General features: G+C 37.9%; 9 protein-coding genes across 16 annotated transcripts; 5 read left to right on the top strand and 4 right to left on the bottom strand.

Moving 5' to 3' along the window:
- Window positions 1-12,187: 12,187 nt before the first annotated feature.
- LOC122405488 lies at window positions 12,188-47,935 on the bottom strand. 3 transcript variants are annotated; one of them, XM_043410281.1, is made up of 12 exons: window positions 47,659-47,935; window positions 25,568-25,668; window positions 22,428-22,560; window positions 22,262-22,329; window positions 21,624-21,881; window positions 18,272-18,374; window positions 18,053-18,183; window positions 15,534-15,783; window positions 15,323-15,465; window positions 14,782-15,150; window positions 14,346-14,609; window positions 12,188-14,229 (listed from the first exon to the last, which is right to left on the bottom strand). In XM_043410281.1, exons 2-12 carry the CDS (start codon window positions 25,665-25,667, stop codon window positions 14,111-14,113), a joined length of 1,938 nt encoding a protein of 645 aa, XP_043266216.1. In that variant the 5' UTR covers window position 25,668; window positions 47,659-47,935; the 3' UTR covers window positions 12,188-14,110. The 3 variants fall into 3 exon arrangements, with proteins under 3 accessions (XP_043266216.1, XP_043266215.1, XP_043266214.1); XM_043410280.1 differs by lacking the exon at window positions 47,659-47,935 and adding an exon at window positions 26,605-27,443; XM_043410279.1 differs by lacking the exon at window positions 47,659-47,935 and adding an exon at window positions 25,990-26,108.
- Window positions 28,576-40,789, top strand: LOC122405487 (5'-3' exonuclease PLD3-like). Its single transcript, XM_043410278.1, has 12 exons — window positions 28,576-28,683; window positions 32,072-32,201; window positions 32,302-32,544; window positions 33,208-33,359; window positions 33,605-33,953; window positions 34,018-34,152; window positions 36,131-36,322; window positions 36,403-36,531; window positions 36,749-36,888; window positions 38,675-38,840; window positions 39,250-39,391; window positions 39,746-40,789. Exons 2-12 carry the CDS (start codon window positions 32,085-32,087, stop codon window positions 39,937-39,939), a joined length of 1,959 nt encoding a protein of 652 aa, XP_043266213.1. The 5' UTR covers window positions 28,576-28,683; window positions 32,072-32,084; the 3' UTR covers window positions 39,940-40,789.
- Window positions 47,936-48,080: 145 nt separating the features above from the next.
- LOC122405489 (fatty acyl-CoA reductase wat-like) lies at window positions 48,081-66,526 on the top strand. Of its 3 annotated transcripts, none has more exons than XM_043410282.1 (9): window positions 48,081-48,224; window positions 55,333-55,696; window positions 58,750-58,998; window positions 59,070-59,215; window positions 60,790-60,899; window positions 62,839-63,034; window positions 63,177-63,437; window positions 64,924-65,181; window positions 65,950-66,526. In XM_043410282.1, the coding sequence occupies exons 2-9, from the start codon at window positions 55,379-55,381 to the stop codon at window positions 66,059-66,061; spliced, it is 1,650 nt and encodes a 549-aa protein (XP_043266217.1). In that variant the 5' UTR covers window positions 48,081-48,224; window positions 55,333-55,378; the 3' UTR covers window positions 66,062-66,526. The 3 variants fall into 3 exon arrangements, with proteins under 3 accessions (XP_043266217.1, XP_043266219.1, XP_043266218.1); XM_043410284.1 differs by lacking the exon at window positions 48,081-48,224 and adding an exon at window positions 48,238-48,374; XM_043410283.1 differs by lacking the exon at window positions 48,081-48,224 and adding an exon at window positions 49,178-49,318.
- A 2,170-nt stretch (window positions 66,527-68,696) lies between these two features.
- Window positions 68,697-76,102, top strand: LOC122405490 (fatty acyl-CoA reductase wat-like). The gene is made up of 9 exons (XM_043410285.1): window positions 68,697-68,824; window positions 71,234-71,373; window positions 72,578-72,826; window positions 73,053-73,134; window positions 73,264-73,434; window positions 74,172-74,370; window positions 74,864-75,109; window positions 75,232-75,489; window positions 75,560-76,102. The coding sequence occupies exons 1-9, from the start codon at window positions 68,764-68,766 to the stop codon at window positions 75,705-75,707; spliced, it is 1,554 nt and encodes a 517-aa protein (XP_043266220.1). The 5' UTR covers window positions 68,697-68,763; the 3' UTR covers window positions 75,708-76,102.
- Window positions 76,103-77,629: 1,527 nt separating this feature from the next.
- Window positions 77,630-79,396, bottom strand: LOC122405033. Of its 2 annotated transcripts, XM_043409488.1 has the most exons (5): window positions 79,367-79,393; window positions 78,804-79,287; window positions 78,569-78,698; window positions 78,152-78,483; window positions 77,630-78,068 (listed from the first exon to the last, which is right to left on the bottom strand). In XM_043409488.1, exons 2-5 carry the CDS (start codon window positions 78,999-79,001, stop codon window positions 77,967-77,969), a joined length of 762 nt encoding a protein of 253 aa, XP_043265423.1. In that variant the 5' UTR covers window positions 79,002-79,287; window positions 79,367-79,393; the 3' UTR covers window positions 77,630-77,966. The 2 variants fall into 2 exon arrangements, with proteins under 2 accessions (XP_043265423.1, XP_043265422.1); XM_043409487.1 differs by having other exon boundaries at window positions 78,804-79,396.
- A 330-nt stretch (window positions 79,397-79,726) lies between these two features.
- LOC122405032 (formylglycine-generating enzyme) lies at window positions 79,727-81,399 on the bottom strand. The gene is made up of 4 exons (XM_043409485.1): window positions 80,510-81,399; window positions 80,273-80,444; window positions 80,001-80,187; window positions 79,727-79,923 (listed from the first exon to the last, which is right to left on the bottom strand). The coding sequence occupies exons 1-4, from the start codon at window positions 81,096-81,098 to the stop codon at window positions 79,768-79,770; spliced, it is 1,104 nt and encodes a 367-aa protein (XP_043265420.1). The 5' UTR covers window positions 81,099-81,399; the 3' UTR covers window positions 79,727-79,767.
- Window positions 81,400-82,025: 626 nt separating this feature from the next.
- Window positions 82,026-85,059, top strand: LOC122394870 (solute carrier family 35 member B1). Its single transcript, XM_043392043.1, has 2 exons — window positions 82,026-82,577; window positions 82,871-85,059. The coding sequence occupies exons 1-2, from the start codon at window positions 82,191-82,193 to the stop codon at window positions 83,447-83,449; spliced, it is 966 nt and encodes a 321-aa protein (XP_043247978.1). The 5' UTR covers window positions 82,026-82,190; the 3' UTR covers window positions 83,450-85,059.
- LOC122394869 (sodium/potassium/calcium exchanger 3-like) lies at window positions 84,304-90,701 on the top strand. Its single transcript, XM_043392042.1, has 6 exons — window positions 84,304-84,435; window positions 85,904-86,376; window positions 87,133-87,346; window positions 88,262-88,450; window positions 88,515-88,823; window positions 90,040-90,701. Exons 1-6 carry the CDS (start codon window positions 84,351-84,353, stop codon window positions 90,357-90,359), a joined length of 1,590 nt encoding a protein of 529 aa, XP_043247977.1. The 5' UTR covers window positions 84,304-84,350; the 3' UTR covers window positions 90,360-90,701.
- Window positions 90,702-98,634: 7,933 nt separating this feature from the next.
- LOC122405092 (voltage-gated potassium channel subunit beta-2) lies at window positions 98,635-112,942 on the bottom strand. 3 transcript variants are annotated; one of them, XM_043409592.1, is made up of 9 exons: window positions 111,411-112,942; window positions 108,298-108,551; window positions 106,534-106,747; window positions 106,173-106,300; window positions 105,397-105,603; window positions 105,230-105,327; window positions 104,000-104,056; window positions 103,254-103,463; window positions 98,635-101,237 (listed from the first exon to the last, which is right to left on the bottom strand). In XM_043409592.1, exons 1-9 carry the CDS (start codon window positions 111,533-111,535, stop codon window positions 101,136-101,138), a joined length of 1,395 nt encoding a protein of 464 aa, XP_043265527.1. In that variant the 5' UTR covers window positions 111,536-112,942; the 3' UTR covers window positions 98,635-101,135. The 3 variants fall into 3 exon arrangements, with proteins under 3 accessions (XP_043265527.1, XP_043265528.1, XP_043265529.1); XM_043409593.1 differs by having other exon boundaries at window positions 103,254-103,460; XM_043409594.1 differs by lacking the exon at window positions 104,000-104,056 and having other exon boundaries at window positions 103,254-103,460.
- Between the last annotated feature and the right edge of the window lie 593 nt (window positions 112,943-113,535).

Raw genomic sequence — 113,535 nt, 5'->3', positions numbered from 1 at the left:
CGATAATATTTGCGTTTAATATTATATCATTTAGGTATGTAATTTCCATTTGAATGCAGCGACCTAATAACCCGCTCCGAGCCTTATGAAGTAACACTATTAATCACACGAGCTCGCTTTCTTGCCATAGGACGGGCTGGTTGTAAGCGGAAACTTTGAATCTAACTTCAAGTTCTGAGGATCACTTTCTTCATTCATTGCGCAAAGTTTCTTAGCAAAGTACCTTAAACAATAGAGAAATCTTGCGTGAGCGTAAAAACAACACAGACTATTGGACCGTTTCTCTGTTTCGTTAAAATGTCCACAGCGTCAACCAAAAATATGGGGTAAAAGGTAGACTACAGGTTTCCTCGTGTTTTTTAAATATAAATCTACCCTTCTGAGCTTGAGAAACGCTGTTACGGATGATTCCATTCCTTTCCGCGATTCGTCATCTTTTCTCGTTTGCAGAAATCGACTTTGCGATCGATTCGAACAATCTTCTCTGGCTTGGACGGCTCTGCAAATAATATGAGCGACCCTGAAAGGTGTTCGTGCACGTTGCACCCTCGTTGCACTCTATTTGCAGACCGGTCCGGTCGTCGCGTATCCTTTCGGAACGCACGACATTGCCTTTTTTCTTCTCAGGTTTCTCCCGGGTATCTTTTACAATGCCCCGGGGCTGAATTTCCTTTTAGGGTCATTCCACGCGACATCAGACACTTTTTAGGGTAACATCCACCCCCGTTTCACCCGCCGATTTCCTTTTTCGAGACTCAAATACGTCGTAGTCCGGTGTTTTCCTAAGCTAAGAGGAGCGTAAAAGAAAATTGTTAACGTGAAAAAACGTGGACAACTTTGACATGTATCATATTTAAAAATATTTCAAAGGATATACAAGATTTGATATTTCGGTGGAACGAGTACGTAAGAGTCCAGAGATCTGTTAGAAACATAAATGTCTCTTTTTATCAGCCCCTTTCGAGTGGATCAATTCTTTCAATATTTCTATCAACTTGATACTTGGAAATGATTGGGTGCAAGCCTCAAAGTTTGGAAAATTCAGCAGTTTAGGCCTTTCATTAACTGTTTCGAAGTCCAGATTATCGAATTCGAGGCAAAATATTTGAGAAACAGCACAGAAATTCGCTTTCAGAAGCTTTTTCCTCCTAGCACCAAGCTTGGTGCAAGCCTCAAAGTATCGAAGGATACTTATTAACTATAGTATATTACTTATTAAATATTATTATATAATAAAACTTATTACTATAGAATTGCAGTTTAGAACTTTTGTTAACTGTTTCCAAGTCCAGATTATCGAATTCGAGGCAAAATATTTGAGAAACAGCACAGAAATACGCTTCCAGAAGCTTTTTCCTCCAAGGACCAAGCTTGGTGCAAGCCTCAAAGTATCGAACTCAGCAGTTTAGACCTTTCGTTAACTGTTTCGAAGTCTAAATCACCGAATCTAAGGCAAAATATTTCAAAAACAGCGTAGAAATTCGCTTTCGGAAGCTTTTACCTCCAAGGACCAAGCTTGGTGCAAGCCTAGTATCGAACTCAGCAGTTTAGACCTTTCGTTAACTGTTTCGAAGTCCAAATCATCGAATCCAAGGCAAATTTTTCAGAAACAGCGTAAAAATTCGCTTTTAGAAGCTTTTTCCTCTAAGAACCAAGCTTGGTGATGTTTGTTAACTGGAGGAAAGATGTTTTTAAGCTCATTTGTTGCTGTTATTGAATTATCCAGTGGCTGAAATTTCATCTGCAACCTAGTGTATTATAATAGTAAGAATTTAATTTGGTTTTTAGGGATTTGTGGAGGTATAATGTGCGAGAAACACGCATTGTGCAGGCGTGTACGAGGTGGGAACCGACTGAAAGTTTTGACAAGTCGAGTTCCGCGTCGAACAGAGCGTTCCCATATTAGTGGCAAATTATCGAGCCTGACAAATCTGTAGAACATCTGCGCAGATGCGCGAACGTTTCCTACGTGCTAGTGCCGTTCACCTCGGCCACTTTTGTCCCACATTTCGTACATCGGTGCTCCAATTTCGCATCTTTCGCGTTTCATGAACGAAGCACGCGCGCCGATACCTCGGGGCTGCAGCTGGGAAAAAGGGTCTCGCCGATAACTCGAAAACGATCGAGCGGAATTTTCGATCTTCGGAGAAAGGGGAAGACCGTTCCCAAGAGAAACAGGCAGCAGCCTCCGTGCGTCAGCACATTTTTAAGTAAAATATTTAACGTAAGAGCACGTATCTCTCAACGGCGAACTGTAAACGATAATTTCTGTTCTTTATAATCACGCTTTTCCCATTTATTTTCTACCGAGATAACAATCATTTGGATGTTATATAAAAAAAAGTAAATCATGGTCTGTTTGATCCATATATGGTACATTGATTAGTTTGTTAAAATATATTTTTTTTTAATTTGTTAGGTTCAATTTCCGTGACTCTAGAATTGATGTATTTTATTGATGTATTTTTGAATTTAGGTGTTCTCATAGAATTGATTATAAAATCATAAATTTATTGGAAATAATGGAACTGAAATTATTATGTTTGCATACATTTGAGCTTGTTTGCCATTATATACAATTTAAGTGAATTATTTGGATTTCAAAATTAATTGAATTATTTGGATTTAGGTGATTTCATACAATCAATTATAAAATCATAAATTTATTAGAAATAATGGAGCTGAAATTATGATGTTTGCATATGCTTGAGCTTGCTTGTTCTTATAAACAATTTTCATAACTCCAAGATTAAAACAATTATTTGGATTTAGGTGATCTCATCGAGTCGATTATAAAATCATAAATTTATTGGAAATAATGGAGCTAAAATTATTATGTTTGCATACGTTTGAGCTTGTTTGCCATTATATACAATTTAAGTGACTCCAAAATTAATTGAATTATTTTAATTTAGGTGATCTCATACAATCAATTATAAAATTATAAATTTACTAGAAATAATGGAGCTGAAATTATTATGTTTGCATACGTTTGAGCTTGTTTGCCATTATATACAATTTAAGTGACTCCAAAATTAATTGAATTATTTTAATTTAGGTGATCTCATAGAATCGATTATAAAATCATAAATTTATTGGAAATAATGGAGCTAAAATTATTATGTTTGCATACGTTTGAGCTTGTTTGCCATTATATACAATTTAAGTGACTCCAAAATTAATTGAATTATTTTAATTTAGGTGATTTCATACAATCAATTATAAAATCATAAATTTATTGGAAATAATGGAGCTGAAATTATTATGTTTGCATACATTTGAGCTTGTTTGCCATTATATACAATTTAAGTGACTCCAAAATTAATTGAATTATTTTAATTTAGGTGATCTCATAGAATCGATTATAAAATCATAAATTTATTGGAAATAATGGAGCTGAAATTATTATGTTTGCATACGTTTGAGCTTGTTTGCCATTATATACAATTTAAGTGACTCCAAAATTAATTGAATTATTTTAATTTAGGTGATCTCATACAATCAATTATAAAATTATAAATTTACTAGAAATAATGGAGCTGAAATTATTATGTTTGCATACGTTTGAGCTTGTTTGCCATTATATACAATTTAAGTGACTCCAAAATTAATTGAATTATTTTAATTTAGGTGATCTCATAGAATCGATTATAAAATCATAAATTTATTGGAAATAATGGAGCTAAAATTATTATGTTTGCATACGTTTGAGCTTGTTTGCCATTATATACAATTTAAGTGACTCCAAAATTAATTGAATTATTTTAATTTAGGTGATTTCATACAATCAATTATAAAATCATAAATTTATTGGAAATAATGGAGCTGAAATTATTATGTTTGCATACATTTGAGCTTGTTTGCCATTATATACAATTTAAGTGACTCAAAAATTAATTGAATTATTTGGATTTAGGTGATCTCATAGAATCGATTACAAAATCATAAATTTATTAGAAATAATGAAGCTAAAACCATTATATTTGCATACGTTTGAGCTTGTTTGTCATTATACACAATTCTCGTGACTCCAAAATTAATTGAATTATTTAAACTTAGGTGATTTCATAGAATCGATTATACTGGAAATAATGGTACCGAAATTATTATGTTTGCATAAGTTTGGGCTACTTGCCTATTGTTTTTAACTTTTCGAACAGTTCTTGCATCAATCCGCTAAAATTGCGTATCAAATGAAGCGTTAAATATAATTGTATTGTAAATTCCCTGAGCGTGGGTCGTTTTCGACCCAGAGAGGAGTGCGCAATTAACGCGAATCGAACACACACGCCCTCGAGTCGACTGGTAACGCGAGTTGATCGACCGTTTTGTCAAAACACCGCGCATAGTTATCGATCCTCGGTTTCCACGTGGTTCTGCGTACGTTACAGCGACGTGGTAGCAGCCAAACTTCTCCGCACGCGCAACACCCCCCCAAACACACACATATACACATACGTGTACACACAGTTCTATCTCGAAAGTGTCCAAACTGCTATAAACATGGCAGTGGCGCCATTTGTTGAAACAAAATGATACTCTTTTCATCAAATCCTTGCCTTCGACTATGTTCTCATCATCAATCATGGTCTGTCTTGGTATTCCCGGATAACCAGTAGCCAGCTGTAACTGTTTCCTAACAGTTATGAAACCGTATTTGTGTAGCAATTTTTTAAAAATACGACACTTTCGAACGAACCGTTTAGATATTAATTTTCATACGGTTAAATGTTAAAAAGATCTCGAAATCAGCCTGTACTGCGAAAATAGCTTTGACCCCGCGGAGCCCCCGGGGCTCTTTGGGAAACGTTGGACCAGAGAATTGGCAGACAAGATGGAGACCTCACGATCTACAGTTTGTCGTCACTTTGAAAAGCCTGGGCACAATGGCGCGCGAAACTTTCCGCGCGGTTATTTTCCTAGCCCCGCTACAAAGAGGGAAAACAAAGATGAATTTTGAATAACGTAGAACTAAAGTATAACGAGGTACAACGAGCTACAAGGCAGAAACATGTAACAGAAACGTTTCCTCTCCAAGGGATACTTTCCTCTCTATAGAGTGGATAGATAAATAAAACTTTTACGCGTCGGTGGGCGTGGATGTTTTTACACAATTTGTTTGGACAAACTCGTCACAAGGACGAGAAATGAGTCTTCTAAGACAATTAATGTCCAACAGTCTAGTGCTCAGGAGTACTTCTATTCTAATACTCATTCGCTCATTTTAAGTTTGGGTTATCGATAGACTGTTCAGTGAAAAATTGTTTCTATAATTCAGCACTTTGACAATAGATTTGTTTGGTGAGTGGAGAGAGCTTTATAATCGAACATAACTTGCAGAGTTCAGGAAAGATACGCGAAAGAACGACCTCGGAGGGACTCCAAAGCCAACTTTCGCAGAAGGAAGATTCTCCTTTGACACGGAGACGTCTTCTTCTTTTGTTCTTGAGATACGAAACTCGGGTCAAAGGGGCGAAATATTCTTTCGCATATTTGAACCAGGGACCAACAAAATTCTTTCGAAAAATTCCAAAGTAAATGAAAACGTAATAAGAAAATTTTAATTTGTATTATAAAACGAATTACATTGCAATGAATGAATAAAAATGTTCTACGTCTCCATTTTGTTGGTTATTTGTTATTCGAAAAATATTTGGCTATTCCAAGATCAATTTGAGCCAGAAACCAGCAAAATTCTTTCAAAATTTCCATAGTAAAATGAAAACGTAATAAGAAAATTTTAATTTGTATTATAAAATAAAGTGCATTACAATGAACGAATAAAAATTTTCTACGTCTCCATTTTGTTGGTTATTTGTTATTCGAAAGATATTTGGCTATTCCAGGATCAATTTGAGCCAGAAATCAACAAAATTCTTTCATTAAATTTCAAAATAAAATGAAGACTTCATAGAAAAATTGTAATTTGTATTTTTAAAACAAAGTACATTGCAATGAACGAATAAAAATTGTCTACGTCTCCATTTTGTTGGTTATTTGTTATTCGAAAAATATTTAGCTATTCCAGGATCAATTTGAGCCAGAGACCAGCAAAATTCATTCAAAAAATTCCAAAGTAAAATGATAACGTGATAGGAAAATTGTAATTTGTATTTTTAAAACAAAGTACATTGCAATGAACGAATAAAAAGGTTCTACGTCTCCATTTTGTTGGTTATTTGTTACTCGAAAGATATTTGGCTATTCCAAGATGAATTTGAGCCAGAGACCAGCAAAATTCATTCAACAAATTCCAAAGTAAAATGATAACGTGATAGGAAAATTGTAATTTGTATTTTTAAAACAAAGTACATTGCAATGAATGAATAAAAATATTCTACGTCTCCATTTTGTTGGTTATTTGTTACTCGAAAGATATTTGGCTATTCCAAGATCAATTTGAGCCAGAAACCAGCAAAATTCTTTCAAAAAATTCCAAAGTAAGTGAAAACGTAATAAGAAAATTGTAATTTGTATTTTTAAAAGAAAGTACATTGCAATGAACGAATAAAAAGGTTCTACGTCTCCATTTTGTTGGTTATTTGTTACTCGAAAGATATTTGGCTATTCCAAGATGAATTTGAGCCAGAGACCAGCAAAATTCATTCAACAAATTCCAAAGTAAAATGATAACGTGATAGGAAAATTGTAATTTGTATTTTTAAAACAAAGTACATTGCAATGAATGAATAAAAATATTCTACGTCTCCATTTTGTTGGTTATTTGTTACTCGAAAGATATTTGGCTATTCCAAGATCAATTTGAGCCAGAGACCAGCAAAATTCATTCAAAAAATTCCAAAGTAAAATGATAACGTGATAGGAAAATTGTAATTTGTATTTTTAAAACAAAGTACATTGCAATGAACGAATTAAAATTTTCTACGTCTCCATTTTGTTGGTTATTTGTTATTCGAAAGATATTTGGCTATTCCAAGATCAATTTGAGCCAGAGACCAGCAAAATTCTTTCAAAAAATTCCAAAATAAAATGAAAACGTGATAGGATAATTTTAATTTGTATTATAAAACGAATAACATTGCAACTGAACGAATAAAAATTACCTACGTCTCCGTTTTGTTGGTTATTAAAATATCTGGTTGTTCCAGGATCAACCTATAGCAACGTAAACACACTTGTCGGAGTAAACTCGAAAATATCGCGAAGTAGAGAAATAATTTAAGATGTTGACTTAAAGACGGAAGAGAAAGGTTCTTTTTTGATCCATTACGAGTTACTGCAGCGTAATGAAACAGTTAGGGCAGAACCGTATGTCCAGTAGTTAGCGAAAGTGCAAGAATAACTGCAAGCAGAACGACCAACACTCGTCGCTCGTAAGAGTGTCGTGCTTTTGAGGAACTGGGCCACATACAGCGAGAAGAAAAAATTTTTGAGCTAAAAAACTACTAAGATGGTCCTATTTTTTGTTTAAACTCCGCTAATTACTATTCGTTCCATTTCTTTCACGAAACGATTTAAACTGTAAAATCATTACCGATTCTAGCAACGTTCAAGAGTCCTTTTAATTTCGAAAATTTCTTTTCATCGAAATTAAATTAACCTAAACCAAAAAATCATACCTTAGCTTTTAGTCGAGTTTCGTATTCATACATATACCGCCACTATAAATTGGTTTATTTAGAATATATGAATAATAATTATGGAAAGTCGAATTCGAGTTTTGGTCAGTGATGTTAAAGATGAATATTATGATGTTGGATGTATATTAAAAATTCAAGGAGAATCTAGGCAATTTAGATGCAAAATCGAAAGAAACGCACCCTCGAGATACGCCATTTTAGCTTAGGGCGACAGACTTGCCATCTAAACGGGCAACGATAGAGATTACTGGGGAATACGTTTTAGATTGAATTATTTTGTTAATTATTTTCAAGGGCAGTTGATATAAGAAAATGGCAATTATTTATGGCACGACTCGATTGATACGGAGTAGGTGTCATTAACCGTGGCGCCACAGGTGACCTTTTTCACGTTTGTCGATAAAATTACGATGGCGCAAAAGGCTAAACCTATCAGTTTTCGCCACTTTGAGACTACAAAGGACGTCGTAGCGCTCAACTACCCATGGTATTCGCTTGATTTGGCTCTCCGAGCTACCTTTTATTCCCCAAATTGCAAGAAAAGCAGTCCCACGCCATATCGAACCTTCAAAAGGATTCGTCAGCCTTTTTTTACACCGTCTCGGAAGAGGCATATCATAAATGTTTCAAGAGACGTTGTAAAACTCACGTATCTTCAGAAGGAACCTATTTTTAATAATTAATAATAAAAGTTATAATTTAGGGAAGCATTCGTATTGATATAGTTTTATTATTATTAAAAACAATGGTTAAAATTTTCAGTAATAGCGAAAATATTAAAAAAGAAACTGAAAGGTAAAGAATTTGGAACAGCGAAAATTATTTATATTTTGTTTTGTACTTGTAACATATTCGTAATTTCTCATTTTCTGTTAAAAGCGATAAGAAACAAATTTTATCGAATGCTTCATTTGCAGTCCGGTAATAATTCGACCAGAAATTCGAATAATGGAGATTTAATATGAAGTTCGTTTCGTATTTATTTTTGCTTTGATGATAACGCGTGTAAAAAAATTAAAAATTATGATATTTCAATTACGTTGAAAGTTCGTTAAAACGCAATTTTTCCGAGAAGCCGTTCTAAAATATATTACAAAAATAATATAAAAATGATACTGAAAATGGTTTAATGAACAATTTTCATGAATTTGATTTTTTAAAAACGATGAAAATTATTTCTTAGGTATTTCTATATCGACATAAATTGTTAGCATTTTGAAAAAAAAATTTCTTTTTGATATAGAAATTTTTTCTTCAAAATGCTATAGTTTTTTAAATGTTGCATATTTGAGTTCAATATTAGTAGAAACCAACCAATTTTAAGAGAATTTTTCTATGATGGATGTACACCAACTATAATTACATCGTTGGATATGATTAAAAGTCTTAAGTAACTAATATTTAATACAAAATAATAAAAAGTGGACCAAAAAAATATTTTCGTACAGTTTCAAGGACTCTCTTATGTCCCTAAGAGTCTAATACAATAGAATTAATTCTTCATGAAAAAAATAGAAAAGGAAACTTTAAATTTATACTCTGTTACGCGAGAATCCACCCTTAAATCGATTACACATTGTAAAAAGGCGAATAAACTTCTCCATTAATTCCCGTTAGACCGGATATTACACATTTATAGCGTACACGAATATAAAAAGTATATGTTAAATGTGTGCAGGATGTACGCACTTACGCGAAACGAAATGCCGATATTATTATATTAATTTATGAAATATTCATACGTTTTGCATATATTCTCCATATTGCGCCGTGAACGCATGAAATCCGCATTTCGCCAAATGAGGATCCAAAAGGGGGTGGAAAACGTTGAATTGGTCCTCGTATACGAAATAAACGAATCACGTTCCCGGGGAAAATCTAACATAAACAGATTATCACGGATATGCAACAAAGAAATCAATGTTATATTAATATTACATTAAAAAATAATCAGATTACAGTTTGCCAAAACGCTGGTCCCTCGAAACCATTGGCAACACGCATGCGCTCGCGAATTTATACAGGATGTTCGGCCACCCCTGGGAAAAATTTTATTTGGAGATTCCAGAGGCCAAAATAAGTCGAAAATCAAGAATACCAATTTGTTAATGGAGGCTTCGTTAAAAAGTTATTAACAATTAAATTCAAAAATTTCAAATCGTTCTGGAAAAATTATTTTCGGTTTCGGGGGTCAATTACAATCATTTTTTATCATTAGACATACCCCCGAAATCCTACGCATTTTCGAGAAAAAAATTCCTTGCCGAAAATCTAATTAGGTGCCTAAATTCGATGGAAAAAAAAATTTCAAATCGTTCTGGAAAAATTATTTTCGGTTTCGGGGGTCAATTACAATTATTTTTTATCATTAGACATACCTTCGAAATACTACCCACTTTCGAGAAAAAAATTCGAGAAGGTGTGAAATTTTTCGACGAAAAAAAAAATTCCAAATCGTTTTGAAAAAAATATTTTCGGTTGGGGGGGGGGGGTCAATTACAATCATTTTTGGTGAATAGACATACCCCCGAAATCCTACTCACTTTCGAGAAAAAAATTCATTACCGAAAATATACTGTGAAGTTAAAAAATCATAACTTCTGGACGGATGGAAGGATTTTAATGATTCAAAATTCAAAGAATGCGTATTAATGGAGCTCTAAAGCTCCAGAAAAATAAATATATTGGATGTAAGGTCTACTCGTATACCTCGCCTGTAGTGAGAACCACTATCGTGCGCGCGCAGCTGTTCGCAGATCGACGTTCCACAGGCGGAACTTTGAACATTAATAACTTGTTAACGAAGCTTCAATCAACAAATTAGTATCCTTGATTTTCGTCTTATTTTAGCCTCTAGAATCCGCCATTAAAATTTTTCCCTGGAATGACTGAACGCCCTACATATGTTTATACCATATATGTGGCAGGGTATAGATCTCTCTGGGTGTATTCTGTACATGTATGTGTATTTCGTCATATTCAAAATATAATAATAAACGTTACACACAGTGTAGCTCTTAGTTGTGGGTCACAACGTTCGATCAGCGGACCTGGGCGAAACGAAGACGTCGGCACCGCTTTCGACCGTCGACGTTCGTCGATCGAACAAGTTTTGCTGTTCCAAATGCTCTCGAACAAACAAACAACATCGATCTATATCCGGGACCGAGGCAGCGAACAACAATCGCTTCTCCCTAGCCTTTTTCGGGCCGCAACGTCATGTGTGTTCGTCGCGTAAGTTTCTCCGTTTAGGAACGAACGGTCGCGTACCCCTATCGAAACGCCATTGTAACCATCATTGCTTACATCCAATACGCTTGCTGCCCGTAAATCCGCAACGGCGTACGATCGAATAACGTCTTCGTTAGTTAGGCTCTGCCGCCGAGAGACGAGCAACGCGCGAGCTTTTTCCCTTAAACGCTAATATTCTTTTTTTTTTTTTTTTCCTTTTTAATATATATATTTTTTTTTATTTTATTTTGTATCGTATCATCTTCGTCGTCAAAGTCGTCTTCGTCGTTAACGTCGTCATCGTCGTCGTGAACGTCGTTGTTGCGTTGACATCACAATGGTAAAGAAACAATAGACTACCGTAAGCGTACAGTATTACGGAGTACACACGCTCCGGTATTGCAAACTCGCATCCGACACACAGAATGTACAAAACCAGCGTACGCACTCGTTCGTAGGTCCTTCGCGGCAGAGACGAGCCAAATTCCGTTTAAACGCTAATCCTTGAAACGAGAATAAATATATCCATCTCTCGACCCGTCACCCGTTAAATAATTTAAACGTTCGTACGAGCGAATCGCTACGAATTGATTTCATCGAGTACCTAATTTGCTCGAACAGAATTTCGCCCGTCTCTGCTTCGTGGTCGGTTATCGTGATCGACGGTCACTCGAATCCCCGCGTGTCTACGCGTCTGTTCGACAGGGATCCAGAAAACATTTCGTCTCGAGAAACGCAGGAAAAGCTATCTCCCTCAAATAAATTTCAACAGTTTTATTTCGTAATAATCGTGCTTATAAGTACGCGTAAAAATTAAATAAAAAAGATCGTACAATATTTGTCCGGAAAAATCGAAAAGTTTATGCGTAGATTTTTTTCTTGTAACTAGCGTCCTTCGAAGTAGAAGAAAATTTGTGTGGTTTCTCGTATCACATTGTTTGCAATATACAGAGTGTTCGACCCTGGGAAAAATTTTAATGGGAGATTCTAGGAGCCAAAATAAGACGAAAATCAAGAATACCAATTTGTTGATCGAGGCTTCGTTAAAAAGTTATTAACGTTTAAAGTTCTGCTTGTAGAACGGCGATCTGCGAACAGCTGCGCATTACCACTGCGCGAGAACCACTACCATGCGCACGCAGCTGTACGCAGGTTGCCTATCTACAGGCGGAACTTTGAATGCTAATAACTTTTTAACGAAGCCTCGATCAACAAATTGCTATTCTTGATTTTCGTCTTATTTTGGCCCCCAGAATCTCCCATTAAAATTTTTCCCAGGGTTGGCCAAACACCTTGTATATTTTAATAAATATAATTTCTGCGAGCATTTAGTTTAGCCAGAGACTTTTGCGTTGCATCATTGATAAATAATCAAATAAAATTATAAATTATTCGTTTCGCGAACGACAGTTTTCTTCACCCGTAGACGCATAGAGACGCGTTCGGCGAAACTATAATCAAATAACATTCCGTTATGCGCTCGTTCCTATGAAAAAGTATAAAATACGTCAGGAACAAAGTGAAGTATATAAACCAGAGGCCGAAGGGAGCGTGCAGGGGTTTCGGGTCTGGGTTAGGTGAATCAGTGGCAAGATGATCCCAACGGGTGAAACAAGTCGGAGAACGGTAGGTGCGGACGAGGGTCGAACTGGGAACGATAGTTTTATGCGTATAAAAATAAAAATTTATCTCGATATTAAAAATTTGTCTACCTTACGGGTTAGAACCAATGCATCGTCGTACACGTATATTCTAATTATCTGAATTTCGGAACAGTCTCAATCTTTTATAATTGTGTATATATATATGTATATATATATAGTATATGTGTGTGTGCGCGTGTATGTGTATATAACGTGTTTGTGTTCTGTATTGTATTAAAGAGTTCACCTCCATCGCGATCGGCTAATTTATGTATAAACTTAACAAACGTTGTGAATCGTAACGAGGTTAATGGACAAGCCGTATCATCAGTAAATTTCAACAAGTATCAGATACGATGTTACGGTTAGGCGCGATACGTTTATACCAGATCTGAACGAAATCCATAGGCGAAACGAATATAAAAATCACGCGAAATGATTCGTGCACGTATACTCTCTGCTATTGAATCTTGGTAACAATTATATCCAATGTCCATTAACGACTCGATACATGGTACATGGCATTGGCCTCGCGTATCTCGCGTGTAAATGTTCGAGCGCGTGCTACGCGAATTTGTCCCATTGACGCCGACAATCGTCCGTCGATGATTCGCGGTAACGAAAGGAAATTCGACGAACAAGTCGGTTATCAGGGCGGTGCACGATAATCGGACACGGCCGTGAGTGGAAAACTCTATACTCGTTAAAAACAGTCTTTATACAGTGCTTAAATTATTATATACAAAGTGTAGCTAGTTAAGAGGTAAAAAGTATTCTCTTATCGTAGTTGTTACGCGTTAAATTAACCAAATTCGTAGTTGTAGGATTATATCGATGTCGCTCGCGATTAAATCGAACGTGGTCTTGACTCGCTTATAACCTGCTTATATTTACAAAAGCTGCGGGTGCACGTTCTAGGCTCGTCGATCGGACGTTAACGCCTCGTGCTTAAGAAATCTCGTATTGGCAAAAATATATATAAAAATATAAAAAAAAAATAAACGATCGAGGCCGTCGTTGCTCGCACTCCTCACATTTAAACTAATGTCCGTGGTTTCCCGGCGTGTCGGCGAACACTTTGCTCCCCTTTTTCAACGTACTCCTACATATAAAAAATATAAGTGCAAATATATATAAATTCACAGGATGTAAATAGACATCGTCGCACAAAAACTCTCGATTATCGCACGAAACGGACGGGCCTAAGACCTAGAATCTAAGTACGTCTCTAAGTATACGGGAGTGGGCGAAAATGCGAATAAGGTAACAGGATAGTTGGAAAAGTATTACAAAACCCGAAAACCGTCGTGTTCTTACAAGTCGAAGAAATATTGGGCGTATGAAAGGGAGCGGGGGGAATCGATAAATCTCGCACGCTGCCGATCAAACGGGCCGGAAATTCGAAAAGAAAACGCAATCGAGCGCGCGGGATCCGTTGGCCGTGTGGTCGAGTCTCGCGTCTTCGATCGACGAATCGCGTCGCTCGGATCGAACCGCTCCACTCTTGGTCTCGATGGCCGAAAAAAGCGCGCGGAATCATCGGGGTTTGCCAGCCTCACTTGCTCGTTTCGCATAAACGTTCGAAGGAACGGCCCTGTCACGAGCATCGGCTTCGTTTCACTTTAAGTTCGCATATCATCTTAATAGGTACTTGTACGCCGCGCAATTTCCCACAGTGACGATGAACAGGATTCTGGACAGGGAAAATAGTGGCGCTAAGCTGGAAGCTGCCTTCGTTACGTCTTCACAAACACCTGAAAAGACAATTAGAAAAATAGCACATATAAACAATATACGAAAACGTCATATATCGAATTTTCGTGTATGCACGAAAGGACGATTTTGGAGAATAACTGTTAGTTAGAAGTACCTTGTCCGACGAGGGTGTGGGACCATTCGTCCTCGCCAACGGTTTCTCTCCGACAAACACGATCCAATCTCGTGGACCAAAGTTCCTGTTCGGAGAGTTTCGTTCTACTGGTCCTTCCGGTCGTCGATTGTTTCCCCGTGTTGCCGTCGAATCGCATAGAAAAACAGAAGGTCTGTCCTAGTCCCGAGGAAGCTTGATTGGTTTTCTGCGACACTATCGTGTACCAAGTGCCTCTTTCTTCCCAACTTCCGTGACAGTAATACGCTGCAAAAGAATCGGTTGCATTAACACTCCAAGAAGTTCGAAAGAGAACATCTCGATAACTGTTTCAGTGGCTCCATCTAGTTCGGAGGCGATTAAAATGGAGATCCATGATTCAGTAATTCAACAATTTATTAAGCTTCGAACTAGACAGGTGCATTAAGGCAATACTTACTTGCTTCTTCTCCGTCACACGTTTGTCTAACGACCATTTCGTTCTGATCCGACGTGGTACAACCGATCTGAATATTCGTGCTCTTACATTCCTCTCCGTGCTCCTGTTGCTGTTGCTCTCCTCCGTGTTGGTGATGGTGATGATGATGGTGATGTTGTTGCTGCTGCGATTGGTGTTGTCGTTGTTGCTGCTCGTGCGGCTTCATTTGCTGCATATCTTCGTTCCAAGCTCTCCTTTTGGTGAGCCTGGAAGACCGTTTGTCGCTGCGACGTTGTCGACGGAACGACGCGTTGGGCAAATGAAACGGCGCAAATCCCAGTGTCACGTAACGACCGGGATTGGGGCACTTCCTCTGACGCAACGAAGAACCTGCAAAACGAAAAATTGATCGATCAAGTTCTTAACCACTTGACTGCCAAGCAATACAGTTGTCGCATGCTCAACGACCAAATAATAAAGAATAAGATAAAAGGAGAACGGAATTTCAGCTTGTGAAAGAACACTGAAAGTTTAACAGCAATCGACAGTCGTAATTACTCACTTATTAGCGTGGTATAGGGCATGGCGGATGTATCCGAGAGGGAGCAAGCTTCGTCCGGCATTATGGCCTTTTGATCCGACTGTTGCAGCTCTATGACATGGTGATCTCTTTTGTGAAAGATCATGCAGACGTAACCAATATCGCTGCAACGACACGTAATTTTCATTTACATTTCGGGTTTCACAATCTGAACGCTGCAACGTTTACTCACCAGCCGCTTGTTACGTGGGCGATCAGCTTCATTTTGTATCCCTGGGAATTATCGGCGAGTTGCAACTTCTCCAAATTGTGACAGACGACCTTCTCCTCGTGAAACGTGTCCCCCTCGGTATCCTGAACCCGAACCTTAAGCGTTGCGTTTTTGTTCGTGAAGTGATAAACCTTAGTGCCATCCAAAGAGTGCCAGTCGTGATGCTCGGTGATCCAAGATGGATACTTGCATCTGTTGTGCTCCTTGTCGACTGTCGAGAATCACAACTTACTTTGTCACATTTATTAAGTATTTTGAGGAGTAATCGAGAAATATTAGATCGGGGAGAAAGAAATCCATTATCTTCACGTTTATTTCAAGACTTTATTTAACATGCTGCGGATTATTCGACTTGGGTGAAATATGTACCATTTTGTTTTTAAGCCAGCTTTATGCAAATGGTTTAAAACTGTTTTGTTGGTGCTATGGCTGCTTTACAAGATATACATATATCACTACAGCCATCTAACAAGGAACCATCGCGAACGGTCCGGCTTCGATTTTCATGAAACTTTGTACACTTATAAAGCAGCCAAAAATAATCGACACGTATTTTTTTTTAGCTGCGGTAACTCGAGTTTAAGGGGTGAAACCACCCCTTGAAGTTTTGGCTCGAAACGGCTATCTCGAAAACGGAAAGACATACAAAAAAATTGTTAATGGACGAGGTTGATGGTTTCTTATGTACAACAACATGGTGTTAAAAAATTTAAAAAAATACAATTTGTTTATAACAAAAAAAAATGTATTAACTTAATTTTTCATTTTATTGAAATTTTCATAATGACAAAAAATGACGAGCATTTTATTCCAAATCCATTGGTACGCGATTTTTTAAAAGAGGCAATTTTAAAATATTACATACCAATGGATTTGGAAAAGTTCGGCCACCCTTGGGAAAAATTTTAATGGGAGATTCTAGAGGCCAGAATAAGACGAAAATCAAGAATATCAATTTGTTGATTGAGCCTTCGTTAAAAAGTTATTAAAAAATTAAATTAAAAAATTTCAAATCCTCCAGGAAAAAATTATTTTCGGTTGCGGGGGCCAATTACAATCATTTTTGGTCAATACATATACCCACGAAATCCTACGCACTTTCGAGAAAAAAATTCCTAATCGAAAATGTAATTTATGGCCAGAAATGTTGTCCGAAAATTTCATGCGGATCTTTAAAATGTCATAACTTCTGAACGGATTGAAGGATTTTAATTTTCAAAAATGCAAACGACGCGTACTTTAATCAAGAATACGTAGAAATCGCAAAAATATGCAAAAAGTTGATCCTTGACCACGCAAAATGAGAAAAACCCCATAAAAATGGTCCAATCTTCAAACAGCCATAATTCCTACAATAGTGAATATATTTCAATGAAACTTTTTTCTGAAGTAGAGCTCATAGGTACCTACAAAAAAGTATTGGCCAACGTTTTTGTAGGGCGTCAAACAAAATTATTAAAAATGAAAAACGAATTTTTAAGAAAAATCGACAGGGCGTAGGTGCCTAAATTTTTCAGCGAAAAAAAAAATTTCAAATCGTTCTAAAAAAATTATTTTCAGTTGCGGGAGTCAATTTCAATCATTTTTGGTCAATATATATACCCCCGAAATCCTACGCACTTTTGAGAAAAAAATTCGAGAATGTGTGAAACTTTTCAACGAAATTAAAAAATTTCAAACCATTCTGAAAAAATTATTTTCGGTTGCAGGGGTCGATTACAATCATTTTTGGTCATTACACATTCCCCCGAAATCTTGGGCATTTCGGAGAAAAAAATTCAGTACGGGCGGAACTTTAAACGTTAATAATTTCTTAACGAAGCCTCCATCAACAAATTGGTATTCTTGTATTTTTCCCGATTTTGTCCTCTAGAAGTAGTGCAAGCCTACAGTGCTTCATTAAAATCAAAGTTAGAACGGCTACTACCATAATGGATGTGCGCGCAAGATGTAAATCATCAAAATCTGCAAAACTGTAGGTGGCAATTTTAAAAAATCGCATACCAATGGATTTGGAATAAAATGCTCGTCATTTTTTGTCATTATGAAAATTTCAATAAAATGAAAAATTAAGTTAATAAATTTTTTTTTGTTATAAACAAATTGTATTTTTTTTAATTTTTTAACACCATGTTGTTGTACATAAGAAACCATCAACCTCGCCCATTAACAATTTTTTTGTATGTCTTTCCGTTTTCGAGATAGCCGTTTCGAGCCAAAACTTCAAGGGGTGGTTTCACCCCTTAAACTCGAGGTACCGCAGCTAAAAAAAAATACGTGTCGATTATTTTTGGCTGCTTTATAAGTGTACAAAGTTACATGAAAATCGAAGCCGGACCGTTCGCGATGGTTCCTTGTATGTGAAAAATAATGAATTTCTTTTTCCTAACCTAATATATGGGGCAAACATTTCGAACACTTTCTTCGGAATAACAGTTTTTGAGAGGCTCTAACGAAAGATAGACAAGTGGATTTCGTACCTTTCATAAGCTTGATCGAAGGTGATCCTTCAGAGACTGTGGTTAGGCCGTTGCATGTCGGTTCACCCGATTGGGCAAGCAGATACACCACTTTCCCCTGATGGTGCGTCTTCTCCTCGTACAGGAAACATCTGTCCACGCGTGTGCAATAAGCGAGAATAAAAATGAGAATTCATCGTGCACGGTGTCGGAATGCAATCGTTTGAAGGTACCCCATACCTGTACGTTTTCTCTGCACCCGATACACTTCGCCCTTTCAACGTTCCAACGAGGTACTTATTGCGGCCATCGTTCCATACAGCGAGACACTGTAATTCTTCCGCTGAAGAGAAACGAAAACCATCGATTTAAAACATCCTATCACGCGTAAGTAATCGTTCTCAGGTTGTTAAAAAATTATCTATCTTGTAAGGATATGGCATAATTGAAGTTAGGTTCAAGGCTTGCATTAATTATCACGTTCGCAGACAGACCAAATTCATGAAATTTTCTATGAGATCAATATTTTATTTTTAGACCATCGAATACTTCTTTTCCTGAGAAACACTGGTCTGATTCATAATCTTGTTTGCCTTTGATACCATATCTTTATCAAATACGACTGCTTGGAATTCCAAACATTTTATATTATAGGACACTGAATTTATTTTCAATATTACTTAAATTACTTAATTTGCTCAGATGAGCAAATGTACCTTTTTTGACAGTAGGAATTTTTGTACCCTAAAGCCATTTAGCACACCTTATTAGTTTCACTGTACTTTGGGCCCATTTACCTGCCCCTTGGGATCATGGACACCCACCCCTGTACGACCCTCAGTGGGTGGGATTTGGAGTTTGGGAGGACTGGCCCACGAGGGATTTTTTTAACTATTTTTTGAACTTCGTTTATAATCACTATTGAAATGGATGAACTCAGTTACAGTCAGAGCAAGTTACAAAATCAGAACAATTACAAGTTACAATAGAACTCAGTTACAAGTTACAGCCAGGACACTGACAAATTACAGTCAGAACATTTACAAGTTACAATAGAACAGAACTCAATTACAGATACATAGACCACTAATTACAAGTTACATCAGTCACAAGCAAACAATTACCAGAGTATACTAGAGAAATCAAGTTTGAACAGAGTAGACTTCAAGAACTTTACGAACCACTCTTAACACATTATCTGTGTATATGTTACCGTGAATGACCGAAATTGGAGAATCTCAACTTTCACCGGTGAATGTCAACAGATACCAAATACGTCGGTGAAATATCGAATATTTCATTACATTGTTGTACATTCGGACCCTCTCCGGTGTGTGTCGACAATCACAGATATGCTCTGGTGGAGGTCCAAAACAGAAGAGTCAAAAAACAAGCGACTGGTTCTCTCCTGCCAAATCCTTTGTTCTGCTCGGAGTCAATCAGCTTTGTCAGTCTTATGCAAGCTTTGATAACGCGAGCAACGTTTTCTTAATTTTTTCCCCGATACCCTAATTTATACTAAATGGATACTGCAGTAAATCGTGATCTTTTTCTAACCCAGACCTAACCCAGACCTAATCCAGACCTAACCCAGACTTATTCCAGACCTAACCCAGACCTAACCCAGACCTAACCCAGACCTAACTCAGATCTAACCCAGACCTAACCCAGACCTAACTCAAATCTAATCCAGACCTAACCCAGACCTAACCCAGACCTAACTCAGATCTAATCCAGACCTAACCCAGACCTAACCGAAATCTAATCCAGACCTAACCCAGACCTAACCCAAATCTAGGGTCTGGGTCAGGTCTGGGTTAGGTCTGGATTAAATTTCGGTTAGGTCTGGGTTAGGTCTGGATTAGATTTCGGTTAGGTCTGGGTTAGGTCTCGGTTAGGTCTCGGTTAGGTCTCGGTTAGGTCTGGGTTAGATCTCGGTTAGGTCTGGGTTAGATCTGGGTTAGGTCTGGGTTAGGTCTGGGTTAGGTCTGGGTTAGGTCTGGGTTAGGTCTGGGTTAGGTCTGGGTTAGGTCTGGGTTAGGTCTGGGTTAGGTCTGGGTTAGATCCTTTCAGAAAGAGAGGCGAAAAAGTTACGTCACCCTTGTGACGTTTTATAGCGACTGAATTACGGAGAAGAAAATATAAATCTCCAACATGTTCAACACTCACCATTAGTGCATGGTGAATGTCAACATTTACCGGTGTAAGTCAGAAATGAGGGTGTTTAGCAAATATTTCGGTCATACACTAAGCGACTATGTGAATGTTGACATTCACCGGTGAAAGTCGACATTCTCCAGATTTCGGTGTTTCACTGTAACATATATATATTTTGCTAATAAATTTAAGGTGTTTGTAAATAGTTATTGTACTAATCTATTTACTACATAACTCCACACATTTTGTGGGAGCCAACAACGACTATTTTTGCTACTTCGAATTTGATAAGAATTATAAACATAATTTGAACTTTGATAATAGGATATGCAAACAGCAATAGTAGCAAAATTTTCATGCGTGAAATTCAAAAAATATTCATCCTCAGGCTTCTATATTTAAAAACATTGACGTCCGTCTAAATGGAATAATATAACTGGAAGATTAAATCATGTACAATCCGTTGAACTTTGAGCGACCTTTTGAAATGTTATTCATATAAAATCATGATTTAACGTATAGGAGGAGTTTAATATTCATCTATTCAATAGCATTAAATGGACAAGAATAGAACATTGCATAATGTATTCAATACGATGAACACCGGGGGTCTAAATATTTTTGTAACCTATTTTCTTGATCAGTTGAGTGCCAGAGTTAGTCGCGAGAATCCATGAGAAAAGTGCCGAGCGAGCAGCGTAATTGAGCCGAATAAATGTCACAATAGGGCCATGCGAACGTCCACTGTCGCGCGCTTATTGTTAGTTTCTCGATTTAGGCACGAGCTGGATGAACGTTTCTCGGGCATCCAAACATTTAGATTTATGCAGCTAAGCATTATATTTAGGAACCAAAATAAATTATTAAATTTAGAAAAATGTCGATCACCCTAACAGAAAAACACCCGCGTTACAACATACGGCTATTTGAAACAAATATTTTCCTCCAGAAATAGATTTCCTGTTATCGTTAAAAGCAATAAAGATATTTTCGGTCCCCGAGTCCTTAGGCGACACATCGTTGTACATTGTACACGGGCAAATAAATATTACTACTTGCTGATGCTTCTATACTCTTATTACCAACAAATTGTATTTGAAATTCTCGCTATATCTTTTTCTCTAATGTTTGTTCTTGCCTGAAGCTTTATACTTGCCTGAATATTACTACTTGCTGATGCTTCTATACTCTTATTACCAACAAATTGTATTTGAAATTCTCGCTATATCTTTTTCTCTAATGCTTGTTCTTGCCTGAAGCTTTTATATGTTATTACTTATTTTCTGTAATATGTTTCTAATTTCTCTTTTCATTATTTTTGTTTGTTTTGCATAAAATGGGTTTAATTCTCGGTAATGAATAAAGGAATAAGCGAAAAACAAAAAGGGAACAAAGGGAATGGGCTCGACGACGATTTCAGTATTCGAGGACTCACTGTTACTCTCGCTTTTCGCGACGTCCGGGCAGGATTGATACTTGAGAAGCAATTTGCTCTCGTCGGTGCACTTTTCCGCGAGGCTGACGGGCGCCGCGCATTCGCCGTACCCCTTGTCGTAGCTAAATGTGAACGATGATCCGCTGAAAGGGCAGGGTATGGGCTTGGAATTCACGCGGAACATGGAGTACAGAGTATCGTCCGATTTGATATTCTGGCACATCTCTTCCAAGGCTGCTTGCTCCTGCCACCACCAGCCTGAAAAAAAAAAAATGGAAAGAGATGAAATTTAGACCATTATGCTATCGTATAATTCTATAAGAGATCACCCCAGAGTATCTTGAGAAACGTGACAAAGATTTTAAACACTTTTATTTGCAACAGTATCAGGACCACCAGGATATAAAATATTTAAAGCCTTTTGGAAATTTGTGTCGTTGAAATATGGTACACAGAGTGAGTCAATAACCAGTTACTTACAAAAATAGCACAAAGTTTCGAGTTCGAATGAATTTGCAAGTTTCAAGCGTCTCATCCCTAATATAAATACCCTATTTGAGATGGTGATTGTTATCGACCAACCCTCTACATATTTATAGACCGGACAAGCCAGTTTTGCAATGAAAATTCGTTCTCACCTTCGCGATACTGGATCACATTCTCGTGTCGGTCGTTGACGATCAAGCATTGATAGCAATTGTCGCCGCTGAAACATACAAGGATCATCGTAACCTGTTCTTTAACGTGAATATTTTTATTGTAGACAATTTCGTATACCATTTTCGAATACATTTAAATACTTACAACACGATGTACGAGTCTTTCGATCGTTCCACGCACGTCTTCTCATCCAGCATGGTCGCATTTATGGCAATCGGTACCAGTTTTCCATACTGGTACCATTCTCCCGCCCAACTCGCTGGGAACTCACAGGAACCTACGACAATTTAATCGATTTTCGTTATCTTTGCATTATCACGTTGGATGTTAACGTTAATTCCCCTAAATTTCGATCAAATTTTTTATTAATATTTAGGTGATCCTTGATAAAATTATGAAATAGTTTCATAAAATTTCCCCTCGTTTTTAATACACAATTTCATTCCATCGGAGTTGTATTGATTTTCTTTTAATTGTTTACACTATTTTAAAAAAAAGGAAACTGGGGAAAATAAGGGAAAAAAAATTGAAAAACAAATTACTTGGAACCGGAATTCGAATCGGTTTCGAGCCAGAGACGCGCAAAATTTGTTTTGTATAATAAATAACCAATAAAACGAACGCGTAGCAATTTATTCATGACGTTCATTCGGTGGAACAATTAAATTTGTGTCCATACCGTCGTGTAGCATCGAATTCTAAAATTTTAATTTTTATCTCTTGTTCTGTGATTTTTTTTTTTTTATTCGTCGTTCGAAACTTTCTTTCACCCGCGATAAGTTTCGAGAGACTCGCGATAAGTATCGAGTGATTCACGATAAGTTTCGAGAGACGATAAACTGCAAGTGGCCCTCGATAAATTGCAAATAACCCACAATAAGTATCGATCGATCCACCGTAAATCGAGAATTTTATTTTGTTTAGTCGTTCTGTATCTTCTGGTAAAAACTATGCAGGGTGTTTCGGCCAACCCTGGGAGAAATTAGAGGCCAAAATAAGACGAAAAACAAGAATTCGAATTTGTTGATGGAGGCTTCGTTAAAAAGTTATTAACGTTTAAAGTTCAATCCGTAATGAATTTTTTTCTCGAAAATACGCAGGATTTCGGGGCTATGTTTATTCACCAAAAATGATTGTATTTGACCCCCACAACCGAAAATAATTTTTTCAGAACGATTTGAAATTTTTTTTTTCGTCGTAAAATTTCACACCTTCTAGAATTTTTTTCTCGAAAATACGCAGGATTTCGAGACTATGTCTATTCACCAAAAATAATTGTAATTGACCCCCGCAACCGAAAATAATTTTTCCAGAACGATTTGAAATTTTTTAATTTTGTCGAAAAATTTTACACCTCGAATTTTTTTCTACAAAATGGGTACGATTTCAGGGGTATGTCTATTGACCAAAAATGGTTGTAATTGACCCCCGCAATCGAAAATAATTTTTCCAGAACGATTTGAAAAGTTTTCTTTTTTGTCAACAAAAGGCACCTACCACCTGAGGAGTTTTCTTCAATAAAGTTTATCATATTTAATAATTTTGTTTGATGCCCTACAGAAAAGTTGTCAAATACTTTTTTGTAGGTACTCTTGAGCACTACTTCAGAAAAAAGTTTCATTGAAATATATTCACTATTGCAGGAGTTATGGCTGTTTGAATATTGGACACCTTTTTATGGTGTTTTTTTAACTTTACGGGGTCAAGGAACATCTTTTTCAATATTGTTAAAATTCCTACATATTCTTCGCTAAAATACGCGTTGTTTGCCGCCTGAAACATTAAAATCCCCCAATCCGTTCAGAAGTTACGACATTTTAAAGATACGCATGAAATTTCGGGGAACCATTTCAGGCCTCAAATTAGATTTTCGGTAAGGAATTTTTTTCTCGAAAATACGTAGGATTCCAGGGGTATGTGTAGTGACCAAAAATGATTGTAATCGACCCCTGCAACCGAATATAATTTTTTCAGAACGATTTGAAATTTTTCAATTTAATTTTTTAATAATTTTTTAACGAAGCTTCAGTCAACAAATTGATATTCTTGATTTTCGTCTTATTTTGCTCTCTGGAATCTCCCATTAATATTTTTCCCAGGTGTAACCGAACACCCTGTATAGGCAACTCAATTTGCGGACAAAGTACACAAATGTGTTTTCAAACTATAGTCGTCCGTCACGCTCGACTAGTTTATACTAGTAGATAATAAAACCTCAGTCTAACGATTTATTTGCAGAGTTCGTTCCACTTAGCAGTTATTCGGATAAGCTTCTATTCCGCGTACGTGGAACGTAATATGATTGTTAATTCAGATAGTAATATTTATCGAGCAAATAACCGATCAGAAGTTGCTTATCTTTTATCAGTTATTCGGAATTTTTTATCTAGATATGAAATGCTATATCCGGTGGTGGGTCATCGTGCGCAGCGTCGCTGGGAACTATAAAACTTTAACATTTTCTAATTAAAAAATCTTCCGAACGCTTTAAAAAAAAATTTGATCGAAACATTCAGGGGGGCAGAGGGGGGGCACAGTAGTAATGTTCGTTGAGTGTCGCGGTGCAGTCGTTTTCGTTGCTCGTAAATTCGAAAACGAGTTCGCGCGGTTTCCGCGCGAAAATAGAAAGGCAAATAGAAAACAAAATTGCCGACTTTTTCTACCTTTTCCAAACACCTACTGCACGTTCTTTACACTACCGGTGTCAGTTGCCAGTGGTTAGAGACAGAATTATTTTTAGCGAACGACAGAGACGACTCTTTTTCCCACGCTACGGATAATTGTCACGACCTTATTGTTAAGCATTGATTCTGTTCTGACATTTTACCACCTGGCTATTTAAATGGCATATTAAACGACGAACAGTCCAATTTTGGAATACGGTCGAGCTCTGGCAAACCACCACGTCGGTGGTCCAAAAACTTTTTCGTTATTGGGACAAATAAAATAAAATATTTTCTGCTGGTCAAACGAAATAAAATAATATTTTCTGCAAGCTAAATAAAATAAAATTCTAGTTTTTGTGGGCCACATAAAACATGTTCCAATTTAAAATAATGTACGTCTAAGATTTATCGAGGTATTATATTTTGTTACTAATCATTTACATCTTCCAATTGCAACAGAAATTACATCCTGATTTCTTTCGTGTGGAATTTTGAATTTTTGTTTAACTTTGTTTACCGTGTTCTTGATTACGTTTACGCTATTCATAAATTTAGAAATATCTGTCAAACAGGCCACTCGTCATATATTTTTACGGTACATTAAAATCAGCTACTCACCATTCGCTGAGTGGAAGTCGCTTAACGATAAAATCAAGAGCATCAACATCGTCGTCGGGCCGAGACTCCCTTTTCGATGCGGAAGGGAAGGTCCCAGCATCCTGGAAGTACATTATGATTCACCATCCGTGAAATCGAAACGTGAAACGATACAAACGTCACGATCGTCGCTAATATCGTAATCGTTACGAAGTACAATATTTTGGTGCGCTCGCATTTACCCTCCCCACCCCCCCCCTCACGCTCGAAGAAACACTCGTTTTCTACTCGTCGATCTAACCAAATTTCGATTCGAGAGACGAACTGATTCGATCAAGCGCTTTATTTAATTGTTCGAACGAATTCCGGGGCCAGTAACCCGACACGAGACGCGTCTTTTATCGAAACGATCGTTTTCGTGGAATTGTTTGAACGAAACGTACCAATGGGCGCGCGTCATTCGGTCCTCGACGTCGAACGATTCGAACCGATCGTAGGAAAGCGGAAAAAACGTCTGCCGTGATTGCCGGCAGCGACAATGTAGACAGTGCGGTAAAAGTGCTTCGAGATAGCCGCGAAATGTGACTGTAAACGAAGCCACCGTGAGAGATGCATTATTCAACGAAGTACACGTGTTCCGATCCGTTTCGTTCAACGTGTGCTCCCTTTACCGCGAGCCTCGTATATACCTGCTACCCTTTCGTTCGAGCGATGCGCGAATAGGCGCGGATCTGCGCATGGGGAACTCTTAAACGCCGAACACGTACTCGCTTTAACTTTTCTCCTATTTTCGAACTGTTTCGACGCTCCGCGAAACTGTCCGAAACTGTTAACCCCCCTTTGTCCACGACTTTTCCGCGCTACCTCTTTCCACGTATCGTCTTTCACGAAACCGGCTTTCCCGAACCTTTTGATTTTCACTCGTACCGAATTCGAATTCATCGATGCTCGTGTTTGAAAAAAAAAAGAATCGAATCCTCGAAAAGATCGATAGGTTTCTTTTGTTTCGAACGGTTCTTCGAGCGTACGTCGACCGATCGCCCCAGTGGGGAACTAACCTTTGCACGTTCGGAATCGCAATCACCGTGGCGAAGAAAGGACGCGAACCTCCAAAAAATTTCACATAATGTTCTGGGATCGAAGCTCGTGGTTTCAGGGTAGGAAAGAAGGTTTCGCGCGTAGCGAGCCGTCAGGATCGAAGGATAGTTCTCGTGTGGACGATCGTGATTGCACGGTATGTTTAACGATTGCCTGGGAAGGTTTTACAAAGGTAAAGGTGCCGCATGCGGAGAATTTTTTTGGGGGAACAGGGGACCGTCGTACGGCGCGAAATTACTTTTCACGGGTTGGATCTTCCTCGAGACGATCGGCGTGATCCGGTCAAAGGAACGAGCTGGACGCGTCCGATCTATCCACTAAAACAGCATTCGTCGCGCCGAACGACACAGGATTGCAACGCACCACTCTCTTTATCATCACTAACACCATCACCATCACCGTACGAATACCACGCACGACGAAAACGAACACGGGACACTCGTTGTTACTCGACGCACCGTACAGTCCTCACGACGTTCCGTGGTCGACTTTTTTATGTTTACCAGACAGTCACAAGTACGAGCCACACGTCAAGATTCGGAACGCAAACACTTTTCATTACTCTGGACGCCGCGCGACTTTAACTTTTAACTGTCAATGGTATTCGATGGCTACTAGCGTGCGTCGTTTTACGTCTGCTTGCTACGTTCGTTCCCCCGGTTGTTCGTTTATTCGATCGTACGCTTGATCGCTCGCCCATGGAAACAATGGCGGCGACGGCCGATGGATGGCGAGCAAAACGCCGCACCAACTATTTCGACGGCACGATGACACACTGCGGAACGCCAGAATACACGCCTCCATTCATCGACCGCGAGTCTGTGTTTGTATCGTCGATTGGTGTGTTACGCTATTACAATTTAGTGCCTTTTTCAAATCCACCGTACCCCCCCTCTACCTCTCGCAATCTTTTGCTTTTTCCGTTTTTCCGTTCCCCATATTTTTCTCTACCCTAAGCCATTTCCTTTTCTCCTGCACGTTCCTGCATCCTGTTCCCAAGGATTTGTCTTTCGATTTCATCCCTTTTTAATAGTTGCTTTTGTTCCGGTAAATTGGCCGAGCAAATAAGAATAGGGAATTTAACCGACGGCTAGGGATATTGCTTACATAGAAACGAGCGTAGTAAGGGACCTCGAACCGAAGGCGTGTGAACACTCTATTATACCACTTTCTATGGACGATGGAAGTTGAATGTAAATATGGCTTGTCGAGTGACTCAAATTGTATTGGTCCTTCTAGCCAATGATATAAACTCATAATAAAATTATGTTTCAACTGTACCTACACTCATTTGGGCGCAAATTAAAAAGTACGTTGTCTCACGTGATACATATGAAAGATTTATTCTGACAAGAAGAGTGCAGTAAATTCTATTTTTGATGCAATATTCCTAAAAAATAACAAGAATCTCAAAAAAATTCTGTTTCTAAAGTTGTTATTTAGATTTATAAAACGAATAATACAAAAAATGTAAACATCAAGTTTAAACAATCCATCCTATAATTACTAATAATTGGGTGCTTCGATCAAAATTTATTTAAACTGAGTTTGAAGGAAAAGTACAGATTAATGACGTCAGGGAATTGGCAGGTGGTGCCATCTATGATCGAACTTATGACTTCACTCTAATGGCGATTGAAAACGGTGTTGGTGTTCCTATGCCCTAAGATTCCCTAGATTCTAGAGTCTTTACGTGTTAGGTGCTAAGTAGAAATATAAACTCACTCAAGGTTATACGATTCGAATTAAAGAGCCTAGTAGTTCGAGGTCCTTTAATATACTTCTAATTCAATCACTTGGCATTTGGAAATTTTAGGGAGTTTCCTTGTAACGGAAACTAAAAAACCCGCGAAACTGATACATCTACTTGGCTCCCTATATACAGCCTAAAAATAAGAAACGCACTCATTGGTAGTTTGGTTTGCGTCGGCTGTGCTCGATGAGACTCGATGTTCTTCGACTTCGTTCGACTCCGGTAGATGTGTTCTGAAGAACGCTACAAACTGTGAAAAAGCATCGAATCGGTTTAAGGAAAAGAGGTTCGTGAGATTCGTTTTATACGTATCATTACGAAGGAAAAACAGATCAGTGATTATTTTTCAGTACTAAATAAAGATAGATTCTCTACAAATTAAGTCTGTATTTCTACTATTTCTCTCTGTACGAACGATACGATGTTTTGTTTTCGTTGGAGCTGAACCGCCATTGACATTCCACAATCAGCATGCTTTGTGGTACAATTATTGAGAACGTTTGGTTAAAAGAATCGCTACGTTATATGCTTGTACATATACAAACCATACATGTGTATCGTTTAACGATACGTTTCTCATTTAATAAAAGATGATCCAACTGGAGGCTCCATTTCTATTGGATAGAGTTCACGTATCTTATTCGCCTTTGTTTACGACGCGACTATACGTATATGTAGGTGTGGGTGCACGCAAGTACACGTGTTTCTCATTGTTTGCTTTGACACGACAGACACGAATATTTATACCCCAGTCTGATTGCTTGGTCGAATTTGTGTACGAATATGATAACTGCATATATGTACGTTCTGTAAAACGGATTTATTCCGTACCAAAGTATATGCACACGAGACCCAACATTCCTAGGCGCACTCCTCTATATTCGTATGTTAATATGTTCGTTGTTCTGTCGATCACAAGTAACCGACGTAAACATCCGTTCAGAGTGATTAAGAAGCACCTTATTAAATTGTATTTTCTTTCACGATGTTTCTGTTGTATACGTTTTACTATTTTATTATTTACTACTTGAATGTCTTAATACCGAGAACCGTTGGTAATACAATATTATATACGTCAACAGTGTTTGACAATAACAATTTTTTCTTAATTCTTATCGGTGGAATTCGTTAAACGACACGTTTGACATCGAGTGACGTGCTTCAGCCTATATGGTGCACGTGAAACGCGATGCCGTCTCTTGATAAATGTTATATGAAACAAAAAGAATTCGGGATACTCCGTAACAGTGGTTGTCAAGCCTTGCGATATCATTAAAATATTGTATCGCTGTTACGGTTAGGTATTTAAAAAAAGATTCTAGAAATCATTTTGAGAAAATAGGTTTGTTGCAAATTAATTTCTTTTCTTTTTATGTATATGCATTTTAATATTTCTCTTTTTTCTTTTCTAGATTTTTGGCTTCATATTCGACAATTGCACTTCATGTTAATTCTTATAGGCGTTGGTTTTCAAAAACAAATTCCGTTATTCTTCATAGTTGAGTTCGGCGTGAGTTCAACGTAAATGAATAAACTCTCATAATACAAAAGGAGCATTACTTGACCACCCGGATTCCAACACATATCCGGAAGTCGTAGTTGGCCTCCATTGATCTATTGGCTATATCTTCTCTTGGAAACAGATAGAAATATTTTTGTTATCTTTAAATACAGAAAAAAATGTGTATCGAAGCTGTCCATCGTAAGGAAGGTTATTTTATTTTGGGAAGAGTCGTAAAATAGGAGATGTTAAGGTCCTCGCACTTTTGTACCCTTATTTTTGTACCTGCTATTTAGACAATTTCGACGAACTATAATAGAAGGACATTCAAGGTCATTCACCTTGAGAAGAGTATTCTACGTGCCAGCATTTATTATCGACCTCCGTCGATACAGTTGTTCGGCAATATTAAACACGGAAATATAAATTTGCATAAAAAGTCGAGACTCCCTACTGCTTACGACTAATCAAACATCAGTGACAATGGTCAATAAATATGTGGTAGGATATCGTAGAAGACATAATAATTGCGCTATACTTTATCGACCAAACTCTCACTGGCATTAAATATTCAGCTTCATGAAGAATACACTTGGAATTTTATTAGAAAAACGTATAGCTGGAGAATGTGATACCAACATGATGGATGTCCCGTACATTATGCATCGAGTGTAAGAGCCATTCGCGTTATCTTTTCAAATCGGCTGGAATTTACAGCAGCTCGTTAAAAATTTCTTTTCGTTGGAATTTGGAGCCATTTATCGCGATTTATTCATTCTACATCGCTACTCGATCTTTTCTCTCGAAAACGAACGATATAAAGATCAACGCTGGAAAATACGAGGCTCCAGAATTCAGAAGACTGCAACGTTTCGTCGATGCTAATTATCATTATTTCGATCATTAATTATAAACTATCGTCGTTTATTCGAAACGTTAAAAAAGTACGCGCAAGTACATCGATACGTACAGATCCCTCGAAAATTGAAAATTTACGCTCATTTTGACAAAATTCGATTCGAATGCACGGAATTCCGTAGGAAGTTTGAAAAAAAAAAAGTTCCAAGGGAACGGTTGCAGCAGGTAAGTCAGCAGTTGAAATCTATGTAGGACATGGAAAGCTCTTGAGCGCAAGTCCGTCGTGAAGCAAACGTGACTTTTCGATCGACGCTGGTCGTTCCGCAAAATACATACGTCGATAGGTAGGTCAACAGACGCAACGGCCTGGGACGCCGCGCGTACACGAATGTCAACGAACATTTGTTTTCGTCGAGGTATGTTTTCACCGGACCTCGACCACGATATTTACATTTCATCCTTTCAAAAGGCGCCTCGGGTTCCTCGGGTTTTTCCCCGACGCGATCGCGAGGAGCACGTTTTCGCGGTGATCCGTCGCGTTATCGTGCGAGACAGGAGTGCAATTACCACGCCACTTTTCGGGACCATCGTGATTCCGTCACGATTTTTATCGTCCGTGTCCGATTCCGCGTAACATCGACGCGATCGAACCGTAAAACGCGATATACGCGTATCCGAAGATGGGAATATCCCGATTGTGTCATCGATATTTAAATGAGCTGCGTTGCGACAGGTCATGTTAAATCAAAGTTAGTTGATAGACGTTATTGGCTAATAGTTCGCGAGATATTTAATGAATTTTCGTATAATTTTATATACCAAGTCGTAAGCTGTTTTTTGATGGTCACAGCATGGCGTAGTGGGTAGAGTGTTTGCCTATTGTGGTTTGGTTTTAATTTTCTGCGCCAGTTCGAATCTCGTCGATTGATTTTTTTTTTTTTTTTCATTGAAGATGTAGATTTATTTACATTTGCATGGTTTGTAATAAATGTGTATTTTATTTATTTGCGTTATTAATTGTATGCATGCTAGGACGATAAATATCCTGGAAACGATCAAAACAATGGTATACACATTTATGAACATAGTATCTTTCGACACCTGTCTCCAGGTAATTTCATTCTATGGATTATTTAAGGTAAACGTCATCCGTTGAGCAAATATCACTTTATATTTCCTGCGTATTGACGCTAATGTCTCGCGTTGCTTCACGATAATTATGCACTTCAGACTGTCACGTCACGAGTAACAGGTCATTACCATGTGCTCTATGGGTTTATAAACATTTTAGTAAAAATTAAATTAAAAATTTTAGCGGATCCATCGAAATGTCGTTCTTCGGATGGAGAAGTGGCGGCCGTTCCGAAAACTCTGAACACACGGGACGCAACTTGCAGGATGGCCTCTTTCAAATCGCCTCTCAGGCTTGCCATATATTGGTGCAAGTATGTTTAAATCAGGAAACAAGCCAGCTTGCAACGAATATGAGTCAAATTCGTTTCATTTCTCAACTCATCTTTTAATTTGATATTTTCTATTCGATAGGTGAACAATACGCACAACGTTTCCTACGGCGGCAGCAACAACGTGAGAAATATCGCGTACTCGAAGTGTTCCACCAAAGATGGTGACTCGATAGGGCTCGCCGGTTGTTCGGTAAACAGAGGCGCAGCCTCGACGGTCAAGTCTTACACAAAATACACGAAGGAACGTAGGAAGGATCAGGACGTGGTCGTTCTTTTGCCGCACCGGAAGAACAGAACCGCCCTCGTCAAGCACAAATTATCCGTACGTATCGATAAACGTGGATTTTATACCCTTCGTTAACACTGGAACTACCAACAATTATGGTGCCAAAAAAAATTTTAATAGAGGATTCTGGAGGCTAAAATAAGACGAAAATCAAGAATACCAATTTGCTGTTCGAGGCTTCGTTAAAAAGTTATTAACGTTTGAAGCTCCGGTTGTAGAACACCCACTATCGTGCGCGCGCAGCTGAAACTTTAAACGTTAATAACTTTGTAACGAAGCTTTGAACAGCAAATTGGTATTCTTGATTTTCGTCTTATTTTGGCCTCTAGAATCTCCCATTAAAATTTTTCCCAGGGATTAGGCCGAACACCCTGTATATCTTTATGGTACATAGATAATTTACCGTATAATTGAAATTAATATATACATTTGTGTTGAAATGGGATATATTTAACGAAATTGTAAATGTAAACATTAATTTCAGTTATTTGCTAAATAGTCAATGTACCATAAAGGTATATAATATGTAAAACTTAAGTGCATAATAGTTATAGTATGAATTATAGTAGAATTTTGTCCGCAACTTTATTCATTCTCTTATGGAGAAGTATGGCACATTTTCGAGTATCCAGTCGAGTAAATTTTGTACAATTTTTATTAGAAATTACAAATAGGTCTATTTTGACCATTTCGTTACAGACAGTCTCCGAAAACGCGCGTCTGGAAGTGAATCCTTCGGGCTGCGCTGGCGGGGGCGGCGGTAACAGTGTCCCCGACGATGATTTCGAGTTATGGGATCAATCAGGTTTTATGTTGAGGAGCGACGCGGACGACTCGATGGGGCACGGAAAGTTAGTATTCGTAAATAATGATTAATCCTTCGAAGAATTTATTTTTGAAAAGTAGAAGAGTATTATTTACTTTAAATTGTCTTGTAAAATTTTCTATTGAATACTTCGTCTATCTGGTTGTGTGGATCGTAGTTGAACCGAGATGTCCTCGGTAATGAAAGGGTTAATGACTTTTACTGGTTTATTGCCTGAATTGTCGAGAGGCGTGGTATTAAATAGTTGATTGGTATTGTTCGTTGAAACAGATGGGGAGGAGCTCAAGGATGGTGCAAGCCCAGTTGTATTCCAATCACGGTCATCCTAATTTTAATAGTGCTGGTTGTTTTGCTGCCGTTGCTGGACCACGCGGCGGACAAGTACGCGTCGAACGGCAGCAACGCGGGCTTCGATTCGAGCTGCATGAACGGCTGCAATTTATCGCTGGTAGAAAGTATACCGATCGGGATGAATTACACGGACAATAACATGATCCTCGAGAGCACTTACGACTCTTGGGTGAAATTGATCTCGTTAGCGCGGGAGAAAATAGAAATAGCGTCGCTTTATTGGACCCTGAGAAGAGAAGACGTGTATCCGGACGACAGCGCGAGACAGGTGCGTAAGAAAATTAACCGCGAAAGCGATCGAAAGCAAACATTTATTTTCATGGTTGTTTCAGGGCGAGGAGATTTTTCGGATGATGATAGAGGCTGGCAGGGATCGGAACATTGCTCTAAATATCGCGCAAAACATGCCGTCGCAAGCTCGCCCGAACGATGACACGGAAATTTTGGCGCGAAAAGCGAACGCTAAGGTAACTTTGTTTTACAAAAATTAATCGTTGCAGAACTCATTGCAGGAAACGTTTCTATTACTATAGCTAGAGGATAAAGATTTTTGAGTCAATTATTATCTTTGAAGGAGATCTGATTTTAAGATCGAAAAAGCACTTTTTTGGAAAAAACAATTATAAGTGAATGTAACTTTTTTACTTGGAAATTTATTTGCTCCATATTTACTGGCTTCGTCGATTTTTACGGATATTTAGAAATAGTATAATCATTTAGAAATAATTACATAATAGGAATATTTTGAATATGATTTTATTTATTTGTTTTGAATTTGTTGAAAGGACGTATAATCATTTAGAAATAATTACATAGTAGGCGTATTCGCTTATTTATTGAGAATAGCGTCAGAGAGTCACAAGTATGTTTCAGTTTTCAGAAAACATGCAACGAGGTTGGTAGTCTTTCTATTCTATTGTAGAGTGTGTGAAAAGTATTTTGAAACTTTTTCCGATCTTAGCAACGTTAATTCATCGGTAGTGAATGATAATGTGTCAGGTGTTGGTAATAAATCATCTTCTTCTAATGAATTTCCCTGAGAATATTTTGGTGATGAAAAATCTATGGAAAATATGTTATTTAAATACGTAGAAGTTCAAGGACGATCACAAACACAGAAATTTTGCATATGAATATGTATTTACAGTGTCTGTAACGTCAAAAATAGGAGCCATTTTGTTAAAAACTTAAGGGTTTTGCCGTAGAGAGCGCTGATCGTATGTTTAAGATTAGTTTTATATTAATATGATAATATTTATAGCTAAAATCTTGAAAATTGAGTAGCCTATACTTTTCATAGGAGCATAAAGAGAATTTAAACGAAAATTGTAGCAGTCGGATGGAAATGACAAGCTCACAGACTTTGAATTTGAATTTTATATTCATAATAATAGTGAAAAAACAGGAATAAAAACGGGCGATAATTGAATGACCTGTAACAGATCGATGAAGTGACAGTTTAAGCGTACTCAAAAAATGAATAATTCTCGGTTTTTAATATTCCAAGGGCAGTGTATGAAGTCAAGAAATAAAAACTTCATGAATGAACACCATTAACGCGTCAATCGGAATATTATAAAACGCATGATAGATTAGGTTGCGTAATTTCTATGAAAACGAAAGAAAAGTAAAAAGAGGGATTTATATACGTTACGCTTCATTTTCGATTCACTTACTTTCTAATTTCTTGTGTAATTTAACAATTATTCGTCATTCTCGCTCAGAATCGGAAATCATATTTGATTTCCTGGTTGTAACAAAAAAAAAGGGCAACTTCGATATTAATCGATTTCATACTTAATGGTAATCCAGTACTCCATACTCGATGAATATTTGCGAGCAATTTATACAACGTTCTATTAAAAAACAACGTAATTAGAGAGTAGACGATGTTGCAACTTGAACTTGAGTTTCATCGTTCGAATATTGTAAAGTCATATTGGCGCAAAAAATAAAAATACAATATATTGATCTGATTTCACAGTCCAGCTGATAGTTAAACGATACAAACAGAAAACTAGCGGAACAAACAAGGTGGAAATCAGCTTGGAAAAGGAACTAATCGACAGAAAGCAGAACTCTTTTAATGGGAGGTTCTAGAGGCCAAAATAAGACGAAAATCAAGAATAACAATTTGCTGATCGAAGCTTCGTTACAAAGTTATTAACGTTTAAAGTTTCAGCTGCGCGCGCAATAGTGGTTGTTCTACAACCGGAGCTTTAAACGTTAATAACTTTTTAATGAAGCATCAAACAACAAATTGGTATTCTTGATTTTCGTCTTATTTTATCCTCTAGAATCCCCCATTAAAATTTTTCCCAAGGTTGGTCGAACTGTAGGACACCTTCTGAGCAAGAACAACATTCTAAATTTTGTATTTATTTTCTATTGCCCATTCAATCGTCGTCTATTTAAGGCCGTTGCATTTGATTGGAATTCAAACAGGTGAGAAGCTTAAACTTCGCCGGATTGCTCGGTGGCGGTGTACTTCACACGAAATTATGGCTCGTTGACAGAACCCACGTGTACGTCGGTTCAGCGAACATGGACTGGCGATCTCTGTCGCAGGTGAAAGAGCTGGGTCTGCTAGCTCTGAACTGCAGCTGTCTGGCGAACGATTACGCGAAAATTTTCGACGTAGGTAAAAAGATAAACGCGCGAGAAATTGTTACCACGCTCTCTGCGGTACTAAAATATTTGTTTTTAAATCTTCGCAGGTGTACTGGACAGTCGCGGAAGATAATAAAGTGCCGTCCGTTTGGCCAGATTCGTTCAACACGAAGATCAATCTGGACAATCCAATGACTTTCACCTTCATGAACAATAGGTATCGGACTTTCATCGCGGTAAGTGCAATTTCTAGACTGCGAATTTTATGCATTTATGCCGTATACGTATTAAACGTACTTTTTTCTCCACTTTGTCTAATGGAGCTCGTGGGCCCTAAACATTAATCAACCAAACGCGAGTTTCTCTGGAAATCGAGGATAATTTATATTAGAGTAGATTTTGATTAGTAGGCGTTTCTAAGATTGGTTTCTAGAACGCGAGAATGTGTTTCAGAGCTCGCCGCCGCCATTTTCGCCGAAGGGTAGGACCAACGACGTCGACGCCATTCTGAATTGTATCGAGAAAGCAGAGAAATTTATTTATATCGCGGTAATGGACTATTTTCCTCTGACTATATACACCGCTAAAATCAAGTACGTATGCGATTAGCTTTCTCTCGCCAATCTACTGCGTTTATCTGTTTCCTGTATCCATTTATATACGCAGAAAAAGACCCTGCTCGCTCCAGTGAATTTACACGCGTGCATTTTCTGTTTTCTGTTTTAAAATTATTCCGTTCGAAAACCACCGCGTGAAAAAATGATGCATTTACGTAGGGTGTTTGTTTGAGAACTGCATCTAAATATCTCGGAAACAATGCGTTCGCTACCACTTGCGTCACTCGCGATAATCATACGAAGAACAGAATAACAAAACGACACATCTGGAATTATTAATGAATTTAGAAAATAAAGTTTGATAAATGTGTCCTGGAGTTTATTCGTTTTTTTTACCGGTTTAATAAGTTTAATAAATAGTTGGTTCGTAAGGTGACTAACTGTTTTTGGCTCCTCCAGAACAATAAATGTTTTTTAGTCGAGTTTCTTTTGCAGATCGCGTGCAATGCGATCTTGTTTTCAAGCTACGCCTTGTTTTGTGTTGGAGCAACTTTTTTTTTGCGACACACGTAATTGGATGTTGACTCAGTGTTTTCTCTCAAGATTCGTGATTAATGAGATCAGACGAGCTTGTAAACAATACTTGGGGCTGAACAACTTCTCTGGAACTATTGTGGTTGAACAGTTATTGGAATACAAAACAAGCTGCTAATTTGAAAACAAGATCATACGTTTATCTCAACACTAAAAAATTATTACACACGACGATTTTAATCGTATAGATTAAATCGTCTAGACGTGCAATATCATTGGGATTATTTTTTGAAATTAATATGTATGTATTTAAATAAAACTCTTAACAGCTTCTGTCAAAGTGTCGATTAAAAGTGGCGCAGAATGTAAAAGAGAATTTCGAGATATTCGTATAGATAATGTTACCTGTAATTAATTTGGAATACAAAACAAGCTGCTAATTTGAAAACAAGATCATACGTTTATCTCAACACTAAAAAATTATTACACACGACGATTTTAATCGTATAGAGTAAATCGTCTAGACGTGCAATATCATTGAGATTATTTTTTGAAATTAATATGTATGTATTTAAATAAAACTCTAACAGTTCTGGTCAAAGTGTCGATTAAAAGTGGCGCAGAATGTAAAAGAGAATTTCGAGATATTCTTATAGATAATGTTACCTGTAATTAAGCTCAGGTTGCCGCCATCGATTTGCTTTTTAATGAAATTCATCCTGTTTGGCGCACCGCAATGGCGATACCGCTGATTGGACGTCAGTTGGGCGCAGATAATTTACACGGAAAAAGTGCCAACTCAATTTGAATATCGAGTCGCGTGTCCAGCACTTTCTCTCGTTGTGTCCTATGTGTGCCTAACGATCGCCTCAAATACCTATGTGTCTTATGTGTGCCCATGTCTCTCTTAATCCAAGTATCTTTTTAGCTACCGCGAAGCTGCTGACTCTCCGTTGTTTAGAATTAAGCGATATTTTCCAAATTTTCTTGACGAAACAAAGTCTTCCTTATTGCATCCAGGTGCACTCGTACAGATTAATAAATAATATTTTGGACATTCGTTGCACATTGTTGCACATTGTAACCTGACAGTAGTCTGCTGTTCTTCTTGAGCCTAAAGTTCTGGCTAGTTTTATCATATATAAATTTTAGTTAGTGATTCAATTATGATATATATTAAATTGTAACTCAGGAAAGCAGCAAAGTTAAGGATTCCTGGCCATCCCCTCTCTTTCACAGTGTTTTCAGTTTTTCTAGACTCAAGTGTGGACTTTGTTGCAACATTCAGGTATTGGCCAATCATTGACGACGCATTGAGAACCGCGGCCATCGAACGCAGGGTTCACATACGTCTGTTGATCTCATCTTGGAAGCACTCGAGGAAGTCTGAGGTCGCCTTTCTGAAATCGCTGGTCGAGTTGACGGACAGTTACGCGGGCGTTAAAATTGAAGTGGTTGGTACACAACAATGGCTTACGAAATTTTTCGAACGTTTCAATCCTTCCACTGTGGACGACTACATATTTGGAATTATCGTGTACAATATCATTGCAATATGTTTTTTATTTAATTTTTAATCTTAATTTTGAATTTATCTAATTTTCAGTAGATTCTAGTAGATTTCTTCCATTGTGGATTCTCTGTAGCTTGCATTCGTTTCAGACTCGTTGATCATACATGTCAATGTTTACTTTTCGCCTTCCCAAAGCACTGTTTATATTGAACATTTTTCCGATGTTTGAAAACGCTATTTGCACTTTCGATCATTCCTCAAACCTAACACGTACCATCCTGAGACTTTGTGTTACCGCCGCAGTGAAAGTATAGTAAAACTTTAACGTTCGCGTTAATTTCTGATTTTAGAGAAGGTTCGTGGTGCCTACCGATCCGGAGTTGGACAAGATACCGTTCGCCAGGGTGAACCATAACAAGTACATGGTGACGGACGTGGCCGCCTACATAGGAACCAGCAACTGGTCCGGCGATTACTTCACAAACACTGGAGGCAATTATCTATCCCAAAACGATAATTATAGTATTTGCTTTGCATAAAATCACTTTGATTCCTCGTACAAAAGTACTGAAAGCACCATTGCTAGGCGGTGACATTATAAATATATTAAAATTAAAATATCTTAGAAGAAAACGGTCCCAGAGAATACACAATCCGATGTGAAATTTGTTACGATATCGACCGAGTTTTTAAAGGTGTTGAAAAGCTTCGAACGCGAATTAGTAAGCAAATAATAAGCATCTAACCCTGTAACGATACATTCTTCCAAGTACAAAGTTTGACCCGAAGGTCGTGGCCTCTCCTTGCCGGCCATCGGTATTAACGATACTAATTTTTCGTCGACAGGTATAGGCACGATATTCGAGACCGTGGGCGAGCAAACGCCGGACAACCTCAGGCAGCAACTGGAGAACATTTTCCACCGCGACTGGTATTCCGAATACTCGTACGCTCTGAATGGAAGTTTACCGATCGTCGAAAGACCAACAAACATGATCGACGATCACTACTCGCGATCGACTCGCTACGTATTAGCGTGACAACGTCTATGCCGTCGTCAACGAGGAAAATGAAAATCCCGTCTGGTCGATTAGCATCTGGACGAAGTTCTCGAACGTTGCGTCTCTCGTCATTCGCAAACTTTTAATGATTCTTTTTTTTTCTTTTTTACTTCTACGAAACACTTGGTCGGATTGTTCGTGCTCGGCAAATATCTGAGACGAGCGTGTTTTGTTTGTTCCGGCCGGGCCGCGCGCGTGCACAAACACACGGAGAGACACGGCAAACGGGGCGCGTCTTCCTTCCATGTTTTCTCCGCCGCGCCGTTTCGTTTCGTCGCTTCGACGTCGCGCCATCTCCGTCCGACAGCCGCGAGAGACGTACACGCGCGAAATCCTAGGCCTACGCGAATAATATTACATAATGGACGTCCGTGTGCCTTGCCACAAGTGCCCTTGCAAATGTTTTCTAAGAGAGATCTCGCCTCGAGACGAGTGTACATCGTTCCGTCCGTAACCAACGCGGTAAACCGACGACTCCGTAGACCGGTGCTAAAGATCGTAGTAATTAGCACACCGACAGGATTCTACGTCCATGGTAAACAAGAGCGTTTCGATTTTAGTTGATCGTGAACTAGAAATTTAAACAAAGAAGTTACAATATACAACTACCGACAGAATTATTTGTACCACTTCCGTATATCTTCGTTTAGAACGTCTTATTCGTCTATATACAAAATTAATAACACTATATACAAAATCGTGGTTTAGACACGCTAGTGTTGATGGTTTAGGAATACAATTAGTAGTATGTTATAAGTTTCGTTCCATTTATATATACAGGGTGCTAGAGGCAAAAATAAGACGAAAATCAAGAATATCAATTTCTTGACTGAGACTTCGTTGAAAAGTTATTAACAATTAAATAAAAAAATTTCAAATCGTTCTGGAAAAATTATTTTCGGTCGTGGGGGTCAATTGCAATCATTTTTGGTGAATACACATAACTTCGAAATCCTACCCAGTTTTGAGAAAAAAAATCAGGTAAGTGCAGAAATTTTTCGAAGGAAACAATTCTTCAAATCGTTCTAAAAAAATTATTTTCGGTTGCGAGGGTCAATTACGATCATTTTTAGTTATTACAGACACCCCTGAATTCCTAGGCACTATTGAGAAAAAAAATCCTCACCGAAAATCTAATTAGGTGCCTAAAAAAAAATTTCAAATCGTTTTGGAAAAATTATTTCTGGTTACAGGGACCAATTACAATCATTTTAGGTGAATAGACATACCCTCGAAATCCTACCCACTTTCTAGAAAAAAATTCGAGAAGGTGTGAACTTTTACCACGGAAAAAAAAAAATTTCAAATCGTTCTGGAAAAATTATTTCTGGTTAGAGAGGTCAATTACAATCATTTTTGGTCATTACACATACCCCCGAAATCTTACCCACTTTCTAGAAAAAAATTCGAGATGGTGTGAACTTTTACCACGGAAAAAAAAAAATTTCAAATCGTTCTGGAAAAATTATTTCTGGTTAGAGAGGTCAATTACAATCATTTTTGGTCATTACACATACCCCCGAAATCTTACCCACTTTCTAGAAAAAAATTCGAGAAGGTGTGAACTTTTACCACGGAAAAAAAAAAATTTCAAATCGTTCTGGAAAAATTATTTCCGGTTGCGGGGGTCAATTACAATTACTTTTGGTGAATAGACATACCCCCGAAATCCTGCGCACTTTCGAGAAAAAAATTCAGTACGGTTGGAACTTTGAACTTTAATAACTTTTTAACGAAGCCTCCATCAACAAATTGGTATTCTTGATTTTCGTCTTATTTTAATCTCTAGAATACCCCATTAAAATTTTTTCCCAGGGTTGGCCGTACACCCTGTACGTATTAAAAAGCAAGACATTCTAAATAAAGATGCACGAAAAAAGTGACCGGGTATAAATAATTTTTTTCAGTCGTGAACGTTCCGCGATCGCGTACCGTGTTAATGAATACGTCCAGTTTTTGTTTAAACAGTCCGCGACTATAAATTATACGCGGCGGCGTTTTACAGCGTCGCACGATTTACCAGTTTTTGCCGAAATCACAAGACAATTTACAACTATTCGATCCGTTTCTGCAGCGCGGAAAAAAAGTTTTGCGACATTTTTAATACGCTCGGTCGGAGTATCCTTTGCGCGCGAATGTGACCAACCGCGGCACTTACTTTTTTTTTTTTTAACGGCAGCTTAGAAATTAGCATAGGTACGTAAGAAACGCGCTATTACGTTGGTGCATACGAAATGGTCGTTCTTTCGTCTAATGTCAAAGGTATGGAAGTTTTTGGAAGCTCGTTGTAAATCGTTCCACGTGGTTTCCTGGGGGAACGAAAACCTCTCCGATTCGACTCGTTATCGACGATTCCACGGTCTTCCCGAACGGACAGATTTTCAACGTAATCGATCAACGCGAAATAGAAAATATTACGTAACTGTACGGGGAGCAGTTGCACCCGCGTTAGACAAAAACAATTCCTGTTTTCCTTATCTCGCGACGAAAAAAAGAGAATCGAAGTTCGGGAAAAATAGCACTTGGCATGCATTAATTTAATGGTTTATATCTACGTAATGCATAATTCGAATGTGTTAATCTTGTTCTTTTTGTGCATCGCGTAAAGAAACGCATACGTATGTACAGTGGCGGACCTAGAAGAGGGGTTCACGAGGAATTCGAGATCTCGAGATCTCGAGAATCTCGCCTTTAGAAATTATAAATAGAATTAGAAATAGTTCTTTTGATCACGCCGTCCCCCACCCCCTTGTATCTGCCACTGCGTGTATAAAAAAACATGTTCCAGGTGTAGATCGTTTCGATTTTTTGTTTCGAACTGCGAAAATCTGTAAATCTCGATAGGTCTCGTTTCCCATTCGTTACATTCGCAATTTCTTTTCCGAACCCAATCTCGCCATCGAGCTTTGCTTCCTGTCGTCCGTTGCGTAACGATTCGTCTTCTTTATATACGTCTTGCCTTTATATTTCGTTTATATATTTCCGTTCTACATGCATACACGTGCACGTACGCGGACATTTTTGTACCAAATGAGAAAAAAATATATATACATACGTATGTACATATACATATCTGTACGCGTGGATAAATATACGGTAATTACCATCTCCTGTACTTATGTAATGAAACGCTCGCGACGTTGGACTTGAACGATGCATCGAATTTGGCGAATGATCGGTTCGCGGCCGTATGTTTGCGAGTTTGTTCTTTGAATAGTAATGCATGGAGAGAGAGAGAGAAATGTACAATTATGAAACACCCTCGAGGAGGAATTTACAGTGACACTGAAAACACGAGATTACACCTATATTTTCTGGTCACCCCTGGGAAATCCTTTTAGAAATAAAAATGCCTGTATGACGTCATTGCGTCGTACGAAAATAGCGGCATATCATTATTTACCGGTTTCAATGCCGGTAAAAACTCTCGTACATGTAGGGATGTGTCCTTTCGCGATATATTTCTTTTATATAATTTTTAACAGGCCTCGAGAATAGTGTATTTATAAGCGTACGCGTCCATGACGTTACGTCTCTGTCATGCATAACGTTTTCACATTTTTAAAAGCCACTTTTCGTTACTGTTGGTCTAAAAAGGATTTTTTTTTTTTTAAAAGATAAATTATCGAATTTAAAATAGTCCTGGGTGTCAAATCCTTGGCTCGAGCGATGTGGGTCAAATTTTATGCAGGGTGTTCGAAAAGAACATTCAGAATTTACATGATAAATAGTTTTCTGAGACATATCGAAACTACGTGTCTTCTTACACAGCAGCAAATTCTCGAAAATTTGAATTATTCGAGTAATCTACCGAAACTAAAGTCGTACTCGTTAGGCATGTAATGAATCATCGTGAATTAAATGGCTACTAAAAAGAAGAACGTGTAACACTAATCGTGTTAATACTGAATCTTCGTAATACTGATCATGTTAGTCACATCATTGGCGTGAGTATCACGTCCGAATCGATGGAATATTCCAATAAAATAGAGTCCTGAGGGCGTTCAAGGAAGGTAAGATTTGAACGGCAAAAAGTCACCTTGAGTGACCTTAAAAAATCCCAATACATTCCGTTTGACAAAGTAAAGGTCACCTTGAAATCTTGGATCTATAAATGACCTTGGAAAACCGGTATAATTGCTTTTAAAAAAAAAACAAAGGTCGCTTTGATATCAAAGTTGTTCTACTTGAAACATTCTTTGGAATGACCAATACTTATGGGGAATCGAAGGTTATATATATATATATATAATGATAAGATAATCCAATTAGTTTTAATATAAACTCCTGGTTGATCTTGCTGGTCGAGGAAAGGAAATAAGAAGTATTAATATCAAATTAATGTGAAATCTGTGACAATCCAAGTGCCAACTTTTCAACTCTCCACAGTAGATAGCAGAGTCTTTTATTTCAGATATATTTAATCATTTTATAATATTAATGAAACGCCAATTTTGAATAATATACTTAAAGTAAACATATCAATTATTTATAAGAATATGTTTGACATTTATTTATAATTTACAAATAGTTATGGTATTTTTTTAAACAATTCCGGACACGCAACGTTAGGACGCTCTGTCACATGTTTCACATGCATAACTTATCCTTCTCGTTTCCTCTTGTATTTTTCAAATACTTTTTCTTCGATAGAAAATCAGGATTATCTGAATTCTTTTTAAACAACAGGGTATTTTTTTTTTTTTTTGTTATACAATATTGCAGATTCAACGATGTCCCTTGAAGTTGTTTTTTAATCATTTGTTTAGAATCGTAAATCAGATATACTGACTCGTAGATTCGATCTTTTGCTTATGGTACGTAATCGTATTATTATTGGGCTCCTAATAAGTGCTCAAATTGCATGCCGTCTTACGTAACACAAAGTTCCGCTGACATACGTGTTAGTGAGGAACAGTTGAGCAAAATTCTTATCTACATAAAAAATTGTCGAACGAAGAATAAAATACAAATAACTGTTTGTCCATTATAGGATCGTAGACCGAAATATTCCACGATTTCAGTAAAACTTCTGCCTATTAATTTTGATTCGTTGAACTTTTTACTCGTCGAACATAAGAGCTTACATAAAAGAAACCACTTATAGATAGACGATATTTTATGAACATTACGTATAACGTGATGTAAAACAAAAGATCGCGAATAATCCAAGTAACTTATGTATAATTTGCTTGATCGAAGCATGAAAAACGAAGTCATTTATTAAATGGTATAAGATACTTAAAATATTATCAGAGACATATACTCCCACGGTTGTTAAGTCCCTATGAATAAGTTATTCGCAGTTTTCTGTGTTAAAAAGCACGCTGCCTGCTTTGAAAAACACTAATCCGAGTGAACTTGGAACGGATGTCTAAGAAAAGAGTCAAGGTTCATCGTCTGAGTGTTAATGAACAAAACATCGCGTAAAGGTCTCGCGTTTTTTGTAAAATTATGTAGCGAACATCTGCAATTTTGTTGGCCACCTCACCTCAGCGAATTAATTAATATTTAAATTCCAGTAATAGAAATAGCTTAGAGACCGTATTGTGTCATACACGCGCGGAAGTTTTGCTTTCCCTTCTTATTATTCAGTCTTCAATTATGTCATTAAACATGTTCAGGTGGAACCTATTTTTAAAGTGGAAATTAACAATATCAACAATTAGTGCTAAATACAGTCAAACCTAAGCAGTCGGAGCTACGTAATCGAAATGTGACGAAAAAGAAAATGGGGTATTTCAAGTTACACGAATTATATAAACTAAAATTCAAAATACAATTTTTGTTTATTATTTGAAAAAATAAAAACGCATCGGATACTGACTATAGGGATAACCGTATATTTTTTAAAACAATTTCTTCTTATTCGTTATTAATATTTCTTTTTGTAACTGAGAGAGGCAGAAGAATATTTAGAAACATAAACGAAGGAAATGTAGTCTTTGTTAATAATTTTACAACATTGATCTACCATTTGGATGAAACGCAATGCTCTCGAAAAATGTTGCACGATACATATCACCATTTCAAAAATTTATTTTTTATATTACATCGTTAGTTACCACGGTGGATGCTAAACGTTATCCGTTAATTTGCGATCAGGCGATTGCAAATACGAGGCTCGAAGCATTGTGAAACGCGTGGCGGGGACTCGTCTCGTATTTCAAAAGTTAAAAGAAAAAGAGTGAACGCGTGTAAAAATTTCTGCCTCGTTGTTTTCTGGCCGACGAGTTACCGTGACACGAATCAGAAATGGCCAAAGTGCTTATCCAGATGAAAAATTCGTACAACAAATAAAGAATATAGTTATTTATCCGGTAGTGATCCAATAAGGAATTAAATATAATTTTAATTTTACTGTTTGCAGAGGGTAGTCTACTAAATTTAAAGCTATTCGAAATAGTGCAATTTAAAAATGGACAAATTGCATATTCAGATGAAAATTTCGTACAACAAATGAAAAATATAGTTATTTATCCGGTAGTCGTCCAATAAGGAATTAAAAATAATTTTAATTTTAATGTTTGCAGAGGGTAGTGTATTAAATTTAAAGTTATTCGAATAGTGCAATTTAAAAATGAGCAAACTGCATATTCAGATGAAAATTTCGTATAACAACTGAAGGATATAATTATTTATCTTGTATTGGTCTAATAAAAAATTTGAAATAATTTTAATTTTAATGTTTGCAGAGGGTAGTCTACTAAATTTAAAGTTATTCGAAATAGTGCAATTTAAAAATGAGCAAACTGCATATTCAGATGAAAATTTCGTACAACAAATGAAAAATATAGTTATTTATGTGGTACTGGTCCAATAAAAAATTAAAAATAATTTTAATTTTAATGTTTGCAGAGGGTAGTCTACTAAATTTAAAGCTATTCGAAAGAGTGCAATTTAAAAATGGACAAATTGCATATTCAGATGAAAATTTCGTATAACAACTGAAGGATATAATTATTTATCTTGTATTGGTCTAATAAAAAATTTGAAATAATTTTAATTTTAATGTTTGCAGAGGGTAGTCTATTAAATTTAAAGCTATTCGAAATGGAGCAATTTAAAAATGGGCAGGTGCTTATCCAGATGAAAAATTCGTACAACAAATGAAGAATATAGCTATTTATCCGGTTAGTGGTCCAATAAAAAAATTAAAAATAATTTTAATTTTAACGTTTACAGAGGGTAGTGTATTAAATTTAAAGTTATTCGAAATAGTGCAATTTAAAAATGAGCAAACTGCATATTCAGATGAAAATTTCGTACAACAAATGAAAAATATAGTTATTTATGTGGTACTGGTCCAATAAAAAATTAAAAATAATTTTAATTTTAATGTTTGCAGAGGGTAGTGTATTAAATTTAAAGTTATTCGAATAGTGCAATTTAAAAATGAGCAAACTGCATATTCAGATGAAAAATTCGTATAACAAATGAAGAATATAGTTATTTATCCAGTAGTGGTCCAATAAGGAATTAAAAATAATTTTAATTTTAATGTTTGTAGAGGGTAGTCTACTAAATTTACAGTTATTCGAAATAGTGCAATTTAAAAATAATTTTAATTTATAATAGTCTTTTCGTGATAATTGAAAAGATTAATTTAGTATGATAAGATTAATTTCATAAAATTGTGAAAAGATCGGAGATTTGTTCTATCGAGTATAGTGGAGTTTGTCCATTTTGTTTAGTTACCACAGCGTGTCGGTGCCATCGTCTTCCGGTCGTTTGTTTTGAATCGTTTCCCGGTGACCGTGTCGCCTCGAGTTCACCACGGACGCTCGGAACGTCTAAAACTCTTTCGCGACGCGCACTTCTGGGGATCCCTTCGCGTAACGAATGCACGCGTCGCGTTTATCGATGCGCGTCGTGCAGTTCTTATTCCCGGGCGGGCGACAACACCGTGGTACGACTGGTTTTTGCCGGCACGGGGGTATTCGAAGGGAACGAAAATACGATTAAACGTGCAGAAGAACCTCCCGCGATAGGACAAAAAGAAGAAACGAGAGACGAAATAAATTCGTGGCAGGGAGGTGGTTGGACTGGGGGGTCGAGCGTGATTCGAAGCCGTGTCAAGGAAGGAGAAGGAGTGTCAAAGGGTAGAGGGAAGGGGCAAGGCAATAAGGAGAGTAGAAGGAGGAGAAAGGAAAAGCGAGACCAACGACGGGACGAGTGACAATTCTGTGGTGTATCGCTTGCAAAAGACTCGAGGTGGCATAAGAGGAGGATCGGTAGATTCGCGCGAAGAGAAAGTTACCAAGGTACCTAGCGTTCGGTTCTTCCGTTTGTTGGTGCGTTTAACAGTCGGTTTCATTCGTTAGTTTGTACAGTTGGTTCGTCGAGCGACGATTCTCCGTGTTTCTCTCGAACGTCGCGCGGGAAATTGATTTCACGGGAACGGCGGAGCAAAGGTCAGTGAAATTGTAACCCTTCGTGGTCGATAGATCCGGATTGTGCGCGACGCTCGAAACAGCACAAGTTCTACGTTGTTTATAGTGATCTCTGTCCCGAAATATTTCACTGGCGACGGTTCCGGCGGATCGCTGTGAATTTCGGGCCCGTACGAACGGCAAACAGGTTTGAACCGAGATGCTCGTGCGAAAAGAAAGCAATATCGAGCAACGAAACAACCCGGTTCCGTTTCAATTTGCGACGCGACGGTCGGTCGTTTCGCGCGACCGTACGACGCACGTCGCGGACGATTAATTAAAATAATAGTTTCATACAACTCTAATCTAAATTCTACACAGGAGTGGAACGCGCCACGATGTATTAAACGAACGCGTAATACGTATTTTGATTCGACGCGCTCACGAGCTTTCTATACGCGGCTACCCGACTTTCTTCGTTAGACATTCAACGCGAGTTTGCGGCTCGCGATTCGTATCGATTACGACGCTCGTTTCTGCTGCTCGAGAATTATCGAACGACCGTGTCTCGGGGATTCACGACTGTCACGGGCACCGACGACGTGCGTTCAAGCGCTTCTCTCGCGGAATTTCCTCCAATCGAACGGAATATTTAATAATCGTTGAGCGACAAGTGTGCTCGCGCAGCATCCCGTGACCGTTATTTCGCACCCAAATACGACGCGCGTTCAACTTTCGTTAAACCGTGACTCAGTTTCGTTCGCGTTCCATCTCGATTTCCAAAAATGCCCCGCGCGTCGAGCGAATCGACACGACGATCGACGGAAACGTACGAATCGAACCGCGGTGGTTGAGATCGAAGCGCCTTCGGGGAGATCAAACGAACCGCGCTAGTCGGTGCTGGGGTCGCGAAGTTGTCGCAATCTTTGCGGTGCAACGTTTCAGTGTTTTGTGAAGAGAAACAGCCAAGGTGCCCGGCTCGAATAGTAAGGTCATCTTTTGCAATATTTATCTTTCCTCGCGGTAATTGCATTTTCTAATTGAACGCGAAATTGGACGATCGTTAATATTTCAAATCGATAACATATAGATTTGGCAAGCAAGTTTTTAACATTCATCGATTTTCGATGCACCATATTTCGATTTTCTCCGGACTCAATATAGTAACTTCTATAAAAACAATAATATATCGATAGAATAATTCATCGTTGTATGTTATGTATCGTTAGATGTTTGTGACTTGGAAAATAGACGTTTTTATTTTGAGTCGATAAAATATAGATTTGGCAAGCAAGCTTTTAATATTCTTCAACCATAATTTGATTTTCTACGGACTCAATATAGTAACTTCTATAAAAACAATAATTTATCGTTGTATGTTATGAATCGTTAGATATTTGCAACTTGGAAAACAGACGTTTTTATTTTGAGTCGATAAAATATAGATTTGGCAAGCAAGTTTTTAATATTCTTCAACCACTTTTTGATTTTCTTCGGATGCAATATAGTAACTTTTATAAAAACAATAATATATAGATACAATAATTCATCGTTGTATGTTATATGCATCGTTAGATGTTTGTGACTTGGAAAATAGACGTTTTTATTTTAAGTCTATAAAAAATAGATTTAACGAGCAAGTTTTTAACATTCTTAGACGATATTTCGATTTTCTCCGGACTCAATATAGTAACTTCCATAAAAACAATAATTCATCGTTGTATGTTATATGCATCGTTAGATGTTTGCGACTTGGAAAATAGACGTTTTTTTTTGGAGTCGATAAAATATAGATTTGGCAAGCAAGCTTTTAATATTCTTCGACCATATTTTGATTTTCTCCGGACTCAATATAGTAACTTCCATAAAAACAATAATATATAGAAACAATAATTCATCGTTGTATGTTATATGCATCGTTAGATGTTTGTGACTTGGAAAACAGACGTTTTTATTTTGAGTCGATAAAATATAGATTTGGCAAGCAAGTTTTTAATATTCTTCGACCATATTTCGATTTTCTCCGGACTCAATATAGTAACTTCCATAAAAACAATAATATATAGATACAATAATTCATCGTTGTATGTTATATGCATCGTTAGATGTTTGTAACTAGGAAAATAGACCTTTTTTATTGTGAGTCGATAAAATATAGATTTGGCAGGCAAATTTTTAACATTCTTCGACCATATTTCGATTTCCTCCGGACTCAATATAGTAACTTCTATAAAAACAAATATTATATCGATACAATAATTCGTCGTTGTATGTTATATGTATCGTTAGATGTTTGTAACTAGGAAAATAGACCTTTTTTATTTTGAGTCGATAAAATATAGATTTGGCAGGCAAATTTTTAACATTCTTCGACCATATTTCGATTTTCTCCGGACTCAATAAACTTCTACAAAAACAATAATTTATCGTTGTATGTTACGAATCGTTAGATATTTGCGACTTGGAAAATAGACGTTTCGACCTTTGGTTCTGGCTGTCCTCAGTACGTAAATTTAAATGACGTCATACGGACATCTGAGTTGAAGACAGAGAAATAGGAATTACAAATACAAAGTAATTATTTAGAAAATGGGCCCACCGATTTAAGCAAGAGAAAGAGTATATCTGACAAGGAAAAATTTTTTTTATCTTACATCCTAATAAAAAATTATTATATAGGTACTATGGATTCCGTGGCATAATGTGGGTAATTGCAAATGTTCGTAATTAAGCGTTCTAATTAAAATTGATGGCAAAATCATAGCAAATGAGTAAATAGATACTGATCTACATACATAAAACATTTTTTCCTAATAATAGTCGTGACTTTTAATTGGAATGTTTAATTGCACGTATCCCTGACCTCGTCCATTAACAATTTGTGGTTATTCATATAGGAGCAAGAAATTAAAATTATTTCTTATTGGATTATAAGATATCTCTTGTATCATTTTATTTATTTACCACTTATTATTATTATATAGTTTTTATTGAATTTCTGGCAAGCATAAAGTCACCAAGAGTTTGATTTTATTGTATTCCTAACTCTAATCCTGGTTTTGTGTATGTGCAATAGTTTTAACTTTGATTTAAAAGTTTCCATGTTAGTTGTCATATTCCATTAATTAATTTTTATATAATTACATTTATAATTTGTTATATTGAGCAAGACCTGGAACCAAAAACCAAAACGTCCGTAATTATAAATAATAATAATTAGTACGGACCATTTGTGTACTTATGTTTAATTTCCAAGTCACAACCATCAATTAAAATTTTATTTTTTAACTCTTAACAAGTATTAAATTTAATTAAAGATACGTGCAGCGTTCCAAAGAAGAAATGTGCGATATATTAATCGTTGATCGTGACCCTATCGTGCGATCGTGACTTTTTATCAAATAGAAATTAATGCGTTCGAGCAGTTTCGTCATTTTAAAAATTTCAAGACAAAATTTTAGGAACGTATTCTCAAATTTTCCAAAAATTAAATAAAACGTTTCGATGTGTTCGAGCCTAAGCCAAGGTTATCCTTGTTAACACGTTCGCTGTCCACCGTTTTAAAGATTATTTGAAACAAATAATATTTTTTAGCAACAGGAATAGAAGAGTCGTATAAAGAAATTTTTCTGTTCGATTTTCGGAATATAAGTTCGCAGTAGCATAGAAAATTAGACAGAAGATATAATTTACCACCATTCGTGACCTCGAAGGACTGTAGGCAACAGGTCATTGAGCCTTTAAAGTAGCCATTATTTATAAGTATACAAAATAGGTGATTCCATTTAGAAAAAAAAAACCTGGTTTTCATATGTCCTTTATATGTCCTCCCACGAAAAACCCATCAAATTAAATTACGTCGTCCTCGACATCGTTCCATTTTGCGAGTTTATCCGAAACAACCGAAATATTTCAGGCGATAAAGTTAAGTGATAAACCCTGTACATATCTGTATACGTTTAGTAAATTTTTTGAACGTTTTTAGCGATTGAAGACTATGATTTTATATATGTACATAACATTACGTACGTTCGTTTACTCGAAGACAGAGGAAACACGAGCTTGCAAAACGTAATAACCTCGAGAAACCGTGTGGGCAGCAAATGTGTTAACACCATCGATAAATTTACGTTTTCGAGTGATACTGGTATACCAAATTATGTTAAGAAATATTTTTAAACGATCTCAAACTTATCGAAACAGTAGTTTGAACATTTTTTTCCGAGGTACTCCCTTTAAAGTAAGAAATTCCAACGTTTGAATTTAAAATTCTAATAGAAAAATATATTTTGACAACTGTTAAGCTTCCATCTATTATTACATTAATACTAAGTGAGTAATTTAAGTTCTCCATATTTTTCGATACTAAAAATTTTCTTTCGCACGTGACATATTGTGTAAATGTAAAATAAGAGCAAAAAATACGTAAATACGTCATGTGCTTCGTAAAATTTATTCGAGCAGTCGTAAAATGTGTTAACTGCGTGTGGCATCACGCGAGATCCCATGTCTAAAAATCCTAATCCTAGGTGTAAATTAACTTCGTTCGATTCGAAATAACTCTGAAAACTCTGAACTCCTTATTTCGTAGACAAAATAACAGAAAACAATATTTCAGACAAGAGTTAAACATGACTCCCATATTTTACAATCGAAACTAGTATTTGATCGTACTCGTTACTCTTCGATACACAATTACACTTTATACCCGCAACGTATATTCAATCCATCCTTATTAATATCGAAGAGCAAGTAAAAAAAGTGTTGGCAACATGTGGACAGCATAAATTACTGCGTACGTGTCTTTAGGATTTTTTGTCAAGCTGCACTTACGTATTAATCAGAAGGGATATTAATAAGATTCTTCCCGAGCATGTGACATATTATCGACTAATAAAATTACACTCCACGAATTTTTTGCAATTTTTTCACACGCCTTTAAATATTAATAAGGTGGAATTAGATGTTTCCCGAACCAATGACATATTTGCGATCTCTGTTTTTATGTGCTCTTATAATATTAATAAGGATTGGATGCAGTTCTGAGTATACAGGGTGATTCTATAAGCTGTGACAAACCGTAGTTCTCATTTAATAAATATTCATATATTAAACCTCCATACTTTTGTCATCAAATAGCAAAGGTTAGTTGTGTCAGTTCGTATAGCTCGTCAGAATTGTTGAAAATATCGAAGATAGCGGAGTAAGTTGATTTTCCCGCCATTTTGTAGATTCGAAACATTTCAAATAACTATTACTAGACTGCGGATCTTTATGCAAATTTACATTTTTATTAATAAAATTAATGAAACGGAAGCTTCGCAGAGGGCTGTCTGAACCCCTAAATATAATAATTCGTATCTTACTTTAAGTATTTCTTATATTTTTGCATATTAAATGCATTCTGTAGTTTTTTTAGGATTAAAATTTCCCATAAATTCATAAACATCCGCAGTCTAACTATTACGCTATCCAGTGGTGAGTTTTGCTCTCGAGAAGTTGCTATTAAAAGTGAGACTCTCTAATGGACGCAGGATCGAGAGTGAGAATGTGTACACTTTCACACAGGCACGCGAGAGTCGACCTTACGAATCAACGAGCGACGGGGGCAACCTCCATCACGAAGGCTCTTCCGCATAATATTGCAAAAGAGCTCCCATTCTCGATACCGGATCGATTAATTAATTTTTTATTTAAGTCAATCACGCGAAACGAGACGTCAAAATCGAGGACCCGCTGTAATTATCATTTCACACGCGTTTGCGATTCTTCCGCATAATTTAACCAGCGTGTTGATACTGTGATGTCATTGCCCTTGACTTTTGTCCGCAGTTCCAAATCTCCGATCCCTCCAACGCGGAATCCCAATCTAATAATTCAAATGGACACGTCGAAGAGCAAAGGAAGATAGAATTTTATATTAAGGGGCAATATCTTTCGACTTTTTGAATCGATTAGTCGAGTGTGGTGCGATCGATTTACGATCGTAAGAATCGACTGTTATCGTAACGTAACGATAATTGACATTTGAGTGGCGTATTCGCGGTAATTATTATCGTAAAACGACGAGACGGGAAACGAGTTTTTCGTCTTACGGTCGACACGCGACATCGATCATATCGGTCTTTCGATTCGGAGCACGGGAGACGCACGGACGAAGTTCACGATCAACTTTCACTCAACGACGGTTTCTCTCCGAGTAGCTATCGCGGGAGCAGCGGAGCGAGCAGCACTTTTCAGATTGGCATGTGGGCTTAGCTCTCGAACACTTTCGTTTTCTTTTATGGCCTGTTTGTGTCGGGGGGAAAAGAAAGAAATAGGTGAAAATAGCGGCGTCTGGTTTAGCCAGACACTTCCACCTTAAACGTCGGCTCGTTAATCGCGTGCGATACTCAGATTCAATAACAAGTAAAATCTATTATCGTAAAATGAACATTCCAATAATAAATTTCTATCGATATCTATCAATAGCTAGATTTATATCGATACTTTTTTCATGGAATCGATTATACCTAATCCGAACTATAATTTCTCGGCAAGGCTTCCCAAACTTTTATGGCACGAGACCCGCTTTCGAAAACGATCATTTTTCGCAATACGCTCGCTTGTAACGCATATTTTATAAGGAACAAGGCGCTCTATTACTTTCAAAATTAATATTTACAAAATTCATTAATACTTCACGCCCAAAAACGTTTCAAGTATTACACATTCGTCTATTGCATTTGGTGGTCCAAGAACGTGCATTTTCCAATTTAAAAATTCCAAATCAGAATTCCTGGAACTTTTGCAAATCTGTAATCTTTAAAGCCACAATTCCTCCGAATAACTCTGTAAAGTAACGATTTTTGGTGAATATTTAACAACACACAAATTGCAACAAGGGAGTAATTGAGCGTTTATAAAAACGTTGTAGTGGACGAATATTATTTTCACCTATTTCGTTTTTTTTCACCATGGACCATGCTGTGATTGTTACTGATTTATTTGATTTGTTCAGTTGTATCGATAGTCTCCAAAACGACGCGCGGAGGACATCAAACGCGATGGTGGAAGTTTTGTTGGAGCAGTGTGGCCAGGACGTGGCCGTGCCTGAGAACGGATGCAATCTAAACGAAAATTCGACGGAATGCTCGCCCAGTGACAATTGCGACTCGACCGTCGAGGTGTCCAAACTAACGCCCATACAAAAATTCTACAATGGCGAGAGCATCTTCGTGACCGGCGGCACGGGATTCATGGGCAAGCTGCTCGTCGAGAAACTCCTCCGCGAGTGTCCTGGCATCTCGTTCATCTATTTATTGGTACGCTCGAAAAAGGGCAAGGACGTCCATCAGCGCATCGAGGAACTGTTCGACGATCCGGTAATTATCGCTCAAAACTGATTTTGTTTGATCTTTCGTTATGGATCATCGGTTTCCAAACGGTTTGAAGCTTCTGAGTCTTGAGGGTTATTGGAAATCATCCAAATTTACCAGAATCTTTAAGATACAACACTCGAGACTTTCAAGAGTTTGGAGCTTCGAATTGTATTGGAATTTATTTGCTACGTGTACAGGTTTTACAGCCACCTTGGGGAGAAATTTTAATGCGAGATTCTAGAAGCCAAAATAAGTCGAAAATCAAGAATAGCAATTTGTTGATTGGGGCTTCGTTAAAATGTTATTAACGTTTAAAGTTGCGCCTGTAGAATGGCAATCTGAGAACAGCTGCGCGCGCACGATAGGTTGAGGCGGGTCAGTTCTAGTGGTTCTCACTCAGAAAACTGTAAGGCTGTCGATACATCAGTAAATAGAGTTTCTCATGCTGAGTGAGAACCACTATCTACCACTGTCAACCATCATCTACAGGCGGAACTTTAAAAATTAATAACTTTTTAACGAAGCGTCAGTCAATAAATTAACATTCTTGATTTTTGTCTTATTTTGGTCTCTAAAATCTCCCGTTAAAATTTTCCATCGAGGTGCCCGTACACTCTCTATACAGGAGGGTACAAGATACTAGTAGTTCAATAATCCAATGTATTATTTTGACCAATTTTTCTGGGGCTCTAGAGTTCCATTAATACGCATCGTTTGAATTTTGAATCATTGAAATCCTTCAATCTGTCCATAAGATACGATTTTTTAAGCGCACGCATGAAATTTCTGGCCACAGGGTATATTTTCGGTAAAGTATTTTTTTTCTCGAAAGTGCGTAGGATTTCGTGGGTATGTGTATTCACCAAAAATGACCGTAATTAACCCTCGAAACATAAAATAATTTTTTCAGAACGATTTGAAATTTTTTAATTTTGTCGAAAAATTTGTCCACCTACTGAATTTTTTTCTCGAAAGTGCGTAGGATTTCGGGGTTATGTTTATTCACCAAAAATGATCATAATTAATCCCCGAAACTGAAAATAATTTTTTCAGAACGATTTGAAATTTTTTAATTTTGTCGAAAAAGTCCACCTACTCAAATTTTTTTCTCGAAAGTGCGTAGGATTTCGAGGGTATGTCTATTCACCAAAAATGCTTGCAATTGACCCGTGTAACTAAATATAATTTTTTCAGAACGATTTGAAATTTTGTAATTTAAATTTTTAATAACTTTTTAACGAATCGTCAATCAACGTTGTTCTTGATTTTCGTCTTATTTTGGCCTCTAGAATCTCCCATTAAAATTTTTCCCAGAGCTGGACGAACACCTTGTGTATAAGTTCGAATCGATTCAAAGTACATACTTCAAATCCCATCGCTAGTTATGGTTCCCACTTCTTCCGAGCCCGTAACTAAACTTACGACTTTCTCTCGACGTCTAGACTCCGTGTTCGCCACCTTTCCTCCGGCGGACCTTTCGCTTGATCTAAGGGAGAGTCGAGCCACATTAAATTAACACCCACCACCGACGCAAGTAAAATTCACATCCGCTGCAAAATGTCAGTTTTCGCGCTAAAAATTTTTTGAATCAACAACAGGTTTCTCGATAAGAACGACAAGACACTTTAAAATTAAAACTAGTCTTATCCAGTGTCTGTTAATCTTTGATTTTCAGTTGCAATAGTTGATGTAAATCTCAAGAATTATCACTGGACTAGCAAAGCAGTCAAAATGACCCATTCGTAATTTCTAATAAAAATTGCAAAAAATTTACCAGAATTTTCTATAAGAAAATGAATAAACATTTATCTCCATCGCATTATACGTTTCTTTATCTATAGTTTTAATTTCTTTGATAAAAATAAATGCAATATAATTGCCGGTGGTTCCAGTGTTAATGATAGTAGGATCGCTTTTTAAATAATATTTGCTCACACGTGACGTTAACACAGTTTCTGTCGTCTGTTGGATCGCAAGATGGTAGTCTAGAGAGCCTTACATCCGCGGACCGTAACGTTGAACGCTCCTTTTCGAAAGTTGTAGACTTTCTGTCTTGTATTCTGCTACATTCTAGCACCGCGATTTCGAAGCTGAGGTCGTAGAGAAAATCTTTCCAACTGGTCTCTGAAACGGACAGGCAAGTGCAAAACCGTCGTCCATCAAACCTGTATTACGACAGGTTTTGTGGCGGCGCCATATTGCCCTCCAGCGTAACCGCGCCAGCACGATTGGCTCTACAACCCCAAATACGAAACTCTGTTATTTAGGATTGTTATAATTATATACGTATTTACTGCTTGTTGGCCAAACTTCGTTCTACCTAATACAACGGATAACGTTAAAGAAAGAAGTAAAAACATAATTACATTCTGCATTTATGTAATTATAACGTTTATAATTCCTGCTACATCAAAACATCACTCGAACGAGGGAATAATTAACTTCTTTCAAACTCATAGAAAACACTTGTTCAGTCTTTGTTTTTATAGGTTCTCATTAATAAACCATTATTCTGCATTTAACTTAAACTTTCATAATTGCTGTAATATCAAAACAACAAACATGGCGGCCATATTGATCGAAAGTTCTATCCCTCGTTATAAAACCCTATCAACTTCATTTAAACCCATAGAAAACACTACGTCCATTCATTTTGTAAATTCTCGTTAAAGAAAGAAATAAAAACATAATTACATTCTGCATTTATGTAATTATAACGTTTATAATTCCTGTAATATCAAAACATCGCTCGAACGAGCAAACAACAAATATGGCGGCCATGTTGAACGAAAGTTCTATACCTCGTTATAAAACCCTATCAACTTCATTTAAACCCATAGAAAACACTACGTCCATTCATTTTGTAAATTCTCGTTAAAGAAAGAAATAAAAACATAATTACATTCTGCATTTATGTAATTATAACGTTTATAATTCCTGCAATATCAAAACATCGCTCGAACGAGCAAACAACAAATATGGCGGCCAAAAACTCTTCGTCCGTACGTTCTATGAACAAATAACCCGATCTAATTCGATTTCCTTTGTCCTTTAAGGTTTTTGGTCGATTGAAAGAGCAGCATCCGAAGTTCAGGCATCAAATTGTAGCGATTTCTGGGGACTGCTACCTCCCTGGGTTGGGGATCTCTCCTAACGACAGAGCTACATTAATTAGAGAAGTCTCGATCTTCTTCCACGTCGCTGCGACCGTCAGGTTCGACGAGAAGATGACAGTCGCGGTGCCCATCAACGTGAGGAGTCCCAAGGCAGCGCTGAATCTGTGCAAAGACATGCCACGTTTGAAGGCGAGTAAAACGAAACACAGAAACAGGATTCGTGAGGGAACTGCGTAACGAATTCTGCGTGGTGTTTTCAGGCGTTCGTGCACGTGTCGACGGCATACGCGAATTGTCCGCTGACCAGGATCGAGGAGAGGGTGTACGAACCACCGATGGACGGAGATCAATTGATCGCTCTGACGGAGTGCTTGGACGAGAAATTGTTGGACGAGATTACTCCGCGGTAAGCAACGGAGGCAAAGAGCATTAACAACTTTTTTAATTGTTTGTCAGAGTACAGAAATCGTATCAGAAAATTAGCATTTTGTTTGAAGGTCAAGTTTTATAAAATACACTTACAGTGATCACTATTTTTATTAATAGAATTAATGGAATGGGAGCATTGAAAAGAGTTGTCTCAATTCCTAAATAATTCGTATCTTACTTTAAGCATTTCTTACATTTTTGCATATTAAATGCATTCTGTAGTTTTCTGAGAATTTAAATTTCCCATAAATGCACAAACATCCGCAGTCTGGTGATCACAGAGCCGTGTTTGAAAACTCACGATTAGCGCCGCATTTTACAGATTTTCAAAGTTGTTTTCCTCGATAACAGAACGATATTTCAAACAAATTTATTCCACGTTTTTTATTCATTTTTATAAGAAAAATCACTCCCCGATTGTGTTGCAATTATTGAATTTGTTCGATTATATAACATTGCAGCATCGTCACGAAGTCGATGGACGTTGCGGGGTCAATACGAGATAGAATTTCAGTTTTATGCAAAGCAATTTCTACCCAGGTTGTTAAATGTTGACGACCAATGTTGAAGTGCTATAACCCGGAATTAATCGCAATAATTGCGAATAAATATTGATGTCCCAATGATATAATCCAACACCATGACAAGATTGATAGATGTCACGGGTCAATATTATTTAAAATCTTCGTTTGCTTCATATGCAATTCGTATCTGAAGAAGTTAAAACGATGGAAAAATATGCACTTAACAATTACATCGAATGATTTATTATTCAGAGATTGTTGCTCTTTTAACTTCTGGAATATTGTAGTGAATGGATGGAAACAAACTGAATGTAATTTTCTTCGTTTTAGTGCGTCTAAAAACTGCATCTGTCTTTTAACTCCATAATTTTTATTGCAGTTTTTTTAATCTTTATGCAAAAATATCAAGGTTCTTATTTGTAGCAAATTTTACAGTAAAATAATAATTTACAAGAAAGAGGGACTCCTGCTCTAAAATTTTAACTATTAAAATAGTTGCTAGCAGTATACTATTAAAATTAATTCATACTTCGAGGTTAGATTTAAAAAAATGTTAAAATTTTAATTTGTTGTTAAACACTGCTGCATTCCAGAATCTCTTTTACAATCATTCGTAATTCGTAAAATAGCGTGTTTACGTGACTCTAATTTTGGAGAACGGTCGTCGCGTTTCCGGTTTTGGAGAGATCGGGTTTCATCTTTCGAGAACGGGGGTCAGCAAACCACGCGGTTCTGAGAACCAAGTAAAAATATTTAAATCACATTTCCATAGAATATCTCGAGGCTTTAAATAAATGCATGTTTTGAATAACAGAAATATGCAACGAAGGCTTTCCTGTATGCATCCTTCGTCGTTTAATTCAGTCTATTTTGTAAATTCGGACCTTGCAATTTAAAATACGGCGTACGAAAACGAAAGAGTTGAAAAATGGAACGGAAGAAAAGGAATTAATTTAATTTTAATGCTTGTAAAAAAAAAAACAGATTTGTTTTACGAACACTCGACGAAGTGTTTTTATTTTTGCAGATTACTGGGTATATGGCCGAATACGTACACTTTCACAAAAGCAGTGGCCGAAAGTAGCGTGAAGAAAGATGCCGGTGACATGCCCGTGGGCATATTTCGTCCCTCAATTGGTTAGTATTTCAGAGACATCGCGATCCGGAAGATATTAATTTTAAATGGCAATTTTTTGCCTCTTTATAAGTCAACGTTAGCTGCAAAAACAGTCGAAGGAAAATTTATTTGGCTACCAGAAATAAAATTCCAACTTGTGCTTGTATTTTAAGGCGCCACTATGGCTTGGAAGCCACCATTTTAAATCATATTACGTGGTTGAAATAGAATCGAATAAAATGTATACGTACTTTTCAACTTGCTCTTATAACCACGTAACTCGTTTCATTGCTATCAATGTAAATGGTAATTCAGTGACATAGTTTAAACTCCGTGTGCCAAGTATTCGAATTTAATTTTTTCAGGCCTATGAATAACGTCTCTAATTCGTCTAAAAACCTGTTCCCACGAGTTCATTAAATTTCGACGTCAGTGAGCTGCTGGGTCAGTCTATTAGCAATCTAGGACGAAACACATCGAAATTCTTTTTATAGAGAATAATAATCGCTGAATTACCATTTATATTAACGTTAATCGTGACGACCCAAATCATCGAGTATTATTTTTATTTTATCGAAACACGTATACATAACCACGTTAAGCAACGTATTATATGTTTTTTATTGAAATTAATTTCGCAACAAGACGGACAATATTTTTCACTTTCCCCTTTAGGCGGCGTAAAGGCACATTTACGATTGTTTAAAATCCTTTATTGAAAGATTACAAAGCGTTGTTAACCCTTAACATATTACATGGAGTATTTTTATATCCCAAAATACAGTATTAAAAAAATAAAAAGCCACCCACTTGCACGATCGTCTGTATTCTATACAGGGTGTTCCCTGGGAAAAATTTTAATGGTGAATTCTAGAGGCCAAAATAAGACGAAAAACAATCAATAGTTAAAAGTTATTAACGTTTAAAGTTCCGTCCGTACTGAATTTTTTTCTCGAAAATGCGCAGGTTTTCGAGGGTATGTCTATTCACCAAAAATAATTGTAATTGACCCCCGCAACCGAAAATAATTTTTCCAGAAAAATTTGAAATTTTTTAATTTTATCGAAAAATTTCATACCTTCTCGAATTTTTTTCTAGGAAATGAGTAGGATTTCGGGAGTATGTTTATTGACCAAAAATAATTGTAATTGACCCCCGCAACCGAAAATAATTTTTCCAGAAAAATTTGAAATTTTTTAATTTTATCGAAAAATTTCATACCTTCTCGAATTTTTTTCTAGGAAATGAGTAGGATTTCGGGAGTATGTCTATTGACCAAAAATAATTGTAATTGACCCCCGCGACCGAAAATAATTTTTCCAGAAAAATTTGAAATTTTTTAATTTTATCGAAAAATGTCATACCTTCTCGAATTTTTTTCTAGGAAATGAGTAGGATTTCGGGAGTATGTCTATTGCCAAAAAATAATTGTAATTGACCCCCGCAACCGAAAATAATTTTTCCAGAACGATTTGAAATTTTTTTTTCCGTCGAAAAATTGCACACCTTCTCGAATTTTTTGTTAGAAAGTGGGCAGGATTTCGGGGGTATGTATATTTACGAAAAATGACTGTGATTGACCCCCGCAACCGAAAATAATTTTTCCAGAACGATTTGAAATATTTTTCCCCCGTCGAAAAATTTCACGCCTCGAATTTTTTTCTCGAAACTGGGTAGGATTTCGATGGTATGTGTAATGACCAAAAATGATTGTAATTGACCCCCGCAACCGAAAATAATTTTTCCAGAACGATTTGAAATATTTGAATGTAATTGTTAATAACTTTTTAACGAAGCCTCCATCAACGAATTGGTATTCTTGATTTTCGTCTTATTTTGACCTCTGGAATCCCCCATTAAAATTTTTCCCCTTGTCTCGCGTTAAGGGTTGACAATAATTTCGACGAATAAAAGATAATTTGTAAATTCTGATTAGAGATTCGTTTGAAATGTTTCCAGTGATATCGACGTATCAGGAACCACTCCGTGGATGGATCGATAATCTATACGGACCGACAGGCGTTGCGGCTGGCGCAGGTACCGGGATCCTTCGATCGATCCACTGCGACGGTTCGATAGAGGCCAACGTTGTGCCCGGAGATTTAACGGTAAACGCTCTGATAGCCTGTGCTTGGGACGTAGCAAACCGTCGAAGGTAAAACACGAAGACAACGAGTCGTTCGACTATATTCCGATTCGTTCGCGTATTCGTTTCTATTCCGATACACTTTTTCTTTCTGCGCGCGTAAATCCTACGCCCTCGTCGCTCCTACTGAGCCATCATCGTTCGCTTGCAGATCCTCGATCACGCCCGGTGAGAAGAACAACGACGTGCCGGTGTACAATTTCGTCTGCAGGGACAACTCCATCACGTACGATGATCTGAAAATCAAGTCCGAGAAATACGGGCTCGAGTACCCGACCGGAAAGGCGATATGGTATTACAGCTTCCGCAACAACAAACACAAACTGATCCACTTGTTGTGCGTCTATATATTGCACTTGATGCCCGCCCTCATCATCGACACCATCACAGTTTGTGTTGGCAAGGAACCCAGGTAATCTGTCCACAGAGTGAGTGAGGAGATCCTGATGACGTGGTCAATATTATTGGAGTCATAAGTAGATTCGTGGTTATAAGGATCGTATATTTTATATTATTTTCCTATTTTTTTATATGTTAATATGCTATCTGAGTGTGATCATTATGGTATCATAGTATTTATAATTCTTTGTAATAGCAGAAACTATCATTTCCTTAAATGCAATGAAGAAATATACGAAGACACTGTCTTTGATATTTAGGACGATATCGAGAAGCTTAAAATAAAATTCCTAGCATCTTCGTGAGCAGAAAAATGGAAACGACAAATCGTCTTCAAAAACAGTTTCTAAAAATTCAAATAAATTAGTCAAAAACTACAATTCTCATAAATTCAATGAAGAAATATACGAAGATATTGTCTTTGATATATGTATAGGACTATATCAAGAAGCTTATAATAATTCCTAGTATTTTCGTGAGCAGAAAAATAGGAACGAAATCGTTTTCAAAAGCAGTTGATAAAAATTCAAATAAATTAATGAAAAACTTCAGTTCTCATAAATGCAATGAAGAAATATACGAAGACACTATCTTTGATATATAGGACAATATTGAGAAATTTATATTAAAATTTCTAGCATCTTCGTAAGCAAAAAAATGGAAACGATGAATCGTCTTCAAAAGCAGTTGATAAAAATTCAAATAAATTAAACAAAAACTTCAATGCTCATAAATGCAATGAAGAAATATACGAAGATATTGTCTTTGATATATGTATAGGACGATATCAAGAAGTTTATAATAATTCCTAGCATCTTCGTGAGCAGAAAAGTGGAAACGACAAATCGTCTTCAAAAGCAGTTGCTAAAAATTCAAATAAATTAATGAAAAACTTCAATGCTCATAAATGCAATGAAGAAATATACGAAGACACTATCTTTGATATATAGGACAATATTGAGAAATTTATATTAAAATTTCTAGCATCTTCGTAAGCAAAAAAATGGAAACGACAAATCGTCTTCAAAAACAGTCGATAAAATTTAAAATAAATTAATCAAAAACTTCAATTCTCATTAACCCCTTAACGCTCATATTTTTCCGGTTAATTAAGAATAATCAGTTTTCTTTATTGGATTTGTTTCTAAAAATGCGGTTTTTGTTAATTACAATGTTGTATCCAACGTATAATTTGCAGGAAAACAAATATTATCATCCCTTAAACCATTAGATTAAACAAATATCGTTTTTCAAAGCAGTCAGACTCGAGCATGAACGTTAAGGGGTTAATGCAATGAAGAAATTAAAGATACTTTGACATTTAGAACGATATAGAGAAGCTGTGTAATTTAATAAAATTAAATTGAAGAAGATATTAATTCTATAAAAACCTCTGGAGACATCTTCCATTTATTGAATAGTTGCCACGTTTTCTAGATCTCTGACCCATCGTGCTTTCATTCCCTCGTTGTTGACAAAGCATGTTTCTTTGATCGAAGGATGATGAAGATCTACAAAAAGATACACAAATTTATGGACGTGCTAAATTACTTCACCACGAGGCAGTGGGACTTCATCAACGACAATTTCAGGTCGGTGCTCGCCAAGATGAGCCCCGAGGATCGCGAAAACTTCGCCTGCGACATCACGCGAGTCGACTGGGACAATTACTTCCGGTTTTACATACAAGGGATTCGCATGTACCTGATAAAAGACCCGATCGAAACTCTCGAGAAGGCTCGCATTAAATGGCACAGGTAATACCTAAATTTGCGCTCCAAGAATTATTTTCTCGATAAAAATGTTTAAATGCATGTAACGAAAATTTTATTCGTATACTTGAGGGAATATTCTAGTCTAGAAGTCAATTTTTTAAGTGACGTTTGGGAATTTTTTCTAAAGAACCTATAAAACATTATTGTATCTGGATTTGTGACATAGTATTGATTTATATTTCAGGAATATACTCTATTTTTGTCGTGAATATATATTTCAAATTGTCGACGATACAGCTGTTTCAGTAGAGCGTCTTCAATTGAACATGCTTGTTCTTCTCATCAGAAATCGACAAACGAACCTCCATTATCGAGTTTTTGTATTTTTTCCCCCAACTTCAGCGTATCAAAAAAATAGTTAAAACCATTGTATTTAAAAAATTTTACTCTGGACGATAGAGTCATATGTGCTGAAGATACCTGCAATAGGTCAACTAGAACTTAAGATATCATGGCAGTCATCTGGAAAAATGTGGTTTCCAGAAAAATGGATTTAAAGTATACTACCTGCTATTGTAATATCAGGAAATTTTTCGAATACAATAATATCTGTTGGCAGAAATATTTTCAAATGATATAAAAAAGAATTGACTTTTTGAAGGTTCTAGACTAGAATGCTCCCTTAATTCAATTTACGTAACCGTGAATAAAATTTGAACCGAATTTATATTCCAGCGAAAACTGCAAAGTGCAAATGGTGTTTCTCTCGAACGGATCTGATCGTAATTAATTCTGTAAATTTGTTTGCAGATTATATTGGGTCCACCAGGCGTTCAAGCTGATTCTGTCTTACGTTCTTTTGCGAATATGTTGGATGTCGGTAGTTTACGTGTTGCGGGCTTACACGCGGCAATCCGCGTAGCCAGTGTACGAGTGTATTGATATAATTATTAATATTGCGTACGTGCATGCGTGTGCGTGAGTGTACAGCGTCGAATGGATTATTAGCCGTCGAATCGAATCGTGTCGACGCCGTTCGTCGGATTCTATACGGTGGCCCCCGCGTCTTTAGCCAAAAAAATCACGCGGCCAACCTTCTGGTATTTTGGACAGCTCGCGAGAAACGAGCGGGAAGAACAGGAAAGGGATCGAAACAACCGACGCCGTGGTCGTTTTCTCGTTTGGACGTCTACGACAGCCGGGGATCGTGGGACTCTTTCCGAGGAGGGCTGGATAGTAACAATTTTGGCCCCCGCGGGCCAAGGAATAATATCGTGAAAATTAACTGCGTACTTATTTATAAAATGGAGAATAAAAATTTGTACAATTTTTGTATCAACAACGTACAGAATATAATTGTATATAAACAGGCTCTTTAGGAAATTAACGTGGATCGTTGCGGACGAGAGGGCCTCTCAACGGTCGTAGCTATTACCGATAATATTAGGCAACGGGTTGAAAGTTCCTGCGGACTTATACCAAGAAACTCACAACTTTCTTTCAATATAAATTTCATTCGACGAAACGGTTATACTTGCTTAATGCTACAACCTTGTTCCAAAGTTCTGTGAAGCTTGTTCGTTCCGGTAACGCAAAAGTCTCGAGTATTTCTTTTTTTATTTTATTCTCTCCACACATCCCCCCAACCCCCTTCCCGGGTATTACCAAAGAGTTTGAATACATATCGTATCGTGTCATAATTCATAACTAAATCTTGGATAACGAGGAGTCCGTGTCTCTGCAGCTGATTGACGCAAACAACGAGACACAACGCGGCGTTTCCACTTTCTTTCCGCTTTTCTAACTTTCACGAGTGTTCTTATTGTACAGGGCGATTTTTAAGAGAAACCCCGCCCGGTTTCAGCCGCGTTTTGAAACGGAACGGTGGGAAAGGAAGAAAGTTACAGGAGCTGGAAAGATATATCGAAGTAACAATCTTCGTGTCGATTATCAAAGTGTCAGGACACTGTGAAAATAAATACCGTAAAAATTAGCCAGTTGCTACCATTGTCCTCTAAAATCCCCATTTAGAATCTCCAGGGGTAGGATTCCCGAGATCTCGAATTTTTTATCGATTTTTGACCCTTTCAAATTTGGTCATTCGGTTCCAAACCTGCGGTCATCAAAGTGTCAGGGCACTGTGAAAATAAATACCGTAAAAATTAGCCAGTTGCTACCATTGTCCTCTAAAATTCCTATTTAGAATTTCCCAGGGGTAGGATTCCCGAGATCTCGAATTTTTTATCGATTTTTGACCCTTTCAAATTTGGTCATTCGGTTCCAAACCTGCGGTCATCAAAGTGTCAGGGCACTGTGAAAATAAATACCGTAAAAATTAGCCAGTTGCTACCATTGTCCTCTAAAATTCCCATTTAGAATTTCCAAGGGTAGGATTCCCGAGATCTCGAATTTATTATCGATTTTTGACCCTTTCAAATCTGTTAATTCGGTTTTAAACCTGCGGTTATCGATGTGTCAGGACACTGTGAAAATAAATACCGTAAAAATTAGTCTGTTGCTACCATTGTCCTCTAAAATCCCCATTTAGAATCTCCAGGGGTAGGATTCCCGAGATCTCGAATTTTTTATCGATTTTTGACCCTTTCAAATCTGTTAATTCGGTTTTAAACCTGCGGTTATCGATGTGTCAGGACACTGTGAAAATAAATACCGTAAAAATTAGCCAGTTGCTACCATTGTCCTCTAAAATCCCCATTTAGAATTTCCAGGGGTAGGATTCCCGAGATCTCGAATTTCTTATCGATTTTTGACCCTTTCAAATTTTTTAATTCAGTTTTAAACGTGCGGTCATCAAAGTGTCAGGGCACTATGAAAATAAATACCGTAAAAATTAGCCAGTTGCTACCATTGCCCTCTAAAATCCCCATTTAGAATTTCCAAGTGTAGGATCCTCGAGATCTCGAATTTTTTATCGATTTTTGACCCTTTCAAATTTGTTAAACCTCGTAATTATAATCTCGTTTCGTTGATCTGATAAATTTTTGCCAAGTACGCCGACGAGCGACCATTTGAGCGATTCCTCCACCCTTTGGTCGCGCAAAGGAGCCATTATTCTTCGTAAGAACCGTCAAGATTAACCCTTTGCACACCGAATTATATTTCAATTTTGTTACCAGCAGCTCTCAACGCTTTTAAGTGTTTTATTTGAAATTTACCTGTTAGAATATCTGTTTATTTTTTGTAATATTCAAGTGTAAGATATCTCTTTGATTTGGACTTGAAAAAATGTCGAATGGGACTTGACGAAGGAGCTCCTGAGATCAAAATTGATGTCGAATCACACTCGACATAGGAGTGCAAAGGGTTAAAACTCTTTGAGCGGGTACTAGACGCTCCAGAATATGGCGGGGAAGTTTTTTTGATTCTTACTGTTACTCCCACCGACGTTTAACTTCGTTACGTTTCCTTCTGAAAATGTTCGTTCGTCGTCTCCTTGTCTTACGCTCGTTCTGCTTTCCTTCGTCAGCCCCTCTCGAGTCGCTCGGAAGGTCAGTCTGAAAATTGTAAACCGGAACGTTTGCGAGCAGTATTCCGTGTTGCGTCTCACCTGTCGCGTCTCGACGATTTTGCTCGTGGCGCAAACAGTCAATCGAACGCGATACCATGATCGAACAGGAGTCCTCGGTGAACTCGTTCTACGCTGGTCAGAGCGTACTAATCACAGGTAACGGACAATTTCTTCTCTCACGATTATTGCTTTACGATTTACAAAATATATATACATATTTTTTAAATTTTTCTTCGACCATCTGTACGTTTGTTCTTCGTATTGGACTTTGGTACGCGAAACATTTACGCGAAGGAATTAAAATGATACTGGAAGAAATGTTATATTTATTGAAATAAATTCAAGTTTATTTGTTTATAGAAAATTGCGATTTTGCAGAAATCCCATCGAGTCAATTTTTTACAATTTTATATATATTTTTTAAATTTTTCTTCGACCATCTGTACGTTTGTTCTTCGTATTGGACTTTGGTACGCGAAACATTTACCCCTCGCGGACGGTTTTTAACGCCGGAACTACCGAAAATTATAGTGTATTTATTCGTATCAAAGGCATTAAAACCATACTGGAAGAAATGTTATATTTATGGAAATAAATTCAAGTTTATTTGTTCTCTTTGTCGAAAATTGCGATTTTGCAAAAAACCCATCGAGTTAAGTTTTTACAATTTTCATTAGAAATTACAAATGGGTTTAACTGCTTTGGTTGTTCTTGTGTTAATTCTTAACGATCGAGCAACTGCGACTTTGTATGCATCTGCCCTCGATGTTTTCAATTGGAAAAACAAGAAAAGCTTATTTATATCAATCATATGCAACCAAAAATCAAAGACTTTGTAGGAAATTGCGATAAATTTGCAAAGATCCCATCGAGTCAATTTTTTACAATTTTCATTAAAAATTACGAATGGGTTTGGTAGTTCTAGTGTTAATTCTTAACGATCGAGCAACTGCCACTTTGCATGCATCTGCCTTCGTTGTTTTCAATTGAAAAAACAAGGAAAGCATATTTATATCAACTATATGCAACCAAAAATCAAAGACTTTGTAGGAAATTGCGATAAATTTGCCAAAATCTCATCGAGTCAATTTTTTACAATTTTTATTAGAAATTACGAATTTTGACCAGTTTTAACCCTTGAGTGGATTATTGGAGGTCGCTGCGGTCCTCCGCAAGTTTAAACTAATGATTGTTTAATATATGTCAATGTAATTATTTGAAAATTTATGTAATCCTCCATTAGCTCACTATTTTTCGATTGCTTTAAAGGAAAATTGATTTCCATTTACCAATTTGGTAAAAATCAAAATTAAGTAAAATAATTCACTTGTTGGACTTTACATTACCCTTACTGAACATCTAGTTGCTTAACTTTTAGCAACGAGATCTGTTTTTCGTCACAGAGTTCTAATGTAAGCAGATCTAAACAGAAATAATAACTCTAGACTCTAGATTTGAGTTTTTCGGTGCTAAAATGGTGCCAGAGAAGGCAATCTACTATGAACTTGTAAGACATTTTAACTGTGCTTATCTGAAAGAGTTATATTTTGTGATATTGAGGTCATTTTCGGGTAAGTTTAATACGTGTGACGAAAGAATAGTGTATTTGTCTAAAAACCACCCCCTCACGAAGTTTGACGGGCTTGAAATATGCTGCAAAGAACAATATTTTGCACAACTATTTCCTATACACATAATAAATGATCGATTTTAATTTCCAAGATATTTCCAAAAATTTTCAGTGTCATTATATTGAATTCGATGACCTATTGTACGTATAGGAAAAAATTGTCCAAAATATCTTCATAACATATTTCAGGCCCATCAGAATCCATGAGGGAGCGGTCTTTTAACAGATTGATCAAAAAAATGATGAATTATAAAAAATTTATTTAGTAATTTTACCTATCAATCTCACATATATGAGAATAATGAAAGTGTACCATAAGGTGCTGTTGAAGAAAGTACTATTCCTGGCCCATCAACAGAACTATAAGTCCAAGTTGTCATTTGTGGTTAATAAAGACACATGTTTTTCAAATTTGCCAAAAAAGTAAGAACACTCAAAAATAATTTGCATTTGCTTAAAATAAAGAAGCATTCTCAGTGCTTTAGTCGTAAATTAATCTCGTCTACTTTAATTTTGAAATTTTTAATATCCTCCTATATTTCTAAACTCATTACACTATACAACAATTGGCATTTTGAAGAATCTATTGTAAGTGGAAGAGAAAGATGCCTAACTAAACTAAGATTGAAAATCCACGTAAGGATTAAATATAGTGCTAGGGCAAAAGTGTCGCCACGATTTAATCACTTGAACATATTTAATTTTTTATCTGTTCTACTTTGTCGTGTAATTGATTTTTTCCTCCCTAAACCAGTTCTACGCTTGTTTACGTTACATTTTCAGCGATACTCTGTTAGAATTGCAGATGGGATAAAAGACGTGGAACTAGACAACAACGATTCCTCATTAGAAAATTTCCGCTAGGTTAAATAAAGCATTATTCCACTTGTATTTCGAGCGACGTTGTAACTGACGAGAAAATGGTGTCTGCGCAGGGGGTACCGGTTTCCTTGGGAAGCTGTTGATTGAAAAATTGCTCCGAACGTGCACGGAAATCAAGTGTATTTACGCGTTGTCGCGGCCGAAGAAGGGCGAGAATGCACAACGACGTTTCGAAAGAATATTCGAGGGTGCTGTAAGTATCGTCTGCTGATCGATGATCTCATTAACTCTTCCATTACGAGACCTTGACTATCAATCAACCCTCGTATTCAGCCTTCGTGATAAATAGAATGTATTGTCATCGGTTGTGTAACAGTACACTGTCGAATGATTTATCATAACTACGATGTAAGTTTGGAAGTATCCTTGACACGTTTCGACGAATTAAAAGCAAGAGAAAGAGTTTTTTACTACATATTAAAATGCATAGAAATAGTCTAAAGTATCACATAAAAATCACCGCTTAGAAATTTTTTAAAAACACCCGACAGATGAAAATGAACTGTTCAACATCCTCCTTCCATTAAAAAACGAATATAAATTTGAAAAAACTGACTTCGAACTCAGACGACAATTAATTACGTATCGCGGAAAGAATTCCTGTGCTCGTCGTTAACTTCTCCCGCAAAAAGTCTGTGCACGTGTAATTATATTCTGTGTGATGTAACAGCTCGAAAATTTACACGTTCGTTCCCGACGGGAACAATTTCGTCATAGCGCGAATCTAAATGTTGGAAATAAAAAGACTAATGGTTTTTCGATTGGGAACCGCGCTGTATTCATGTGGTAATATCATTATTAAGATTTCGACCTTCGTTTTCGAGGTCCCCGTTATAACTTTCGATGAACGCGGGACAAGCCGGGTGATTAGGAAACGAAAGAATAAACAGTAATCGGGATAAAAAGCAAAACCTAAAGCGGTGGTACAATTTAGTTGCTCTTGTTGCCTAAATGCTGGGTTTCCCCATCACTTTCTCAGTGTCGGATGTTTTCTATCTCCAGTTCGAAAGTCCTTTTCTTCCTTTCCCCGTTAGAAGTGCACGAGTACTCTAGATTCTTTTTTCCACGGAGGTGTAACTTTTCTTTTTGTTGTGATTTTCTCCTGTGCAAGATTTCACCCAGTCTTTTTATCTCTAGTTTCGGTTCTCCCTTTCCTTGTGTCGGCATAATTATCCGCTTAGGCGTCGATCCTTCCATTTTACGGGTCTCTTTTCACATTTATTATTATATAATATTGTGGTGAAAGTTGGGCCAAGTATACAGCCATGTATTGCTCCCTTAATCTTAATTTATTATAGAATCGTCTTGCGTCCGTTCAAATAACACCATTTTTCTTTTCGTATTCGTAAAATACAAGATTTGAACTATCGTTTGCCTCTGTGTCGTTATAAAAAAAGGTGTTCGACCGTCTCGAAAAGGAGGTACCGAAGTATCAGCAAAAAGTTCGAGTGATCTCGGGCGATTGTATGCTGCCTGGATTAGGATTGTCTGCCTCGGATGCAGATTTATTAACGCGAGAAGTCTCCGTAGTGTTTCACGTGGCTGCCACCGTTAGGTTCGACGAAGAACTGAGGAAAGCCATAGCGGTGAACGTCGGAGGAACGAAAGAGCTGATGGAACTCTGCAAACGTATGCCAAATTTGCGGGTAAATACGATCATACATCAAAGAACCGATCCCATTTTTAATCCCTAAAATTCAGTTATTAATATTCCAACGCTAGCAAAGTTCAAGCTTTGTCAACGAATAAGAGGATCACTCGAGGCTACTGAAATTCAAATAATAAACTTTTGAACCCCTGTAACCATTGCATACGATCATCGATTTAAATATTATCTACAAACCCTTCGTTCGTTTTTAAATTGTTTTTCAGGTCGTGATGCACGTTTCCACCGCGTACAGCAATTGCACTCGCGAGGACATCGGCGAGAAGTTTTATCCAGCACCCATGTCCGGTTAGTGAATAAAAATATCTAATTAAAGGATCAGAAATATAAATTGAAAACATTGGATGGAATACGCGTATTTTTCTATCGAATTTCCACCGCGAATTCGATGATGTAAAAAAGGTTGATCCTCGACAGAAGACGAAGCGATGCAATTGGCGCAGAATTCCGACGACGAGTCGAATGATTTAGCGAAAACCTTTCTCGGTCCCTATCCAAACACTTACGTTTATACAAAGTGCATCGCGGAGCAGTTGGTACGAACATACGGGAAAGAGTTACCTGTTGGAATATTCCGACCCTCTATAGGTAATGTGTTTTTCCACGTAAATGAATTCGCAGTTTGTTGAATAACAAGGAAGACGAATTTAGCGATCTTACTCGAGCGTCTATTAACATTTCGATCCACCTGTTCGGGTATACAAAATTGAATCTACGAAACAAACGGTACCCATCGACGTTACAAAGAATAATTAATCGATTAGAAAATATAATAATTTTAAACGAAACAGTATCTAAGAGTACCAAACAGGTACTCTTCTAAAAAGAAGAGGATCGATCGACAAATCATTTTCGTTGCATTTTATTTAACTAATTCAGTCTGAAATTAATCATGCTGTGGAAAAATTCATACGATATTAAAAGATACTGTTTTAATAGACTTTCTTAAAACTATTTTCGTTTAAAACGGACGCCATTTTCTGCATTTGCATAGTGCCTAAGTAGACAGTGAAACCAAAATTGCGCCACGTTTAACGCGTTAACATTAGAACTGCCAAAGCAGTCGAAATGACCCATTCTACTAAAACTTGTAAAAAGTTTACTCGACTGAATTTTTGAAAATTGATCGTAATTTTCTATAAGAGAATGAATAAACTATCTATCGTTTTAATTTCTTTGGTGCAAATAAACACACTGTAATCGTCAGTAGTTCTAGCGTTAATAGATGTTCGCGATTAAGACTTTTAAATTTGTCTTCTTCGTGCTATCCAAAAATCGTCGATTATTTTGTGAAATAATTAGCGAATCGATACGAATCTTTGTAGTCGTCTCTACGTACGAGGAACCATTGGTGGGGTGGGTGGATAACGCGTATGGCCCCACAGGGGCACTCGCGGCGGCTGGTATCGGCCTTCTGAGGACCATGAACATGGACAAAGATTGCATAGCAGAGCTAGTTCCTGCAGATTACACTGTTAATGCTCTTATCGTGGCTGCTTGGACAGTCGCGACGAAATATTCTAAGTATAAAACTCAAGTGCACAATAGTTATACTACTTATACTATTATATGTATACTTATACAGAGTGTTTAGCCTAATCCCTGGGAAAAATTTTAATGGGGGATTCTAGAGGCCAAAATAAGACGAAAATCAAGAATACCAATTTGTTGATCGAGGCTTCGTTAGAAAGTTATTAACGTTCAAAGTTCCACTATCGCGCGCAGCGCAACTCTTCTACAGGCGCAACTTTAAACGTTAATAACTTTTCAACGAAGCCTCCATCCAAAAATTAGTATTCTTGATTTTCGTCTTATTTTGCCCTCCAGAATCATCCATTAAAATTTTTCCCGGGGATTAGGTCGAACACTCTGTATATTATATGTATAAAACTCAAGTGCGTAATAGTTACACTACTTTGGTTAAATTTCCTTTACCTGTCCACTTAATTCTTCAACTGTATTTTTATTAACTTCGATACGCTGTTTTCTACATACGGTTCTAAATACTTGCTTGCAGGGGCCAAACGAACGATCCACCGATCTATAACTACCACTCTTCGTGGGGCAATGGTATCACTTGGGGTCAGTACATGAACTTGGCTATGAAACACGGAAAAGAAATTCCAAGCGTACGGAGCGTTTGGTGCTACACCTTTACAACCGCGAAACGTATGTACGCGTATTTTATTTTGACCGCCATCCTTCATCTGCTACCAGCCATGATCATCGACGCCATGCTGATCCTCACTGGCAGAAAACCTAGGTGACTATTTTCATTACATTCGATCTTTTCATCGCGTCGTGACAAAATGAAAACTATTCGCTGACCAAAGTAGCGCCGTTTACAATTTTACAGATATTAGGAACATTTTTTTTGTTTCGCAGAATGTTGAAAATTTATAGAAAAGTGCACAAGTTCAGCGCGGTGACCAGTTACTTTGGTATGCGCGAGTGGAAGTTTTCCTACGACAACACCAAGGCACTTTGGGACTCCCTAGGGCCGAAAGATCGAGCATTGTATAAGTTCTCGATGAAGGAGTTCGATTGGAACGATTTCATGTACAAATCCGTGCGTGGATTAAGATTATACATTTTAAAAGACGATCCGAGCACTATACCTCACGCTAAACTTCGAATGGCCAGGTAACGTCGCTAAATTCTTGGTTTTGATGAACGCATTTCCGTCCCTCGATACGTTATATTTCTTTCGCAGATTCGCCATTATCCACGGACTCCTCAAGTATACCGCGTTGTGCATCATGATTTGGCTCTTTTATCGCGCGGCGTGCAGACTTTCCGACGTCTTCGTTGCCAATAATAACGCCATTGCCGATACCGTTTTGATGTCGTCGATTCTCTGACGATCGCATAATCAGGCTAGACACTTAACTTTTACAATAATCTACATCAATACGTTATGTATATATACAAGTTGTTTTCTATGTTTACTGTATATATTTCGCTATCGTGCACGTCGAACCACATATTAAAAACAATGTAGGATACCGAGACAACGTATAAAACAATAGGAATCGTCTCCAGATTTTTACAACTCAACAGAGGGCTTGTGAATGTACAATAAATCACACAAGTTCAATCTTAAATACAAGCTTATACTGACGGTTCAACCTTTAGCTTGGCGCCATTTTGAAAGATAAAACTTGTCCCTACAAATTAATTAACTGTGTTTTGTAATATGAGTTTCTAGATTTATTATTAGATAACGATTTTGATTAATAAACAAAGTTAATCCGTTTATCTTACAATTTACAATTCTTTGAAACTGATCCTACATTAACTGCATTAATTGCATTTAATATTGGATTTGTTTGTTTACAGTTTCATCCTTGTTCTCCATATAACAGAGATGGACAAAATTATATTCGAACATTAGATGAAAATGAATAATCGATAAGAATTTCTGTATCTTTAATTCAATATTTAAAATTTATTCTCATAAAAATTTTAACCATCTTTGTCGTACAATCACAAAACACATCCGCGATGAGCATATTATATTTCGTACCTCGTATCATTTTCTGCTCGAAGCACATTCTTTTAAGGCCTCGTTCGCAAATTTGCGTCAACGTTACGCCATGCTTAATTGTCTTTCCAAATCAGCGTTAAGCAATCGCGGCTTTGATTTTATTCTTTCACAGAAAAGGACAGAAGAAAAGGAACGACGTGAAATATTGTTGTTCATACATTGCACGTATCCTTTACCTTCAACGTAATAGTTTCCAAACTTTTTGAAAGGTATAGCCCTGAAAAAAGAAGGAATCTGTTCACACTTGAGATGAATAGTGTGTTTAAAGCGGTATTCTTACATATTAGCCTTGAACCAAAGAACATCCTGTTACATTTTTTCGCGCCCTCTGTCAATTTTAGGCTTTTATAACCTCAAGAAAAAACACCCTTCGAGATCTCGTTGTTGGCTATTAACTCGATGCATTTGACATTTCTTCGTTATTATTTTGTTCGTTAAGAAGATGATTACCAAAAACATTAAGTCGAGCAATTAAAAAACGGTTTCTATAGAAAATGTGCCTCGCGATCGCCTTGTACGTAGTGACCGCCGCTTTCGGAATACTGTGGCAGATATTCATAGCGATTGGTATATTCCTTTTAAACGTTATCGGAAAAATCATAGTTTTTGTGTATGTGATCATCTATACATTGACACACACGTCAAACGAAACTAACGCGGTTCTGTTACCCGTCGAACCATCGGGTCCGAGTTCTTCGAATGTTCATCAAAATGCTGGTAACGTCGACGGAATTGTTTCCAAGTCGACAACGCAACCCCCGCGCCTATCCTTCGAAGAAATCGAATCGTACGTTCTTTTCGTAGATATACTAATTTTCGATTGTATTTTGATACCCACGAATGTTGTAATAGAGACGGACAAGTACGGTAAAAATCACATCACCCTAAGGTTACACCTACAACTATAAATTTTCAAATGGATGTACAGAGTTTAGATTTCAAGGTTACTTCGAATTTAATTCCGATCGAAAGTGTCATTGACGTTTCCTCTAAATTACCCTCGCGTCATCGAACAGGTAATACGATTTAATCTAATTCGAGCAGCAAGATATTTAACCAACGTTTCATTGCTCGATTATTTTTAACTGGAGACTGGCGCCATCTGGGATAAGGAAGGAGAAAAGCGCGCATTGAGAAAACAAGGAGAATAACAACTACAATTTATATATTAGGGTAAATTTTATTAATAAAAATAGAAGGCATAATAAAAGTTACTATAAATACAAGTAATCGCGAGATTGATCTTTCCGATAGAAAATATCTTGGACATTACAATGGGGGTAATTGTCACTGCATTCGTACCGCGATTGAAATTACGTAAAACACACGCAATATCATACACGTCTTACAATTAATTATAATAAAATTCTGGACGGAATTTAAAGCAAATGGACGGTTGGTATCGAGAACAGGTAAACGACAAACGCATAACCAACTTAGATATGCATGGCGTTTAAGGCAGTGTCGTATTCACGACGCGACTATATCGTTTCCACCCGAATTTGGTGTTTAGGTCATGCTAGAGTCGCCCTCTCGTACTGAACGCGATAAATGATTATGAGAATTTTGATACTTAATTGGCTGGCATCGTCGATACCGCACTGTGAGGTGTTGTTGGCCGAGAACCAGCGATCGAGTGTGTAGTCGATGCGTTCAGCGACTGCATGGTGCCGATCTAAAATTCAAATCCACCAATAGAAACGTAAATTTAACGAACAAAAGTGTCCTTTCTCCAAATTTTGTCATAGACACACTTACTCTCAAATGTGCCAAGTCCTCCAATCGCGTGAGATCGCACAATTCCACGTACAGAGAGTATACGATTAACCATCCATAAACGGAAATTAAAACAAATAACGACCACAGAATGCACATCATGGTGTTATAAGCAAATATCATGTCATTTACTATACTAAAGAATAAAAATGCAAACAATCTGAAGACACTGAATGCGGCAAAACTGTAGAGCCAGGGCACCATTCTTTTCTCGTGCTCTTTTCTCAGAGCAGCTATTAACATTAGAGATGTTACGAAGACTGCTACTGCCCCGAGTGTGGAGAATAAGGCAAAAACAACAAGAGCATTACGAACTAAAATAAAACATTGAATTAGAATTTCATATACGTGTACTTCCTTCTTTGCTTTTCATTTCTGTTCAATGAATATTATCCTTACCATGCCGATTGCCCACATAAACAAATTCGTATGATATTATGTAGTAACCATAGTGCGTTGAACCTGGTGCAGCTTGAGAAAGGCAGTACAGGTCAAATATTGATGTACATATTGTGAATATGGCCAAACTCTGACAAAGACAAGAAGATATTGATTATTATTAAACAAAGAATTTTAGAATGTGTGAATACCAGAAGCTAGTTTAAAAGCTGTAATTGCTCGGTCAAATACCTACCAGTGAAAATATTGCTGTAAGCATAGCGCCCCTTTGAATATCAAGCACATAGGCGTGTGTCAATATTGGCTTTTGATACCAGGGTATTTTGACGCTGCGCACAGATCGCGAAGATTTTAAATTCGCGCTACTGCGTGTAGTAACGTGCGAATATAGCGATGGAGTGCCCATGCTAGGAGATTTCTTTCCGTAATTCATACTGTCCCGTTTCGATCGAATCAATAACCTTTATCCTGTAAAGTTCGAAATCTCCGTCCTCGGTCTTCTTTCGAAATTTAATCGTCTTCTTTGTGTTTTCACTTCTTCCTGTACGCTCTACTTTTCTTTATAGCGCAGAGTCGACGACAGTTCAATTAAAACACTACGTTGAAACAATAGTTGCTCGTAACCAGACAGGTTAAGCCATAGAAATCGAGTATAATTTTAACACAGAAGTGTTATTTTACGCGAGCCACTATTTATAAACAATGCACGCAAATTTGTTCTACAAACGATCGTGATTGTATGATAGAATTTGATTTGTATGTTGAAAAACATAAACATAAAGTCATATTCACACTTACAGTTTCATGCGTCGTCGATCACGAGCCGACGCCCGACAGTTTAAATGAATCAAGCCGAGGCTCGTCGAAGGGAGTCGAATGCATCCGAAGCGCACAGAAATGTGTAAGTAGGTGAACTTATAATTAGGTAAACAGATAGATTACACAATACTTAACGGTGGAATTTCATCAGGTTACTATAATCCTTGTAATCTAGATCTCAAGTTTTCAACTCAACATTAATATAAACAACCTATGAATCGTCTGATTATAAAGGCAGAACATGGATCAACATTGTCCCACATTCATCGACGGGTTATTAAAGAAGTTGAGCAACACAATCGAGGAAAAAGAAAACGTAAAATGAAAAATATTTGGGTATTATTTATTCGGAAAGGAATCAATCGTTTTTTTATTTTAAATTAGATGGATAAAGCGCATCTGAAACCAAGATTACCAGCCGTCGTGTCGGGTGTATTTTGACTTCGCGCGGCACATCTATATCTGAAGCAATAACTATCGTGACAAAGGTACGAACCACCTTTTTTCACTTTGTCCGTGCCATGTGGTGGACCAGTCTGAAAATAAGTTCCATTTCGTGAAAAAACATTAATGCATACGTAAGACGAGAAGGCTTGCATATAATTACACGTACAGGATTCATGGGCCCACCACGTTTCGTAGCGTCGACCGTCCACCAATCAGACGTCCATTCCCAAACGTTCCCTATCATGTTACGTAACCCATATTTATTTCGCGGGAATTCGGTAACAGGTGACGTACTCTCGTATCCGTCTTCTTTAGTATTATTGTTTGGAAAATCGCCCTGCCACGTGTTCGCTCTGAAAATCATTTAGCTCTAATACGCTCTAACCACGAAACGAATCTGTGTAACTACGTCATTTAGATTTTCACTTTTCTTTCTACCTGTATTGACCATTCGGAATCAATTTATTTCCCCAAGGGTACAATCTATCGGAAAGTCCTCCTCGGCAGGCTACCTCCCATTCTGCTTCCGTAGGTAACCTTTTCCCTAACCATTCGCAATAGGCGACTGCGTCGTTCCACGATACATGAACAACAGGATGATCCATCCTATCTGGATCATTTGGTTTTATTTCCCGTTACTTCCGACAGAACAACGTTTTGATCGAGTATACGTACGTGTTATATTAGTATCGGGTCCTTCTGGATGCTGCCAGCTCACGTTTTTTACCTGTAACCACCAAGGAGCACGAGCAACGACTTCCGGTATATTTGCTCTGATTTCTTCTTTCAACAGACCTCCGAACACGAAAGAATCGCCGAACGTTTCAGCTTCTGTTCGATAGTCAGTCGCGTCGACAAATGCTAAAAACTCGCGATTGCTCGTTTCCAATTCATCTATGTAGAAACTATCGAGATGTACTTGTCGTTTCGGTGCTTCGCCGTCAGCCACGAAAACTGGATCATTTGTTCCGATTGCGAAAGTGCCTGCCTCTATCCGAGCCATATTTTCCAATCGATCAGCGCGATCGATGTTTTCTCTCGCGAATACGCGGGGAGCATTGTTCGTCACCGGACAATAGCCTTCCGTTTCGCCCGTCTGTTTCGTTTGTCTGCTCGATCCCTGTCCGCAGTGAAAAGATTCATCGTTCGAACGATCATTTTCGAAGCTTCCCGCTACACGACACAACATAAGCACCATGCTTGTGCAAATGAATAACGCCGCCGAGTTTACACTTGGAATCGATTGTACCGAACACGACTTCATTTTGAGGTTGGAAAATATTTTAATACAAAATTGGAAGAGTGATGGAAACCTATCGCTCTACGATGATCGATAGATTCACAAACGATTAGTGACAATAGACTTTGACAAACACCACGCACGATTAACGTGTCATTCTCCATGGCAGATGACAACAGACGACAACCAATGCCAACGAAAGCAATATTTTTATACTGATTGGAAAAGACAGTCCTAAATTCTCATTCTGAGTCCATGGATCGGTTTATAATAGTAAAAATAAGTATTGGAATACGGGTATCAGTCACTTAATTACACGTAGAAATTTATTAACTACTTTGAGTGTTTTCAAATAAGGTTTAGGTTAAACCACAGACGAGGTATACGAGTAGACCTTACAACTTATGGACTTTCGTGGTCCAATCTGACTGCCATACCGACCTGAAAATTCGGAGGTGAATTTCATGGATGGCGGTCAGTTAAGAAACTATTCACTGAATTAGTATTGATGAGTAGACAGCTGTAGTGTGTGCATAAATCATGTGAGTTCACTATGGGAGAAATCGGCGAAGTTAGCAAACTTAGAAAAATCTTTCTATTAGCTCGGTATTAATCTTCTTTCTTCTATTTTTGGCACTCACCTACGGTTTTCATCGTACTACGCAATTCTATCATTTATTGGTTGATTTATCCTAATTTAAATTTTATTGTAATCCTTATCCTCTTAAACTAAACTTGGCTAAAATATCCGTCGATGTACACTGTACGATTTTCAGTGTACGTGGCTGTAAATTCAATTTTAAGAGAATTATTATTTGAGCGCCAAAATTTGCAAGGTTTGTAAAAAGCAATGGCGGAGGAGTCGTAGAAAAATCGAAAGTGCTGCCATCTATCATCGCGTTGACATCAGTTTCAGTTGATATCTCGTAAACGTGGTATGTGGTAGCGTGTGATTCGCGTGGAACATAACCTATCATTAAGTGCCACGTACCATACGCGCGCAATATTCATTTAGAATGTTTTTGTTTCCGGTGTGATATTCGGCCCACGAACGGAACGGTATTGTAACAGAAAAGATCCGTGACCAGTTTAACATATTACGCGTACACGATCACAATGGCTTTTTCAAGACGTTTCAAACTGTTGTTCTGTGCTCTCGGTATTTTCGTATGTTACTTCCACTTTGGCATGTTACAAGAAAAAATCACCCAAGGACAGTATGGGGACGAAAAGAATAGTGAAAAATTCACTTACATGTTCACTTTAGTCTTTTGGCAATGTTCAGTCAACTATTTGTTCGCTAAGACTAGTTTATTGACAGTCATGAAGCAGGGCGAAGATAGTACTCCGAAAACATATTACGCGATATCCTCACTCACGTATTTACTGGCTATGGTTTGCAGTAACATGGCTTTACAGTTTGTCAGTTACCCGACACAAATAATTGGGAAAACCGGCAAACCAATTCCTGTGATGATACTTGGAGTACTACTAGGGAAGAAGGTATAGCCTCTATCCTGTTTATTTCCATTTTATTCTCGTTCTATCGTTCTCTTCTTATCCGACTAACCAATTTTTCATTTTGTTCTCTCCTTGCTATGCACCAAGGGATACGCATGAACTGCCCACAGACCTATAATCCATTTCTCTGCCAAGCTCCCTAGATTATTTAAAAGTTAACAGATGCTTGAATCGACAGAAGTGTTGTTAGTAGACAGATTGCACAAATTCTATGTTTCTTTCACCATAATTCTGGGAAAGTCATTCTTCGTAATGATAGATACATTACCTTGCAGGTTTACCCAGTTAGGAAGTACTTATTTGTCTTCTTAGTCGTCATTGGCATAAGTTTGTTCATATACAAAGACGGTGGCATGTCAAAGAAGCAACCAGAGGGGCAAATGGCATTCGGAGAACTGTTGTTGTTACTGTCGTTAACAATGGATGGTTTAACTTGTGCTGTACAAGAACGAATGAGGTCGGAACATAATTCCAAGTCTGGCCATATGATGCTGAATATGAATGGTTGGTCCGCAATATTCAGTGGTGCTGTCATCCTACTATCCGGAGAATTTTTTGAATTTATCCAGTTCCTACAGAGACACCCATCAACCGTATGGTTGATAACCACTTTCTCTATAGCAGGTGCATTCGGACAGTACTTCATATTCCTGACTATCGCGGACTTTGGCCCGTTACCGTGCTCGATTATAACCACAACTAGAAAATTCTTTACGGTACTAGGTTCGATACTAATTTTTGGCAATACTTTGACCTATAGACAGTGGCTAGGTACGTTCATCGTGTTCTCAGGATTGCTTCTAGATGCGTTGCATAGTATAGACAAGTCCTCCAAGAAAAACGTAGTGAAGTAAGGAACGAAACGTGCGTGCTAACACATGGGATCGTGAATCGTCAAGCTATAGCACAATTTTATATTCTGATACGTGTACAAAGCATTATGTACGGTGGCGCGATCACGATTGTTGTAAGATACGATAAGAAATCAACTTGTTGGTATTCCGTATTTTGTTTCGTGCATAGAATTTCGGGAAAAATTTTATGAACATTACATTTTACAATGTAATACGTCTGCGCGTACCTGTATGTGTATGTATGCGTGTACATTTATGGAAGGCATGCACGTATACAGATAGAGGTAAAATACGTTACCTGTGAATTTACTCGATTTCTAAAAAAATTTTTTTTTTTTTTTTTTTTTTTACCGTATCCTGCCATGAACAGTGTCAAGAAGCATGATTTATCATGAAATTCCACAAACGTTATCGTGAGCTGCGGCTTACGTGGTATGAATGAATAAACGAATGGAAAACGAGTGAAAAGAATACAATTATTTTGTACGCGATCGAGTGCAATTATTATTTTTTAAACGCGTGAACGATTTTTTTTATCGCCTTCCTTTTTCTTCCGTTGGATACTGTCGACGTGCGTGCGGCGTTTGGCGCACGAACGGATAATTGTCGGAACGAGTCGCGGAGCAAACTGCAAACGACACGATCCGAACACTCTGTTAATTGCGAACTGTGCGATAGCAACGCGTAAAATATTTTTCAAAATTGGATTTCGCTATTGTTATCAACGATGGTCAAGCAGATAATAACGACGCACGAATGGCCGTTTGGTAGGGAGCGTAATCAGTGGAATGTACTATAACTGCGCAAACTGCTACCCAAGAAGTAGTTTAACGTATTTCAGTAAAGAAGCCGCATCGAAGGCCGATGTTTCGTGAAACACAATCTGAAGTACGATTGCGGAATGAATATACGGTTTTCCAGATGTTGCGCGTGGATCGTTGTGTTATCTGTGTGCTTCCCGGGTACTTGCGCGCTTCTCGGGAACGGTGAGTGCTGAACTCCGTCAATTTATACAACATTTGTGTATACATATATAATATGTATGTATGTATATATGCGTGTATATATTCATATTTAAAATTATTTTGTACCTTGTTCTTATTCCTTGCCCCCGTCGTTAATTAATCGTCGCGACAAACAGGTAACGATGCAAAGGTGTACTTACGGCCAGTGTAACGATTCAGAACAACGGGTTTTTGGCGCGCTCGTTCACCTTCTATACGTCGTAATAATTTTATAATATTGAAACACAGTACGCCTAAAATACTGAACAGTCTGCCCACCTGAATCGTTTATTTTAACGGAAGTTATTTGATTTCAATAGCGCGGCAGCGTCTTTTTAGCTTTACGTGGAATTATCGTGGACATTTTAAGGTCATTAATTTTTAAGTGGAAAGATATGTGTTTATTTACCGTCTGATAGAGGCTTGCTAAACGAATGATTCAATGGTCGTGTAATTATATATCCTATACGACTTTGTTTCCAAGTTACATTTTTATTATTTGTAACGTTACATAGTTATTCGACTATTTTTACAGAAATTGTTCAAAGTAGACGCCCTTGGCTCGAACGAAGACTTCTGAACGTCTTATCGTAAACCTTAACCGTTCAAGACCACACGTTAAATGCACTTTTGCTAGTTCTGCGTTAGTATAATCTGTCATTGTCAACCGTATTGGAGAATTCTGCGTATTGTTGTCGCCAAAAGAACACGCTAAACTAATTCAAGGAAATTAAAAAATAGTATTTATTTCGGTAGATATTTACTTTACACCTTTGCTCTAAATCTGTTCATTTCTTTTTCACTAAAGTATCTAATCTTTGCAAAGAAATATAGATTAACACATTGACTGCCAGACCAAAACTGTACAATTTTCTACAGTTCAAATACTTTGCTTCTAGACAATTGTAAACTACATAACTTAAAAGCATTTATTTTCGTAAACTCGCTAAAATTCATGAATCCTATTCAAATTTCAACATTAACACTTCACATCCTGAGAATTAATCGTCCCAGTTCTATAGTAAAATAATCCTGTCATACGTGGATGACGTGGTAGTCAAAGTGTTAAAGGAGAATGTATCTTTTTTTTGTTAGAAAAAAACCCCCAAAAAATAAAAAGTCGATCGATTTCGTAGGTACAGTTTGAAACAACATATAGTACGCTAGGATGCCAGAAACATTATTACACGAAATTATAAATGTTAGGACGCCACAATGAATCGAATGGACTGGAACGGTGAAATCACATACACGTGACAGCGGCCGTCAGAGTATTAAGATTAAACATTAACGACCTTGGAACGTCCGGGGCGTTTCCGGCCGGAACCATCGAGCCTCCACCACGCTCCCCCGTAAAATCAAACATTCTCTGTGTTAAATGTTCTTCTACTTTAAAAAAAAAAATTGTTCGATCGCCAAATGAACCGGGAAATAACACGTTTCGTTGTAGAGTCGTTCCCGGGCGAAATCGATCGAAAGAGATCGATGGGAAACGATGACCAGCGATTGTTTCGAGGCCACGTGAAACGTCGGTTGATGATCGACGGGGACGTCGAGACGGAGGTGCTCTGTGCCGAGCGATCGATCAAAGATTTCCCGAACGATCTGTTCGCGTACGAGCAACGACGACATGGGGCCGTGTTTCTGCACGCCTTCCTCGGATTCTACTGTTTCATATTAATAGCGTTCGTCTGCGACGATTATCTGCTGCCGTCCATCAACCGCATATGCAAGAGCATGAAAATAAGCACGGACGTGGCCGGGGCCACGTTTCTCGCGATGGCCAGCTCGTTCCCCGAAATGTTCGTGAACGTGATCGGCACGTTTCTGACCGAAACGGATCTTGGAGTCGGTACCGTTGTCGGCAGCGCCGTGTTCGACACGTTCGCAACACCAGCTTGCGGTGCATTGATAGCCGCTCATGTGAGTACACTTTGTACAGTCCTCCGCTCACTTGAAGTCCCGCGGAAGGAATGCGGGAGAAGTAGAAGGGGCACACGTATTCCCACGCACACATTGGTCTCTAGCTCGCTATTCGTCGCGGCAGTTACACACACATGTGGACTGCCTGAGAGCAAGGGAGCGAGACAGATAAATGGGCGGTCCGACTCCCCTTGCCCCTGTGCCGTCTCGCGGGACTTCAAGTCAGCGGACCGCAGTACGTCCGACTGGATTGTCAGAAATTTATAATCACTGTGCTAATGGAAATAGAACGATCAGTTCTACCCTTTCGTTTCACGTATGTAAATTCAACGGAAGAAACAATTTAACGAATTTATTACTATCGCTATAATTAGTTGCACGAAGTCGCTTGAGAAAATCGATCGAATTGTAAATTAATACAACAGGTTGCTGATAGACTTCCTTGTTTTCCCCGATCAAATACTCAATGGAATGTCAATAGATACGTACGTCGAGCATTCGGTCTCCCCCACGTCTCTATTAACATTCTATCGCGTTATAGTCTCAGATAAAAGACGATAAGCATCTCAGTCGTCGATGTCGAGTCGTATCGAATTTGTCTGCCGACGATCTTGCTATCTCCGTGTTTTGCAATTACGATTCAATGCCGGCTCGTTATCTTGTGTCCCTCCTCGCGATGGAAGTCGTTCAGAAAATTCGAAACCGTGGAACGTTTTTGTCTTTTTTTTTTTTAATTCCTTTAAACCCTTTCGACAGGCGATACCGTTAGAATGGCGAATATTGTCACGAGATTGTATTGTGTACGTGATATCTGTTGGAACTTTAGTAATAGTAATGTGGGACGGCGTGATCACGTGGTACGAAGCAACAACTTTGCTGGCGTTGTTCTTTATTTACCTGGTCCTGCTGTTTAGTGGTAAATGGGTGATACGTTCCTGTTCCGGCGGGCTCTCTGGCTCGAAAATGAAACGTGAGTATACACAATGTTGCTCGCTTGTATGCAGCCATCTTGATTCCGCTCAGAGGCAACGGAGCCATCCCCGTTACCGTCTTTTGTTTAATAAACCCTTATTCTCGTCGTAGATATAAATGAATTTCATAATAATTTTATCTACTACTGGAAATGTTGACTCGAGTGACTACCGAGATCGACGGATAAAGCTTAATCTCGTACAACAATGAGATTAACAAATAAAGATTAATTTAATGTTACAATAAGACTATAAAATAGAAATTAATCTTACACTACAATTTTTGCTCTTCACGAGTAATCACTCCTCGAACTTGATAAAAGAATCAATCTTGCTTTTTATTAACCAAAAGATGAAGTATTAAATATTTTTCACATAAATTATTAAACGTCTTTATTTATTGAATGAACGTTTTTATTTGCTATTAAATAAGTAATTCACAAACATTTTTGTATTACATAAAAAAAAATTTGAAGCGTAAAATCTAAACGATAATAAACATTAATCTTTTTCCACGATTTGCTTAATTTGCGCATGACTTATTACGAGCTGCTTTAAAATTGTAAGTGTTTCGTTCAAGGCTTACCGAGCTACATCCGGATGTAAAAATCATTTGAGTATCCTCGATCAATTTTCAAGCTGATTTTGACTTCTCTTTATCTTTCTTATCGATGTGTGTTTATCAGGTCTTTGCAGAAATTTAAATATCTTATATGAGGATTTGAGCCGATTTGATTCTCGCAAATGTACCCTTGCATAATGTCAACTATTCTAGTTTGATTCATTAATAAACTGTCGAATCCACGATACGTGTTTCCTTGACCTCGATAATAAATAACAAGATGGCGAGCATCGAAAGAGCCATTTTATGATTTAGACATTACCAAGTAATCGTATTTATTATCCATGATTAGTTACCAACTTTGTCGAGGACACGATGCCCGTGGGCTCGTATAAGCAGCATTTCCGGAACGGTTTTGCCGCAAATCACGTAGAGACTATATCGGTTAACGTGCAAGAACTGCAAAAAAATGGGCATACTAACCCAGAGTACACAGAGTACGCAGAAGAATCGACAAAATTGGAGGACGAGGAACCGCCAGGTATTCGATCAAATTTTAAATACATTTTGTAAACTAACTTCTAACAGATTTTTGTTGTTTGCAGAAAGTCCGTTTACGTGGCCAAGAGAGAACAATATGGCGACAAAGTGTTGGTTCGCGTTTACCTGGCCGTTGAGGTTCCTGCTGTTCATAACGATACCGGACACCCGACGCGAACGATTCAGGAAATTGTATGCGATCACGTTTCTAATGTGCGTGGTTTGGATCGCCGTGGCTTCCTATTTGGTGTCTTGGATGATGACTGTCGTTGGCGATACCCTAGGTATTCCGGACTCCATCATGGGCATCACCTTCTTAGCCGCTGGTGGAAACGTGCCGGAACTCGCGTCCATTATTATTTTAGCGCAACAGGGTAAGCCTCGTTTCATCTTTGCTCTCGTGTCCTTTTATTATCTCGTTTTTCAGCGTTGATTCTATTCCAGGGGTCGGCAAATCTTTCTCAAACATGGTCACGTAACAAAAATATTAATTAGTAGTTAAAAGTTAGCTTATCTTGCCATACAATCACGTGTCTGGCTCGTCACAAGTTCTTGATGACAAGTTTCACAATTAATGAGGCCACTTGCTCGTCATCGAGCCTTATAAATTAAAATCAACACATTTTTACGTTCATGAGGTGTTCGTAAAACAAATCTATCCTTTCTCGTGGCCATTTCTTATACAAACAAATTTAAACAAAATTAAATAGTATACGTTTGAAAAATTATTTGGAATTAATAAGTCAAGGGGTTAAAATGATATCGAATAAGATTGATACTTTAAATATCTTTGCGTATCGAAGTGATATATTAGGTCGGGGAAAAAGAGATTCATTATTTTTACGTTTATTTCACGAATTCGATCCATCAATTCGTGTGACACCCAAACATCGAGCTTCTTTTTGAGTGCAGCTTTATGCAAATGGTTTAAAACTGTATTCTGGTCGATCTTTAACTCCTATGACTGCTAACACGTTGGTCTACTTCGATCATTTTCATGATTTTATCAACATTTTCGACATTGGCTTTGACAATATCAAGACCATAAACACCATTCACAATTTCAGTCGCCTAGCTTGCATTTTCGCTTTTATCGAAGCAAAATTGTAAAATATACTGAATTTTCTCTTTGTTAACTTCCATCTTTTACCAAAAAAACTGTAAAAGAATTTTTTTAATACGAAATATCACTTTTCCAACGACCACAAGTCACTACAGCCATCCAGGTGAAAAATAATTGATTTCTTTTTCCCCGATCTAATATTAATACAAAATACACCGTGATAAGTGATTAGGACACCTGGCCAAAACGTTCTCAATCTCTGAGCCATTGTAATTTCGTGAAAAGAAGTGCAACAATCTTCCTGGGGTAATTTTAAAGGTTGCCAAGTGGTTTTGGTCCAAAAACTGCTTTACAAAGACAGTTTTCTGTCGAAAGTTGTAAAAACTGTGAAATGATGACTTAAACTACCTCTATTTTCACAAGAACTGTAACAGATTTCAATTTGAGAGAGAATGATCGATTTGAAGATCGTTTGCCGACCCCTGCCCTGACCGAACGTTTTCACATTGGACCGCCTGTGCACGCAGGTGACGGAAACATGGCGATGAGCAACACGCTAGGAGCAAACATTCTTGACATTTTGCTCTGTCTGGGTCTACCGTGGACGATAAAGTGTCTGATCACGAACAAGAACGTGGAGATCGTTTCGGGGGCGTTGTCGTACAGCGTACTTTCGTTAGTCGTTTGCATAGTCGTTCTGTTCGCGGTGATAGCGTCGTTTAACTTTAAGCTGAACAAGAAGGTAGGGATCATCTGTCTATTGTTGTACGCGATATTTTTAGCGGTCGCACTGCTCGTCGAGCTGAACGTGTTCTTCTTCGTGAATTTGCCCATGTGTGACGAGTAACGAACAGGTGTTCGTTTGTTTTCTATTTTCGTTTTGCTCGCACGTATAGTGCGTTCAATCACTATCGAAGTGGCCGATATCGATTGTCTTCATTATCCAGCGTGAAATCGCCGATAGCAGACGGAAGAACGATTTAACTGAAATTTAGATATTGCGCGATACTCGTTAAATGCTATCCGTCTTCGTCGAAATTTTTGATATTCGACAACAGCCTTAGTGGTGGAATATTTTTTAAACGGGAAAATATTTCGAGCGAAGTTAATTACTCATGCAAAACAAGGGGGGGGGGGTCTCGTGTCATCAATTCAATACTTAATGGCGTACTTATTGTATTACAGTATTCCCAATGATATTAATATTATTCGTTTACAACTATAAGGATTTATTTATCGTAAATGTTTCCAGAAAGCGGTGTATATCGAAGTGTCGGTCACCGGTGTCTGCCCACGATACTCGACACGTTAAAGAAGGGCTTTTCCTTCTTTCTTGTTGATGTCTCGTGAACAATAAATTTCGTATGTTTGCGTGAAAGAAACTTTACTCTAAATGCCGCGTTCGTTGGAATGTTTTACGATAATCAAGAGTGAAACTTTCTAATGGACGCCAAGCGATAGAGGTCATCCGTCCAACATGGCGTCTTAACAAGGGAATTGACGAATTTTGGTCCGAGTTTTCTTTCCAACCTATAAGGAAACGAAAGTATCGCGGTCGAAGGAAATTTTATAAAATTTCTCTCTAAAAACAAATTTGAAGATTACCTAATTGTACTTTGATCAACAACGTTCCCTATCTTCTTTAATGGAGAATAAAATGTAATCTTATTCAGTGGGCACTTGAACCACATTAATAACTGTAAATATTGGAATTAAAAATGCAATGACTTGCAGACCAAGATCATCCAAGGTCACCAGAGAACAGTCATATAGAAAAATATTTCAGATATTAAAAAAAAAAATTACCAAACTCGGTACACAGTTCGTGATATTTCCTTGTTAGCGTAAGACATTTAGGTTTCTGACAATGAAGCATAGAGCAAGTAAATTACAAAGATGTAAGAATTAATCTTGCGAAGGGGGCCACACGGTGTGATACGCGTCGATTTTAACGAGGCTTCGTAGATAGATAGAGAATTGAAAAATAGTTGATCTTGATAGATATTAAGGAAGGAACATTATAATTTGTTCGCTGATTCTTTAGGTACTTTATAAGTGCTTGTTAATAGATATTATAAGTGTTATAAGCTAATGTGATGAGTTAGGTGTTTAAAAAAAAAGGTGTTTTTATTATCGACGTCATTTGCACTGTTCCATAGACAGGAAACGAGTGAAATAAACAAATGATCGAGGCACACGAGTATGGTTATAACTTCTAAGAGAGTAATGAATAAAAATGTAATTAAACAAAATGGCAGCATTTTATACAATAATGTAGAAATTATTTTGAGTCTGGTAGAGGCTATAAGCAAGACTGGTTCAAATTGATCGTTTTAATAATTTCCGAGATATCGTGTCGATAATTTCGGGAAATATGATTTTGAGAAAAGCGTGTTGTTTGCTTGAGCAATCTGACACGTTCTCGAAATTCTGTATCTTCGTTGTTTTATCAAATTTCAAACTTGGAGAATATATTTTTATATTAAAATATGTAGTACATATGTATTTTTAAATGCTCCTCAAAGATGCAACCATAATTTTCCCATAACATTTGAAACGGAGACAGGAACAAAAGATAAACAAATTTCAGACTAGACAAGGTGTGTTACTCACCCTGAATAGTGTGCACTACAAATCGGTGCATAGTTTTATTTATAGTAACACAAGCTGGCTTACCTAAATAAACGAATAGAATTTCAATCATAAGTATTTATAAATTTTTGTGGCAGAAGGGGAAGAATTTTTATTTTCAGATGTTGTATGAAAAAGGAGGGTAAATGTCACGATTATTATCGAAAGGAAAACGAGCTTCTGTCGCGTGCAGATAAAAAAAAATAAAAGAAAAATGAACAAACAATGGTGACAATTGATATGGATGATGCTGATAAGATTATATATTGATAATATTTGAGCCATTGGACACCAAAGTATTTAATAAAAAAAGATCGAGGTCTCACGAAATCTCAAGTACTTGACATATATTTATTTTTTTCCATGAATACTTATGCAACGAATATGTGATCGATATCAATATCGTATATTGTTCTTTGAAATTGTTATTTCCTTACATAGCTGATAAAGATCATTCTCGTAGTTATATTCTCTTTACTTTTAATTAATTTCTCTTGTCACTTGTAACTGTGTAATTCGTTTCAAACAAGGAATGTTAGAAAATCTATTTTTAATTCAAACGAATTCGAACGCGTTGACCTATTAGAATTAGTATTTGTAGGATTTTGCCCATTCCTGGTACCGCGTAGTCATCGATATCATTTTAAATAAATGTAAACATTGTTAACTGACAGACGATAAGTGATCTTTTAACAATAACAAATGATTTAATCGATACGAAAACAGTTATTTTGCACCGATCAGTTTCGTTTCTTATTTTTCGTCCACTTAGAATATTATTAATGCCTGTTCGATTTATGCGATATTTATATCGATCAGTATTCGCTACAAAAGTATCGTAAATCGATACCAAGTACATGTGTGCTCTTGCAATCGATATGTATCGATAATGTTGCGTAGGTATCAAAGCGATTTTATATAAAATGGTACTTTATTATCGATATGGTATTACGCCCTTCGCTAGCAACGGACTATTAAAATGCAGGCCTGGACATTTTTCAAATAATATTATTCGAAATACCGTTCCAAGTAACGTGTTATCTTATTGCACGAAGTATTTGTACTTTTAATTAAAAAATATACTCGAAAATGATCGATTTGTTTTCAAAGTGTAGTACTCAGACACTTTAAAAATATTTTAGATTCGAGGAAAAAGAAGAAATTATTGGTACTTTGCGCATCCATCGTCCGCCATAAATATTCGTAGCTTTGAATGTAGGATTACAAAAATACTATATTTTTAATAATGATTTATATAAATAAAAAAATGTAGGAGTTCGTATAATTCATTATTTTAGATATTTTTAATACGAGCTTAAAGAATGGTCTACTTTAATTTTTGATCGCGACAGAATAAAAATTCGAATTTTTATTTTCGTCTCGAGTAAAATTTGCCTAGGTCTGCTGCAATGCGTGGGAGGCTCTAAGCATCTATCGACCGACGTCGCTAATAATGGACCAGGTTCAATCTTGCGTCGACACGTGCGTTCTTAATAAAGAATAATTTATTTTTTTTTTTTCTTTTCTTTTTTTTTCTGCATCCGACGAATTAATTCGATGAAGGGAAAACGTTTTAGCAGGACAATCGTTTAATCGGCGAATACACGCTAATCGTGTGTCAACGGTCGGTTCGTCTGCGCGAAAGCATTAGGATTCAAAGATCAGAAGCGCGCGCGTAGAAAGGATCAGGGCGAATTTTAGGTAAAATCTCAACAAATCGTTCGCAGCTGGTTACCACGAACACGAACGTCGGGGTCGGAACGAACGTTTAACGATTAACTTTATGGGTTGGACTGCGTCCCATCGCCTCGCGTCTAAATCAGTGTTACATTTCGAGCGACGAGTAAAAATTTTTTTTAAAATTCGTTCGATGAAAATTGAACGTGTGGAAACTACGAACGAACGTGAAAATCTCTGATCGTCGTTCGAAAGTAACATTTACCCCTTTCGAAATCCTTTGGGTGTATATAAAGCAGAGTTGGGCAGTAATTGATTATTCTATAATTAGTTTCGTAACGGACAAATAGAAGTAATCGTGACGATAATCATTAATCATAAGTAACATTTACAATCTGTAAATACAATTCGCAATCGTTCAATCAAGAGATCATTTCGCTTCAACTTTTTACCGGCTTGCGTTTTTTTTTCTCTTTTCTCTCTCTCTCTCTCTCTCTCTCTCTCTCTCTCTCTCTTTTAGTTAACATTCTATTATTAACTTATCGATCGGATCATAATGCAAAGTGTAATCAATTCGCGATTACCGTTTGCCCAACGCTGATATAAAGCATGTAGCAAAAAGCTGGGGGAGGGAAAAATGGTGTCGGCGTTGATGGTATTGCAATATTCGCATACTGCTTTCGAAGCAACGTCGCAACGGACAATTAACACACACACACACACACACGCACACGTCACATGCAACGTAAAAAGAATCAAAGAAATCACGGTGTTCGTCAAACTTATTATATGGTCCCGCAAACACGTAAAATTCAGCGTATGTAAACATAGTTGGGCAGATTTCGTTCTCGAATAACGTGCAAACAATTCTGGATTCGTTCGTAAATGCTTTTAATCGACGTTCGTTATTTTATTCGTTATTCGTGAATTAAATTTGCCCAACTTTGTAGGTAGGTAGATGTGTGCTCGTAGTCACGTTTATAGCGTACGTGGTAATACTAAAGTCCTGTCGAAGGACTCGCAACGGTTCTGTACCTCGAAATTAGGCAAACATCCCAAAACGTATGTCGATTATTTTGAATCAGACGCTATTAGACGATTTTTAAAAATAGACAACAATAGTTCAGAACTTAACGTCGACTTCATGTTCGAAACCCATTTTTCTGGCTCGATGGATACACGCCAATAAGGACAAGCGAAATTTTGTTATCGTCGGATAATAACATCGTTTAACAATCGATTAAAAATATATTAGCGGTAAATCTAATTCAGAATTCTGCTTGTTCGAGTTGATATAACACGCGAACCATTACGCGGGATCTACGACCGACCGTAGCCTAAATTATATAATTTCGGTCAACTCGAGATAACTTGGCATAGTATTAAAGAGGTTAGAGGAGGGGATTGCCTAAATTGGCGAGTATCAATTCAATTAAGCCAACGAGTTATTAACGAAATAACGAGGGCTCCCTGATGGCCGTACAAGCTTCAAGAAGATGAATCAACGCGTCGTCAGGTTGTTACAAATCCCTGAATCCTCTTTACAGAGTTGCGTTTTATGTTTCCACAGGTGTTACGATAAATCAGTTTACGAGTGGTCGTAAAAATATCAAGTAGGCTAGATTAACGATAGCCTATGACTCTTGAGATGCAAAATGGCGTACGCTCGGTATCTGTCTGCGATCTAGGCGTTTGATGTGTTATACATACACTTTAATACGTTTCGTCTAGTCCACTGTGTTATTTTATAGAATTCCTAATGTATAATATGTTAAAAGTTAATCTCTGGCGCCATTGGAGTTGGGCAAATTTTATTCCCGAACAACGAATAAAACTGATTCGTTTCCAACCCTTCGTAACCCAAATTGTGTTTAGAATAGAGTTATGAAATAGGAACATCGATAAATATTAGCGATCGGATGCAAATTGAAATTTTAACCGTATCCACCCTCGGTGTGAAAAATTGTAAAATAGTTAGTTGACTTAACAAATATGTATAGCGGGTTATAAAGGATTGAAATATCGAGTTTTTTTTAAACCGACTCGAAAGATTAATTGTAACGTTTGCCCCGTTCTGGGCGAATTTTTCTTACGATTACCGCCTGTTCTTCAAGTGTTTTCGTACGACGATAATTACCCATCTACGGTAACGAGATAAGATAACCGATAATCGTGCAGCGACAATAAAACTCGACTATAGTGTTTTTTTTGTGCGCATTTGCCATCTACCTACCTACAACGCGCAGCCAAAATATATGCAACACCTGTCGAGCCTCAAAACTTTCGAAAAACTGCTCCTCTTTACGTGTTACAGAAAAGTTTTAAGAGTTTATAAAATGGCTACCCTAATTCCAAACGGCGAGTATTTAGAGACTGCAATTTCGAATAAAGAACGAAAGATAAAGAAATTTCGATGTATTATTGGTATAATAACTTTAATCGAGTAAATTGTGTGGTTTTTTCTGTTAAACAACAATCGATTAATCTCGATTGAGAATGAAAATGAACTGTTTTACAATATCGTGCTTCTAATTGTTTCTTGATTGATAATTAATGTAAGGTATGAATAATTAAACAGTAAAACTAATATGTTTGAGCCCACATTGGGAATAAAGAATCGAAATCGTGTTAAAAATTAAGTAAAAGCTGAGACGTGTCGGAAGCAGAATTTGTAAAAAAAAAAAGCTGAGAACAATTCTTAATGATAATAACAATAATGCATCTTTATTGTAGCGTATCGTACAAACTTGTATACATCAATAAAATTGAAATTTAGTGAAAACCTCTAGTAAAAAAAACAAAATTTTGCTCCTGACACATCCTAGAGTGTAACAAATTTCTTTTTTCTACGTTTAAAAACAAAAAAAATAACCACACGTTAATTAAACGTAACTCCCCGTGATTCTCAATATTTTTTAATGAAATTTTGACAAAATTCATAGAACAACGAACAATACTCTATGGTACATTTCGAACGATTACACAATTATCCATCTCCTAGGAATTTAAAGTTAAAGAAAAGAACTTGAAATTGGAAATTCTGAGGCTCGACTACAACCCTTAAAGCGGCAAGAAATGGCCACGAGCAGAATTCGAGAAAAATTCACGTTTCCGAATAACCGACACGAACCGTTCGATTCGTTCATATTTCGTCGGTGAATTAGTATTTATTAACAAATCGTTTCGGGATATCCGACGTGTCGGTTATTCGTAACGAAAATTCGCCGCGATTCCGGCCACGAGGAATCGATCGTTCGCCAACCGTTTTAAAAAAAGTTTCGTCGCGATTCATCGCTCCTGACCACCCTCCGTATGTCGCTGCTAACCATCTTCGATCGTTTCTCGATTAATCGCGAACGATGCACGATCGATATATACACATTTTTTGTTGTTATCTAGATATCGTCCACTCGCGAAACACAGGAACCAACAACGAAACGACGAAACACTCGACGGCTTCAGCGGTCTAATCGCCGTCGAATCGTTTCGTTCGTCGAGCATAATTTCCTCGGGTCTGTACACGATTTTGTCGCCGTGTCAGCACGGCGTGCACGACATTACAATTGTGTGTTATCGCGTTAATAGTTTTTTTTCGTTATTTTCAATAAAAACATTCGTGGAAAACATTATATTGATCGCGACGTATCGGAACGGTGGGTTAAGTAGTTACCATTAAATCGACGCAAGTAACCGGCTCGCGATCGATATTTAATATCGATCGTATTGATCGATGCTTGATCGAATCCCTATCAGAGCCGTTCCGACGAGATTTCTTATCACTGTTGGAACACACGTTTGGGGGGGTGGGGGGATTTTTAAGAGAATCGCCGAATACCGATCTCCTCATCGACGATAACGTCGATCGATCGTCTCTCCGCTGATCTGTGGTCCTGTTTCTTTGCTCGAAATTCGGATCGACGATCGGATTTCACGTTCGAAGCACCATCGTACCTTCGCGCCGTTTCGATCTTAACATCCTCTCTCTCTTCGTCCGTCTGCTTTTTAAAAATTGTTCTCTTATCGTGCCTGTTTACGGTTTCGCTGGTTTCGTCGAAAAATGTGAAATTTGAGCCGGCGCGCGCGAGCGATAATTTATTATTTTGCAAGCTTGATCTCGATGATTTCACGAGGCTACGCCGCGCCATAAGGACGGTTTTGATTCAAAGAACCTGGCCGCGAGAGAAGACGCCGTTTTTTTTTCATTTCTTATATATTTTTTTTTTTTTTTTAGCATAAAGGTGATATTTAGCAGAATAACGAATCCGCCGAATTTACGTAATACGAAATAAGCGTAGAGTAGAAACGTTCTTGTGGCTGACGCGCTTTCTCCGAACGACTCGCACCAGAGATGGGCAGAATATAATTCGAGCAAGCTTTCGAATCAATGTGCAAAATTTTTTAAGCGAATAGCCATCGATGCTGTGTATAGCGATTTAAGAAAGGAATGTATCGGAATTAGAATACTATAAAAACAATAAAATAAGGTTTCGTTACTGTTTCCTGAAAAGGGTACTCACGCACACACACACACGTACATTAGTGATCGAAACGTAGAATAAACTACTGTACACAGCATCGATGCCCTTTATTTACAAATGAAGTTTACATTCCAATATAATACAGTATCTTTTCCCTCCAAGGGTTTCAGATTTAACTTTAAGGTTTTAGGTTTAAGACTCGTCGAAAATTTAAGTGGTTCGAAAAGGTCGATTAGTCAACGAAGGGTGGGGGAAGCAAATTTTTATCCGTAATTTTCGATTTTACCCATCTCTGACTCCCACCAAATCACGATAAATTCTCGTTTTTTTCACGCATCATCTCGTTCGTCCCACGACAGAGCGGTGTCGCGTGCAACCGCAAAATTTCCTTTTTGTTTTTCTCACTTACCGCCGTTCGTGCATTCCTATCGCTATCTACTTATGTACATACTTACCTAACCAATTTACCTCGACTACGCGCGTCTATCTAATTACCTATCTACCCGTCTATGTAGTTCACCTATCTACGCGGCTGCCCAGCGAGCTACGGCGATTCGCGTCAATATTCGACCACTGTTTACCATAAAAAGTACAAACAAGAAACGAAGAAGTCTGTGGAGTGGTCCTAATTCGATGGCCAGGGTCAGCAAATTAAACAAAGTTTCGGGAAATAATCCTCCAAGCCCCTGTTAAGTCCAGAGTTTATGGAGTACGTATGGTGCCCGAATATTAACTCGAGCCACTGTGTCTAGCACTTGGTGTAGGTCTAGTTGGCTGGTTTAGCCAGCCTGCTGTCCTTTTCCGATAACGAACGGTACAGCGAGAGCTATACACGCTCTAGGTACTTGAGAAAGGACCCGATCGAACACTCGTCCGATCGCGAGGTGGAAAAGAGCGGCGACAGATGTTCGAATCGATACTTTAAAAACTAGATGAAACGTCTCGCGAATAATCTCACAACGCCGTCGTCGAAACGGTGCTGTCTCCCTCGGAAACCCATACTTGGTGGGACAAATACAACGAAACGAGAGTCTCGACTGGTCCTGATTCGATGGCCAGGCTGTAGCAACAAACGTTATTTAGGAAAGAATTTTTCTCTTGATAACAAGTAGTTTGACCGTGAACTTCTCCAGTGGACCTTAAGTGTTGTCTGTGTTAATGTTCTACGGTCCAAAAGAAGATCCATCTGAGCTTGCTGTTAAACAACACATCTGTGATGCCATTTCAATATCGATGACAGATATACTGTGTCGATTAAAAGTGATAACAAGTAGTTTAGAAGCAAACTTCTTCAGTGAACATCATATGCTAATGTTTTAGGGTCCAAAAGAAGAACTAAATAGCCTAGCCAGGGAACCATCCAGCTTTGATTCCATGTGTGTAAAAAACCCCTTACTCTCAATATTCTCAATATAATACATACTGGTGTACACTAGAGTATTTTATTCTTGATAACAAGTAAATAGCGTAAAGTAAATTTCCCCAGTTAAATGTTTAAGTTTTAGAGTTCGAAGGATGAAACGATCCAGTTCTATCTATGTGGAAATCCCCTTACTCTTAATATTCTCAATATCAATAATAGTTCATACTGTGTACACTAGAGCATCTCACTCTTAAGAAGTTTAAAGCAAACTTCTTCAGTCACCATCAAATGTTTCTGTTTCAGGGTACAAAGGAAGATCCAACTAGGCTAGCCAGAAAACCAGTTCTGCTTCTGTCCACGTGGAAAACCGCCTACTCTCGACATTCTCCATATCAGTAACAAGTAGTTGAAGGTAAACTTCTTCAGTTGATACCAAATGTTTATATTTTAAGGTTCAAAGGAAGATCTAAATAGCCATGAAACCATCCAGCTCTGCCTCCCCATCTGTTTACCTGGAAAACTTCCGTACACCAGGATGTTTCTTCCAAAAGAAGATCAACCAGGTCTATCCAGGAGATAGTTAGCGTTGTCCCACCAAGTACGAGTGAACGTCGCGGAATAAACAATCGCCTGTCCCGAGCCGCGAGGAATCGCGTAACGGGCAAAACGGGAACGGATGCCCTCGGAGCGGAAACGCAGTAGTTTTCATTTGCGACAATATACCGTTCTCTACGGGCCGTAACGGATGGGCGCTACATCATACTATTTAGCTTTTAATGAACACTTGGCGTAGTGAATCGTGAACAAAGATTCGACTCGCTGACTCTCGTAGAAAACCTTGGCTCGTCGTTGATCTTTCCCTAAACGAAAAAGCTGTGACGCGGATACCCGATAATCGTGTTTCTCGGCGGTACCGTTGCACGAGCGTCGTCGGGGTACGAAAAAAAAATCGTCAACCGGGGCGGTGGCGTGTCCGCCCCCCCCTTTCCGCGTCTCTTCCAAAAAAGAAAGGAAAGAAAATCCGTCCAACGCGTTTTCGATCATCGGAGTGCAATTGTAAACGCAATCGCAGCGGTAAACCGTGACCGTAACCGTAATCGTAAGTATTGTCGTCGATTCATAACGCGAGAACAACTCGCGCGCGTGGGACATCCCCGATCGCGGACTGACCGCCCGCGCGTATGGCGGATATCAACATGGAAAATTTCATCCTCTGCCTGGCCGTGTGTGTTTCGGGCATGTCTTTGGATATTCAGATTCGGTTCTCCTCGATCCGGATCGCTTCGAGCGGGATCAGAGTGTGCACGAACGTATACGTGATCGCGTACAAGCCGTTTCATTGTATCTCGCAAAACGGTAGTTTGCCGGTCAGTTCCTTGGTCGTCTCCTGATCTTGGCTGTTGGCGCCCTCGCTCTTCGGGCTGCCTCCGTCCTCTAGTGAGCCCCCACCGCTACCGTGAGGGCAAATTGATTGTCATCTAAGCGCCAGAGTGGAGATCATCGGAGGTCGGGACGGTTTGTTGTCGAGAATCCTTTCGATTTCGTTCATTATGTTGGCGTTCAATTTCGGGATCAGCTGAAACACACGGACCACGAAATCATTTTTCTAAGCTCGCTTGATCTTTAGATTTGTTTTATTTAATCCCATGTTCCACGACGACGAATGTAAAACAAATCTGTTCCTTTTTATATGGACATCGTACGTATGAACAAATTTGAATGAGATTAAATAGTATTCTTCTGAGATACTAAATAGTTGACGAATAAAGCGTAGGAATTTTATATATTTTATTTTTTATTAATGAACTATTACATTACCCATCGTGTTTATTAAAAATCAAAAACAAATTTTTAAGAAAAATCGTTCAAAATCATTCTGAAAAAATTACTTTTGGCTGGTAGGATCACTTACAATCATTTTTGGTGAATAGACATACCCCCGAATTCCTGCGCATTTTCGAGAAAAAAATTCCTTACCGAAAATCTAATGTGAGGCCAGAAATGTTGCCCCGAAATTTCATGCGTATGTTTGAAACATTATAACTCCTGAACGGATTGGAGGATTTTAATGTTCCAAAATGCAAACAACGCGTATTTTAGCGAAGAATATGTAGAAATTAAAACAATATTGAAAAAGTTGTTCCTTGACCCCCTAAAATGTGAAAAACCCCATGAAAATGGTTCAATTTTCAAACAGCCATAACTCCTACAATAGTAAATATATTTCAATGAAATTTTAGGGGGAAGTAGAGCTCTTAGATATCTACAAAAAAGTACTAAACAATTTTTGCGTAACGCGTGAAACAAATTTATTAAAAATCAAAAACGAATTCTTAAGAAAAATCGACAGGGGTAGGTGCATTTTTTCGGCAAAATTGAAAAATTTCAAATCTCTCCGGAAAAATTATTTTCGTTAGCAGGGGCCAATTATAATCATTTTCGGTGAATAGACATACCTCCGAAATCCTACCCACTTTCGAGAAAAAAATTCGAAAAGATGTGAAATTTTTCAACAAAATTAAAAAATTTCAAATCGTTCTAAAAAAATTATTTTTGGTTGTAGGGGTTAATTACAATCATCTTTGGTCAATACACATCATCCCGAATTTCTACGCACTTTCGAAGAAAAAATTCCTTACGGAAAATATAATTTCTGGCCTGAAATGGTTCCCTGAAATGCATATCTTTAAAACATCATAACTTTTGAACGGATTGAAGGATTTTAATGTTTCAAAATGCAAACAACGCGTATTTTAGTGAAGAATATGTAGAAATTCTAAGAATATTAAAAAAGTTGTTCCTTGACCCCATAAAATGAGAAAAACTCCATGAAAATGGTCCAATTTTCAAACAGCCATAACTCCCACAATAATGAATATATTTCAATGAAATTTTGGGGGGAAGTAGAGCTCTTGGGCACCTACAAAAAAGTGCTAAACAACTTTTGCGTAACGTGTCAAACAAATTTATTAAAAATCAGAAACGAATTCTTAAGAAAAGTCGACAGGGGTAGGTGCATTTTTTCGTAAAAATTGAAAAATTTCAAATCACTCTGGAAAAATTATTTTCCATTGCAGGGGCTAATTACGATCATTTTTGGTGACCAGACATACCCTCGAAATTCTAATCATTTTCGAGAAAAAAATTCTTTAAAATATAATATAACGTGTGGCCAGTAATGTTTCTATAATTTCACTTTCTGTGTCATTTCCTCTTGTGTTCATGTCTGTAACCCGTTGGTATTGTTGTGTGTGACACAAAAATGATAATGAGCCCCAGGAAAATGGGTCAAAAGAATACTTTGGATATAAGGTCTACTCGTATACCTCATCTGTGATCATATTCCTCGTTTTTATCACGTCATGTACAGGGTATCCCGTAAATAGTGTAAAAACCGGAAATGTAGGGTAGCTGAGACGATTCTGAACAACAATTTCCTTTGCAAAAATGTCGGATGGGACTTCGTTTTTGAATTATTAACGAAAAACACTGACCAATCATGGCGGTATAGGTATAGTCCAATTATCTGGCCCCAGTCCCGAGTATGCTGGATAATCGGTGTTTTACTGTTATAGTATAGGGTGTAAATTACCTGTAAACTCTGAAGACTATCGTACAGTTGATCTATGTTTGATGCACCGAGGAGAAGGCACTGAACACTTTCATTCTTTAAGGACCACGCAATGGCGAGTTGCCCGAAAGAGCAGCCGAGTCGTTCGGCGAGAGCGCACACGTCCCGTACTTTGTCCGAATACTTCCGCGTCTCTTCCTCGCCCGTCTTTTCCTTCCAGCCAAATTCCTGCTAAAACACGAGCAAAGTAACGGTCGCGTTCACAGACCATATCTAATTCCTTTTTCTAATCAACGTCTTTGCCAGAACCAACATTTGGATTTAACTTCCATTTTGTGTGGCAAGCAGAGTCATAATAGGGGCTAGAATTGTAAGAATGTTCTTCCGCTGACTGATTTATGGTATAATCTTTTTTCTATAGATCTATATCTTTATGGAAAGAAGAGTATACTATGGCCAATCAGACCTGCTAGCCAACTTCTGGTCTCTGCACAGTAGCACTACAACTGAGTTGAATGTGGACAAACTTCCTTTGTAGATTTTTTATGATAACAGGTGAATAGCTCTCTATTCGTTATTCGTGGAGTAAAGATTACAGTTACGGAATGAATTATTTCACAATGAACGAATTTAATTGTTCGACCGAGTAAAAGCTTTTGCCCATTTCTAGCTGACCCAATACGACTCGGATCCTTCTTTTTCCCCGCCAAGATACTCGTATTTTCGTTTGCATTAGAAAACAGTATGCACGCTACCAAAATACGTACCTCTTTGTACAAAGATTGCGTTTCGTCCTCCGTCCAACTGAACGACGAATACTTATTCTGAAATCATAAGTATTTCTTACTTTAGTCGATTATCGAGGACACGAGTCTCACTAGTATCTTTTTTTTTCGATACAAACATCAAACATTGACGCCTATCGCTGGTGTTACTACAGTCTGTTACAATCAACCCTCCATTGCATGAGTTCTATTATGTCTCTTGCAAAAAAAATCATGTCTTGGTTATTTATTAATTAAGGGTAAGTTTAATTTCCTCAGTGAACTTCAGAAGGGTTGTACAATGAAGGGTTCAGAGAATATTCTGGGCTAGACGGTCGTTTTCGAGCTGATGTTTTGTTAATTAAAAAATAAAAATTGCCATTTTTTGGAAACACGATATCCTACATGTTTTGCACAGAGATGGGCAAAATTTTATTGAAATAACGGGCAACGTATGAAAATCAACATTTAGTAATTTATTCGTGAGGTTTATTCGGTTGAATAATTAAATGGTTATTCGTTCATTGTGAAATGTTTTCTTTTCATAATCCAAATTCGAATTTTCATTTAACGAGAAATTTTTTAATATACAACTTAAAACAAATCTTCGTATCGATACGTTGAACGGGAAAGTTTAACAACCGTTGGAGTATGTTTTTCTTGTATCGTTTTGAACCTACCACCCATCACAGACGTATACATTTTCTTATTTTTTAGGAGGTGTCTTCCAAACAACTTGAAAATCGCTGTCCTGGACCTTGAGAAAACGCAACGATTAGATCAATCACACTGGTCAACAAATTCTAAACAACAGTTCGTATTCTTTACGATTAAAAAGGATTAATTGGCTCTGGTTTGAAAAATGTAACACATGATATAATTCAAGTGGATCGATGTAAGTGTAAGTTTGCTCAATGTCGTTTACGTTTAGGTTCCAACAATAGTTTGTAATTGGTGTTACAGAGGCGAAGAATGTATTCTCTGCACACCCTTAGAAAAGAAAGAATCAAATTAAATTAAATAGTCTGCAAAGATTTTAAATTGGAAAGAACTTTTAGTTTCTGTTTTAAAGGAACTAGAGCCAATATTTTTTAAACCTTCATTTTCGTAATTAAAGTTGCAAGACTTGTTAGACGAAGAATGCATATTTGCTGTTGACCAGTATTGCTTGGACCATCCAAACCAGAACATTAAATTTGTCATACTGCTAGGCGATTCTGATTACAACGTTACCTTGTAAGAAGATCTCGACAAAAAGGAGACCCCGTAGTCTTCTGGTTTCGTAGAAACCATACCAATCGTGACCGTAGACCACGCCATCAGGCCCACCCCTACGGACAAATTTAGTTCACGTAACCAGGTACAAGAAACGTTAATTTCATCGAACGAACACTCCGTACCTATTTTGTTGTACAACTCCGGCATATAGAGCTCCGGCTTTTCTCTATAAAATAGATGATACTCGGCCTGTTCTACGATCGGTGTGACACAGTTAAATTGACGACAATTCGTATATGCTTCCATAATCTCGACAGGGGTCCAACGGGACGTTCCCCAGTACATCACCCATCCTTTGCTTATCACGTAATTCATAGCGCGTACTATCTCTGAAAGAAGAACAAGACGCTGAAGAAAAAAAATTAAAAAATGTATACAGTTGCGGACAGAATTACGTGGACAGGTAAAGGAAAATTTTAATGGGAGATTCTAGAGGCCAAAATAAGACGAAAATGAAGAATACCAATTTGTCGATGGAAGCTTCGTTGAAAAGTTATTAACGTTTAAAGTTCCGCCTGTAGAACGGCAATCGGTGAACAGCGATAGTGGAACTTTGAGCGTTAATAACTTTTTAACGAAGCCTCGATCAACAAATTGGTATTCTTGATTTTCGTCTTATTTTGGCCTCTAGAATCTCCCATTAAAATTTTTCCTAGAGGTGGCTGTATATCTTTATGGTACATAGATTATTTAACGTATAATAGAAATTAATATATACATTTGTGTTGAAATAAGATATATTTAACGAAATTGTAAATGTAAACATTAATTTCAGTTATTTGCTAAATAATCTATGTACCATAAAGGTATACATGTAAAACTTAAGTTCATAATAGTTATAGTATGAACTATAGTAGAATTTTGTCCGCAACTTTAGTTTCACGATTGGAGAACAAACCTTCCATGGGGCACATCGGATCGACCTTGTGAATCATTACTATGTCGATGTAGGAGAGCTGCAGCCTGACCAACGACGCCTGTACCGATTCGATTATGTGTTTGCGCGATAATCCACGACCCTCCGCCCTGCGACACAAATTCCGTGAGTACGGCTCGATATTTCGGTAGTCCAAAAGACGACGGGGTTACTTGTGACCCGCGCTTAAAAACTACTACAAAATGCTTTTTTTTACATTTATTAAATATTAGAATAGTGAGATAGTGTCTCCAATGAGGATGAAAGTTCGAACCCTGACTGGTATCGTTTTTTATTTATAAAAGTCTATGGTTGGTTGGTATTCCATCACGCTCACACTCACTTGGTATTCCAGTATATTTTGGTGGTGACGACGTAGCTGGAACGATTCCAAGCCCGCCGCAACAAAATTCGTCCAAACTGGATTTCCGCCCGATGACCGCTGTGGGCTTCGCTCAGGTCGAACACGTTTATGCCACTGTCGTAGGCGAGGGCGACCACAGCCTCGGCCGTCTCCTCGCTAGTGCAACTCCCAATGCCAAAAGTCGTCCACGTACCTACGCGTGCAAAGCGAACTTTGTTAGCCGATCCGTTTGTGTTCCAGCGAACGTTGAGTCGATTTTCCATCCTTTCCAACCGTCCGGAAACGGTGTAACTTTTTTTTTGTTTTAGAAACCCTCGGTTCGTGTCTACCTACCCCAGCGTTCCCTTCGTCGCGCACGATGGACACCGGTGGGCTCCGCGATCGTTAGAATTCTTAGCGAAACGACGCGCGTTACTCGGCTTACCTTCTCTCTGTATCTTCTAGCGTGAATTTGCGGGGCACAGTCGACTAGAAAATTGCCGCTACTCTACCTAATTTTTGCCCTGGGACAATAGTTTCGAGCAATCGCCCTCTTGCTACCGTTTTCGTTCCTCTCCGACCACCGTTCTTGCGCATAACAGAAGCCTCTCGTTTCTTTTCTCCGTCGGTTCATTCCCTTTTCGTTTACTCTCAACCTTTTTGAAAAAAAACACGCACGCGCGTAATGAACCAATTCGAAGGTGCACAACAGACATGTCAAACTAATTTTTTTGCTGAAAGGTCGATTTCGAGTGTTCAAACCGCAGTGTTGTCTCACGGGTTGTCGCGAGAGAGTCGCCAGCGATCGAGTTTCGCTCATCAGCCTCTCGGGTGGCCGCAGCTCCCGGTCCCCTCAGAGACCGCGACAACCCGAGAGGCAATACTGTACCTTGCGTTTCCATCCTGATTTCGCGCGATCGTCACTCTTTTACGAAAACAGGCACGAAAAGCTTGCATGCGCGTATATATCGTAGAATAGAAGCGTCGATTGAAAGCGATAAGCAGACGTGGAACAGGGAGAAAATAGAGACGTAAAGAAAGGGTTGTGGGGGAGGTGGAGTGGTTGAGTGAAAACGCGTCTATCGGTGGAAGAAAAACGTCTGTCTCAGAATTCGTTGCATTCGCAGTCGAAAGTAAATACAGCAAGTCCTCGAAGCAAATACTAGAATTTTTATTCGTATAAAATAATTTAACGTGGGATGAACAAACGACGATATAGAGTCTTTAAGACCTAACAAAAGGGTTAATTTGCGGAAATATTAACTATAAAGCAGACTGCAAGATTCGAATTCCCGCCAGGTCTCATTTCTCTTCCTCCGTGCAATACATTTGGTCTAGAATTTTCGACACGAAAGTTAACAAAAATCCAACGGATCCGTACGTGCTCGTTCATAAAAAGAGATCGACGAAAACGTGTATAAAATATTTATAAGACAAATGGAGGAGGGGAGTCTACGAAACCGCGTAACTCGAGGACTCGCTGCAAAACAAGCAAATTTTTTGGCAAACTACCGTCCGAGCGATTCAGAGGGAAGCGTGTTTACGTCAGTGTTTTCCAAATCGTGTCCGCCCCCCCCCGGCTAAGAAAATATTCGCGATCTCGAGTAGCATGATTCCTTGACTTCGAATTCTTTTTTGCTCAAAGGAGGGCGACTTTTTCGTAAAGTTTGGAAACCACTGGTTTACATCGAGAATGAAATAAAACGGACGGGTAGCCGCGATTCTGTTCGACTCTACGAAAGTGGGGGAAAACATTCAGCGTACCTAATCCAACATTGGAAACACGTAGACCGCTTTTGCCCAAGTTGCGGTAGCGAATACCTGGCGAAGGATGCTGTAAGCGTTGCGCTTGTGCGGCAATGCAGTTAGTCAGTAGCTGTTCCTTCGTTCCAGCGGTATTGCTGCAGTGCACACCGGAATCCACACCGCCGCCGCCGCCGCCGCCACCGCCGCCACCGACGCCGCCGCCGCCGTTGAACTCTTCCATGCAATCGAGACTCGCTATAGGTGCACGGCAGCTGCGCGCACAAAGTATACAAAGTATTAATAGGTTACGATCGATCGAAGGCTCGATACAACCGTGCAAAACCTTTATGGCTACACGGTTCCTGATATATCGCTCCCGTCAAAGTCCGTTTACGTGTGTTCTCGTCGAGTACCGACTGGAAATAGATTTAACAATTTCTCGCCACGGTACTCGTTCCAACCCTTAAACCCTCGAGTGTCCGCGCGCAGGACCCACGACTCTTGAAAACGCGAAACGAAGTCGAATCTTTGCGACTTTGCTCGGAAACTCGGGGATTTGTACAGTCGAGGAACCGAGTCTTTCCTCCCCTTAGTCTGCTTTGCAACTAATATCTCCGCAAATTAAGTAGCCTATATTTTTTGTTGGACTATAACGGGCAAGTGAACAAAGTTTCAATCGGATCTGACACGAATGATAGGAGTTTTAGGGAAGTCACGAACATATAGATCCCGAATGCAAACCAGACGAAAATTGGTTTTGGAGGCTTCGTTTTAGAAAAATATGCAATTGAATATAATCAGTGTCTTTATTAGGGCGTTCTTAAGGTTTACGAATCGAACGCAATGTATGTATTGAATTAATCATTTTTGTAGTAGGATACGCAAGGCTTTAATTTAATTTGAAGAATATTTAATGATTTTATAATTATTATTTACTCTTATTTAGTGTGTTTAACGCCTTAAGAACACGTTGATAAATAAGTACTGACAGCGAAAAAGCTCTGACATTGTATCGAGTCCAAAAATGGCTACAGTAGAGCGATCTGTTATGAAATCCGCAACGTCGGTCACGAGTTAGGTGCATGCGTACAAGATTGATCTGCAAATACACTTTTTTTCGATAGCAAACGAACAAATTTCATCCGTTACTTTCGATTTGTTTTTTCTATAATCGTGTGGCTACAATGGGAATGGAAAGGTTAATATTTCATAGATTTTGAAATATTTTTATTAATCATTATTTACACTCGCTCAAAATGTACATTCTGACGAATTTAAAACAGTGAATATTTTAATTTTAATTTAGTTGCAACTATTAATTGAAACATGCAGAATATCATTCAAACCATTAGTATTATCATCGAGCAATAAAATTTGTTTTTTTCGTAGAATTCAGTTGTACATATACGAACATATATTTTTGGATAAAATAGATAAAACGAAATTTATTTGAAAAAAAGAAACAAAAATCTATCAATGTTAATAAAAACCTACGAACACATTTTTAATCAAGGCTTCTGTGAGCTTTTATTTATGGTCTTTTAATGGTATTGTCAATAGAATTTATGCCCGCGGAGGCTTCCTAGCAAAATATTAGAAAACTCGATGTTTTGTCTTGGCATAGTAATTTTAGCTCCGTTGAGAGTGGCCGTTCCATCGATTTTAAAATGCACTTTTACGTCGTGTAAAATAATTATTAAATCACCCACTGCAACAACAAAGCCTCGATAATATCGGTACGCGACGCGTGGTCACTTTGCGAGAGAGCGAGGAGGTTTTCGTAAAGGTAAACTAAATAATAAAAGTGTCGAATAATTTGGTTGTCCCAATATTGGTGGCTGCAGCGACGATTATCGATGAAACTGACACATTTCGACTTCGTCGTCTAACTGTGTCGTAATTGAATTTTTTCCGGGTGTCGAACAAAGTCACTTATATCGCGGATATAGTCAACTCGGTGGTATTATGTAAAATAGTCGACATGTTTGCGTTGTGGTATTTCGATCCCCTCCTCGAAAACGTTAAAGATGCACTCTGAACGCGATCATTCTTTAAATCTTTATAGAGCTTCCGGTCGAATCTCACATGCCAAAATTAATACGATGCTATTTGGTACAAGGATGGACGTTTATAAAAATAATTGTGACTAACTCCTTGTGTATTTCAGTCTTCCAAGTCGTGGATATTAACTGGACTGTTATATTAACATATGTTAATATGGACACTACTATACTTTTTTTTTTCTTTCTAATAAAGTACAATGTTTCTTGGCATGTATAAAATTAATGCAAACTAGACAGTGTTTTAGTAGACTTTTGACATTCTTTAGACTATCTTAATTTTGTTAAAATTGTCATGCACTAAATCTGATATGACCACGTGGTTCTAATTTATTAATTATACGTAAATAGAATACGTTGGTTTGCGTTAAATTATCGCGGAAAAAAATGACAATTTCTATTTTTCAAAACGTTAAGGTTTGAAGATGACCTTAACCTTAAGGGTCGACAATTTGTATTGTTTGCTCGTTAGGACCAATAATCGTATAAATTCTGAATTCGTATATTCTGAATTGTGCGTATGTTCGTTGCTATCAAAACGAAAATAGTCACAAGTGGATGATACTTTTGCGAAAACATTCACGAAATTAATCTAAGATCATTAAATTTTAAGAAATAATTTAGAAAATAATTCTTTGTAATTGTGCAGGACTTTCCCAAACAGAAATTGCTCGAGAAACAAAGATTATGTCGCGTTTTAAATAATTAATAAAATTAAAGGATGGTAACAAATACAGAATAATTTCTGCCATAAATAATAACGTAAACGTTTCAAACGTGCAAGGAAAAAACTGTTAAAACCGCCATTAATGGCTCGACATAAACAAGCAGGGTGGAAACACGTAACATTTTCCAACGAGGACAAATTTGAATTCCTAGTATTGGGTCTATAATTAGAACGTGACCGTGTTTTGTATTCGATATTACGTAGAAGTGTAGAGATTTAGGGAAGCGTATTGCGAATAGGGGTAGATCTCCTCGATCGTTCGGTAATCTGTTAAGACGTATTAAACGAAAATGGCTTTCCTTTTCGCGCGGAAACGAGGGTTATTTGGTGAAAATTTTACTCACCGATAGATAGTAGGCAGCGGGTAATACTCGTCGTCCTCCATACTACTGTTAGTATTCGCATTGTTATTGGTATCGTTCCCCGCGGTGGACGTATTGCCAAGATTGCACAGCATTAAACGAGACATTGTCGCGTATCTTGAAAACTACTGCAACCGGGAAAAGGCTCGGGTCGCCTTCGAGAATCTCGAAGGGGGGGCGGACGCGACGAAAGGAAGATCCAATGAAACAGATCGATCGAGCACGGTGCCAGAAGGTCAACTCGATTCTTCCCTTATCCGTGAAACGGAACGAGCTCGGCCGAGTCTATCTCTTGGTGCCCGAGTCTCATAATTCGCCGATAAAAACCGATCAGAGTCGCATCTCTTCGTCGTCCATCCGATAATCGTGAATATCGTTGCGATCTATAGATACGTTATGAACGATCAGATCTCTGTGCCGTGGCACACAACAGGCATATCGATTCACCCGTGTGTCGTTCCTCGAACGTATCCTGTATTCAGCGAGTCAATATGTTTCAATGTCGTAACGTTTGATATATTTTATTGCGCATACGTTGTATAGGCACTAGTATTTGTTTTTTCTTTTCTTTCTTTTGTTTTGTTCTTTACTTAAGTTATTTAGGCACCACAGTAAAGAATATTAAGTACGGTTCGCGACGTTTTCTCTGTTACGTAGCGACGGGGGGACGTTTCACGTTCCGAACGCAAGCTCGATAACCCCCGCAAAAAACCCCGATACACCACACACCACTTTATATTCTCTCCTCTTTTCCTTATTTATTTTCTAAACGCTCTGCGAACGGAAACGATGGTCGATATGAGCTTCGATATGTGATACGATTGCCGTGTGCGTACGGACAAAAGACAGCCGTTTATTGCCTGCGAATCGAACGTAATTGTTTTACGGTATTACGGCCGCGCCGTAGCGATATCCATCGATGGGAAAACAGGGATATTCGGCGGGCTAGGCGGACAGCGTGAGTCCCGTTCTCGATCTGTACGTGGCATCCAGTTCGGCTTCCGGTTCCAGGTCCGAGCCCAACTTCTTCTTGGATCGCGGCTTTGATCTGGATCGCGACTTCGGCTTCGATCTGGCGTTCAAACGCAGCTGTGTTTCCGTATTGCGCGGCAGTTCCAGCATTAACCTTCGTTGTCGATCGCGTGCCGTGCCACGTAAGAACATTCGACGCGACGTATCCTAATCGCCGCGATCTTTCTTAAATCGTTGTTCCCGTTTCGCGCGAACGGACCGATCGGCGGACAGAGGGTTCACGGTCGCGACGATCAGGCGTGAATAATAACGTTCGCGTGGCCGACCGAGCCCTCGGGGTATGGGGGGAAAAAATAGGGGAGAAACACCGAACGAACCGCGGAACAAACGTAAAGCTCGTAAAAATGTTAAGGAAATCCTATCGTAGAAACGGCGAGTGTTATACCTCCTACGTGGTAAGCAACACTGCACAACCTCGATACACTGCGACTCCCTCCTTTTTCAGCAGCGGAGGCCACGAGCGTGCGTACCACCGTGCACCTCCGTACACCACCGTTCCACGGCGATTCCTTTCGAGCGACGCGAGAGCCGACCGATCGAGCGAACGCGCGCGCGCGCCACTGCGCACGCGCTATAGACCAAACGCACCCCCTGCGCGCCGCCTCGTCCTTCAACGGAGGGTTGCGGTCGCTTTCAGAGCGCATGACGTTGCCTACGTCGCATTCAACGCATTCGCCGCATTTGCCGCATCGAGTTGCCTCTCGGAATTATATCTCCCGATTCTGACCTCCCCTCCCCTCCGCCCGCCTCCCGCGCCCCTCCAGGCCCGCTGCACTCCGCGAAACAGTGACCTCTGAGGCCGGGTCCAGGCGCACGCAACGCCGCCACGGTGAACCAAATCGCGATACTCCGGATAAAAAAAATCAATTTTCGATCATTCCTTTCCCCCTCCTCCTAACTGCGAACGTAAACTCAAGGTATATCGTAACTTATGCGCGCGTTTTGCAATATATTCTAAGAAATAATTTTAATTCTATTTAAGAGTAATGGGAGCAATCTTTTTTATTTGAATTCTTGAATTAAACTATTACGTACGAAGATTCCCATTCGTGACAACAACATTATGAGATAAAAG

Source organism: Colletes gigas, unplaced genomic scaffold, assembly GCF_013123115.1.
Source record: "Colletes gigas isolate AHSC1104 unplaced genomic scaffold, ASM1312311v1 Colletes_gigas_Sc00004, whole genome shotgun sequence".
NCBI lineage: Eukaryota > Metazoa > Arthropoda > Insecta > Hymenoptera > Colletidae > Colletes > Colletes gigas.
The sequence above is the reverse complement of the archived record's forward strand: the minus strand, read 5'-3'. Positions and strand labels throughout refer to the sequence as shown.

Coding starts and splice junctions, on each gene's coding strand:
- LOC122405488 (XM_043410279.1), bottom strand. Junction 18,184..18,271: donor GGTGCAGAGAAAACGTACAG/GTATGGGGTACC, acceptor ACGCGTGGACAG/ATGTTTCCTGTACGAGGAGA. Junction 15,151..15,322: donor GCCCTATACCACGCTAATAA/GTGAGTAATTAC, acceptor TTCGTTTTGCAG/GTTCTTCGTTGCGTCAGAGG.
- LOC122405487 (XM_043410278.1), top strand. CDS start 32,085: ATGTCGTTCTTCGGATGGAGAAGTGGCGGCCGTTCCGAAAACTCTGAA. Junction 33,360..33,604: donor GACTCGATGGGGCACGGAAA/GTTAGTATTCGT, acceptor TCGTTGAAACAG/ATGGGGAGGAGCTCAAGGAT. Junction 33,954..34,017: donor CGGACGACAGCGCGAGACAG/GTGCGTAAGAAA, acceptor TGGTTGTTTCAG/GGCGAGGAGATTTTTCGGAT.
- LOC122405489 (XM_043410282.1), top strand. CDS start 55,379: ATGGTGGAAGTTTTGTTGGAGCAGTGTGGCCAGGACGTGGCCGTGCCT. Junction 55,697..58,749: donor AGGAACTGTTCGACGATCCG/GTAATTATCGCT, acceptor TTGTCCTTTAAG/GTTTTTGGTCGATTGAAAGA. Junction 65,182..65,949: donor GCTCGCATTAAATGGCACAG/GTAATACCTAAA, acceptor ATTTGTTTGCAG/ATTATATTGGGTCCACCAGG.
- LOC122405490 (XM_043410285.1), top strand. CDS start 68,764: ATGATCGAACAGGAGTCCTCGGTGAACTCGTTCTACGCTGGTCAGAGC. Junction 68,825..71,233: donor TCAGAGCGTACTAATCACAG/GTAACGGACAAT, acceptor GTGTCTGCGCAG/GGGGTACCGGTTTCCTTGGG. Junction 74,371..74,863: donor GTCGCGACGAAATATTCTAA/GTATAAAACTCA, acceptor ACTTGCTTGCAG/GGGCCAAACGAACGATCCAC.
- LOC122405033 (XM_043409487.1), bottom strand. CDS start 79,001: ATGAATTACGGAAAGAAATCTCCTAGCATGGGCACTCCATCGCTATAT. Junction 78,484..78,568: donor TTATGTGGGCAATCGGCATG/GTAAGGATAATA, acceptor GTTTTATTTTAG/TTCGTAATGCTCTTGTTGTT. Junction 78,069..78,151: donor AGGACTTGGCACATTTGAGA/GTAAGTGTGTCT, acceptor TTTGAATTTTAG/ATCGGCACCATGCAGTCGCT.
- LOC122405032 (XM_043409485.1), bottom strand. CDS start 81,098: ATGAAGTCGTGTTCGGTACAATCGATTCCAAGTGTAAACTCGGCGGCG. Junction 80,188..80,272: donor ATTCCGAATGGTCAATACAG/GTAGAAAGAAAA, acceptor AATGATTTTCAG/AGCGAACACGTGGCAGGGCG. Junction 79,924..80,000: donor GTGGTGGGCCCATGAATCCT/GTACGTGTAATT, acceptor ACTTATTTTCAG/ACTGGTCCACCACATGGCAC.
- LOC122394870 (XM_043392043.1), top strand. CDS start 82,191: ATGGCTTTTTCAAGACGTTTCAAACTGTTGTTCTGTGCTCTCGGTATT. Junction 82,578..82,870: donor GAGTACTACTAGGGAAGAAG/GTATAGCCTCTA, acceptor ATTACCTTGCAG/GTTTACCCAGTTAGGAAGTA.
- LOC122394869 (XM_043392042.1), top strand. CDS start 84,351: ATGAATATACGGTTTTCCAGATGTTGCGCGTGGATCGTTGTGTTATCT. Junction 88,451..88,514: donor GGAGGACGAGGAACCGCCAG/GTATTCGATCAA, acceptor TGTTGTTTGCAG/AAAGTCCGTTTACGTGGCCA. Junction 88,824..90,039: donor TATTATTTTAGCGCAACAGG/GTAAGCCTCGTT, acceptor CTGTGCACGCAG/GTGACGGAAACATGGCGATG.
- LOC122405092 (XM_043409592.1), bottom strand. CDS start 111,535: ATGTCTCGTTTAATGCTGTGCAATCTTGGCAATACGTCCACCGCGGGG. Junction 106,748..108,297: donor TGTTTCCAATGTTGGATTAG/GTACGCTGAATG, acceptor TTGCACGCGTAG/GTACGTGGACGACTTTTGGC. Junction 103,464..103,999: donor CGCAATCTTTGTACAAAGAG/GTACGTATTTTG, acceptor CTCGTGTTTTAG/CAGGAATTTGGCTGGAAGGA.